General features: G+C 40.0%; 5 protein-coding genes across 5 annotated transcripts; 3 read left to right on the top strand and 2 right to left on the bottom strand.

Annotated features, from left to right (window-relative positions):
- The first annotated feature begins 74700 nt into the window (after nt 1-74700).
- On the top strand, nt 74701-85388 carry LOC121992695 (signal peptidase complex catalytic subunit SEC11A-like). Its single transcript, XM_042547216.1, has 8 exons — nt 74701-74906; nt 75096-75208; nt 76400-76471; nt 76768-76803; nt 84025-84070; nt 84362-84449; nt 84550-84607; nt 85158-85388. The coding sequence occupies exons 1-8, from the start codon at nt 74828-74830 to the stop codon at nt 85206-85208; spliced, it is 543 nt and encodes a 180-aa protein (XP_042403150.1). The 5' UTR covers nt 74701-74827; the 3' UTR covers nt 85209-85388.
- A 4375-nt stretch (nt 85389-89763) lies between these two features.
- On the bottom strand, nt 89764-91974 carry LOC121992694 (dynein light chain 1, cytoplasmic-like). Its single transcript, XM_042547215.1, has 3 exons — nt 91819-91974; nt 91516-91621; nt 89764-89930 (listed from the first exon to the last, which is right to left on the bottom strand). The coding sequence occupies exons 1-3, from the start codon at nt 91942-91944 to the stop codon at nt 89848-89850; spliced, it is 315 nt and encodes a 104-aa protein (XP_042403149.1). The 5' UTR covers nt 91945-91974; the 3' UTR covers nt 89764-89847.
- Nucleotides 91975-95106: 3132 nt separating this feature from the next.
- On the top strand, nt 95107-98480 carry LOC121992692 (caffeoylshikimate esterase-like). Its single transcript, XM_042547214.1, has 8 exons — nt 95107-95238; nt 95356-95449; nt 95527-95559; nt 96326-96472; nt 97378-97508; nt 97594-97731; nt 97828-97926; nt 98001-98480. The coding sequence occupies exons 1-8, from the start codon at nt 95218-95220 to the stop codon at nt 98346-98348; spliced, it is 1011 nt and encodes a 336-aa protein (XP_042403148.1). The 5' UTR covers nt 95107-95217; the 3' UTR covers nt 98349-98480.
- Nucleotides 98366-100849, bottom strand: LOC121992691 (UDP-glucuronic acid decarboxylase 2-like). The gene is made up of 6 exons (XM_042547213.1): nt 100182-100849; nt 99707-99854; nt 99319-99398; nt 99151-99234; nt 98976-99050; nt 98366-98892 (listed from the first exon to the last, which is right to left on the bottom strand). Exons 1-6 carry the CDS (start codon nt 100764-100766, stop codon nt 98575-98577), a joined length of 1290 nt encoding a protein of 429 aa, XP_042403147.1. The 5' UTR covers nt 100767-100849; the 3' UTR covers nt 98366-98574.
- Nucleotides 100850-119680: 18831 nt separating this feature from the next.
- LOC121991112 lies at nt 119681-120855 on the top strand. Its single transcript, XM_042545136.1, has 2 exons — nt 119681-120254; nt 120374-120855. Exons 1-2 carry the CDS (start codon nt 119681-119683, stop codon nt 120853-120855), a joined length of 1056 nt encoding a protein of 351 aa, XP_042401070.1.
- The last annotated feature ends 23324 nt before the right edge of the window (nt 120856-144179 follow it).

The raw sequence follows: 144179 nt of genomic DNA, 5'->3' as shown, positions 1-144179 counted from the left end.
AGGAGGAAGAAGATGAGTTGAATGAGCCTTGAATGAAAATCAATTTTCATTCCTTTACAAAAGTGGTCGGCCACTCATGAAGTGTAACCCCCTTTTTGCATTAAGTGGCCATTAAAGAGGGAATTTGTAACCTCCATGAGGTGGCACACACATGTGCCAATTATGATGATGTGGCACATCATCATTGGCCACTTAATGCCAAGTCACAAATGATGTGGCATAAAGTCAAGTCAAACTTGACTCTTCCTCTTCCTCTCAAGTCAAGTCAAACTTGACTCTTCCTCTTCCTCTCAAGTCAAGTCAAACTTGACTTAATCTCTCTCATGGTTGATCTAATCCAAACATTTAATTCAAGCCAATTTAATATAATGAATCTAATTCATTTAATTAAATTGATTCAATGAGTCATAATCTAAATTAGACTCATTGAACACATGAATCAACTTGAGTCTAACTCAATTAGCCCAATTAGGATTACTCTTAATCCAATTTGATTCATCACATGAATCTAATCCTCTTGGTTCATCATATGAACCTAATCTCCATCTAATTGTCCTTAGTGTGTGACCCTATAGGTTCTGGTAACGTTGGCAATGCCCCTAAACCCATTTAGGAACATAAGTAATGAGCGGTATCTAGCAACACATCATTACTACCCAAGTTACAAGAATGTTGAGATCCAACATCACCTTGTGACTACTAATTGTGACTCCTCACAATATATGACAAGTGTCTTTCTATCCTAGACATCTAGATTGATCAATGTGAGGCATAGACCGTGTCATCCTCTTACCAATCTAAATCTTGAACTCCAAGTAGACTCACTAAATTAAATGAGCTTAATATCTCATATTGACTCATTTGGGCATGGCCATGCACTTCGTGGTCTCACTCTATCAAGAATGTCGATGTCGCTCCCGTCATATAGGAGGGATAGATCACATTTACATCACTTATATCCCTCTGCATAATTTGTTACATACCCAGTAATCGCCTTTATAGTCCACCCAGTTACGGGTGACGTTTGACGAAACCAAAGTACATAACTCCTTATGTAGGGATCCATGGTGACTTCAGGTCTAAGGACTAGTAGTCATACTAATAGTCACATGAGAAAGTATATGACACTCATATAACGATCCATGATACTTTCTCATGGCGGGGCATTCAGTATACATTCTCCATGTGTCAACTTGATATCTCTATATCCATGACTTGTGAGATCAAGTCATCGAGTTGACCTACATGCTAGTCTTATTGCATTAACATTGTCCCTGAATGTTAATACTCGACTAGGAATGATTAAGAGCAGTGTTCCCTATATCATCTCACTATCGATTCAACTAACCGATTGATATAGGTGAGAACCTTCTACTCAAGGACGCTATTATACTTAGTTTATTTGGCACCAATACAAGTAAGTATAATAACTAAAAATAAATGCCTTTATTTATATAAGAATATGATACAACAAGTCCATAATACAATCATCAAATGATTAGCTCTAGGGCTCTAACTAACACGGCCGTCCGCCCACATCTCAGCAAGGGGCCCCTTGATAGTGATCATATGTTCAGGAGCCGTCGATTGATCGAACTCGGCTATAAACGCCTCAGTAGGGAGGTGCAAGGTGGCCCTGATGGTGCGGCGCCGGCTCGGAGTCGTGTGGACGGACGCCGAGGGATCGGAGGCCGGGCTGGACATTGTGGATAGAATGCCCGAGCGGCGAACTCGGCGGGGTACAAGAGGCAAAGAGCGGACCGGCACCGCTTCGAGGTTGTTCGTAGGCGGATCCAGTTGGGAGGGGTCCGGTCGGAGGAGAGCGCCTCAACCGATGGCGCCTTGCCTCGTTGAGATGCGGTGCCTGTCCACTCGGACGCTTGCACTACAGAGGTGGCCGAATGGAGAGGCATCTCACCACGCCGTCTTTTCCTATTGAGCGGGAGCTCGTCCTCCAGATCAGAGTCTTCCTCCCGAACGGTCGATTCCTTGCTAGAAGTTGCACCGCCAACCGCATCCACAGGTGAAGCCTGAGCAGCCGATTCTCCTACATTTGCTTCGCTCTCATCCTCGTGGGAGCCGACCGGAGCAATGCCCAACTGCTCCATTTCCTTGGCCGCTGCCGCCTCGAGCGTGGCCGCTTTCTTCTTCAAAATCCTGAACAACACAGACTCCATTACGATGTTCGCTGCAAGGAAAGGAGAAGGAAATCAGTTAGAACTCAAGGCAAATGTGCAAGTGAAGTTCTTAGCAAAGCTGCTCGGGAGCGGGGTCTGGCTCGGACTCAAACCGAATATATACATTGTTGGTGCAACCTTAGGTCAAGGTTGACCTGGTTGACTCGACTCGAGTTGACCTGACTCGAGATATATTTTGATGTTTGACAAAAATAGGAAAGTTCTATTCTGATGTTTGACGAGAGTAGAAAAGTTGTATTCTGATGTTTGACAGAATACAAACTTGGGAGATTGTGGGTGCAATCTTTGGTCAAGGTTGACCTGGTTGACCCAAGGTGAGTCGACCTGATTCGGGAAATCCTGGTGAGTGAAGCCAGGTGAAAGTCCTGGTGAGTGAAGCCAGGCAGTTGGAAAGTCCTGGTGAGTGAAGCCAGGCAGTTGGAAAGTTCTGGTGAGTGAAGCCAGACAAGGGAAATCCAGATAGGTCAAGGTTGACCAGACATTTGGTGAAAAGTCCAAGCAGGGAGCTTGGCACGAGAAAAGTCCAAGTATGGAGACTTGGCACGGAAAAGTCCAAGCAGGGAGCTTGGCACGAGAAAAGTCCAAGTATGGAGACTTGGCACGGAAAAGTCCAAGCAGGGAGCTTGGCACGAGAAAAGTCCAAGTATGAAGACTTGGTACGGAAAAGTCCAAGCAGGGAGCTTGGGACGGGAAAAGTCCAAGTATGGAAACTTGGCATGGGAAGTCGGAGAGGGCTTGGTAGCTCGTTCTCCGGACTAGGTCAGAGAGGGCTCGATAGCTCGTTCTCTGGACCAGACGAAGTCGGAGAGGGCTCGGCAGCTCGTTCTCCGGACTAGGTTAGAGAGGGCTCGGTAGCTCGTTCTCTGGACCGGACGAAGTCGGAGAGGGCTCGGCAGCTCGTTCTCCGGACTAGGTCAGAGAGGGTTCGGTAGCTCGTTCTCAGGACCAGGTAGGGTTTAGGGCTGGGAGCTCTTAACTGGATCGGTCTGGTGACCGATCCAGTGATACGCTGGTTGACTGATCGGTCTGGTGACCGATCAGTAACCAAACAGTGTGTTTCTGTGAATTACTTGATCGGTCTGGTGACCAATCAGTAAGCATACAGAAGTGAAGAAAATCGGGAGAAGAAAGAGGGGGATCGGTCTGTGGACCGATCCACCTGAGTCCTGATCAGTCCACAGACCGATCAGAGAGTTGGGTAACTCTTTGTGAAGCGTGCTGATCGGTCTGGGGACCGATCAGCATAGGTCCTGATCGGTCCCAAGACCGATCAGAGAAGGTCTGGACCGATCAGGCTGGAGCCTGATCGGTCCAGCTCTAGCCGTTGAGTCACAACGGTTAGATTTCTGCTATGTCTTCTGCCCTCTTCGCAGGTTCACAGGTTCAGGGATATAAAGGGGTCGAGTGCCTCTACAGTAAATAGATTAACGACCTCTCTTTTCATTCTGATCTTACTGCAATCAGAGCTTTGCTGAGCTCTCATTTTCCTGAAGCTTCGTGGAAGCTTCCTTCGGCTGGTTCCTGCTGTTGTAGGTGTTTCATGAAGTTGCTGCTTCATCCAGTCGACGAAAAGGCAAGCTGTGTTTTTACATTCTTACTGCCTTTGTATTGTGCTGTATCTTTGTATTCCTATCTTGCTGTTGCAAGAAGTTTGTGGCGAGGTTTCTCCACCCAGAAGGAGTTTCTATTAGCCGGTTTTCTGGGGTCTCATCCACTGACGGATTGATAGGCTTCGTCCACCTTACGGACACGCCGAGGAGTAGGAGTATCATCTCCGAACCTCGTTACATCATCGTGTTTGAGGTTTGATCTTCTCCACTTTCGTTTCTACATTGTATTTCCGCTGCGCTAACCTAAATTGTAGGAAGAAACGAGAATTTGGGGTCGGCTATTCACACCCCCCCTCTCTAGCCGCTATCCGAAGGTCCTAACATACATCACTCCTTCAGGTAGGAGCTTGTTGATGTCGAGCTTCGGACCGGCTAGCAGATTCGCTGCTTGAAGATAGTCCGGTCGGGTCTTAAACTTCTTCAGCTCAGGGGAGGTGGGCGGTCCGACCTGCCATTTGGTCCGGAAAGGAAGCCGACCGGGGATATGAAGAAAAAAGTAGTTCTCTTTCCAATGTTTGTTGGAAGAGGGCAGTTTATTGAAAAAGACCAAACCAGGCCGAGCCTGAAACAGATAAGTGCTCGGCTCAGACTGCTTGGGATAATAAAAATAATAGAAGACTTCCGGGCGGAGGGGAATGTTGTGTATCTTAAATAAAACCACAACTCCGCACAGAAGGCGAAAAGTGTTGGGAACCAGTTGGGCGAGCGGAATGCAAAAGAAGTTGCAAACTTCAACGATGAAGGGGTGGAGAGGAAACCGCAGACCGGCTACGAATTGGTCGCGGAAAAGACAAAGGGCGCCGCGCGGAGGGTTGTGCGGCCGAGCGGAAGGTGAAGGTAAAATCAGTTTGAAATCTGAAGGGATATCAAAAGCGTTTATCAGGATCTCGACATCGCGCCGATCGAACCGCGATTCCATGGTGGTATACCATGGGCCGAGAGCGAGGTCCGCGGGCTGAGAAGAACTTGCCATCGGCGGAACAACGGAGGAGGCAGAAGTCGAAAGGAAAAGCAAAGGCGCGAGCGAGAAGATTAGCGAAACAGTAACCGAAAGACAAGAGCGCGGCCAAGAATGACAACACGGGAACCAAAAGAGAAAGGCAGAAGAACCTTACAGAAAATATGATCAAAGGAAGAGGGCGAGGGGTCGCTGGAATGCTGGGGAACAAGGTCACCGGAGCGAGGAGCACAGGGAGAGGCTTCTGAGCACGCGAAGGCAAAGGTGCGGTGGGGGAAGGCGGCGAAAGCCTTATAAGGGTGGGCTCGATCCGCCCGAGCCATCGGATGCAGCTCACATAACCCGAGGTCTGCATCCAACCATCCATTTCAAACCAACAGACGTCGCATCGGGCGTAAGGCGGCGGTCGTACGATGATGTCACCAGCGCCACGTGGCACTCGGTCAGAGGAGGGCATTTAATGAGCCCCATCACGAGGCATGACCCGCGTGCTCAACCATAATGGCGGAGATTTACACGCATTCCGAGAAGATCCCACGGACATCATCACAAGCCGATCAACCAAACAGGGGTACACGCCCGGCCAAACTAATAGTCCAGTCAATCGGGCTCGGCGCCTCCTTCGACTAGATTTGAGGGGGAGGCATGTGATCCGGTGGTAAGGACGGGGGATCCTCGTTGACGGGAGGTCAACGACACGTGGAGGTCAGTGGTCAAGAGGGTCAACCCCAAGGCCATGCCGAGCGGAGTGGCAGGCTAACCAAGCATTTAGCCGACCGGACATCCGGACAAGGGTCTCCCGGACCGGATGAAAGACAGCCCGACCAAGGGTCGGGTTTTTGATGCTCAGGTAAAATGAGTCTATGGGCCGAGCGGACAGGCCGCTCGGCCGAGTCGCAGGACGATAAGACACAATTCCGTCCGAGCACATGAGCAAGGCTTCCCCGCCCGGGCCGAGGTATGCACATTCCCGGAGGCCATGAGTGCCGAGCGGCTGGTCCGCTCGGCTCGGGAACAGGCAAGAGTGCTAGGAGACAAAAAGGACAACTGGCAACTTCATCCTCGAGACACCTGCCGCCGACAAACAGCATGGTCGGCGGCCGGATCAGACATAGTATCGTACGGTGGAAGTTTCCACCGTCACATCCGGGATATGCTCGGACGATTGCGGAATGGCGTCAGGTATGCTTTTCTGACACAACCCTACTGAGGTATGTTTGGGGAAGCGTGCACGCATCGAGAAGCGTGCCCGCACCTCCCGGGGTCCTATATAAGGACCCCCAGACTTCGACGGAGGTAGGCTATTCTCATCACTGTAGCCACAGTAACGTTGCCTTGTTCTGCTTCTTCTTCGCTGCCTGACTTGAGCGTCGGAGGGTCATCGCCGGGAAACCCCTCCCGGCTCGACTTCTTTGCAGGTCAGCTAGAGATCCACATCACCAGTCGAAGATAGCAGAGAGTGTCACGTCCATAGTATCCGTTGACTCAGCGCTCGGACAGGATCAAAGATGTTTTTGTTCTTTTAGTTTCTGAACTCTTGTTGATGTAATTTTGTTATTCAACTTTTGTTCTTGCAATTTTAATTCCGTTTTTATTTTCTGAACTCTTGTTAATGCAAATATGTTATTAAGCTTTTGTTCATACAATTTCAATTTAGTTTTTAGTTTTTGAACTCTTTGTTTATGTAATTTAGTTTTTATATATCTTGTTTCTGTTAACTTAGTTTCTGTAATTGAGTTCTGCATTTCTATTAATCTAATTCTTGCAATTGAGTTCTTAATTAGTTTTGGAAAATTCTTCTAAGTTTGATTAGTTGATTTTGTAATCTAGCATTGCTTTGTTTAGTTTAAGTTTTCTTGAGCTATAATTTGTTTCTCAAGTGCCCATGAACTCAAATTCTGTTAAGAAATTACAGGCAGATTTGGATTTCAACCTGTAGTGGCTTAAATTTCGTGATCTTAGTTTGTATTGATTAGTTGTTCTTCTCTTTTGTTGAGTAGTTGAGTTGTATTGAGTTAATCTTTAAGCCTAGTTATTCTTTTAGGATCCTTAGGGTTAGATTCTTATTTGTTAAGTTGTTCATATTTTTATTAGGGTTTACATTTTGTTTTAGATTAGATTTAATCAATTCGCATTTCTGTTACTTGTTTGCATTTCATTCCTTAAGCTAGGTTGTAATCCAAAAACCAAACAACCCCCAATTTTAAGGTGATAACCCCTCAAAAAAAAAGTTTTAAATCTAAATCAAGCATTCATCTATTAGTTTTCTTGAGAGATTCAACTTGGGCCCTATACTACATCATTTCTTTAGTGAAGGTGAGGGTTTTTAAATACTTAATTAATTTGGAGTCTATTCGTGACACTCAGTATGAACTACTATCATTGCACTGCTAGAGGATGAAGTTAGAGCAGCTAAGAACTCAAAAGATCGCTTGTAGAAGTCATGAATGAGTTGTGTCTTGAATGATGCTCAAACAGAGCTTATATAGGATGTGGAAGGCGCCTTTAGCCTCCTTCGAGGTGCCTCGACAAGCAAATTTTATCCCCTATCTTCGATAATGATAAAATTTGTAACCTTCGGTCTTTATCCTCTGGAAGGCGCCTTCAAAGCTCTTCAAGGTTCCTTCCAGCAAGCTCAACGTGCCTTCAAAAGTATGCGAGGGGCCTCCAACTACTGGTTTGACATAATAATCTTCCAGAGGCTATATCTTTTGACTTCGAATTCAGAATCATGCTCTGTCAATTGGCACACATGCAGAATATGAAGGTCTACATTTGTCTCTACAACATTGAGTTAGAAAAATATATACATGAATAGTTTATATAGATTTATGAGTTAGATTCTATCTCACCGAGACCATGATCTAGTTATAGTCTTAGTTTAGGTTCTCAAAAAGGACCTAAGCTGGACATGCACCTAAAGTCCTTAATTAGGACTCATCCTCACTAAAATACTCTCCTCCAGTGACTTACTTCAACTTACCAAGTGTCAAGTTACCTTCTCGATGTCCAATCTGACCCACTAGGTCTTCTTGTTGGAATCACACATCCGAACTTCGCCAATGGAGAATCGAACATCCTGACCTCCTGTCGGAATCACACATTCGAACTTCAATGCATCGGGAATCGCACATCCTGACTAGACTTCCTGCCTGGTGTCTAGTCCTCTTGACCTGTCAAGTTAATCAACCCTGCATATTTGGTAATAAGGTTAGATCACAAACACATATAACTTTAATTCACTTATCATTCATCAAAATTTAGGTTTGACTATTAGTGCCAAATACATTAACATAAGCATCAAAATCTGTCATTATCCAATAGGAGTTTACTAATGCTCCATCTAGATTACAAGAAACATTACCATTAGACCATGTAAGACGACATCCAATAGATCAGAGATCTATTAAACCATAAGTTTGTGCAAAAATTTGTAAGTCTCTTATTTCATGATTTGTAACTGCAGATCCACCTTACTTTTTATAAATAGATAGGAAAGAGTTAAAATCTCCCATGATCATCCAAGCATTAGAAATGGTGCTACCTAGATCTGTGAGTGCCTCCCATAAAAGTCTTCTTGCAACAATAGAGTGCAACCCATAAATGTAGGTCACTAAGAAGCCCCTACTAGAAATGTGACATCGAACATGACAATGTATATACTGATCGGTGGTTAAAATAATACTCATATCAACCTTTTACAAATCCCAAAGTAGTATGTGACCATGATTAGTGTAACACCTGTAAATTTTCTCTATTCCAAAAGAGCAAAAACAAATAGAAGAAGAGAAAAGAAATAAAAATATATACATAAATGACCCGAGCTAGGATTTGAACCCTAGACCATTGATCTAAGATTGATTTAAGTAGCCATTAGGGTGGTGGTAAAGCATCATATTGGAAATAGAAAACTATTTATTATATGTAGATTATGTGTGAAAAGATGCTTTAACTTCCACTTAGTATAAAAGGGAATGGAAGAGACCAAAACCTAACTTTTCATTTCCTCTTCTCCTCTCTAGCCGAAACTTCCTCTTTCCCCTTTTTAGTTTTCGGCCAAGAACCTTAGGGTTCCAAGTTTCTAAGTTCTTCAAGAGGATGATCTAAGAGGAGAGTTTTCACAAGGATTAGTACGCACGTGAAGGGTGACTTGGAGATTAAGACATACAAGAGAGGATTGTCTTTTCTACACCCTATAATAGTAACATATAGCGAAAGGATGTAAGTACCACTCACCTGCAGTATGAGTTGCTTCGATGATCCAAGTTATGATATGTTTTATACATGTTAAAGAAGATACATGTTGTATATGTTTTATGCATGTTAAAGAAGATACATGTTATGATTGTAAGAGACCCTCTAAAGTTTTGGGATTAAGAGCACGTTTGGAGTATCTTGAATTACTTTCCATTTAGTTTTGGGGATAAGAAGCATATTCAAGTACCCTAAAGTGATTTCCTATAAGTATGGGGGATTAAGCACACATAAGGTGCTTGTTTAAATGACAAATAAGTGCGAGTATAATAAAACAAAATTTAAAAGAAAGTATTTTACTTTAAAGTGACATGTACTAGACACAAGGTCCATGGGTGGGCTCCTAGATCGTCCCTATGCCCTAGATCACCTAGTAGTACCTTAATAGGTTCGGGATTAGCTATCTCGGATCTTATTAAGGATGCACACAAAGTGGTACAATGTCGGACCCAAGCAAGTTTATTATTATTTTCACTAGTTATATAATATAAAGTTTTCAAAATTCGTTGTTTGTCTTAGTGGAAGCCTTCCTAAGTTTGAGAACTTGAGGTACAAAGTGTAGCATTGATGAACTCTATAGTATGGCAAGACTATGTTTCCATTACATGTTTGCATTATTAGCATGGTTTTAAGTTGATGTTTTACATGATAAACCTATTTAAAAATGCATGCCATGTACATATTTCTGAATTATGTGTTTTAGCGTGAATTATTGTCAAGTGCAAGTTTTGTGTTTTCCCCAAGCAGTTTTGAAAAGCATGTTCCCTTTTTAATGCTTGTTTTGTGAGTAGATAGTACTTACTAAGCATTCACTTATAGATTTGTATTTCCTTATACTACAGATAAAGGTAAAGGAAAGCTAGAGTAAGAGGAGACGGCAGGAGCGGTGTTTTGTGTGTGTGTGTGTGTGACGGAATAGTGGAAGAAGATCTTGGAACTTGCTAATGCATGGAATGTGTTAGATCTTGGTGTTGATGTATTTTCTTATCTTTGATTTGTAAAAAAAATACTACCAAGAGTTGTTTATGATGAATTTATCAGTTTGGCAGTAATTAGAGTGGCAAAGAGGGAAGATGTAGAGTCTCCCCAAAGGGGAGGACCCCTCTTCAAGCAATGGAAGAGAACCCTAACCCAAGGATGAGTACAAAAGGGAGAACAACCCTTTTGTAGAGCAGGGTGTGACCCCCACACGGCCCGTGACACGACCATGTGGATTCACACGGCCTCGAACCCCTTCTTCTCGTCCAAGATGACACGGTCATGTGACCTTCACACGGTCGTACCCTACGCTAGTAGGGAATGCCTTACACGGCCGTGTGGCACACACGGTCGTGCTAAATGTTCGGCCTCGGCAAGACTACACGGTCGGTCATCACCACACGACCATGTCATGTTCCTTCTCGGGTAAGGCTACACAGCCGGTCATCACCACACGACCATATCATGTTCCTTCTCAGGTAAGGCTACATGGCCTGTCATCACTACACGACCTTGCCTTGCTCCTTCACGGGTAGGGCTACACAGCCTGTCATCACCACACGACCTTTCCTTGCTCCTTCACGAGTAGGGCTACACGGTCGATCAGGGCCAAACGACCCAGACTCTCTAGAAGCTCTAGACTCCCTCCCAGCTTCGCGTTGCTCCAAATCACGTCGTATCAGTCGAAACAAGTTCAGAGTAGATCTCTGAACTGAGCAGTAGATAATATATATAAAAAAAATAAAATTGAAAGAAAACGTCTACCTTGTAAGGTAAGGATAGAAGGGCGGGTGTTACAGTTTTGGTATCAGAGCAAGTTCCACCCTTCCGCCACACACACATCAAGCATTGATCCTGCAACTTCCAAGTAAGAAAGTATCTTCTCACAACTTTTATGCATTTTTGTTTTTGTTAGAAATCTTTGTTAAGATTAAGCATACTTATACATGAAAGCGCTAATGATAGCAAGTAAGAATGATGATGGGACGACGTATGTTTCATTGGCTGGGTTCATGGATATGTAGAATAGCCAGAGGACGTTTGACTAGACAGCCGAGAGTTAATGAACCTCAGCGAGAGTTAAATGAGTCTGTACCACCGCGCAACCTTTTAGAAGCAGTAACTCAGCTGCAGAGATAATTGACAGAACAGCAGCAAGTTATAGCCACCCTGACTGCTAACCAGCAAGCTTCTCCTGTAGTCCCATTGGAAGCCAATGTGGTGGCACCAATTACGGCCGAGGTTCCATCAGTTACACCTGCAACCCCTGCAAGGGTAGTGAGGCAGGAAGCATATTTTATCCAGTAGCAGAAACTGAAACCAGAGAACTTCTTTGGCACCAACGAAACATGGGATGCTCAGGCATGATTCAAAACCCTAGAGAGCATAATGGAGCTACTGGACTGGCCAGAGGTAGAAAAGATAAAGTGTCCTTCCTTCTGCCTCACTGGTGATGCAAGAATGTGGTGGGAATGGGTCAAGGCAAAAAGAATAGTGAATCAAATGACCTGGTCTGACTTCGAGACTGAGTTCTTTGAAGAGTTCTTTCATATGCCAGTCACGAACAAATATTACGACGAGTTCACGGAATTCCAACAAGGAAGTTTATCAGTTGACAAAGCCATGAAGAAATTCAATAGGTTGGCTCGCTTATGCCCTGAGCTGGTCAGCACAGAACGAGAAAGGGTAAGGCTAATGCTTAAGATGTTGAGGCCAGAGATAGCTCTGAATGTAGCTGGCGGAATTAATAGATCGTAGACTGCAGAAGAGCTGATTAGTAGTGCCCTGATCATGGAGCATTACCTGAACAGTATCAAGCAGCAGAAGTCAGTACTGATTGAGAATAAAAGTCAAGGGAGTTCTGACACTCAGAAACCCCAGAGTCATGGTTCAACCTAGAAGGGGAGCTCCAAAAGAAAGTAGTGGAGTAATAAAAAGGGAGGATCCATAAGCAAGCAGCCTAAGTATGCTACGTGTCTCACGTGTGGAAAGATGCATCCTGGAATCTGTCGCAAGGGCACTCGTGGCTGTTATACGTGAGGTCAAGAGGTGTATATGGCCAAGTATTGCCCGACCAAGATCAACCTACCTCCAACACAACCTGTTTAGTATGGAGGCAAGCAGGCATAACTACACCAAATGCAGGCCGCGTTGGAGGGTCCTCATATTAGCCAACGCAGACTGGAGGCCCTGATAACGATGTCTGTCACACTCGTAAATCAAATTAACAATGTATATTCCATGAACCCCTTAACTACACAATTATGTTGTAATAACGAGCCCATGATCGAACCTCGAGGAACAAATGGTAGGATGTAATGTAGGATTGTATTTTATTCCTATTTTTGGGGGTTTTAATATGAAAATGGGGGGTTTAAACTTGACTCAAAATCTAACAAATGAAAAACACAGAAATTAAGAACTAATCTAATGCATAAAGAAAACCTAACTAGGTGCCAATAATCCAACCATAACGTATTGCCACCCTACGTTGTGATTAAACCATTAACACACTTAAACTAAGAATGAAGTACAAAACACAATTAAATCTAATCTAAAGCATAATTAAAACCCTAACTTAGAAATTAAACACTTAACAATTAACTAAGCATCAAACAAGAATTAAACTAAATTGTATCAATGAAATTACAACTACCAAACATGAATTAAACTTCAACAAAACAAACAAATGCTAAATTGTAATGATAAGAACTTAACAAACATAAAAGGAATCTGTTCTAAGCTATAAAAAAATAGTAACAAAGCTAAATAAACCCTAACCGATCCAACTCACAGCCAATCCATACTAACTACACATTCTTGCCGTCACACAAGAATGTCAAAGTCGAGAACACCTAACTCTGGACCTCAATGTAGAACCTCAGCTGCGTCTCAGTTCGAGGTATGCTCAACGACACCGACGGACCACCCCCGGCGAGCTAGAACAACCCTAAACCCACTCAAGTGCCGAAAATGAAGGAAATCTGTAACTTGGAGCTCTTTGAATCTGGATGAAGGTGCGATGATGATTTGCTGTCGGATGGAGCTCAAGAACACCGGAAGACCACCTCCAAATGTTGTTGATGGGAATCGGAGTCGCCGATTGGAGGACCACCTCCAAATCTGGCTGGAACAGAGAATGCCGGGAGAAGAAATTCCGCCGGAGGAAACACCCGCCGGCGGCATCAGAGAATCAGGATGAAATAGCCGAGAAGCTCTCCACCGAGGTTGAAGCTTGAGAGAATGATCGGAGAAAGAATCGGGGCCGGAATCGGGAAGAAACGCCGCGGGACAAAGCTGCGCGGAGGAGGATTCGACGAAGAGAAAGCACTGTAGCTTCTCTGTTTTGAATCAGATCCAGATCTGAACGGATGACTGAGATGCTTCGGAGCTAAATCATCGGTGAAAGATTGCCTAAACTCCGATCCGAAGGTACTAATCTTCATCAAGGATCTGGATCTACTCTCCCTTAGGTCGGATCGACCAGATCTTCACTGGATTATTCAGATCTTCCAAATCTTCGATGAACGGTCTAGATTAATTCGGGCTTGATCAATGGCTATATGAACTCAGATCTGAATCAAAACCTTTGGATCTTCATCTTTGGCTGAGATCTCCTCCTCATTAGGTTGGATGGGCCACATCTTCAATGGATGACTCAGATCTGCTTGATTGTAGATGAACGGTCCAAATAACTCCAAGGTTTGATCTTCTCGTTTCAACTCCGATTCGAGCACAAATTTGGTCCAAATAGATCCAAATCCAAGATCCTTTGATGCCTACAAAATAAGAATCAAATATTAGCATCAAATAACACAAAAATATAATAATTTGTAATTAAGTCCAAGAATAAGATAATACACAAAAATGTGATGTAACCATGATTTAAACCTATGAAATCAACATCAAACCATGTATATATGAATCAAAATAATACAGTAAAATCATGGTTATTAAATCCCCCACACTTAGTCTTGAACGTCCCGTGCAAGTAAAGAAAAATAAAATCATCTCCATAAAAAATTCCCTAGCAATATCTAGAAGATAGTAAAAAGAATTTAACTAAGACCATCTGAAGATCACAAACAATCATGAATACAATCCAAACAATAATCAGTAAGTATGGTAGTTTCAATCCAATTGAAAAATTAAGCAAGTTACAATCTCACAAGGTATTTACCTATTCTAACTCCCACACTCCAAACATGCATATAAGTGGAGCTCACTCAATGCAACTCACAACATTTCACTTCCATAAGCTTGCTTATTTTCTAATTCTCAACCACTATAAACATAGCATACATGAGTCAAAAGGATTTCATCAACAAGAATTGAAATGAAATCAAGAAGAACAATAAAAGTGAGTGAAATAGGCAAAAGAAAAGAATTCAATGAAAAATTGAGGAGATAAGAGTATTGGAGGAATATACTTGATGATTTGACCAATTTTGATGTGTAAAAGATGAATACCATTTGTCATTATTAATACAAAAGATCAAGCTAAACTCTCCTTCAATTTGATGGCTAACATATAATCTTGATACTCTATTTCCACACTTGATACACTCTTGATTTGTCATTTTTCTCTTTCTTCTTCACTGTTTTTGCACTTAAATATCAGCATTTTGAAACTAAAATAATCTCACATCAACTTGCCAAGAAGAGTTCCCTCCCCCACACTTAAAATGTTGTCCGTCTCGGACAATGAAATACAACATGTATTCAAAAACTTGATACTTTCCTTGCCACTTTCTTTGTCTTCCTTCATTCTGCAGATTTTCTTTTCTTCTGCTTTGTCTTTGTTTCCTTGCCACTTTCTTTGTTTCTGAAATCAGAAACAGATTGAATTACAATGGTCTTGGGAATGAAGAAATACCAAATGACAATCATAAATCAAGAGCTTCACTTGGACTTCTTTTTTTTTTCTTTTTGATTTCCGCATCAGATTTCAGAGACCATCTCCCATCAAATCTCCAATAATAATGATAAGGTTTCAGAAATTCCTGCATCTGGGCAATTCAGAATCAAATTTCAAAAATTGCCCAGATCTTGAGCAATTTCAGAATCTGAGCTCTGACTTTTTCCAAATCTTGATGCTTTGATGATCAGAAATTTACATCCTGGACTTTCACAAATTTCAAATTTCAAATTTCAACCACAATTTCAGAATCTGAGCTCTGACTTTTTCCAAATCTTGATGCTTTGATGATCAGAAATTTACATCCTGGACTTTCACAACATATTGAAGCGCCTTTACTTGAATATCAACAATACAAAAGTGCATGTAGGTTTCCAGTTTCCTGATTTTAGCTTCAGAAATTCCAGCTATTGGAGTTTCAAGAACCTTATAGCAGCCACACCATTCTCTAAAGGGCATATACTTCTTTTGAAGTATCATTAGAATAAAACAGCAATAGGGTTTGGCAACCACATGTTCAATTTGATACATGAGTTCCATTTCAGCTTTCCTTGAGCCTTCCATTGATTAGAGAATTTTGCAAAGGAAACTTGGCACTCAATTTGTTTCTGAATTCCATTCTGTAGCAATGTGCAGCTCAATTCCAGCAGCCTTCTAAATCTGTTTCAGCTTCTACAATGCCATCTAACTCGGCCACTGCAATCTAATCCTCTAGACTGGATTCTGCATTTAACTCCCAATTACAGCCTCTAAAATTCACATCTGCAATTTCTGCTTCGTAGACTCCAGCTTCAAGCTTAATACCATTCTTTCCTGAATTTTTATCTCACATGATCTCTGGAATGCACTTCTAACTTAATCTGTTCATTGACCATGAAGCTGCATTAAGAGCCTAGCACACAGCTTATGACATCTGATACAATACATCTGCATATTAAACAAAGTTGCAGCCACCAGCTAGCATTATCAGAAAATCAGAATTCAGTTTCAGAACTAGAATTCAAATTTTGAAAATTTTAGCTTATCTCAGTGCTGCTGTATAGCTCCTCTATCAAACTGATTTGGAACTCAACAAGTGGATAAACATTCAATTAAAGTCTCTAAACTGATATACTTCAGCAAACCAAACAAGTTTGACATAATTCAACCACTCTAGTTGAGAAATTTCAGAACTTGAAAGTCAAAAGAATTTGGCTCGAATCATGTGTGGTTAAGCTTATTCAGGAATCTCAGTTAATACCAAATAAACAAGATCCTATCTCCAAACCATACTAATCAGAAATCTCAACCTCAATTAGCGCAGAAGTAATAACCCCATGAATGGAAATTCAAAATTGAATTCTGTTTTACTGCATTCTGTTTTTGACAGATTTACTTAAAAATTCAACTTCTGTTCTTTTCTAATCAATCCACTCTTAAGTTAAACTTGCAATACATTTGTGACAGGAATCATAACAGATTCAAATCTAAATTTGCTTCCAGCAACATCACAAACTCAGTATCTTGTAATCTGAATTCCAGCTGCCCAGAACCAATACGACATAAAGAGTGCTCTCAAGGGATCACCATAGTACCAATTTCCAGAAGTCAAAGCTAATTAAGCTTGCTCTATACATGATTAAGTTTCAAGGAATGATTCCTTCTCTTACACTTTCTTTCACAGATTGTTTCAGATTTCCAAACCATCTTCAGATTTCCAACTTTTGAAAGTTGAATACCATTTGTCAATGAGTAAATAAAAGATTAAACCAAACTCTTCTTCAATTGGATAGCTATCCAAAAATTTTGATACAATGTATCAATGAACAAAGGTTGCTGTTGGAATTTCCAGCATACAACTCCAACACTTCTTTTCAAGCTATTTTACTGATATCATGTAAAATTGTGTAGTTTCCTTATCATTGCAGTTATGATCCAGCTCCACTCACTAATGTTTCTCATTTAGTGCTGTAATCACAAGAAGTTGAATTCTAACCATATTGATCAGAAACAACACTAGTAATTGACACAAAAACAGATTCTGCAGCTGAACACAAAATCCAGAACTTACAACTAACTTCTGCAATTAGATTTCGGAATTATCAGAATTGAATTGGTTACTGAAATAAACATCTTCAAGCTTCTAATTCAGACTTTAGATTCCAGATTAAGTTAACAGCATGAAGAATTCAACTTGTAAGAATATATCCATTGGCACAATTTCATATCTCAAATATCAAAATTCTGAAACTTTGGTTCAGATCAATCTCAAACAGATCTGGTACAACTTCAATGAATTGATTGACTCCATCTTCTATACTACCTTCATTTCTGTTTTAGCTCATTCTCTGTGTTAAATCCATATGGTTACATTTCATACTGCTGCTCAGATAGAGGAATTGCTAACAATACCAACTGTTATAATCCAATTTTAGAAATCAGATTTCAAGAATGCTTAATCCTGCAACTTGCGCAGAATTTCAGCAATTCAGCAATCAAATTCAGTTAAACTTCAAGAGTTTGCAACAACTTTCCTAGCTACAAGGTTTTTGTTGATTTGTGTCTGATTCTGACGGAAACTTAACTTCCAGCTTTTCAACTCAACCCAACTCACTGATTAAGGTTTCCAGTTTTCTGATTTACAACTGTTCACAGACTAATTCCTCAATTTCTCCAAAAATTAAACCTTTATCAATGAGCTAGCACATGTTTCCATTCAGATTCTGTAAAGGAGACAAAACCCCTTTAACATTGTTCATGTACAGCAAATATCAGGTTCGTGTGTTAAGTCTCAGCAGCTGGAATTCAATGTGATTTCAACTCAATGCATTACAATTGAATTTCTCTTCTCATCATCCTGCTTTCTTCAATTTCTACAGCTTTGTCCATCTTTGTATGGTTTTTGCTTCTCCAAAAATCTTGTTCCTCACTGCATATATGATTTCTTTGAGAATTCTGATTCTGATTTCTTTGAAAATTCTGCATATATCGATACTCTTCAAATCTAGATTAACAGCAATTACTTGTGAAGCTATTATAGATCAATGAAATTTCTGGAAGTTGCAACTTGATGTGCCTACTTTGAAAACAATTACAACAAGCTAGAGTTGCTAATCCAGTTAGTTCCTATTCAACATCAGAATTCAGCTTCTTAAAACTCCGTAATTCAAATCAAAGCAATTCTGATCAGTATCAATTTCAGCATCACCAACTCCTGCACCTTTGGTTTAACACATCAAACTTCTGAACCAACAAAACTAAAGAATAGAATCTTCAATTCCTGCCTTAATTACTACACATTTAACACATCAAGCATCAATAGGAAAACATTAAGTCATCCGAAACCTTCCATACCTCTGATTTTATCCAATTCCTCCCCCACACTTAAATTTTTTTCCATCTTGTTGATCCAACTCATCAAGAATTCAACCAAAACCCTCATTGAAATGGACCAAGCAAAGGTAATCAAAGGTTAAAATACTAGAGTAAAATGTTTTGAGTAAATTGTGGGAAAAATGAATTGGACTTTGAAATAGACAAAAGAAAAGAGTTCAATGAAAATTATCCTTCCTTTCCATGCATCCTTATGCTATTGTGACTTTGAAAAGAAACCAAGCAAGTTCTAGAGTTCAATTGTTATGAGTACATGCCCCACAAAGAAAATAATAGTGATTAGGTTTAAAGTGGTCCTCTCTAGGTATTTTCATGCAATCAAGCTCAATTGATCAAAATGGAATCCTCCAACACACTAACCAATATCATGTGAGAAAAGCATCCAATCATGTCAAATGACCTAAAATTGATGGTCAAATTTAAGAAACTTTTACCATCTTAGAAATATTATTTAGAAAATTCCCATGAAGACTTTTATTCAAAAAGACATGCTATGTATACCAAACTAAATGTAAAGTATGAAAAGAAAATGCAAATGCAAAGTATGAAACTTAAGGAACGTATAAACAAGTTATTAACAATACATGAATTAAAATGTAAAAGAAAGCTAAATTAGAACCAACTCCCCTTTCATTCCCAGTGGTTGAAGAAGGTTCAGAAGTAGTAGCCACCCCGGAAGTGGAGTAATCTGTAGGATCGAAAAGAATTTAGATATCTCCACAATGAAATGATATTGTCCACTTTGGGCCTAAGCCCTCATGGTTTTGCTCTTGGGCTCTACCCAAAAGGCCTCATTCCAATGGAGATATCTTTTCTCTTATAAACCCATGATCTTTCCCATGTGTTTCCAATATGGGACTATGTTTGCAACCTTGCAACCCCAACAATCCCCCCCTCAAACAAAGGACCATAGGCTTCCCACGTCCGATTCTCGACCCACCAGGTCTTCCTGCGCCCCGATCCACCCGACCTACTAGGACTTCCTTGCCTAGTCGCAACTAGGACTTCCTGCCTGGTGTCTGGTCCTCTTGATCCGAACATAGGAGCCCCCACTTTCTTTGTTCGAGGTTAATATTGTACCCACATGGCTCAATCAGACCATAGTTCTAGTGCACAGTCGGCGGTTAAACCTTTTGGCAGTCTGGGCTCTGATACCAATTGTAGGATCGAAAAGAATTTAGATATCTCCACAATGACATGATATTGTCCACTTTGGGCCTGAGCCCTCATGGTTTTGCTCTTGGGGCTCTACCCAAAAGGCCTCATTCCAATGGAGATATCTTTTCTCTTATAAACCCATGATCTTTCCCATGTGTTTCCAATATGGGACTATGTTTGTAACCTTGCAACCCCAACATAATCATGGTTCCACTTAAATTCTTCTTATTAATCATTTTTCCTTTCACCATTCTTTCTGGAGGTCTAAGTTGGTTCAGTTTAAACACCCACTCCGGAAGCTTGTATTCTCCTACAACATCAACAAAAGAAAACACCTCCCACACACGTGTGGAATAAGAAAAGAATAGGAGAATATTAGTCTTGATAGAAAATGTATCAAACAATGAATCACATCTAACAAAATCAATGAATGATACCTCTATAAAATTTTCTAAAAAATAAAAAAAAAATACTTACCTTGTCATCTTGAAAGGTACTTGGAGTGATGATTATTACGTACCTCTTTCTCATCAAATGAATGCTCAAGCTCTGTTTCTGGTGAATGTTCAACCTCATGTGGTGATCCTTGGGTGCTTGGCTCCATAGCACAAGTCCCTACACGTACATCTTCAATTCTTGGTGATTCTTGAGGTAATGCTTCCAGTAAGCATTCCCCTACACTTAAATCATCTTCTGCATCAATACCTGCATCATTTCCAGCATCTAAAGCAACAACATTAGTAGAATCAGAAATTTTAACATCTACATCATCATCACCAATAAAACTAGATAAATCTTATGAATAAATGGAAGTAGGGTCAGGCTTGACAAAATCTCTACTCTCCATCTCTCCACTGGAGTTCTGTGCTTGTAGCTGATTGATAGACAATGCAATCTGATCCAATTGACTCTAAATATTCTGTATCCTTGCAAATTGTTGCTCTTGATGCTCTCTCATTTGTTGCATAACTTCATTGAATTTCCACATTGATTCTTCAATTTGTTCTTGTGCATCCTCATACCTATTCCGTTGCTCCATAGGTAGGTAGGACTGATATTCAGGCTGATAATACTGAGTCTGAGGGTGATCATAATAATTCTCCATCCCATCTCCAAAATACGGATAATATGGATCCATGGTAAAAAGAATTTCCTGTTCTTACACTGAAACACTAGCAAATAAAATTAGAAGACTCAGGAACATATAAAATCAAATACATGGATATATGAACATGAAAGTAATCAAACAACAATCCTAAAAACACCGCTATAATGTCCCGGGCAATGGCGCCAAAATTTGATAATGATGTCTGTCACACTCGTAAATCAAATTAACAATGTATATTCCATGAACCCCTTAACTACACAATTATATTGTAATAACGAGCCCAGGATCGAAGCTCGAGGAACAAACGGTAGGATGTAATGTAGGATTGTATTTTATTCCTATTTTTGGGGTTTTTAATATGAAAATGGGGGTTTAAACTTGACTCAAAATCTAACAAATGAAAAACACAGAAATTAAGAACTAATCTAATGCATAAAGAAAACCTAACTAGGTGCCAATAATCCAACCATAACGTATTGTCACCCTACGTTATGATTAAACCATTAACACACTTAAACTAAGAATGAAGTACAAAACACAATTAAATTTAATCTAAAGCATAATTAAAACCCTAACTTAGAAATTAAACACTTAACAATTAACTAAGCATCAAACAAGAATTAAACTAAATTGTATCAATGAAATTACAACTACCAAACATGAATTAAACTTCAACAAAACAAACAAATGCTAAATTGCAATGAAAAGAACTTAACAAACATAAAAGGAATCTGTTCTAAGCTATAAAAAAAATAGTAACAAAGCTAAATAAACCCTAACCAATCCAACTCACAACCAATCCATACTAACTACACATTCTTGCCGTCACACAAGAATACCAAAGTCGAGAACACCGAACACTGGACCTCAATGTAGAACCTCAGCTACGTCTCAGTTCGAGGTATGCTCAACAACACCGACGGACCACCCCCGATGAGCTAGAACAACCCTAAACCCACTCAAGTGCCGAAATGCTGGAAATCTGTAACCCGGAGCTCTTTGAATCTGGATGAAGGTGCGGATGACGATTTGCTGTCGGATGGAGCTCAGGAACACCGGAAGACCACCTCCAAATGTTGCTGATGGGAATCAGAGTCACAGATTGGAGGAACACCTCTAAATCTGGATAGAACAGAGAATGCCGGGAGAAGAAATTCTGCCGGAGGAAACACCCACCGGTGGCACCAGAGAATTGGGATGAAATAGCCGAGAAGCTCTCCACCAAGGTTGAAGCTTGAGAGAATGATCGGAGAAAGAATCGGGGTCAGAATCCAGAAGAAATGTCGCGGGACGAAGCTGCGCGGAGGAGGGTTCGACGAAGAGAAAGCACTGTAGCTTCTCTGTTTTGAATCAGATCCAGATCTGAACGGACGGCTGAGATGCTTCGGAGCTAAATCAACGGTGAAAGTTCACCTAAACTCCGATCCGAAGGTACTAATCTTCATCAAGGATCTGGATCTACTCTCCCTTAGGTCGGATCGACCAGATCTTCACTGGATGGTTGAGATCTGCCCAATCTTCAATGAACGGTCCCGATTAATTCGGGCTTTATCAATGGCTGTATGAACTCAGATCTAAATCAAAACCTCTGGATCTTCATATATGGCTGAGATCTCCTCCTCATTAGGTTGGATGGGCCACATCTTCAATGGATGACTCAGATCTGCTTGATTGTAGATGAACGATCCAAATAACTCCAAGGTTTGATCTTCTCGTTTCAACTCTGATTCAAGCACAAATTTGGTCCAAATAGATCCAAATCTAAGATCCTTTGATGCCTACAAAATAAGAATCAAATATTAGCATCAAATAACACAAAAATATAATAATTTGTAATTAAGTCTAAAAATAAGACAATACACAAAAATGTGATGTAACCATGATTTAAACCTATGAAATCAACATCAAACCATGCATATATGAATCAAAATAATATAGTAAAATCATGGTTATCAGGCCCCACCAAGTTCTACAAATGCTCGAGATTTCTCCCTTATCAGAGAGGAGGTAGCAAACGCCTCCACTATTGTCACAGGTCAGATACACATTTTTAGTCAATATGTAACTATGCTATTTGATACTGGGACAACCCATTCGTTTGTCTCCATAACATTTGCCGAAAGAATAGGTCCCGGAGGTCCTACGTGGACAAATCTTGACGACACTACCCTCGGGAGAGATAATGACATCTACGCTTGTGCCAGTCAAAATTTCAGATAGAGAACTGTACAATGATCTGATAATGCTGAACATGTCTGATTATGATGTTATTTTTGGGATGGACTTTCTGAGTAAGTATGGTGCTTCCATCGAGTGTCGTAAGCGAAGAGTCCTATTCCAACCGGAGGCAGAATCTAAGTTTGAGTTCATCGGAGAATCAAAGAAGAGAACCCCAGAAATTCTTATCGGCCATAAAAGCTCAGAAAATGTTAGCCGATGGATGTGCTGGGTTTCTAGCTTATGTGGTTAATACCCAGCAAGAAAGAGACCAAAAGTTAGAGGAAGTTTTCGAATGAGTTGCCAAGCTTAGCTTTGGATAGGTAAATTGAATTTGAGATTGAACTCATCCCTGGTACCCATCCAATCTCAAAGGTACCCTACCGCATGACTCCGACAGAATTGAAAGAACTTCAGGGACAGCTACAGGAGTTACTCGACAAGGGTTTTATTCACCCTAGTCACTCACCATGGGGAGCTCCGGTGTTGTTCGTAAAGAAGAAGGATTGGTCCATGCGAATGTGTGTGGACTACTGAGCGCTGAACAAAGTAACAATCAATAATAGGTATCCCCTGCCAAGAATTAATGATCTATTTGATTAGTTAAAGGAGTCACAGTCTTTTCCAAGATAGACTTGCGGTCCGGATTTCATAAAGTGAAAGTGAAAGCGGATGATGTACCGAAAACGACATTCCGAACAAGGTATGGGCATTACGAGTTTGCAGTTATGCCTTTTGGAGTGACAAATGCTCCTGCAACGTTTATGGATCTGATGATCAGAGTATTCAAAACATATTTTGACAAGTTTGTAATCATCTTCATAGACGATATCCTTATATACTCCAGAACTCAGGAAGAACATGCTGAATATTTGAGGACAGTATTACAGATTCTTCAGCAGAGCCAGTTGTACACAAAGTTCTCCAAGTGCGAGTTCTGGCTCGATCAAGTGTCCTTCCTAGGTCATATTATTTCCAAGGATGGGCTTATGGTGGACCCGACAAAAATAGAAGTTGTGAGTTACTGGAATAGACCCAAGAATGCCAGTGAAATCAGGAGTTTCCTTGGGTTAGTAGACTACTACAGGAAATTTGTAGATAACTTCTCAAGGATCATCTCCCCATTGACAGTACTTACCAGAAAGAACAGAAAATTTGAGTGGATGGAGGATTGTGATAAGAGTTTCACTAAACTAAAAAGGAGACTGACTAGTGCTCCAATCCTGACTCTTCCAGAGAATAGCGAAAGTTTCGATATTTACAGTGATACTTCTAAATTGGGGCTCGGGGTTGTATTGATGCAGAATGGTAAAGTCATTGCCTATGCCTCAAGACAACTCAAGGATTATGAGAAGAACTATCCTACTCATGACCTTGAGTTAGCAGCGGTAATATTCGCTCTCAAAATTTGGAGGCATTACTTATACGGAGCTCAGTGCAAGATTTACACAGATCACCAGAGTCTTAGGTATTTCTTCACTCAAAAAGACCTAAACATGAGACAGCGGAGATGACTTGAACTGGTCAAAGACTATGACTGTGAAATCCTCTACTATCCAGGGAAGGTGAACAAAGTAGCAGATGCACTAAGTAGGAAATCTTGCATAGTTTTATTGTCCTTATCTACTATGTCTCATTCCTTACAGAAAGAAATATTAATTTTGGGCTTGAAATTATTACTGGGCAGCTTTCCACTTTGACATTAGTGTCAACCCTGCTTGAAGATATACAAAAAGGGCAGGATGAAGATCCTAATATTCAGAAAATCAAGCAGGGAATACATGAAGGAGAAAATGGAGAGTTCCGATTATCAGACCGTGGGATACTATATTATGGTGATCACCTCTATGTCCCTAATCAAGAAAAACTGCGACAGAAAATTTTAGATGAAGTCCATGGAACACCCTACGCTATGCATCCTGGTTCCACCAAGATGTAAAGGAACACTTCTGGTGGTCTAGAATGAAAAGAGACATTGAAAGATATGTCAGTACCTGCCTGATATGTCAACGGGTTAAAGCAGAACATCAGAGACTAGGCGGAGTTCTATAACCTATTCAGATCCCAGAGTGGAAGTGGGAGGATATATCTATGGACTTCATAGTAGGGCTACCCAGAACCACGAATGACTATGATGCTATCTGGGTAATAGTGGACAGATTGACCAAGTCTGCTCATTTTCTAGCTATTAGAATATCCTACTCTATTGAACAGCTAGTGCAAATGTATGTTAAAGAGGTTATCAGATTACATGGAGTTCCCAAAACCATAATTTCTGATAGAGATGATCGCTTTACTTCACACTTCTGGGAGTGTGTTAAGAGAGCTCTTGGCACTAAGCTGCAATTTAGCACTGCATTTCATCCTCAAACTGACCGGCAAACAGAACGAGTAAATCAAGTTCTGGAGGATATGCTATGGGCTTGTGCCTTAGATTTCAAAGGGAGCTGGTGCCGATACCTATGCTTAGCAGAATTCACATACAATAATAGCTATCAAGCTACTATCGGAATGACACCCTACGAGCCTCTATATGGGAGGAGATGTAGATCTCCTTTTTGTTGATATGAAGGTGATGAAAAGAAAGAAATGGGACTCCAAACAGATCTTATCGAGGACACCACCAAAGTCATTCAGAACATTCGCTAGAGAATAGAAACTGCTCAGAGCCGGTTGAAGAGCTATGCGGATGTGCGCCGTAGACCGCTGGAATTTGAGGTTGGGGACTCAATGTTCCTCAAAGTAGCTCCTATGAAAGGAGTGATGAGGTTTGGAAAGAAAGAAAAGTTGAGTCTATGTTATGTGGGGCCATACCTGATCACTAGAAGGGTTGGCAAGGTAGCTTATGAGCTGGAACTACCTCAGGAAATGTCAGTCATCCATAATGTATTCTATGTCTCAATGCTGAAGAAGCATGTTCCCGATGTAAACCAAGTGATTGAGTCATAGACGGTGCAAGTTCAAGAGGATCTCAGTTATGAAAGTTGACCTATTTAGATAATAGATCGAGAAGTTAAGAAGCTGAGGAACAAAGAGATACCGTTAGTAAAAGTGTTGTGGCAAAGTCAACAGTATGAAGAGGCAACATGGGAACGCGAGGATGATATGAGACAGAAGTATCCATAATTGTTCCAAGTTTGAGGACTAACTTTTTTTATAAGGTATGTGGGATTGTAACACCCATAAATTTCCTCTCTTCCAAAAGAGCAAAAAGAAATAGAAGAGAAAAGAAATAAAAATATATACATAAATGACCCGGGCTAGGATTTGAACCATAGTGTTAACGATCCGCAAGTGTACAAAAACGTCATCAGTAATAAAGAAAGATATCGTATCCACAGGGACTGGTATAAGCGCTAAAGATATCTCAACACGAATTAGCTAAACAACTAATCAATTGATTTATGAAAACTAGTGTAACTATGAAAAGTAAAGAATAGAGATAAAAGAATAGAAACAACAATAAGGACTATGATAAAAGATGTTCTAGGAGTTTCGGTTTCTTTGTAATGTTATTCAATGTAGGTGATCTACCAAATCGTATTCCTCAATTGTCCATCATTTGTAGAAGGTTGTCGGTTCTCTCTTGCAATAGACAAACGACCTAGGACTGAAATCTATACCTAAATGTGATCAATTAGGAATGATTCCTATGTTGTCCTTACACGGGCTTGCCTGTCACGTGCGTCCCTCGAAAAATCAACATAGAAATTCATTACTTCTCAACCTCATCAAGATATGAAAGATTAATGTATCCAATCTATCCTACCCCCTTAAATGCCCTTATTTCACCCTTAAGATCATCCCTCAATCATCCTTACACGGGCTTGTCTGTCACGAACGTCTCTCGGATAATCGAGTGAGGAATCACCTTTATAAGATCCACAAGATACCCAAACATTCAATCAAGTATGGTAATTAAGCTCAATCACAACAATCCACACAAGATCAAATAGATACAAACATGGCAAAATCATATAAATAGGAAATTGACAAATCCACAAGAGTTTACATCGAATTCACATTACAAATACTTCCTCTATCCTAGAACAAAGAGATCTAATCCATAGAATGAGAAAAGAAACCTGAAGACAAAAATATCTCAAGCATCTTGATCCCAAAACCCAAGAAGAGAAGGGAAGAAAAGCTTATCTACGATGAAGAATCGTCTTCGGATCTAATCTTCGTTCTCGGAGTCGATTCATTGAAGATCCGCCCATAGATCGCCGGAAAATCCCTCCTAGAAGGTGGAGGAACACCCAAATCTTGATTTCTCCCAAAAGGGAGAACTCCCCCTTTCAAATGAGGAAGAAATCCTTATATAGAGCTAGGGTTTGGGCACCACACGACCCCAAGACACGGCCGTGTGAAGCTAACACGGCCTGGTCCATTCCCTTCACTGCCCAGGTGACACGACCGTGTGAAGCTCACACAACCGTGGCATGCTCTGCCACTGCCCCCTTGCATGGTCGTGTAGATCTACACGACCTGCTCTGCCTCTGGCTCTGGAACTCCTACACGGCCGTGTCTGGGACACGACCAAGGCTTTCTTAGCTTCTGGAAATGTTGCACGATCGTGTGATACACACGACCATGCACTGCTTTGACTCTGGAGAGCTTGCATGGCCGTGTGATTCTCACATGGCCTGGACACTCCTTCACTCTGCCAGTACTGCAGGGGTGAGGATCACCACATGACTTGGGCAACTCCCCATGACAGGGTCGTGTGGCACTCAGGGATGGTGCCTTCCTCCTTCGTTCAATTGTAGATTACGCCTTGAACATCAATTCTTCTCCAAAATCGACTCTTGCGTATAGAAAATGTACAAAAGCAGATCTCTGAACAAAAAGAGTAAATATGCTAAAAGTAAATATGGAAGTACAAAAATACATAGATAAAGCATGCGCAAAATATGTGAATGTGCGTCAAAACATGCTAAACAAGTATATACAATCTATGCACATCACCTAGACCATTGATCTAAGATTGGTTTAAGTAGCCATTAGGGTGGTGGTAAAGCATCACATTGGAAATAGAAAACTATTCATTATATGTAGATTATGTGTGAAGAGATGCTTCTGTTGGTGCGGGAAGCATCCGACGATCGAACCTTGGTTCTGATAATGGCAAAGGATTCAAAGTTAAGTTAGTGTGTGATCTAACATGTTTGAATGAGTGTTTCAGGAAAGTCCTAGCTGCGGTTAGGCAGGTGAAAAACCCTAAGAGTGGTAACCTTAGGTCCTAGGGGGCAGTAACCCTAGGTGGAGGAAAAACCCTAAGGGGTGGTAACCTTAGGTTCTAGGGGGCGGTAACCCTAGGTGGAGGAAAACCCTAAGGGGTGGTAACCTTAGGTCCTAAGGGGCGGTAACCCTAGGTGGAGAAAAATCCTAGGGGGAGGTAACCCTAGGTCCTAGGGGGTGGTAACCCTAGGCGAAAAGTCCAGTCGGTCTGGAGGACCGGACTGACATCAGGTAATCTCTCCAGAGGGGAGTAGGTGAGGACGCGTTCCCCGTAGAGGGAACAGTAGGCGTCGGGTCGACCTAGGGTTTCCGGTTGGGAATCTGAAGTCAGACTCGGACAGTTCGAAGACTGTCAGTTATTCCTTACTGTGTTTTATCAGATTCTAACATTGTCTTGCAGGGGATTTTGCTCGGACTAACCTTGTTTTGCATGAGAAGCAGCTCCTGGAAAAAGGAGGTCCGGGCGCCCGGGATGGATCCGGGCGCCCGGAGGTCCGAGCGCCCGGAACAGGTCCGGGCGCCCGGGACCAACTTTTATCCCTGCCGCGACTTCGCCACGTGGAGCATCCTGGTTGGTTGGTCACGTCACACTCTAGGCGCCCGGAAGGGATCCAGGTGCCCGGAATGTCATATAAAAGGAGGGTCGAGGGTGCAACCAAAGAACAACGATCTTCTAAGCATTCTCCGTGCGACAAGCTGCTAACGTCTCGACCTTGAAGTACTACTACTCGACGTCGACAACCTGAAGCTCAGACTCTTCGATATTTTGTTGTCGGTATTAGTTTACTTATTGCATTAATTGTAATTCAAATTGTAATCTTTCCGATATATAGTTGTTGCCCACCGAAAGCGGTCAAGGACCGCGGGCCTTCGAGTAGGAGTCACCATAGGCTCCGAACGAAGTAAAACACCTGCGTCTCTGTGTGTTTGATTTTACTTTCTGCTGCGTTTCTATTCTGTGTTTGAAATCGTTAAAATAGCCACGAGCGCTATTCACCCCCCCCCCCCTCTAGCGCTTTCGATCCATCAGCTTCACCTTCCACTTAGTATAAAAGGGAATGGAAGAGACCAAAACCTAACTTTTCATTTCCTCTTCTCCTCTCTAGCCGAAACTTCATCTTTCCCCTTTTTAGTTTTCGGCCAAGAACCTTAGGGTTCCAAGTTTCTAAGTTCTTCAAGAGGAGGATCTAAGAGGAGAGTTTTCACAAGGATTAGTACACGTGTGAAGGGTGACTTGGAGATTAAGACATACAAGAGAGGATTGTCTTTTCTACACCCTATAATAGTAACATATAGCGAAAGGATGTAAGTACCACTCACCTGTAGTATGAGTTGCTTCGATGATCCAAGTTATGATATGTTTTATACATGTTAAAGAAGATACATGTTGTATATGTTTTATGCATGTTGTAAGAGACCCTCTAAAGCTTTGGGATTAAGAGCACATTTGGAGTATCTTGAATTGCTTCCCATTTAGTTTTGGGGCTAAGAAGCATATTCAAGTGCCATAAAGTGCTCCCCTATAAGTATGGGGGATTAAGCACACATAAGGTGCTTGTTTAAATGACAAATAAGTGAGAGTATAAGAAAGCAAAATTTAAAAGAAAGTATTTTACTTTAAAATGGCATGTATTAGACACAAGGTCCATGGGTGGGCTCCTAAATCACCCGTAGGCCTTAGATCACATAGTAGTACTTTAATAGGTTTGAGATTAGCTACCTCGGATCTTATTAAGGATGCGCACAAAGTGGTACAATGCTGGGCCCAATCAAGTTTATTATTATTTTCACTAGTTATGTAATATAAAGTTTTCAAAATTCGTTGTTTGTCTTAGTGGAAGCATTCCTATGTTTGAGAACTTGAGGTATAAAGTGTAGCATTGATGAACTCTATAGTATGATAAGACTATGTTTCCATTATATGTTTACATTACTAGCATGGTTTTAAGTTGATGTTTTACATGATAAACCTATTTAAAAATGCATGCCATGTACATATTTCCGAATTATGCGTTTTAGCGTGAATTACTGTCAAGTGCAAGTTTTGTGTTTTCCCCAAGCAGTTTTGAAAAGCATGTTCCCTTTTTAATGCTTGTTTTGTGAGTAGATGGTACTTATTATGCATTCGCTTATAGATTTACATTTCCTTATATTGTAGATAAAGGTAAAGGAAAGCTCGAGTAAGAGGAGGCGGCAGGAGTGGTGTTTTGTGTGTGTGTGTGATGGAACAGTGGAAGAAGATCTTGAAACTTGCTAATGCATGGAATGTGTTAGATCTTGGTGCTGATATATTTTCTTATCTCTGATCTGTAAAAAAATACTACCAAGAGTTGTTTATGATGAATTTATCAGTTTGGCAGTAATTAGAGTGGCAAATAGGGAAGATCTAGAGTCTCCCCAAAGGGGAGGACCCCTCTTCAAGCAATGGAAGAGAACCCTAACCCAAGGATGAGTACAAAAGGGAGAACAACCCTTTTGTAGAGCAGGGTGTGACCCCCACACGGCTCGTGGCATGACCGTGTGGATTCACACGACCTCGGACCCCTTCTTCTCGGCCAAGGTGACACGGTCGTGTGACCTTCACACAGCCGTGCCCTGCGCCAGCAGGGAATGCCTTACACGACCGTGTGACACACATGGCCGTGCCAAATGTTCAGCCTCGACAAGGCTACACGGTTGGTCATCACCACACGACCATGTCATGTTCCTTCTCGGGTATGGCTACACGGTCGGTCATCACCACACGACCATGTCATGTTTCTTCTCAGGTAAGGCTACACGGTCTGTCACCACCACACGACCTTGCCTTGCTCCTTCACGAGTAGGCCTATATGACCTGTCATCACCACGCGACCTTACCTTGCTCCTTCACGGGTAGGGCTACACGGTCGGTCACGGCCACACGACCCAGACTCTCTAGAAACTCTAGACTCCCTCCCAGCTTCGCGTTGCTCCAAATCATATCATATCAGTCGAAACAAGTTCAGAGTAGATCTCTGAACTGAGCAGTAGATAATATATATAAAAAAAAATTAGAATTGAAAGAGTAACGTCTGCCTTGTAAGGTAAGGATAGAAGGGCGGGTGTTACAATTAGAGAAACCAAAGTTATGTGCATAACCCATACATGAAAACCTTCTTTGTAATATTGGATTTAAAGAATCTTCATTGAGCTTTGTCTCCTTTAAGGCCATGATTTGAATATCTTTTTGTTGGAGAAGGTGTTGCACTCCTCTATGTTTTAGGGACTTGTGGAAACCCTTAACATTCCAAGAAGCCACCTTCATTTATCACCTCTTCAGGTTGCTCGCACTTATAGTTGTCAGCCGCTTGTCGGGGTCGGTGTGCTATTTCCCACATCCCCACTTGCATTTGATGATGTAGCTGAGGGTAAAGAAGATGTGAATACCTCAAATGTTGTATGGATTGTCTCACTTACTGCTAGATCCGAAGAAGATGAAGATGATAAACTGCTCAAGTTGGAAAGTACCAGCTAGTTTATTGCTTGAGGTGGCTGCTCTCCAACGTTTTCTTGTGGATCTTTAACATTCAGCTCCACCACTTGAGGGATCTGATGTTGTGGCACTTGATTAGATTCTTGATGAATATTATTCTTCACAATTGGAGGTTCAATGACTACTAGAATTGGATTATCCATAGGAATGATAGCAAGGGTATCCTGCACAATCAGAACTTCAACATTTAGCCCCTGTTGTGTTGGTCGCCATTGTTGTCTTATGCTATTTCTACCCCTCATTTTTGTCCTCCCCCAACCTTTAACTAATTGGGATCTTGGCCTCATGTGTTTATGTGCATTTGTATTTGTACCAGTTTGTACATTTGGCATAGATCTGTTAATATGATGTCCGGCCAGTACATTACCTCCACGACATGTCTGCAAGCGATGCCCCATTTTCTTACATCTTTGACAAAAATCGGGTACCATTTCATAGATAATTCTCAAATCCACTTGTACTTCAGTAGGAAGGGTGATGGGGACCTCATGAACTCGATCCCCAAAGGTCGGAATCTCTACCATGAGATGGACATACTCCAAGTGTTCTCTTGTTCTTGTCAAGTTGTTAGTGTACAATGGTTTCCCTACTTACGATCCAATCATTCTTAGAACTTTTTGAGTCCAACAATCTGGTGGGAGCCCATGAATTTGTATCCAATTGGGTACAAAATGTCCATCCTCATTGAAAAGAAAGCATTTTGGCATTATCTTCAAGAATATTGGAATACTGAATACAAACACTACAACAAAATCGCTCATAGACATCAGTGGAACAACATCGGTTTTAGGCTAAAACCGAAGTCTTTGAGTATTTTACACCGGTTTTTCTAAAAACCGGTGTCTATGAGCGCAGATTTTAGCTCATAGACATCGGTTTTTTAGGCGATGTCTATGAGCGCCCTTTTTTTGGTTAATAGACACCGATTTTAACATCGGTTTTTAAAATCCGATGTTAATAAACCCCTTCTTAAATAATTTAATTTTTTCACCGGCCAAAATTTACAAGACTTCACAAAATTCCCTCCAAACCTAAACCAATATCGTGCCCCTTCTCTCAACATAAACCTAAACCTCAGCCTCATCTCCCTCTTCCCCTTCCGCCGTCTCGCCCTCGGAGATCTCGCCGTCGCCGTCCCCTTCGCCGCGCCTCCCTCGACCCTAGCTGCTGGCGCCGCCTCAACTTCCGCTCCCTCGATTTCTCGCCGTCGCCGTCCCCTTTGAACAGTGGGTTCATTTCCTCGTCACATCTCCCTGCCCGATTCCGCCGACCCTTCTCTTCTTTCCATTTTTCCCGAGTCGACAGAGCCACTCGTCGCGCCATTTCGCTGCCTAGCTGAGCTTCGCAGGCGGCGCCACAGCTGACGGGGCACAACGCGAGGACGAGTGGAGGCGAGACGAAGAAGAAAGAGGCAAGTGTATCTACCTGTGATAACTCGAAATCCATGAGGTATAGTGGGGTGGAAAACCTATAGAAAGTGAGGATTTGGTATGGATTTCGACTGGTTTTCTTCTGGTAAAGGCTTTGATTGTTCTTCCTGGAGATGTTTTGATTTACTTCTTTTGTAGACACTTTCGATATGTTTTCCTCTTCTGTGGATGTGTTTGATTGGTTTTTCTTTGTATACGATTCGGGTTGGATTCTTCTCGGTGGGATGTGTTCTTGTTGGAGGTTTCGGTTGAAGGTTACTGCTTGGTTTGCGTATGTTACCCAAAATTGTTTGACAGTGATTTCTGATGTGTTCACAGTAGGTTTTCCTAGAGATTTTGGCTGGTGTTTGATGATTTGAGGTTGAGTTGTGTTGTGTTTTCCATGATGAACAAGTTGTAGAGAGTTGCACGTTACCTGTTTGTTAGAATGGGTCACAGAGAGGTCAGAAGTGATTCGAGCTTTCCTTGAAGTTTTGGTTCCTAATTGGAGGGTTTCGGAATGATTTAGAGTCGAATTTGTGTCTTCGTGAGAAGTTGATTTGAAATCTTTGGGTAATTTCCACTCAATGAATTTTCCCCTGCAGCATCGTTTACGGATTTCTTTTGATTTGGTTTCTGGTTTAGCTCACTTAGAATGTGATAGCAGATCAGGAAAATTAATGATGCATTGTCAGGACTGGTGGGTGGAAGACCTTTCTGTGCTAAAAATTGATCTTTATCAACGAGTTATCGCTGCAATGAGGAGAGCTGGTGACTACGTATATTCTTGATGTTTATTTGTTCCCATTTTATAACCTCTGCTGGTTCTTAGGCAGTATTTTGTTACTTTCTCCTATAAACATGATGTCTTGAGTTTGTGAGTCAGTGATTATATGCAGCCTTAGCATTTCTTTATCTATGATCATATTTTTCTCAGGTTTGTTGATAAGTCTGTGCATATGTTTGATCAACGTAACCTAACTTCTGGTGGTGTTGGTGCACCAGTACACAAACTTGATGGTCACAAGGTTGCTGTTCTCTATGTTCAGGCATGCTATATTACTATATTATTAGCATTGGAATACTTTTGTTAAGTGCTGCTATAACTTACTGTCCTTTTAACTTTATTCCAGTGGTTTCTTGACAAAGCATCAATTTTTAGAAGAGCTGCTGAGGATGGCTTCCTCAATATATGGGATTATGAAGGTATTTGTTTATCTATAATGAAGGTTATGGAATGTCATTTTCCCATATATTTTTTTGAAGCGAGTCTTTAAAGACAATAGAGGACCACACTCGTCTTCTGTCCATGTGATGATGCCATTCATGCCCAACACTAAAGGATTCTTTTTTTTTATGCTGATCAGCAATCTGTAGCAATAGCACATAGTTGTATGCAGATCTAATGCTTAGATCATTCCTCTATGAGTTCAAGATTACTTTCTTTTAACACCGATCAGAAATAAATCTACATATTTCCCAGAAAATAGAGAGGTTTCATCTTTCTAAGTGATATGAACTTGTTATCTCTGATAGTTTTTGTGATCATAACATAGACTAAGGAAGAAATCTTCAAGAAATGAGTTTTTTTATTATTTAATGGATCAGGCAAATAATTGTTTTGATATCTGAAATTATTTTCTTCTTGTCCAATTGATTTACATGGATTTTTTCTTCTTTTAATAATTGATAGAAGATTGATTTTTCAAACCTTTGATAATGTGATATTCCATAATGAAACTCATAAAAGAGGAGTACAGAGATTATAGTCTTCATTTCCATGTGTTATTTATGTTTCCTAGTATTGTTATGTTCTTTGGAAATCTCCTTGTAAGAGTTTGCAAAAGTGTTCTGTTTGTCCATCCCTGAAGCCTTGTCCCTTTGAAGCCTAATGTCTAGCAATGGGTTCATCAAGGCCTCATATAATGTCATTGTGCATAAGAGAGATGCAAGTTCTTCTACAGTGTATTTCGATACCTTGCTCAGATACACCAGTTTTGAATAGCATATATAAATTTATGAAGAAATAGTGAAGCAAAATTTGTATAAGCTAAATAGCCTTACCGCGACATCTACATGTGTCAGGATGGGGAACTAATGAGAAGACACTGATCAACATTTTAGCGCATAGAAATGCCACCCAAAGAAAGCAGATTCAGTTGGCTTACGAGGAATTGTACAACGAGAGTCTCACCAAAAAGCTTGAATCAGAACTGAAAGGAAACTTTGAGGTGGTTATTTTTCTCAACCTTTATTGTCCAATGAATGTTTTTATCTGTAGGGGCAACATCATTTGCAAAAGCTAATATTAATTATTTGAAAAATTTATAAATGTGAAGAGATCGACATGAACTTAGATATGACTTGAACCAATACTATGAATGTAGGCGGAGCTTGTAGCCTACATGGTCCTTATATTTAGTTTTTTTTTTTTTTTTGTATCGCAGTTTAGGAAGAAAGAAACTGATAGTTCATCATATGCATACCAATGCCAAGAATGACACTCAAGGATATCAAATTTTATAATTGGTGTCAAGGTCTCGAAATGTCGCATGTTGTGGATTTAGTGTTCTTGGTTAATTTGATTGTGAACTGAAACGAGGCAAATTGTGTGAAGCTGCAATTCTCATCCATTCTGCTGTTTTGAAAGAGATGTTCATATGCATAACAGACATGGAAGAATCTGAATATTTCTTCAAGGGTTATGCATACAGGGAATAAGCTATAGGAGCCATGAGAAATGTTTTCATAGTGAGATGTAAGGTTAGCATTACTTCTGATGATTCATTTTCTTTCTTTTAAAATTATTATAATTAAAAGTTTAGTCTACTGCTTAGTATTATGTTTGGATCTCATACAATTTTAATTATTTTGTTTTATATTGGATAATTATACTTCTGTTCCCTTGACCTAGCACCAGAGCATGCCAGAGTTTACTTAAGAATAATTTTTTCCTGTAATCCTCTTGCACGCTTATTTGTGGAGTTGCAATAACAAGTTCCCCTTGTAGGCTGCAGCCTGCAGTCTTGATTCATATGATATCGCAGAGTTCCTTATTACCCTTATTACCCATAATACTATGAACTTAGATATGACTTGAACCAATACTATGAATGTGAAATCTCTTTGTTTTTATGATTTAACCCCTCTTCATTATTTTACTCACCTCTTTTGTTTTTACCTATATTCATGTTTTTCATTAATCAGATAGAGACCCCTAACTACATTATTTAGGCTACAAGCTCGACCTCTACCACATGGCTATAGGGAGGAAATGATCATGTTGATCCCTAATCTTATCCCTAGCCGATCATTAAACATTAAATGTGTGGGAATTTACTAGAATCTACTCCTACATGAAGCAAATGAATAAAAACTACAAGTAAAGTTTACCTACCCTGTTATGACTTCAGAAGAACATGCTGAATTTTCCATGTATGCTGGCCTTTAATATAGAGGGCTACAAGAGGATTATATCTTAGGTCAAGACACTCCAAATCCATCATAAACCAAAGGGAAAATAGTTTCTACTTACTAGAGGATTGAATGGACCCAAAAGGAAGCTCTAACTTGCTGTTTTGGGTGCTGAACTAAGGAGGCAGCTGCCTTCTTGCCGCATTCCTTGCTGCTGTGGTTGGTAGCAGAAATCACAGAAAATAGGGGGCTTAGTGCAGGATATTCAGGATACCAAGATGGCATCAGAGGTAGTACAATAAATAGTATATCTCTTCATCAGAGGTAGCTTTGTTCTTCTATGCTTCACTAGATTTGTTGTGTAGTCATATTTCTTTGTTCAACCATTATCATGCCTAGTAAGTTGTATGATGCTGTCGGTTCTTATCAATCTGTACACTTGAATTAGAAGGAGCAAATTATCTATGTTATATTCTAAGCAGCATATACTAAGTGTCATATATGAAAGTTTTAGATTCTATGTTATATTCGTTATCTTGCACAGCAACCTTTAAAAACTCAGTATTCTATTTTATTTGATACATGTACACATTTGTTTTAGTTATTTGACATATGGTGGATTTATGTGTTTTTACAGTTTACAAATCTCAAGTACTCCAGAGTTGAAATTGATGAAGTGCGGTTCGAGTGGGCTGAATGCATGCTAGATTACATTTGAAGTGCGGTTCTACCTTGATGTGTTAAAAGAATGTTCTACCTTGATTTTGATATTTATTAGCTAGCTTTTGATGTAAAAAGAATGTTTGGGTATTTTATGGATATTGTTGTAAGAAGATTATTTATATAATTTGTGAATATTTGTGTATTTTATGGATATTATTGAATGAAGAATATTTGTACAATTTGTGAATATTTGTGTATTTTTTTTTTGTTATTGTCGGTTTCAAAATCAAATCTGTGCTGTTAGAAAAAATATATATTACATCGGTTTTCCACCGATGTAAAACCGGTGTTATAAAGTAATATTACATCGGTCATTTACCGCTGCCAAAACTGGTGTTATTAACATACAATATTACATCGGTTTTACACCGTGTATGAAACGGTGTCGTTAAGTGATACTACACCGGTTAATAACCGATTCGAAAACCGGTGTCGTTAAGTGATACTACACCGGTTTTAACCCGATGTCTAAAATGGCAGACTTTTAACATCGGCTTCATAGACATCGGTCGAAAATCAAATAGACACCGGTGGAAAACCGATGTCTATGAGCGATTTTGTTGTAGTGAAAGTAAGGTCCTCCTTGTAGCACTTTCTCATGGTCCTCTTCCTTGTTAAAACGATAGACTATCCATTCACTCTTGTGCATGAAGAATTTGTGAGGAGTCTTCCATTGAGAACCAATAATTCGAACACCATCTCTTTCCGGATGCCTACCCATGAAGCATCCAACAAGGCAAAAGCCTATTACATCCTCCACACTGTTTATGTCATCATAAACAAAGGCTAACCTTTCTCCCTTTGCTTCATACTCATCAAGATTCATAGCAAGCTTTGTTTTCTAATTGTCCTTGAAAAGATCCACCCAGTTCTTCTTCTGTGGTGATTACCATTCCTCCCATTGTTTACAGCTTCATTGCTTTTGTCTGGTTGTGCTCCAGCCACCGGATGTTGTTGTTCTACTTCCTCCAGTCGAATCTCCTCCTCTACCACTTGTGGTGGTGTGGGTCTTCCATAAGCATGAGCTTGCTAAGGAGATGCTTTTATCCTCTGTGGCATGCTTGCTTCATCAACCACACTATCTATATTATCAAGTTGTTCCTGTTGGATCGTGAACGCGTGAGGAGGGGAGGGGGGGGGGGGGGGTGAATCACGTGTCCAGTCAAATAGGTTCAGGTGCAATAATTCTAGTATTGATTTTTTAAAAAAAAATTGATTAGTTGATCTGTGGGTAGATTTAATTTATTTTTCTTATTGACAAGCATTACATATTGTTAGATCTAAGTTAGGTAACTTTGGTAACCCTCTAACTAAACTATTTAATTTTGTTAGATTTCTGAAGTTTGTGTGGGATATTCTTCTATGCCATAACCAGGTTTCTTCCTTCTTTGTCAAGTAACACTTAAGTGAAGAAATAGTTAGATTAATTGCATAGATGTTGTCCTTCCTAAACCCTTTTAGTTTTATGTTAGGGTTATCTATATGCTTAATTAAACATTTAGAAGATAGGAACCTAACTTTATATCCCAAATCACATAACTGACTAATGCTAAGTAAATTGTATTTAAAATTATCAATAAGTAATACCTTTTTAACAATAAAATCAATTTTGAGTTCGATATTACCTATCCCAATTACCTTAAGTTTGTCATTGTTTCTAAAGGCAATCGTTCCTAAGCTTTTATATGTTAGTTGAGTGTGTTGATACAGTCTGACCTGGATGTTATTTTGCTGTTGACACTGATTTAAGTTTGTATCAGATATTTAACTCAGATTGATTACTAATCTAGGTTGACTTGGTTGACCTGATTGAGAAAGTCCTAACTGGGATGTTAGGCAGTTGGAAAGTCCTGGTGAGTGAAGTCAGGCAGATTGGAAGTCCTGGTGAGTGAAGCCAGGCAAGGGAAAATCCAGATGGATCAAGGGTGATCGGACATCTGGTGTTGAAAAGTCCAAGAAGGAAGCTTGGCATGCGAAGTCAGAGAGGGCTCGGTAGCTCGTTCTCTAGGACCAGATGAAGTCAGAGAGGGCTAGGGAGCTCGTTTCTCCGGACTAGGTCAGAGAGGGCTCGACCCGGACTGAGTCAAGAAGCTGGATCAGTCGGCAGACCGATCCAGTGAAACCTTGGACACCTGATCGGTCTGCAGACCGATCAGAAATCGATCAGTAGTCTACTGTGATTTTACTGATCGGTCTGGAGACCGATCAGGAGGCTGTAAGCGCTTGGGAAGAGCGACATCTGATCGGTCTCGGGACCGATCAGATTAGTGCCTGATCGGTCCGCAGACCGATCAGAAGCTGTGCGCAGCGACATCTGATCGGTCTGGAGACCGATCAGCGATGATTCAGAAAGCATGGATCGGTCTGCAGACCGACCCACGGTATTATTTGTTTTGCATGCACTTTTTCTCATTGTCGTACTTGTTTTCACCCATCTGTTTTTAACCATCTGCTGTGAGTCTTTTTAGCTTGCAGGTTGCAGGTCACACTCTCATGGTTGAATTCAAATTAAGCTTCATTAAGAGAAGAAGACAAGTGCTCTTTACACTGTGATTTGCTGCAACAGATGCATTTGAGGCATCAACGTTCACTGGGTTTCTGATTGCGATTGGGCTGCGCTCAGTTTGACCTCTACTCATTGGTTCGTATCCAGAGATGCCAGTGACTTCCATTGGCATGGGTTCAGAGAACCAGATGAGGAGGAGAGTTGATTGGCTACAGCAGCGATTCTGCAGGCAGCGGTGATTCGAGCCAGTGAAGGAGAGAGACATAAGAAGGAAGAAGAGAGGTTCAGAAAAGTTAACCGATTCTCTGTTTCTTTGCGATCAATCCTTTGAGAAAGCAAGTTGGTGAAGCTGTGAGCTCCTTGCTAAGAAGGTCGTTGTGCGCTCTCTGCTCTGTTTCTCTCCGCGTGGCTGTAAGCTCATCTGATTATTCTTCTCAGCCACTGTAAGTCTTGTGCTTAATTCTATAATCAACTGAGACTCTGTTGAGAGGTTGCTCCACCGAGAAGGAGACATCTTTAGCCGGATTTTGTCCGGGGTGTGATCTACTGAAAGATCAAGGAGTCATCCTCCTTACGGACACGCCGAGGAGTAGGGGCAAGTTATCCCCGAACCTCGTATATCCTTGTGTCTGCTGTGTGTGCTTTTCTTCCTTCGTTTTCGTTTTAGTTTTCAACTTCCGCTGTGCTAACAAGTTTTTCTTTAAGAAAGATTTTGTTTAAGTTTTCAAAGAGGCTATTCACCCCCCCTCTAGCCATCTAAGATCCCAACAAGTGGTATCAGAGCAAGGGGCTCTTTGATTCGGATTAACACCCAAAAGAGCAAACAAGGATGGCTATGAAGGAAGGCTTTAGCACAAATCGACCACCCTACTTCGAAGGAGCAGATTTTCAATATTGGAAGGGCCGCATGGAGTATTACCTCAAGACCGACATTGCCATGTGGTTCTCAGTCAAGGAAGGTTTCACACCACCAAAGGATGAAGAAGGTAAGGAACTCGATTCGTCAAGGTGGTCTACCGAACAACTCCGCAAAGCACAAGTCGATGCCAAGGCTATGGTCACCTTGCAATGTGGAATCGCCAAGGACCAACTCGTCAAGGTAGGTCCATTCTCGAGTGCAAGAGACCTATGGAACAAACTCATCGAGCTCCAAGAAGGAACTCGAGATTCTCGGATTGCCAAGAGGGACCTATTCTTGAATAAGCTCCAAAATCTAACCATGAAGGACAATGAAACGGTAAGTGAACTTCATGGGAGATTCAAGGAGATCATCAACGGTCTACACTCTGTGGACGAACGAGTGGAGAATCGCGATCTAGTAAGGTACGCTCTTAAATCTTTTCCTAGGAATGCCTTGTGGTCATCTATGGTAGATGCCTACAAGGTATCCAAGGATCTTTCCATTGTTAAACTAGATGAATTTTTCTGTGAGATGGAACTTCATGAGCTTGCTAACAAAGGTCAAAAAGAGAAGGGTATTGCTTTATTTGCAGGACCAAAGAGCAAGGATGGAAGAAGGAAGAAGGAAAAGAAGAAGGAAAAGGAGATTTCCTCATCCACCTCTTCCTCCGAATCCGATGATGAAAGTGGATCATCATCAAGTGAGATGGCGAACTTCGTAAGAAGGATTATGAGAAGAAGCCGAAGATACAAAGGAAAAGGTAAAACTAATGATCAAAATTTTGATAAATCTAATGTTATATGTTATGAGTGTAGCAAGAAAGGACACATTCGGAGCGAGTGTCCGAAATTAAAGAGGAAGGAGGAACGAGCCAAAAAGAAGGAGGAAAGAGTCAAGAAGAAGAAGGCTCTCAAGGCCACTTGGGATGAGTCCTCATCAAGCTCATCGGAGGAAGAAGAGAAGATGGAAAAGAGCACACGACAATTAGCACTCATGGCAAGGGAGGTTTCGGACTCCGGAAGTGAGGGAGATTCGAGCGACGCTTCAACCGCGGCTTCATCATCGTCGGATGATGAAGAGGTAACTTCTTCTCATATAGAAAAGTGTTATAAGACTATCACTCACTTATCTACATTGCTTAAAAAGTCAAAAACAGAAAATAAATTGTTAAAAGAAGAAGTAAAAACCTTAAGGACCCTTAGGGAAGATGAGGTCGATGACCTATATCTAGAAGTCCTTGAGGATGAGAACAAGGCTTTAAAGGGTGAGGTTGAGAAACTCAAGAAAATGCTTGAGAAGTTCTCAACTAGCTCTAAGACTCTAGACATGATTCTAAATGCCCAAAGGGCAGTCTACAACAAGGCCGGGCTAGGGTATCAACCCAAGGAGTCGAGTTTCATTTCTCTAATGTCTAGAACTCAAAATAGTAGATCACATGTTTCTAGGGCTCATGGAACTAGGAAAGGTATGACCAAGGCATGGGTTCCTAGGTCTTTCGTTGTAGAAGCATTAGGTCCCAAGATTTGGGTACCTAAAACCTCTATCTTCCGTGTCTTGTAGGCATTGGTCGAGGGGGAGCATCTATCAACTTGGTTTGTTGATAGTGGATGCTCCAAGTACATGACCGGGGACAAATCACTGTTTACAACTATTCAAAACAAAAGTAGAGGTAATGTGTCTTTTGGTAATAATGGTAGCCTTAAGGTTGTAGGAGTTGGAGACATTCATATATCCGAATGTCTCCATATCAAGAATGTCCTTCTAGTCAAGGGGATGACTTTTAATCTCCTAAGTGTCAGTCAATTGTGTGATACGGGTTACACAATTGAATTTCATTCAAGTCAATGTTTGGTTAAACACATTGACACACTTGACACGGTACTAGTAGGCACAAGGGTTGATAATATTTATCAAGTATCGTTTAAAAGTGCTACTAATGCTTTGATTAAGTGTTTCATGTCGAAAGAAGAAGAGTCTTGGCTATGGCATAGAAGGTTGGCACATGTAAACATGAAGAACATCCGGAAGTTGGCCAACCAAGGATTAGTGCAAGACTTACCCAGCATCAAGTACCACAAGACCAAACTATGTGATGCATGTCAAAAGGGTAAGCAAACAAAAGGTGTTCATAAAGGTAAAAGCACTGTAAGTACATCTACTGCTTTAGATTTATTGCACATGGACCTATTTGATTGTAGTAGTGTAATATCATTGAATGGAAGTAGATATTGCTTGGTAATCGTTGATGATTTTACTAGATACACATGGACTTTCTTCTTGAAACATAAGGACCAAACTATAGATATTTTTATTTCCTTTTGTAGAAGAACTGAAAATGAAAAATCGACAACAATTAAAACCATTAGAAGTGATCATGGTGGGGAATTTCAAAATCATAGGTTTTTAGAGTTTTGTCAAGAAAAGGGATATAGGCATGAGTTCTTTACTCCAAGGACCCCACAGCAAAATGGGGTTGTGGAGAGAAAGAACCGAGTCCTACAAGAGGCTGCACGAAGCATGCTCAATGAGTACTCACTACCGAGCTACTTATGGGCTGAAGCTGTGAATACAGCTTGCTATGTGCAAAATCGAGTTTTAATACATAGGTTTTTAGGAAAGACTCCCCATGAACTTTGGTTTGGGAAACCGCCTACAATTAAACATCTTAGGGTGTTTGGTTGTAAGGTGTTTATCTTGAACACCAAGGATCATCTTGGGAAGTTCACGGCTAAGGCTGATCAAGGGATACTGGTCGGGTACTCTCTTACCAGCAAAGCCTATCGAGTCTACAACAATAGGACTAAATTGATTGAAGAGTCCTCTGATGTAGCTTTTGAAGAAATCCCTAACTTAAATGATCAATCAAGGGATATAGGAGAAATTCAATTTGAACTTAGAAATCTAAGTTTGAATGATCAAAATGAAGAACGAGTCGAAGTTGACTCTGATGTTGATGAGCAAAGGCAACAAAGAACTCAATCTGATCCTTTGCCTGATATTGAGTCCTTGCCTGTGCCTAGTGAGACCACTCATGAGGCACCGCCAACACCAAGGCAGTCTAGGTTAGCCACTAGTCATCCCCAAGACCAAATTGTGGGAGACATCCAACAAGGGGTTAGGACTAGGTCATTCTTTAGAAATGAGTCTAATGAAGTCGCATTGATTTCAGAGATTGAACCAAAAATAGTTGATGAGGCATTGCACGATCCTGATTGGATCTTAGCTATGCAAGATGAGTTAGGTCAATTTGAAAGGAGCCAAGTGTGGGACTTAGTTCCTAGACCTAAGAAGACCACCATTATTGGAACTAAATGGGTCTTCAAAAATAAGTTAAATCAAAAGGGAGAAGTTGTAAGAAACAAGGCAAGACTTGTAGCCAAGGGCTATAGTCAAGTTGAAGGTCTCGATTATGATGAGACTTATGCTCCCGTGGCCCGATTAGAGTCCATTCGTTTGATGCTAGCTTTTGCTGCACATAGAGGTTTCAAGCTCTATCAAATGGACGTTAAATCAGCCTTCTTAAACGGATTCATCAAAGAAGAGGTCTATGTTGAGCAACCACCGGGGTTTGTGAGTACCGAAGCTCCAAACCACGTATACAAGCTCAAGAAAGCTCTTTATGGGCTTAAACAAGCACCTCGAGTTTGGTACGAAAGGCTGTCAACTTATTTACTAGAGAAGGGATTTGTAAGAGGTCAAATAGACCCAACACTATTTCTACGTAGAGATGGTGAAAACATTTTTGTAGCCCAAGTATATGTCGATGACATAATTTGTGGCTCAAATAACAAGGGCTATTTAAATGAATTCATTTCTCACATGGAAAGTGAGTTTGAGATGAGTCTAGTAGGAGAGTTGACATTCTTCCTCGGACTTGAAATCAAACAAACTCGAGATGGAATTTATGTTCATCAGACAAAATACACTCAAGAGATGCTTAGAAAATTCAATATGAGTGACTCTAAGGAAGTGTCCACTCCAATGGCGACAAACACTCGCCTTGACAATGATGAGAGTGGAAAACCAATTGATCTAACGCAATATAGAAGCATGATTGGTAGTCTTCTATATCTCACAGCTAGTCGACCAGACATACTTTTTGCTGTGGGCATGTGCGCTAGATATCAAGTCTGTGCCAAGGAATCTCATTTAATTGCAGTTAAGAGAATATTGAGATACCTTAAGGGCACAATTCGAGTAGGTCTATGGTACCCTCGTACAGAGTCTTTTGACTTGATAGGCTATACCGATTCCGATTATGCTGGGTGCAAATTGGATCGGAAAAGCACTAGTGGGGGTTGCCAATTCTTAGGTTCATCATTAGTTAGTTGGTCAAGTCGGAAGCAACATTGTGTTGCTCTCTCCACGACCGAGGCTGAATACATTACCATGGGAGAGAGTGTATCACAATTGTTGTGGATGATTCACACTCTAGAAGATTATGGACTTTCATATAAGGGAGTGCAAGTGTTGTGTGACAACATTAGCACAATAAACCTAACGAAAAATCCAGTCCATCATTCAAGGACCAAACACATTGAAGTGCGTCATCACTTCATTAGAGATCACGTAGCTAGGGGAGACATTGCACTCACATATGTTGAGTCAAAGTCAAACTTAGCCGACATTTTCACAAAACTCCTTCCGGAAAATGAATTTAGTCATTTAAGGAGGGAATTGGGAATGTGTTTGGCTCAATAAGTCATTTTGACCACATCATGATCAATAAGGACCGTTAAAATGACAAGAGAAATTGGGAAATTAATTTGGGCAACTTGGGGACATCTCACACAAACTATAAGGTTTAACAAATTATTTTTGTTTGCTAAATATGGGGTGAGATGCTAGGGTCAACCAAATTATTCAAAATGTATCATGCATCCCTTGAATAATTAGGTTGAAGAGACATAAATTGAGTATGGGGAAGGCCATTACATAATTCATGTGTATTTGGCTCCTAGATCTTACTCATATATTCCAACCAAGGAATCTTGGTTGGACTTTTGCCTAGAAATTATCTAATTATGGTTGATGGTTGATGTGTTGATTGGTATTGTTGATTGGTTCATTTCATGACTTTGATTGATAAAACGATAGGTTGTTAAAGGAAATAATAGCAACTTGGATATATTTTGACAAACTTGAAACTAAACATAACAAGGATCAAAAATTTCAGCTTTCATGCCTTGATTGAAAAATTAGGACAAGTTGTTTATATTTTGACAAATTTGAACCTGATCATAGAGATGAGTTTAGCAAAAATATGTTTTGAACTTCTAAGGACCAAGAAGACAGAACTCCATATGGTTGGAGTTAGTGTGAGGTTTTGTTTGATAAGAGTCTGAAACTTTTGGATTATGAACAAGTTCAGGCCATAAGAAATCATATTTCGAATATATTAGTGTTTGGTGATTCCTAAGTTCTAGGGTATGTCTTAGGGAAGTTATGAATTCTTGAGTTCCGGATTCTTCAGACTTCATGGCTCAGTATTTCGGTTACTGAAATTACTGAAATCGGGTTATTAGACACTGATCGGTCCACAGACCGATCAGGAAAGTCTGGATCGGTCTGTCGACCGATCCAGAACGAAGCCAAACTCTCTGTTTGGTATCTGATCGGTCCAGTGACCGATCAGCGCACGAAGAAAGCCCCCTGATCGGTCCGGGCACCGATCAGGATGATCCCTGATCGCTCCACTGACCGATCAGGTGTCGCCGATTCACTCAGGTGGATCTGATCGATCAGGATTTCTCCTGATCGAACAGCCGTCCGATCAGATCACACTGTGCACTATCCCCTCATTAAATCCTCCCGACCTCCTCTCTTCCCGATCTTCTTCCTTCTCAAAACCCTAGCCGACCGACTCATAACCTAGCCGACGCCCCTCTATTCCTCCCGTCTTCTCGACCCATCGTCTTCTAAAAGCCGAAGGTCACAATGGCACCGAGGTAATCTCTCGATCTCTACTGTTTATTGTCTTTGGCAGGTCATGTTATCATGTTCTTACTGTCACTGTGGTTTGTGCTCGGTGGTTTGCCCATGACCGGTGCTCTTTCCTTATTCCCATTGTCCTAATTGTTAGGAAGAAACCCACTGGTGGTGAGGGAACCTCTAAGGAACCAACAAAGAAATCCAAATCCAAAGCTCCTGCTGCTCCTTCCCAACCTCAACCATCCAGTTCGGGAAGATTTCCCAACCAACAGTTTGAACAATCCTTTAAGGAAAGGACCTTCAAGTTGCTCCCATGTAGATATGTCGATAAAAAATACATGAATGAGTTTTGTCCAGCGATTACGGAGACCATAGCCTACTATAAACTTGATTCCTTGGTATATTTAGAGAAGGATATCAACCTTGACCTAGTTTCTGAATTCTATAACAACCTTCATCAGACTATTGATGGTAGCTATAGATCAAGAGTGGCTAAGCAAACCGTTGATTTCAGCTTAATTGCCTTCTTTGATTATTTAGGCTGTCGTTTGTGTTCAGGGACGGTGTTCTCATTCTATCCTTCTTTGCCTGAACCCGTGCCTCATCCTCTTGATATCTCATCTGACTCGATTTATGAGTACTTCTTTGGACATCCGAGACCGGATGGATTAGATGAGTTAGATGTTGACTTTCCTACATTTGCAGCCCTTGGCCTTTCTGCTCCTGATTACATTCTTTTCAAAATTGTCACAAACTGTCTTCTACCTATTACTTCTAAACCATTGGCAGAGATTCGACCGTATCATTGTCTGATGCTTTACGGGTTGCGTAGGCGTCTTGACTTTGATGTCATGTCGAGTGTCTATACTTCTATCATATCCCATAGCGAGCCAAGCGGTTACACCATCTATATGCCTTATGGGCATGTAATTACTGATTGGCTTGAGACCTTGGGTGTTGACGTCTCTAGGGGGAGGATGGTCAAGATGGTTAGACAGGATTGTCGACTTGGGAAACGTGCATTTTCCAAGTCTGGAATCTTAGGACAGGATGGGGCAGTTAGGTGGAAGGATGGGAGGGCACTAGGTGAGTTACCTCGACGACAGGTTGCTGCTGCTCCTGCATTTGGAGAGGCCGATCCTGATCTGCGCTGGCAGATCGCCGAGATGGAGAATCGCTTTGATCGCCACGAGGAGATGATGGCTGCTGAGTTCGATGGACTACGCATACGGATTGACCAGCGCTACAACGATCTGCGCAGCCAGCAGTTGGTGACTCAGCAACTGCTTCGAGGGTGGATGGCCAGATACCCACCTCCGCAGCACCACCCGGACCATACACTTTCGAGCAGCAGCATCCCGCCTCCGGAAGATATTCCTCCAGCCGACACTGGAGATGTTCCTCGTCTTGAGGAAGATGACTGATACTTTTTGATGATCATATTGATTGTATGTTTTGGATGATGGTTGCTAGATACTTATGTCTGACCTGGTTGTATGCTACTTACTGTTATGCTACTCATTCTTCCTTATATATTTGCTGTTCTTTTCTTGGTTGTTACTATACTCTTCATATGTCTTTTATTTCTTTATTCATTTACTGTCCTAAAATACACTTAGAAGGAATTCTAGGGGGATTAAGCAGAAGACAGTATGGATTAAGGGGGAGCTCTTTAAGTTATCTTACCTTGTTCGCTCCTTTTCGGTGTTTGACAAAGGGGGAGAAGATAACTAAGTTTAGAAATGAATGAAAGGTTGATTTTAGGGGAGAGGATGACTTTGAGTCGTTTTGAATCCTCTTACCTAATTCGCACCTATTTGACTAAGTTAAGTTAAGCGATGAATTGACTTCATCGAGTCAATATGAAAAAGGGGGAGAAGATAACTAAGGTATATCCGTCTTAGGGGGAGGATCCTGATTTCCCTAAAATTATGGGTATATGAGCATTTCTGATCTAAACTTAAATCGTGTTGTCAAACAACAAAAAGGGGGAGATTGTTGATACAGTCTGACCTGGATGTTGTTTTGCTGTTGACACTGATTTAAGTTTGTATCAGATATTTAACTCAGATTGATTACTAATCTAGGTTGACTTGGTTGACCTGATTGAGAAAGTCCTAACTGGGATGTTAGGCAGTTGGAAAGTCCTGGTGAGTGAAGCCAGGCAGATTGGAAGTCCTGGTGAGTGAAGCCAGGCAAGGGAAAATCCAGATGGATCAAGGGTGATCGGACATCTGGTGTTGAAAAGTCCAAGAAGGAAGCTTGGCATGCGAAGTCAGAGAGGGCTCGGTAGCTCGTTCTCTAGGACCAGATGAAGTCGGAGAGGGCTAGGGAGCTCGTTTCTCCGGACTAGGTCAGAGAGGGCTCGACCCGGACTGAGTCAAGAAGCTGGATCGGGCGGCAGACCGATCCAGTGAAACCTTGGACCCCTGATCGGTCCGCCGACAGATAAGTAATCGATCAGTAGCTACTGAGCGATTACTGATCGGTCTGCAGACCGATCAGAAATCGATCAGTAGCCTACTGTGAGTTTACTGATCGGTCTGGAGACCGATCAGGAAGCTGTAAGCGCTTGGGAAGAGCGACATCTGATCGGTCTCGGGACCGATCAGATTAGTGCCTGATCGGTCCGCAGACCGATCAGACGCTGCGCGCGGTCCGAGACCGATCAGATTCTGATCGATGCGCCGCACCGATCAGCGATGATTCGAAGCATGGATCGGTCCGCACCACCCACGGTATTGTTTGTTTTGCATGCACTTTTTCTGATTGTCGTATTTGTTTTCACCCATCTGTTTTTAACCATCTGCTGTGAGTATTTTTAGCTTGCAGGTTGCAGGTCACACTCTCATGGTTGAATTCAAATTAAGCTTCATTAAGAGAAGAAGACAAGTGCTCTTTACACTGTGATTTGCTGCAACAGATGCATTTGAGGCATCAACGTTCACTGGGTTTCTGATTGCGATTGGGCTGCGCTCAGTTTGACCTCTACTCATTGGTTCGTATCCAGAGATGCCAGTGATTCCCATTGGCATGGGTTCAGAGAACCAGATGAGGAGGAGAGGTGATTGGCTACGCCTAGTTGGCAGCAGCGATTCTGCAGGCAGCGGTGATTCGAGCCAGTGAAGCAGAGAGACATAAGAAGGAAGAAGAGAGGTTCAGAAAAGTTAACCGATTCTCTGTTTCTTTGCGATCAATCCTTTGAGAAAGCAAGTTGGTGAAGCTGTGAGCTCCTTGCTAAGAAGGTCGTTGTGCGCTCTCTGCTCTGTTTCTCTCCGCGTGGCTGTAAGCTCATCTGATTATTCTTCTCAGCCACTGTAAGTCTTGTGCTTAATTCTATAATCAACTGAGACTCTGTTGAGAGGTTGCTCCACCGAGAAGGAGACATCTTTAGCTGGATTTTGTCTGGGGTGTGATCTACCGAAAGATCAAGAAGTCGTCCTTCTTACGGACACGCCGAGGAGTAGGGGCAAGTTATCCCCGAACCTCGTATATCCTTGTGTCTGCTGTGTGTGCTTTTCTTCCTTCGTTTTCGTTTTAGTTTTCAACTTCCGCTGTGCTAACAAGTTTTTCTTTAAGAAAGATTTTGTTTAAGTTTTCAAAGAGGCTATTCACCCCCCCCCCCTCTAGCCATCTAAGATCCCAACAGAGTGAACTTGGTGTGATCTCCAGTCATGTGTCTAGAACAACCACTGTTCAATATCTATTTGATTTCCTACAAAAGGTAGGAGTCATTATTAATGTTAATTTACTTTGACTAAATTAATTGATTTATATTTAAATTTGGCTTTGAATTTGAATTTGATTTGAGTTTAAATTTGTATTTGATTTTAAGTTAAGTTTTAATTTTAGTTTTAATTTTAAGGTATGTCTTATTTTTTAAGTTAAGTTTATATTTTAATTTTTAAGTTAAGTTTTAATTTGAGTTTAAATTTTGAGTTTTAATTTAAATTTTAAGTTTTGATTTAATTTAATTTAATTTGATTTAATCTTTATTCATCTCACCCGATCTATATTTTCAATCAGGAAATCCTATAATTTTGTGAGATGAGTTAAATTGAGTTCCAGGATTTGATTTAACTTGTGTTAAATTTAAATTTATCTTTGGGTTTAACAAACAGACATTCTTTGGATAAACGTCTGTGATGAGTTACTTGGATATCAATAAAGTAATCACACATTCAAAATTTTTTAAATAGTCTTACCTACTGAACTTAATACAAAACTTTAGTCTAACTAGTTATGATTAGTAAGGGGTAGCTTTAGTTAGTTCCACTAAACCAGATGTATCAGGTCGAAACCATATCTTCCTAGACATGCATAGATAAAGCTTCCCTAACCTACTATCATCCAAAACTTCTTCAGTACTATTTGTCAGGTTAATCTTTTATCCCTAATTAAACTAGTCCTAATTACCTAGCCAGATAAATTATTATTTTGGAGGTGTCAACTAATTTGGAACATCCCCCTGAATTATTGAACTTTGAGTTTTAAGTTTTAGGTTTGTGTTGATTTGCTTTATAGTTATAATAGACTTGATTATAGTTTAAGTTTAGATTAATTTCATATTTATTTAGTTTAAGTTTAGTTTTTGATTTATTTGAATTTTTATTTTTTATGTTTGAATTTAGTTTTGAAGGTTTAATTTTTGAGATTAAGGTTGAGTTATTTGGTTCATTTTGATTTGGTTTTAGGTAATGTATTTTATTTTTAGGTACATGGTATTGATTTGGTCCTACTTGTGTGGTTATGGACGCTTCAGAACCCAAACTTTGGTTTGATCTTTATTTTGGGTGACTAGAGATATAAAGGTTTTGTTAGTCGAGCTGGACTTTTATCCGAGTCTGAACTTGTTGTACACAGCTCTTTGTGATCCAAGTATCATATCAATGTACTTGGATCTAGTTGTAAATTTTTCTAGAAGTTATTTTAGTTCAATAACTTCACCTTTTAATCTGGAATTGTCCTCCTTAAGTTTTATAACTTGAGTTGGGATTCCAGCTTGAATCGGCTCAATCATTGAGGTTAATTTTAGTTGTTCGTTAAGTGTTTTATTTTTATACTTAGTTCATTTATATGATTTTTAGAAATAGTCAATTTCCTATATAAACATGCAATTATTTTGAAAAACTTTTTGCTTAAAATAGATTGTAGCTCGTTGGAACCTTCAGAAATGAGTACGGACTCATGACTCGATTCGGGTTCGGACCCATCTTCCGATTCACCTTCTGATTCTAGTCCGTATGCCATCAGCGTGAGGTTGTTGGTTTACTTTAGTTCGCCGCTATCTGATTCTTCCGCGAATAATTTGTCCCAAGTCGCCTTGAGGGCTTTTTTTTTTTTGAGATTCGGGCGATCATGCTTGTAGTTGTTGGATCGAAAAGAACGCTAGAGGGGGGATGAATAGCAATCGTTGAAAAATTGTTATCGAGTCAAAGTACGCAGCGGAAAATAATGACGAAAACAACAATAACACACCAAGTTTTACTTGATTCGGAGCCTTCGTCGACTCCTACTCCAAGGCCCGCACATGAGAGTACTTTCGTTGGGCAATCCACTAATAGTTAGTAAGAAAATTACATAATAAGTACAAGAACTATAAAATGAAGTTACTGACAACAAGGAAATTAAAAACTAAGTCGCAGGTTGTCGGAGAAGCTTCACACCGTCACAAGAGCGTCTTTGGAGCAACGCGCAAGAAAGTAGTTACAGAGAGAAATTGTTGTGTTGTGCTCTTGGTGGAAGGTTGCTTATATAGGTAGTTTCGGGCACCTGGATCTCTATCGGGCACCTAGATCTCTATCGGGCACCTAGACCGTGATGTCAGTCATCCAATCAACGCACTCCTTGCTGGCGACAAGATTGATTTTGGGCATTCCGGGCGCCCGGACCACTCCGGGCACCCGGATCCCTTCCGGGTGCCCAAACCACTCCAGGCGCTCGGATCCCTTCCGGGTGTCCGGACCAACTTTTCCAACAGCCTTTATTTCCTGTAAAATAAAGTTAGTCCGAGACAATAAAACTTATACTACCCTGCAAAATAAGTGTTAGTACAATTATAGTAAATAGTAGTAATTAGATTATGTCTCTTCGAGACCAGAATCTAATCAAGATCTCAACTTAGATTTTCCAAATGGATCTAAGTTGGATCGACGCCTATTGTTCCCTCAACCGGGGAGCGTATCCTCACCAAGTCACTCTCCTCCAGTGACTTATCTTAACTTATCGCTTTGTCAGACATCCGGTCAGCCTGTCGACCTGTCTGGACTTCCTGCTAGCTATCCGGTCGACCCGTTGACCAAGCTGGACTTCGTGCCAAATATTCGGTCAGCCCGTCGACCTACCTGGACTTCGTACTAGCTATCCAGCTGACTCGTTAACCTAGCTGGATTTCTTGCCAGATATCTAGTCAACCCGTCGACCTATCTGGAGTTCTTCTGTATACTTAGTTAAATCGTTAGATCACATTAAAACCTAACTTAACTTACTTTGTCATTCATCAAAACCTGAGTTAGACCGTTAGTACAACCTTCACCAACAATCTCCCCCTTTTTGATGCAATGACAACCTAGATTAAGTTAGAAAAAATAATATGCAAAAATAAATGACATGATTTTTAAGTTAGTCTTGTTTTGATGTTATGTTTGGTTTTTGGCTAACTTAATCCACCTAACCCTCCTCCTTTCACATTCATCAAAAAATAGGAATAGATAATACATGGAAAAAATTTGCTAAGTAACCAAAAGAAATTTTGACAATAGAAAATTTTTAGGATTACTTGGGGAGTTAAAAATAGATTAGAAAATAAGTTAATCAACTTGAAGAGAATCTTTAAAGACATCTTGTAGAGTGATTTTTAAAAGTAAAAACTTTATGTTAGGATTTTCAAAAATAAGGTGATTTTGAAATTGTTTTCCAAATCTACAAAGTTTTCAAGATATAAGATTTCCAAAAGATGCAAAAACTTGATAAACTTGATAATTCTAAGTTTTTATAAAAGATAACTTTAAAGATTAGAAAATTTGAAATGGTTTTCAAAATCTACTAATTTTTCATAAGGTTTTCAAAAGAAAAGTTTTTGCACGAATAACTTTAAGGTTAGAAAATTCAAAATTATTTTTCACAATAAAAACAAGAAATATTTTGAAAATAGCTAGGTTTTTAAAAACACTAAAGGTGATAAAGTTGAAGCGTTTACAAACTTTACAGTTTTGAAACTGCTAGTAATAAAAAAATAAAGTAATTTTTAAAATAATTTTAAAGTTATTAATCCTCCCCCTGGACCTGACATTATTTCAAAATAGGCAACTAAAAATGTCCTTAACTGACTAACCATTAGTTACTTACTAACTATCAGAAGATAGCAGTTTCCACTTGGTTAGTTAGGTTAAGTTAATTTATCCAGTTAGTGTTTAACTAAGCTAAAAAACTTAACCTGATTACTATTAGTTTGATATTTAACGCCCAGACTTGTATTGATGCACTGAAATAAGCATCTTAAGTCCAGGCAATCTGCCTATGTATCTCACCCCTTTCTAAGTTTAGCAATACACAAACAAGGTAGTTCTAGTGTGTTGGTGAGATGCTCAAGTCCTAGATCTATAGGAGCATGTTTTCTAAGGATTTAATATAGACTAAGTCTAAAAGTAATTTTGAAAATTCTAAAAATAAGGGAAGTTTTGAGAAAAATAAAGAATTTTACCCTAGAATTAAAAAATAATAATTTTTTAAAGTAATTTTGAAATTAAGAGTCCTAGTCTATTAAGCACATTCCTAATTGTAACTGAGAAAAATTGACTATAAATAGTAAGTCAAAAATGTACAATAATCAAGGCAAATATAAGTAGACAATAGTAACCTAATCTACTGTGATGATGAGGATGGTGGTCTAGAACCCAGAGAGCGCAACATCTCTATCAGCTCAGTGTGACGAGTCTGGTCATCCTCGCGAGAGCTGGACAGGTCCCTTCGAAGATCAGAGACATTCTACCATATGTCCCGTCCAAGATCAGAAATCTCCTGCCGCATATCCCGTTGAAGATCGGTGACATCCTGCCGAAGGCTAGTCACAACTGACTCAAGGCCGGTAACTTGGTCGGCTAGAGTATGAGGGGCGGGACGTGCTGCAGGGGGATCGCCAAAAAGCGCAACCATGAACTCATCCACTCCTACCTCCTCCCACTCGACATCTGGCTGTGGCTCGGCGTCCAAGTCAGGCTGGTGCTGGACCCCCTCCACCAGGACAAGACACCCTCATCATCTATATGAATACCACCTAAAGAAAAGTTCCTAGATCCTACCATGTCAAACTTAGTCAGGGCTTTGACATCACCTCTGGTGACATCAATACCTAAAGAGGCAATGTATACGGTCAAGATGTGGTAGTAGGGCATGTGAACCCGTCTGCTGGTGATGAGTCCAGCTGAGTAAAGAATGACATGAAAAATATGTAAACTAATATCTATATCTAATTTATGACAGAAGGCATACAGTAAAAATGAGTGAAAGGGACGTATCATCACGACGTCGTGAGTGGTCAACGACAAAATGCAAGAGATTAAGACCCTATAAAGGGCATAGTCCTGGACTCTAAGAGAGACTGACCTGAATAGGATAATTGTGGGTACTCGCTCTCCCCCTAAAAAATATAAATAGATCGTATCAAGTGTAATGTGCGAGTATGGATCACCAAATGGTGGATCCCTAGGGGGATAACATTGAAAAGTGCATGCAGATGGACATAATCCTAAAAAGGTTCGGATGACAGTAGAGGATAGCGTGATATCAGTACCAACTATCCTAGCCGTGTATGTAAGGTCATCTATTCTAACTAGGTTGTTGTATAGTTCAACACATAAACCTATGTTACCTGAACTGGTACAATAAACCAGACGCTGCAAACTGTAGTAGTCAATGACTTCTATAGCAGGAATACATGAATGCATAAAAAACTGTCTATCTAGACACCTAGTCCATATAGGCATATAGATAATGGTGGCAAACTTAATCCTAAGTTCCTCAGTAGGAAACCTAGGGTTAGTACTAGCAGTAGAGGCTCCAACACCAAGTTTAGAACGTTTCCTAATTTATCAAGGAAAACTAAACTAAGCAAAAATACTAAAATAAAACAATTTAAAAACATTTAGGAAAGGAAAGAAAATTTACCGAGGCATTGTTAAAAATACTAGAATTGACGATCTCGGTTGTTCCGCAACGGCGTAGTAAGCAAAGGAAGAGAAAAATATTTAAAATTTTATTCCTTTTGCGTTAAAGTCCGGTGAAGGCCTTTGCAAAAGAGAAAGATAGAGGTGCAAGACATTGGGGGTGCCCCTGTTGCCCTTTTTATAGAGCGGTCCGGGCGCCTGGAGCGAGGCGGTGGGGCAAGGCGCCTGGAGCATGTTCCGGGCACCAGGAGTCAAATACCAGGGGCACCCGCCCCTGTTTTTTTTTAAAAAAAAAAAATTTAACTTTAAGTTAATTTCAGTTAAGTTTAAGTTAATTTTAAGTTAATTTCAATTAAGTTTAATTTAATTTTAAGTTTTATTTAATTTTTAATTTTTAATTTTAAGTTTAAGTTTAATTTAATTTTTAATTTTAAGATTAATTTAATTTTTAATTTTAAGTTTAATTTAATTTTTAAGCTTAAATTTAATTTAATTTTTAATTTATGTTTAATTTAATTTTTAGGTTTAAGTTTAATTTAATTTTAGATTTTAAGTTTAATTAAATTTTTAAGTTTTAATTTAATTTCAAGTTTAATTTTAATTTAATTTTTAAAGTTAATTTTAAGTTTAATTTAATTTTTTAGGTTTACATTTAATTTTTAAGTTTAATTTTAATTTAATTTTTTAAGTTAATTTTAATTTTAATTTAATTTTTAATTTTAAGTTTAATTTAATTTTTTAATTTCAAGTTTAGTTTAATTTTAAAATTTTAAGTTTAATTTAATTTTAAGTTTTATTTAATTTTAAGTTCTTAGTTTAATTTAATTTTTAACTTTATGTTTAATTTTAAATTTAAGTTTTTTTTAAGTTTAATTTAATTTTTAAGTTTAAGTTTAATTTAATTTTTAATTTTAAGTTTAATTTAATTTTTTTTTTAGTTTAAGTTTAATTTAAATTTTTTTAAGTTTAATTTAATTTAATTTTTAATTTTAAGTTTAATTTAATTTTTAAGTTTACATTTAATTTAATTTTTAAGTTTATGTTTAATTTAATTTTAAGTTTAATTTTTAATTTTAAGTATAATTTAATTTTAATTTCAAGTTTAATTTAATTTTTTTAATTTAAAGTTTAATTTAATTTTAAGTTTAATTTAATTTAAAGTTCTTAGTTTAATTTCATTTTTAACTTTAAGTTTAATTTAATTTTAATTTTAAGTTTTTTAAAAGTTTAATTTAATTTTTAATTTTAAGTTTTATTTAATTTTAAGTTCTTATTTTAATTCCATTTTTAACTTTAAATTTAATTTAATTTAATTTCAAGTTTAATTTAAAATTTTAATTTTTAATTTTATTTTAATTTTAAGTTTAATTTAATTTAATTTAATTTTTAAGTTAATTTTAAGTTTAATTTAATTTTTAATTTCTTAGTCATCTCACTCAATCTATGTTTTCAATCAGGGGATCCTATAATTTTGTGAGATGAGTTAAGTTCAATTTCAGGGTTTGGTTTAACCTTATGTTAGATTCAGGTTTGACTTTGAGTTCAACAAGCAGACATTTTTTGGATAAATTTCTGAGCTATAGTGAGTCACCTGGACATCATTAGAGTAACCATGCCTTTGAGGTTTTTCAAATAGTCTCATCCACTGAACTTAGTAAAAAAACCTTGGTCTAACTAGTTTCGTAAGGGGTAGCTTCAGTTAGTTCCACTAAGCCAAATGCACTAGGTCGAAGCCATATCTTCCTAGTCATGCATAGACAGAGCTTTCCTAACCTATTATCATCCAAAACTTCACCAGTATCGTAGGTTAAGTTAAACTTTTGTCCCTTTTTTTTACTCAAATCCTAATTACCCTGTCGGGTATGTTATTTTTGGAGGTGCCAACTAGTTTGGAGTCTCCCCCTGAATTATTGACCTGGATTTCTTAAGTTTTGGTTTTGGGTTTATGTCGGTTACTTTTGTAATTATAATAGACTTGATGATGGTTTGGGGTTGAGTTGGTTCTGTAGTTCTTTCTATGATTTGTCTTTGCTTTAGTTGATTTAGTTTTATGTTTTGGACTTTGATTTGGGTTATTTAATTTTACATAATATATTTTGTTTTTGGATATATAGTATTGGTTAATTACTACTTGCGTGGTTAGGCACGTTTTTGGAGCCCAAGCTTTAGTTTGTGTTTTATTTTGAGTTATGAGTGATATGAATGATTTATTTATTAAACTGGACTTGTATCCAAGCCCAGATTTGTTATATACAGCCTTTTGATTTTTAAGGATTAGATCTAAATTTTTAGATCTAGTTGTAAAATTTTCTAACAGCCATTTAAGTTTGTTAATTTTAATTTTTAATGTTGAGTTTTCCTCTTCAAGTTTTACAACTTGATTTGGATTAGAATTTTCGATCTGTTCCTTAAGGTGTTGATTTTCCTCAAGGAGCATTTTATTTTAATTTTCATTTTTGGTTAATTTTTTATTTAAGCATGCAATGATTTTGAAATTTTTTTGCTTAAATTAAGGTATATCTCATCGAAACCTTCTGAAACGAGTATGGATTCATGGCTCGATCGGGTTCGAACCCATCTTTTGATTCACCTTCCGATTTTGATTCGCAGGCCATCAACGCGAGGTAACTTCGATGCTTCTGTTCTTCGGCATTTGATTCATCCGAAGATGATTTGTCCCATGTCGCCTTGAGTGCTTTCTTCTTGGTTTGTTCGTTCTTCAGCTTTGGGCACTCGTTCTTGTAGTGCCCCTTCTTGTTGCATCCAAAGCAGGTCACATTTTTATTGATAGGATTGGTGGTAGAGTTGATCTTCTGTAGGTCGTTTCTGCTGAAGTTCTTCATTCTCCTGGTGAACATTTTTCTTACCAAGTTCACCAGGTATTCTTCGTCTTCTGGGTCTTGGTCACACTTGCCTTCGGGTTCAGGTTTGGGTCTTGACTTATCTTTGGAGGAACCTGCAAAAAGGACAATTCCTTTCTCGACCTATTTTGAGTTAGTCTGTTAATGGAGTTCAAGCCCACAAAATAGTTCATCTAGCTTTAATTTGGAAAGATTCTTTGAAATCTTGTAAGCATCCACGATGGATGCCCATAGTGCATTTCGAGGAAACATGTTAAGGGCATACCTTATCAGGTCGCGGTTCTCCATCTGGTGGCCAATATTGTGAAACCCGTTGAGGATGTCCTTTATCCTCGCGTGGAGTTGACTCACAGTTTCTCCTTCCTACATTTAATTTGGAAAGATTATTCGAAATATTGTAAGCATCCACGATGGATGCCCATAGTGCATTTCGAGGAAACGCGTTAAGGGCATACCTTATCAGGTCGCGGTTCTCCATCTGGTGGCCAATATTGTGAAACCCGTTGAGGATGTCCTTTATCCTCGCGTGGAGTTGACTCACAGTTTCTCCTTCCTACATTTTTATATTAAATAGTTTATTTAGATAGAGGTCTCTTTTGGTTATATACCTTCGCATTGTTGGTTCCCTCGTGCAATTCGATGAGCTTGTCCCACAGTTCCTTCGCATTTACGTGTGGGCCAACGCGGTTTAGTTCTTCTTTCATTAGCTCGCACTGGAGGGTGTTGAGAGCCTTGAAATCTATTTGGACTTTCTTCTTCATCTCTGGATTCCACTGTTCCGGCTCCATCGGAATTCCGGCGTTATCGATCGGAGCCTTATAGCCTCTGATGATACTGAACCACTAGTCTAAGTCGATCTTCAGATAGACCTCCATTCGTTTCTTCCAGTACGGGAAGTCATCACCATTGAAGAGGGGAGGACGGACAGTGTTGTATCCCTCATTTTGGGTCATTGCTTTTGCACACAATAAAGAAAAACAGAGATGATCCCAAGACTTTTGGTCTTGGATTAGTAGTGTGGGATAAAAATAAAAATATTAAGACTGAATTGGTGTTGCACCAATTCAGATTGATTTGCTACTAGAAAATATTTCCAAAGAGGTAATTGTACCAATTTGGATTTGTTAGAGTGTATACTAAAAATCTAACTTTTTGTATAAACATTTATTTTGAAATAAGAATCACATTGGTCAAATGTCTATATTTATGCTAAGTGTAGTTGTCCATTTAATTTATATTATAGATAACATGGTGTGAGGAGACACACAGAAGATCATATTATCATATCCTTATAAATTATAAATAGTAGCTCACAACCAAGATGGAATGAGACAAATCATTGGAGTTGTTGTAGTGTAATTTGGTACTAGTTTATCTTAACTATAAAATTACACTAGTACATTATGACTATATTGAGTAGGACCATTTGAGGTAGTTTCATTTTATACTGACTATATAAAAGAACAAAACCTCTGTTATTATGGAAGTACATACTCTTAATCATGATATAATAACAAGCACGTATACTAAATATTTATTTCTTTAATTTATCAAAGGGTGCGATTTAGCTCGTTAAATCAATAGGCCCGATAAGTTGGGAAATGATATTATTTATATGGTGTGTTGTTGATTATAGAATGAAACTGTGTCCTAGTAATCTAGGTTGATGATGTCCCCTTGAGGAGCTCATAAGGATTGTCATGTAAACCCTACAGGTGGGCTTAGTCCAACATGACAATAAGGTTGAGTGGTACTACTATTGGAGCTAGATATTAATTAAGTGAGTTGTCAGTTACTCATTTAATTAGTGGGCATTCAATATCCTAAACACAGGGAGACTAATGCACTCATGATAAGAAGGGGCCCATATTATAATATGGGATTGGTGCGGTAGTACAATAATAACTCTTTAGTGGTATGAGTTATTATTAATGAACTTGAGTTGGGTGTTCGGGGCGAACACGGGAAGCTCAAGCTCATCGGGAGACCAAAACCAATTCCTCTTCTCGGTCCCTATTGCAGCCTCTTATTTATAAAGCATTATATCCACTTAGAGCCAAACTTCTTACCCATCTCTTTGTGGCTGACCAAGCCAAGCTTGGAGCCCAAGCTATGGTCGGCCAAGCTAAAGGATGGAGCCAAGATTATGGCTGGCCAAGCTTGGAGCCCAAGCAAGGTGGTCGGCCACACATTAAATAAAAGGGTGATTATAAATTTTAAAATATTTCCTTATGTGGAAGCCATGATTTTAAAAGAGAGTTTTTAAATTTTAAAATCTTTCCTTTTATAGTTTTCTACAAAGGATTAAGAGAAATGTTTGATATCTTTCCTTATTTGTAGTTAAAAGGAATATTTTAATTTTTGATAAAACTTTCCTTTTTTGCAACCATCCACATGTTTTAAAAGAGAGATTTTAATTTATAAAATTTTCCTTTTATAACTAATAAGGGATTTAAAAGAGAAATTTTTTATTAAAATTTCTTACCGGAAACAAATAAGGAAGTTTTAATTTTATGTTTAAAACTTTCCTTGTTTGGAGCACTTGAATATGACCAGCCATGACAAGCTTAAAAGGAAGTTTTAATTTTTTGTTTTAAAACTTTCCTTTTTAGTCATTGGCAAGGAATATAAGGAAGTTTTAATTATGTTTAAAACTTTCCTTTTTTGCCAAGACCAAGGATTATAAAAGAGAAGGAGAGGGTGCCTCACCCCATAACACATCTTCTATTCTTCTCTTCCAATTCCTTGGTGGCTGACCCTATTCTTTCTCTTCTCTCCTTTTTTTTCTCTCTTGGAGGCTGGCGGCATCAATTGTGGGAGATCTCTTGGTGGCCGGTTGCTTGAAGGAGGAGAAGAAGAGAAGGAAGCTCTCTTGTCTAGCATCCCTTGGAGGTTAGTTGGTGGCCGGATCTTGGAAGCAAAGGAAGAAGCTTGGGTGGATTTCCTCTTGGAAGATCGTCGCCCACACGACGTCCAAGAGAAGGAGAGTAATACAATAGAAGATCAAGAGGTCTATAAGCTACAAAAGGTATAACTAGTTATTAGTTTTCACATCATAACTAGTTCATCTTTTGTATAGATCTTAAAAACCCAAATACAAGAGGTTATCAGTTTTAGTTATCATTTTTTTTTATCGATTTTATTTTTTGATTTCATATTTTGATAATGTGTTTTTATTGAGGTCTCTATAGTTAAACCTAGTTTACTGTAAGAAGTTAAATATCCGATTTCTTTGTGAGACTTTGTCTAGGAAGTGGTGGATGATCTCATACCTAAGAAGGCCTAGTGCCTCGCCATGTTTAACCTAGAAGTCGATATTTGAAATAGATATTTGATAACTTCTGTAATATGGTCTAACTTAGGAAGATCACATCAGTTGAACTTGGAATAAGAATGTTAAGTTTCGTTCCCAATCCAAGTTTAACTTCTAAAGGGAAATTTAGATTAATAATGTTAAACATCGTTTGCAATCCAAATTTAACTTTAGTATAGCACATGGGTAGTTAGGATAATTCTATGCTTGTAAAAAATTTTATACAGGGGAACTAGGATGGTATTCCGAGTCGCAACCAACAAGATTATGTCAAAAAACTTAAAATCGAAAATAAGAAAACAAAAACTTTTCACCCCTTTTGCTTGATTGGTAGTTGCACCAAATCAGAGCGGTAACCGCTCTGATACCACTTGTTGGATTGAAAAGAACGCTAGAGGGGGGGCCAAATAGCGATCGTTGAAAAATCGTTATCGAGTCAAAGTACACAGCGGAAAATAATAACGAAAACAACGCTAACTCACCATGTTTTACTGATTCGTGCACAATATCTTCGCATAGTCTTGGAGACTCTTTGACAACATCGTCTATATGCGAAGTTTAGCAAGTGTGCTTTCTGGCTATCCTCAATTGGTTTTCTGGGACACGTTGTTTCTAGCTGAGGTATTTCCATAGACCCTCACAAGATCGAGGTTGTCACCAGCTGGGAGTAGCAGAAATCAGTTCAGGAGATCCACAGTTTCTTGGGATTAGTCGGATATTACAGACGGTTTGTTGAGGGTTTCTCTCACATTTCTATGACGCTAACACGCCTGACCAGGAAAGGCATGAAGTTCACGTGGTCAGAAGCCTGCGAGACTAGCTTCTAGGAGCTGAAGCGGAGATTAGTGTCAGCACCAGTTCTGATTTTGCCCCCGAGTGAGATTGAGGTATGCATAATCTACCTCAGAAATAAAGAATACTCTCGTCATCTCGGGTGAACTCTGTCTGCTGCCCGGAAGCTAACTGGCTGCCAAAGGACTGTAAGCGCTAATCACCAGGTTGGGCCTCTCGGATCCTCATCCTGATCGACGATGTAACGACCCACCTTCCTTACTACTCTCTAAGGTGACCGTTACTTAACTATTAACTCTACTTAACCGGTATGATCGAAACCACGAGGAGTCTCTACCAAAAAATTTCAGCAACATCTCCCCTGTATTGATGACCATAAACTGAGATACATATATAGTATACATCAGCCACAGGAGGCTGGAACATACATCAAACACCCACGCAATTAAATAAGTGTCAAACACCAAAATATACCTACTTACTAAACAGAACTCATCTTAACATGCAATCTAAAACAAGAATAAACTCGAATGACATGGAGTATAAAATACAATCTGAAATGTTTACAATCTCAATAAATCTTATCCACTAAAACATGGAAACTCAATAACATCCCAAGTCTCTCCCATAGTCCTGGCATCACACACCCATCCGCACCTCCTTGTTGCCTTCCTTTGCTATAGCTTTTCCTTTCCTTTATCTGCAGTAAGAGAAAATGCAATCTATAAGCAAAATTGCTTAGTAAGTGCTATCTAACTCACAAAATTCGAATATGCATGTACATATATCTATAACATAAACTAACTGAATGCTTACTGAAAACTACTCATGCTTATCTAATAGTAATGGAATCAAACAAGCTGAAATGCTAAACATGTAAAGCTGCTCATGCTCTTCTAATAGCAAATAACAGTAAGCTAATATAAATAACATGCTAGCATAAAAGAAAACTAAACTTGCTGATTTTAAAACAAAGTGAAACTTATTTCATTTGTTCTAAACTTATTCTTTTATTTCACTTGTTTAAAACTTATTCTTTTATTTCACTTGTTTAAAACTTATTCTTTTATTTCACTTGTTTAAAACTTATACTTTAATACTTCAAAATAATAATCAACTTTCTTCTTGGGCCCAAGCGTAGTACCAAAGCGCGCTCCCTAATAGAAACTGGGGTAGCGACCCACCAGTCCTATGAGGGTAAAGACCTCGGTCTTACCAGGGCCAAGACCTCGGAATTGGTCACCTGAATTTGTTTAACGACAACCTCGGAAGTCGGGTACTAGCCTCTTAAAAAAGTAAAATATTTGTTATCTTTTATTACTTCTAACATTTAATGCCTCGGCATTTTAATAAGCACCTTGTGTGCCAAAATCCCTAAAGTCTTGACTTTAGGATCTACTTAAGGCCTTGACCTTTTTCTTTCTTTCCTTTATCTTATACTTGTTAATACCTCTAATAAAAGAATGCTTCTTTAAAAATTGAAATGTTTAAACAAATTCTAACTTTGAAATGCATAAATAAAAATCTGCATACTATGCTAATCAAAATTCTACATACTATAATAATCAAGATTCTGCCTTCTATACTACACTATTTCTGCATACTATGCAAACATAAATTCTGCATTATAATACTTAATCAAACTACACTGTAATCTTTTTTTTTTAAACTGCACTATAAGTTCCACCAAAAATCTGCACTACAAGTTCCACCAAAAATCTGCACTATAAATTCCACCAAAAATCTGCACTACAAACTTAATTAAAATATGCACTATAAGCTTAATTAAAATCTGCACTATAAGCTTACATAAAAATCTGTATTATAAGCTTAATTAAAATCTGCACTATAGGCTTAATTAAAATCTGCACTATAAATTCCACCAAAAATCTGCACTACAAGTTCCACCAAAAATCTGCACTATAAACTTAATCAAAATCTGCACTACAAGCTTAATTAAAATCTGCACTATAAGCTTAATTAAAATCTGCATTATAAGCTTAATTAAAATCTACACTATAAGCCTACATAAAAAATCTGAATTTCTAATTACAAGGGGAAAACAAATCTTGGATCTACTCTAAATTCCCAAGCAACCACAATCCTTTACAGCATATTCCGAAAACTAAAATAACACACTAAATCAAAGCTCGAAACTACCATTACCGCAGGTGAGTAACACTTACCTTAGTGTTCTTGGACTCACAACCGAACAAGAAGGGCTTCTAGGACCTTGGCCGGCCGCTGGAGACGATGCCCTAACTCCCTTTTGTTTTCTACCCGAGCTCCGCCGTCGCACGCAGAAGAGAAGGAGAGAATGGTTTAGGTCACGTGAAAATAGAACATCAACTTATCCCTTTTTATAACTCAATATTTCTGTTAACTCCTTAAATAAATATTTCTATCATTTTTAAACAGAACCGCCCGCTTGGGCACTTGGTCAGCCGGATCCGCTTAAGGTTCGGGTCGGGTTGGAGGTTGCGGGTTCGAATCTCGGCTGCATCCCTTTTATTCCTATTTATTTTCTGTTTTCCTATTAACTATTACTCAAATAAATTTCATTCCCCTTTTTAATCGGCAACGCTCGTTGGGACACTTGGTCAGCCGCGATTTGCTAAATCTTGACCGGGTCAGTGGTCGCGGGTTCGATTCCTCAGCTGCCCCTTTTATTCCCATTTATTTTCTATTTCCTATTAACTATTACTTAAATATATTTCATTCCCCTTTTTAATTGGCAACGATCGCTGGGACACTTGGTCAGCCGCGTTTTGCTAAATCTTGACCGGGTTAAAGGTCGCGGGTTCGAATCTCGGCTTGGATATTATTTTTGTCAAAACTTCTTTCGTTTAGTAAAAATACCAAACGCCCTCCAAAAATTGCGTAAAAATACTTTAAAAATCTCTAGAATTTTTCTAAAGCATTTCTAAATATTTTTACGTACTATTAGGACTCGTAATGAGGAATTTTGGGTCGTTACAGACGACTGAGCAACCATGGTAACCAGAATACCCTGCTCTATCTGTCCCTGCTCCTCAAGGCCCAACTCGGAAAAACCCTGAATCAAGTTCGTGACTAAAATTCGGTGGCATGCTAAAGTCCCTCTGGACTTTCGACTAAGTGCATCGACAACCACATTAGTTTTCCCCGGGTGGTAGCTAATGGTACAAGAGCTCTGTCCAATGCCTTTATGTAAGACGAATTACCAAAATCGGCAATCTTTACTTGCAGATGTCCATCCAGTCCCTGGACAAACTGAAGCATACGAGACCTGTCCTCAACAACCAACTCTGGACAAAATCTGGCCAACCGATTGAATTCGACATTGTATTCTGTCACCGTGCGATTGTTCTACCGAAGACTCAAAAAATCCTGACGGCGTGTCATCTGATATGACCGTGGAAAGTACTGGCTCTTAAAAGCCTCTCTAAATCTCACCCAGGTGATGTGCTGCTCGCCTATAATCGAGCGATGCATGTCCCACCAGATATCAACCTCGTCCCGTAAATGAAAGGCAGTCAGCTCTGCCTTCTCCCACTCGGAGCAAGTCATATAGAAGAAAGTCAACTCTATAGTTTCTATCCAAGACTAAGCTACGCTCGGATCAGTCTCCCCGCGGAATAGTGTGAATTGACTTTTCATCGACTCTGCCAAAGTTGGGATCCGGGCTCATGCCGCAATCATATTAGTAGGTTGAGTAGGGATCACCGCGGGAACTAGCGGAACCACTGGAGCTGGTACCACAAGTGGTACCGCTGGATAGGCTGGGGGAGGTACCCCTGGTGCTGCTGCATAAGCCGAGGCAAGTACAGGTGGTGGCGCTGTAGGCTTAATATAAACAGGAGCGGCTGGAGGTACGGTAGGTGGTGGTACCGAGTACGCCGTAGGCACGACTAGGGGAGGTGCCGGATACGTCGTAGCAGGCACAGGTGGCGGTGGTGTGGGGTACGCAGTAGACGCGACTGGAGGAGGTGCTGGGTACGCATGTGGTACTGCTGGTGGTACAGTGAATACTGTAGGGGTGGGTAACTCTGGAGAAGGGACCGTCGGAATCCGAGAGCTTGACGCGCCCGTAGTACCATGAGGAGTCTGTCCCTGCCCGATAGGCTTGGAGAGGATTGGAGTGGAAAGGGTGAAGAGATTTGGTCTCTGAGGTAAATTAGCTCCACGATACATTGAGTCTTTCCATATCTTGGAGAGGATTGGAGCGGTAGCTTACCGTCGGCGTTACCACCGGCTCTGGCAGGCGTTCATGATGTATTTCATGTGTCCATGCTGAGGAGATATGTGCCCGACCCCGCACACATTTTGTCAGATATATCAGTTCCCATTCAACCTGACGTTACCTACGAGGAGGTTCCGGTATGGATTCTGAACCACAAAGAGCGTCAGCTGCGGAACAAGACTATTTGACTGGTTAAAGTCAGATGACAGTATCATTCTGACGAGGAGGCTACTTGGGAGCTCGAGGATACGATCCGAGCTCGATACCCCCATCTTTTTACATGAGGTATATGGGTTAATTTCCGTTCAGCATTTATACTAGCTATCTATTGTTAGTACTTGCTGATGGTAAATAACGAAAATTTGGGGATCAAATTTTTATTAGTGGGGGAGAATGTAAAATACGACACCGAAATAATAATAAAATAATAAGATTATTTGAGGAATAACCTTAATGAAATTTTTAGAAATTTTTAAAAAATTTCTGGGATTTAATCGGAGCTCGTATGACGTATGTTAAGGGGATAAATTATTGGGCCAGGGGAAAACTTGTTTAAGCTACCCTATTTAAACGAGGAAATGTTTAATATCTTTAAATATTTTATTTCTTTTCTTTTTCTTCTCACGCCATGCACTAGCCTTCATCGCCTGATTCCCCTTCCTCTTCCTTCTCCCCTCTCGCGTGATGTCGAGCCACAGCCGCCCCAACCCGACGTTGATGACCTCTTCATCTTCCCCAACCGGCGTTGCTTCGTTTCCTCTTCTCCCTCATGACACAACTTGTCGGCCAAGGGAGATCGGGCACTTTTGTTCCCTGTTCTCCCTATTTCCTTCTCTCCCGATTCCTCTCCATCTTCCTCGTGTCTTCCTCGCCACCTTCAGCCACAGCCTGAGCGAGAGTGCCCTAGGTGTCGCCCTCTCCCATTGCATCGCTTCGCCGCCGCACGGAGCAGCGTTGACGCCCCTACAGCTGAGCACCGGTACCAATCTATCACCAACTGATTTCCTCTTCGTCGAGCCCTAGTTTTGATTCACTGATCCTCCCTTCCCTTCGTGCTACCATCGACCCCCATGGCTAATGCTTGATCGCCGCTGAGCACCATCTGAGGGACAACTCGTTGACCCTTTTTTTTTGATCCAGCTGACTGTTGCTGATCTACCGACGCTAGCATTTCAGGCACGAGCAAGGAGTATCTGTGCTCTGTCCAGTTTGGTGAGGAGGATCACTATCGGAGCAGTGTTTCCTTTGTGGAATTAAAGAGGAGAACACAAACTCCTCATAGCTACGGATCTGTTTTGGGGTAAGGCTGTGAATTGATCTTGTTTTCCATTATAGGGGTAATTGATAGATTTTATTTGATTGGGTGGTTAGGTTAGTAGCTGATGGAGGTATGGGCAGCAGTAGGCACCGTCAGTGATTGTCGGCTATGGGTTGCCCTCTAATCATGAGCTACTAGTGCATCTAGATTGGGTGAGTATTAAGGTTAATTTCAGTTCTACGATTTGATTAGTCTGATGAATACTAATCAATTGGATGAATTAAGTTTGTTCGATTTATGCTAAGTTGACTTAGTAAATGAATTGCTACATGATGAATTAAGGAGTTGATAATATTGGGCTAAATATAATTCAATCAAGGAATTGATATTAGTGAGAGTTAATCACTGATCATATTTTGATTATGGCTTCCCTAAACAGGCTTGGGGATTTGATTTAGCTATTTAATTCATATATAATTAGCTAAATCTGCATATCATATGCCACAGGACCTTGATTTGAGACGAGCATCTCGATGTGGGATTTTCTTATACTATCTCCATTTTTGAGGTGGGTACCTTGACTTATCTCTTTTGATAATGTCATTTCGATATGCGTAATAGGTTATAGCCACTAGTAATAATTATGTTTATCTTTATTTTGGTATGTCACTACTTGATACCTATAGCATGTCTTTGTTTGTTATTATCTGTATGCATTTAGACTTATATTCTTTTGTTCTTACCATGTGTACTTATAAACATATAAGTAGTGACATACATTGTCTTACTGTGTACAAGACTAGTTACTAGACATATCTAGCATGTGTACCTAGTTTCATGATACTTAGATTCTTATTGGATTTCTTTACCTCTTGGTATATATTATGGAGGTGTTAGGATTTACATGCTTAGTGGCATGCATCATTTTGCATGATTGCATGCTGAGCGATTGTCGGTTCTATTATTGTTGAGCACATCGCTTCAGTTACATAGATCTACACACACAACCACTCATGGGTTAGTGGTATATCAGGCAGGGTGTGTTATAGCAGGTTGCCCTGTTAAGGGCTCCGCTGGCCCGCTCATGAGTAGTGGTGACGCAGCGTGGTAGCAAGACAAGGATCCATTCTCTGGATTGTCTCAGGGAGATGAGAACATTGAGCTCCCCCACTTATGATTTTGGGTAGGAGGATTGGTGTACTCCGACAGCATCCTGTCCACTCGGTCACTCAGGAGTAGTGATGGCAGAGTGCACAATTGTCATAGCCCTACCCACTCGGTCTCACGATCGCGTGTGAGATGACTGACTGCATTAGGGGTGACCAGGACATTTTGCATCATATGCATGGATTGCATTTATTGCTTGTGATTGCTGCATATTGGATGTTGCATTTCTGTGGTTACATATGATTGACATGCATACAGGAGACATGATGAGTTGGATCTGACAACCTTTATGTCAGGATAGGAGGCCCAGGTGAGTACAGTTTTTTCCTGTCTTTTCAGTTTTACATTTCCAACTATTGTCCAGGAGACTGTATGACATAATTATTATTATTCGATATATTGTACTATGCATGTCAGCTTGTTACCCGCTGAGTGTTGGACTCACACTATTAATATATTTTCTATTTCAGGTTGAAGCTGTCAAGAGGTTCCAGTCGTTAGTCCCCCACTAGGTGTCGAGATGGCTTTCTGGTTTCAAACTTTCTTTGTTTCCTTGTTTTGTTATGTCTACATACTTATGATGTGTAGTTCTTGTACTTATGGATTTTTATATCGTACTTCGGGTATAATGCCCATGTTTTCCATTGCGAAGGTTTTCCGTTGTGTTGTGTTTTCCTCGTTGTAGTGGAGTAGGTATTATTATAAACTGCCTGGTTGTGTAGTTAGTCGGAGGTTGATTTATTATTAACTGCGTGGATTGTTTTCTTATTGTATGGTATATGTTCCAGCCGTGTTGGTTGATGATTGTGAGCCCTGAGGACTTTGTAGTTAGGTCCCAAATTGTCACCCGTATAGGGGAGATGCTGTCGAAATTTTCTCTAGCAGGGACTCTCCCGGGGCGTGATAATAATAACGAAAACAATGCTAGCACACCAAGTTTTACTTGATCCGGAGCCTTCGTCGACTCCTACTCTAAGACTCGCACGTGAGAGTGCTTTCGTTGGACAATCCACTAATAGTTTGTAAGAAAGTTACACAATAAGTACAAGAACTATAAAATGAAGTTAAAGATAACAAGGAAATTAAAAATTGAGTCGCAGGTTGTCGGAGAAGCTTCACACCATCGTAGGAGCGTCTTTAGAGCATCGCGCAAGAAAGCAGTTGCAGAGAGAAATTATTGTGTTGTGCTCCTGGTGGAAGGCTACTTATATAGGCAATTCTGGGCACCTGGATCTCTTTCGGGTGCCTGGATCATGAAGTCAGCCATCCAATCAACGCGCTCCATGCTGGCGACAAGATTGATTTTGGGCATTCCGAGCGTCCAGACCGCTTCCGGGTGCCCGGACCGCTTCGGGCACTTGGATCCCTTCCAAGCTCCCGGACCAACTTTTCCAGCAGCCTTTATTTCCTACAAAATAAAGTTAGTCCGAGACAATAAAACTTATACTACCCTGCAAAACAAGTGTTAGTACAATTATAATCAAGATTAGTAATTAAATTGTCTCCTTGACCAGAATTTAGTCAAGATTTGAACTTAGATTTTCCAAATAGATCTATGTTGGATCGACACCTACTGTTCCCTCAACCGGGAAATGCATCCTCACTAAGTCACTCTCCTCCAATGACTTACCTTAACTTACCACTTTACCAGACATCCGGTCAGCCCGTCGACTTGTCTGGACTTCTTGCCAGATATCCAGCCGGCCCATTGACCAAGCTGGATTTCGTGTAAAATATTCGGTCAGCCCGTCGACTTATATGGACTTCATACCAGCTATCTGGTCGGCCTGTCAACCTAACTGGATTTCTTACCAGATATCCGGTTAGCCCATCGACCTATCTGGACTTCTCCTGCATACTTAGTTAAATCGTTATATCACATTAAAATCTAATTTAACTTACTTTGTCATTCATCAAAACCTGAGTTAGACCATTAGTGCAACCTACACCAATAGTAGTGTCCCTTTTTGTTGCATCCAAAGCACGTGACATTTGCCTTGTTGTTAGGAGTGGATTTGATCTTCTGCAGATCCTTTTTGGTGAAGTCTTTCTTCCTTCTAGTGAACATTTTTCTTACCAGGTTTACTAGATGTTATTCATCGTCTGAGTTTGGGTCAGACTCATCTTCTGATTCTAGTTTGGTTTTGGACTTTTCTTTGGGCGATCTTGCAATGAGAGCAATACCCTTCTCGGCTGGTTTAGCGTTAGTCTATTTATGCAATTCTAGTTCACAGAAAAGTTAATCTAATTTTAACTTAGATGGATTCCTCAAAATTTTGTAGACATCCACAATGAATGCCCATAATGCATTCCAGGAAATGCATTTAAATCATATCTTATTAGATCTCTGTTCTCCACCTAGTGACCAATTGTGTGGAACCCATTGAGGATGTCCTTGATCCTTGCGTACAATTGACTTGCAGTCTCTCCTTCATGCATTTTGAAATTAAATAGCCTATTTAAAATAGGTCTCTTTTAGTTAACTTTACGTCGTCGGTCTCTTCGTGTAGTTCTATGAGCTTGTCTCATAGCTCATTTGCGTTCTTGTGTGGTTCGACACGATTCAGCTCCTCCTTCGTTAGACCACATTGAATTGTGTTAAGGGCCTTGAAGTCGATCTGGACCTTCTTCTTCATCTACGGATTCTAATTTTCCAGATCAATTGAAGTTCCAGTGTTGTGGTCGACTGGTGCCTTGTATCCTTTGGTGACACTAAACCACTAGTCGAAATCAGTCTTCAGGTATATTTTTATTCGCCTCTTCCAGTAGGGGAAGTCGTCTCCTTTGAATAGCGGGGGACGAACGGTGTTAGATCCCTCGATTTAGACCATTAATTTTTTGAAATGAGAACTTAAGATAGATACCAAGACTTGGTCTTGGGGTAAATAGTATGGGAAAAAGATAGAAATTGTATAATTAAGCGATAGAAACTGAAAAATCGAAAAAGCAATGATCCCCCTGCTCGATCGATGGTTGCACCAATTCAGAGCTAACTTGACTCTGATACCACTTGTTGGATTGTAAGCACATGAGAGGGGGGAAGGGTGAATCACGTGTCCTTATTTTTTTTTAAACTTCTTTTTTTTTTGTTTTGAAAAGTGAGTGTGCAGTGGAATTAAAATATAGAAACAAAAAGTCAAAACACAAGTACACAAGCGGTTTATTTGGTTTGGAGCCTTTGACGACTCCTACTCCAAGACCCATGTCCCATAGACTTATCGATGGATAATTCACTAAAGACTTTTTCCGAACCCGTCGGAAGAGAGAATTGAGTACAAAAGAAACATGACAAGTGTAACACACTACACTTTCCTTTTCAGCAGAAATTAAGTACAAAATTTAAATTATCGTTGCCCAACACTTTTCGAGGATGATCAACTTAGGCTCGGTATTGGATGGCTCCTTAGCAATAGTCAAACATAGCAACATCGTAGTGGAGCAACAATGGGAAGTCGGAGCAGTCGGAACTTCTAACAGATGCGTAGAAGCTTGTAGAAGAGTTGATGATGAAGCCTTGGTCGAGCAACTCCTTTATAGAGTGTGGAAAGTGCCTTCCGTAGCGTTAAAGGAGCCTTAAATGCATAAAATCTGATCCCAAACAGTTAGCCCCTTATCGTCAATGAAGTTTGACTTTATTCGATGGAAGACGTCTTTCATGAACAGTACTCAAGGCGCCTACAAAGCTCTTGAAGGTGCCTCAGGTATTGTTCACTCGAGACACTTTGTGCTCCTTTTGTCTTGCAAAATATGTTAGTCCAATACTAAAATATCTAACTTGCAAAACAAAGTAGCACAGTACTAATAAGCGGTAATAATTAGTTCACGTCCTTCCAAAATCAGGAATTAGTCAAGGTCTCAGTTTAAGAATCCAAAATGGACCTAAACTTGACCAGCACCTAAAGTCTAAACTTGGACTCGTTCTTACAAGAACTCTCTCCTTCAGTGACTTACCTTCACTTACCAACTCGCAGTTAATTGACTAGCCTCTTAACCCACCAGGTCTTCACGCCCATTGTCATGTATGTAGACTCAACTAGACTTCAACCAACTATCAGCCCCCGCGGACCCAACCGAACTTCCCGCCAGATATCATATCTACCCTTTGACCTATCTGAGCTTCGTACTAATTATCGGGTCCTCGGACCTAGTTGAATTTCATTATGGTGTCAGGTCCCCTAGACTCGTCAATCCCTGCACGCTTGGTAAATGCATTAGATTACAAAAATATCTAACTTAACTTACTTATCATTCATCAAAACCTGAGTTAGACTATTTCTGCCACATAGGACTCTTGATCCATCTCATCAGCATGATTTGCCACCTCCCTAGGTTCTTTTTTTTTTTTTACCAGAAGAACCCTTCCCCTTCCTTTTCTTCTTTGCCATTTGAGAGAAAAACCAGCTGTACCTTGGGAAAGAAACTCACCGCCCAAGTTGTCCAATGAGAGAATCTTGCATTAGTTGTCTTGGACCAACTTGCTAGTGAGTGGGAAGCCTCCAAACCTCCCCCAACCACTTGGCAACACAGCAGTGGAAGGGAGGGGCAGCCCTTGACCAGAGGGGATGGCTGGCGCTGTTGAAGTTAATCGAAAATCATTGGAAAAGCAAAAAACAGTCAAAAATACAAATTGAAAGGAGATTGTTATATGGTTACTTACCTTAATGGTTAGGCCTCTAAACACCCTTAAGAAAGTCCCCTACAACCCATGGAGGACACCCACAGCAGTACGAAAACCCCCTTCCTACCAATGAAGTGGAAGAAAATAATCTCCGGCCATGATTGAGGGTTGCCTGCAAGCAAGAATCTCACCGGAGCACCAAGAAATATTAGAGAGAAGTTGGAGCTTCTCTCACTAATCTCCCGACCCTCACTTGTTTAACTGAGATCTTTCTCATTCATGCCACCCCTAATTGTCACGTTTGCCCGTCGATAATTTTGTCATCGGTACTTGAAATTTAGATCCAAGAGTAGATTTATACACCTCTTCATAAGAGCTATCTAGTACTATCCATTTTGCAAGATTTTCTTTCAATCTAGTTCAAACCTCTTGCTCTTTCATTTTTGTTTTTTTGTTATTTGTTTTAGGATTTAAAGTTTAGAATTTAGGGTTTATAAGTCCAAAACAGAAAAGAAAAAGTTCTAAGAAAAAAATATTAAATTAAAATAAAAAAATAATATTTGAAGTTTGAACACTAAAATGTTTTCTCGTTAAAAATAATCTTAAATTAAAATAAATAAAAATAAACTTTGTTCCCTAAAATAATAAAAAGGAAAGAAATAAATAATAATAGCTTTTATCTATTTTTTTAACAAATAAAAAAGAAATTATTTTTATTTTTTTAATAATTATATTATTTAATCGCCACGTGTACATCTAACTACGTATACAAATGGCATGATCTATCAAAATTTTACGAAAATTGTTTAAATTTAGGATACATCACCCCTGAAACGGTTCAGGGGTGATTTGATCCTGCTCTGGGCTGCACCATTCCGCAAACTATACAGGAGTGTTAAAATATTGGAAGAGGCGAATTGGGTTGACGGTGTGTCGCCGCAAGGCCTCAAGGAGAGAGAGAGAGAGAGGGAGAGAGCACGAAGCAGCAGCGAGGAAGCGAGTGAGGGAGAGTGAGAGAGGAAATGGGTTGGGTTGCAGACGGCGTGGAATCCATCCGATCTTTGCAGATCAGGCAGGTCCTCAACCAGATCGTTAGCCTCGGTTCGTTCGCCCTCTCATTTCTTAAGTCTTTGTATTTCCCTCGAGATGATGCCGATCACTAGGGTTCGCTCTCTCTTCGAATTTTGACATTTGGAAATTAAAGTGTGGTATTCTTTTTTTTTGTGTGTGTGGGATTGAAATTGGTTCGCCTCTCGATCCGATGCGTCGATTGGCGGTTGTTTCTTCCAGGTATGATTGTGACGTCGGCCCTCATCATATGGAAAGGCTTGATGTGTGTCACTGGAAGCGAGTCTCCCGTTGTGGTCGTTCTCTCAGGAAGCATGGAACCAGGATTCAAGAGGGTGAGTTCCTTTTAGTCACTGTGACTTTTTTGTTTAACCAAAAAAAATTTATTTCCATATTGAAATATTAATCTTTTGATGCAAGATGCTTAGTAGGGACTTTCTGATTAATCCGTTATATATATAATTTGCAATTTTTACATGAGTACAACAATGCATACTGGTGACTGGTAATAGTATGCTCAAATTGTTGTTACAGCTTCAAAATACACAAAAAAAAAAAGGCTTTGATATCATATTTGGTGTTGATTTTGATGGCAGAAAGTAGCAAACAGAAGGAACAAAGGCAATTCTGTTCTTATTTTGTCAAAGAGAGAACAAAAGCTATTGACACATTACCATGGATGGCTATAAAGTCAGACTATTGTACAAGTATCCAATGTGGATATAGATTTAGGGATTTGCCACCTTATTTCTCAATACATGTTCAACAGAGTGATATCAGTGTTGGATTTGAAATCTCAGACTTCAGTGTCCAAAAATAGGTAGGGAAGGGAGCGGTAGATGAGGAGTCCAAGTTTTAGAGATAACTAGATTAGATCTATGGTTATGCAAGTCATATAATCTCGATTCTCGACACTTGATCTTCTACACAACAATAAGTCATGCTAGACCCATCTATGTAGACTCAGCTACATGGATCTGAGTTCTCAACAAATTCTATGCACGATTATATGACTTGTAATGTATACATCTTTTAAATTAATCTTAATTGCATTAAATGGATTTTTTTTCTTTCTTTTGGATTCTATCTATCCTTGAATCTTGAAATCTAATCAAGCCTTTGATTTTAACTAGTTCCTTGCCATCCAATTTGTTAACCTCAAAGTCTATGTACCTGACTAGTATTCAAATGCTTTAAAGTGCTTAACCCAAATTGCTACCTCCCAATCTATCTTGGTTAATGAATTTGTTAACCTCACAAGGTAGGCCTTTGACTACTATTTAAGGAAAAAGAGTTTAATGCCAAAATAAGCTGAGTAGAAGACTAAATAAATAAATTTTAAGTAAATAATATTAGCTTAGGAATCCTCAAGCGTGTTCAATTATTGTTCTTTAGCTTATAATGGAAACCAGCTCCAGTTAAAAATTCCTATCTATGGCAAATTTAATTTATTTCATTTGTTTGCTGACATAATTGTCTTCTTAAACGTTCATAGCTTGGTTATGTTATTTTGTTTATTGTGACAGGGTGACATTCTATTCCTCCACATGAGTAAGGATCCCATTAGAGCTGGGGAAATTGTTGTATTCAATGTTGATGTAAGTGCTTCAATCGTGAATGTGGACATTACCATGGTCACTGTCATTCTGTATTCATTCATGCTAATTCTATAAAGATACATTGGCTGCATGATCTGCACATTCTGCAAATATCTATAACATTTTTCTAACTAAATGGGTTTCAGAAGATTGTTTCTGCTTTATTTTCTTTGTTCTTTAAGCATGTTCTAAATTTGGGTTGGCTTAATCTATTTTTGGTTATAGAGTACCTCTATGTTTGTTAATTTTGCTTAAAATTGATTCAATAGTATATCTAAGTTACATATACTTCTCAGGGACGGGAAATTCCAATTGTTCATCGTGTAATTAAGGTTAGTTTTCTTTCTCTGTTTATCATCTTTTGTTGGATATCAAGCTTTGAGAAATGCATTTGATTTCTCAATTTGGTTAAGGACAGTGCATAGTTTACTTGTCTTATCCACTATGTGAACATGTGACACTATCTACATAAATGTATCCCTTAATTGTTGGATTTTTCATGTATCATTACCTTTCAATATGAAACTTCTCTCCTATTATTATTATTATCATTTTTAATATTGATCCCATCCGGAAACTGAGTAGATGGACTGTCGGTGTTGTGGTTGGAATCTGGACCAAATCACCATGACCTGGAGGGGGAGGAGGGCGATGAGGTGTTTTCTAGGTTGGCTAAATCGCTGGACCCTAAAAAAAATCATGAAGAGGAGATCGAAATGCCAGAAGGTCTCCTGTCAACAATGGTGCCTGCAAGGCTACCAAAAGATAGGAAATTGTAGATGGAGCGTTAGATGGAGATCAGGCTACCCTGACCTTTCACTCAGACGCTCAAGTCAGTATCCGGCGAAGTATATGAAATAGATAAAAAGTACTATAATAAAAAGACTGAATGTAAAAGCATACTAGGCCCGCAAGAGAGGGCCAAAGGCGTTGACACGGAGTCGGAGGATAGCGCGAAGCCGGAGGACGGCGCGGAGTCGGAGGACGGCACGAAACCGGAGGACCAGAGAGGCCCGAAGGCCGAAACATAATAGCAGCGCGAAGACCGGAAATAGCAGCACGTAGGCCAGAACATGACAACGACATGAAGGCCAGAATATAGCAGCGACACACAGGCCGAAACACGATAACAGTGCGAAGGTCAGAAACAGCAGTGGCTCGCAGGCCGGAATACAGCGACACGTAGGCCAAAACACGACAGAGGCGCACAAGTCGAAAAGGCAGCGACACACAGGCCGGAGAGTCAACGATAGCCGCCGGATTGGTGCTGGGAACAATTGTAACAATTGTGAAGGCAAGGAGAGGCGCGGGGGCCGTAGTGGCTAGCGACGAATGGAGAAACGGAGGCGTCCGGTTGTGGCAGGAATGTGGCGGGCGGTGGCCGACTATCATGCGAAGGCAGCAGTCGGCTATGGCGCGAAGGCAGCGGTCGGCTATGGCACGAAGGCGGTGACTAGTTGTGACGCGAAGGCGATGGCCACGGAGTGCAATAGTGACACCCTCAGCGCTCGAGCGGGTCGAGGGTAGCTGCTGGTGGTCGTTGAAGGGCGGTTGTCGAAGTGCCCGCGAACTCAGAGGGAGAGGGAGGTGGCGCGTGTGCTGTCGGCGTGCCTCTGAGGAGGCGGCAGCGGTGCTGGGGGCATGCGAAGGTTGCAATTGGGCGTCCGTGCAGGTGTTGTGGTTGGTAGAGGCTGTGAGGTGGGGAGGAGATCCCAAGGGATCGACTCATGGGTGGCGTGATCGCAAGAGGAGATCTGGCAGAGCCAACTTCACCGAACCTACATGGTTGTTGGCAGAAGGGCATTTGAGAGGAGAGAGGAGGCGACATCAGTGTCTGGTCGGTGTGCGTGAGGGCCTCACTAAGGCATCGCTAAGAAGTGAAAAGCCCAAAATGCCCTCCTCTCCACGTGACTTCATCCACTGACCGCATCACAAGTCTCCTCTTCAAGTCTAGTCGAAGAAGGCGCAAGCCGACTGACTAGACAGTCTATCCTAAAGGCTGAATCACTCCTGGCTATAGAGTCAAATCGTTGGGCCCGTCGTATAATGTCGAGCAAGTACCCGTGGGAATGCTGAGCGAGCAACGAAAACGATGTCGATCGAGCAGCGATGGTCGTGCCGAGCAAGCGGTGAAAGACAATGCTCGGAGAGCGGCGACAAAATGCGAGTGTCGAGCGGGTGGCGATATGTGATGAGTATCGAGCGAGCCATGATATGCAAGTGCCGAGCAAGTGACGATATGATGAGTGTTGAGCGAGCGGAGATATATAATGAGTGCCGAGCGTGGGTGTCGACAGAGTGACGAGCGAGGCGAATGTTGACCGAGTGGCGAGTGTGGCGAGCGTCTTGGAGTGGCGAGTGAGGCAGGTGCCGACCAAGCGACAAGAAAGGCAGGTGCCGACAGAGCGGCGAGCCAGGTAGGTGCTGTGGAAGTCTGGCAGAACCGAGAAGTGTGCCCGTCCGATTGGCGGTAGCCAACCAAGAAGAAGTGGGGTGCAGAGCACGTGAGCCGAGCGAGAGGGGAGCCCATGTGTTGAATGCTAGTGGAGCCCGTGAGAAGCCCATGAGATCGAAGGGAGCAAAGCCTGTGAGATTGAAGGGCACAGAACTTGTGAGTCGAGTGGGCACGGAGCCGGTGAGCCAAACGCAAACGAGAGCGAGGCCCGTGAGTTGAGCAGACACGTAGCCTTTGAGTCAAATGCAAACGGGAGTAGAGCCTGTGAGTTAAGCGGACGCGGAGCTTGTAAGTCGAACTTGAACAGGAGCGGAGCCCATGAGTCGAACGCTAACCGGAGCAGAGCCCATGAGTCGAACGTGAATGTGAGAGGAGCCCGTGAGTCGAGCGGGCGCGGAGCTCGTGAGCCGAACATAGACAAGAGCGGAGCCCGTGAGTTGTGCTGGCGCGGAGCTCGTGAGCTTAGCGGGCGCGAAGCCTGTGAGCTAAGTGGGCGCGGAGCCCGTGAGATTGAAGGGAGCAGAGCCCATGAGTCGAAAGGAAACTAGAGCGGCGCCCGTGAGATGAGCAGGCACGGAACTCGTGAGTTGAACGAGAGCATAGCCCGTGAGCAGAGCAGGTGCGGAGCTCGTGAGTCGAACGCAAACGAGAGCGAAGCCCATGAGTCGAACGCGAACAGGAACGAAACTCGAGCCTGTGAGCTAAGCAGGTACGGAGCCCGAGTCAAACATGAATAGGAGCGAAGCCCATGAGTCAAACGTGAACAGGAGTGAAACCTGAGTCCGTGAGCTGAGCGGCGGAGCTCGTGAGTTGAACGCGAACGAGAGCGCAGCCCATAAATTGAATGCAAACCGGAGCGGAGCCTGTGAGCCGAGCGGGCATGGAGCCTGTGAGACACTCTGGTCCGAGACCAGTGACGATACTCCGGTCCGAAACGAGTGACAATAGTTTGGTCCGAGATCGGTGGCCATAGCTCATCTCCGAACGGGGGAGAGAAAGCTCTATCTCTCGACTCTCGAATGGCCACGAAGTTGGGGAGAGGACACAAAAGAAAAAAATAAGATACTGATTGGCTAAAGATCTGACTCGATCCCTAGACTCCAGAATGCCATGGAGTCAGAGATAGTGTCAATCCTTTGACTTCCAAATGCCCGCGAAGTCGGGGAGAGATAGTGTCGATCCCTCGACTCCCAAGTGCCCATGGAGTCGAAGAGAATAGTATGAGCCCTAGATGTCAAAGGGAGTGGAGGTCGTAGCAAAATAAGGGAGCAGAGCCAATAGCAGTAAGAGGGTGTAGAGCCTGTAGCTGTAAGAAGATGCAGAGCCCCATGGATGAAGGGTGCAGAGCCTATAGCATATCTGATTTGGGGAGTTGGGCCCCTAGTCCCTGATCAAAGAGTGAAGCTAGTCCCTGATCGGGGAGTTAGGTCCCTAGATCCTGATCGGAGAGTTGTACCGCTAGTCTCATATTGGGGAGTTGTGCCCCTAGTGCCGCATCGGAGAGTTGTGCTTCTAGTGTCACATCGGTGAGTTGTGCTCCTAATCTCGCATTGAGGATCTAGGGTCCTAGTCTCTAATCATGGAGCTAGGCCTTTACTCTATGATCGGGAAGTTGTAGCAGATCCTGTGGTCGTACGGGGGAATATAGTAGATCGGCTAAAGATCTGACTCGGTCCCTCGACTCCCAAATACCCATGGAGTGAGGGGAAAATATAATAGAATTAGAATCTAGCATCTGTGTCGACCGAGGATCTGGAGAATAAGGGTCTCGTCAAGATGAAGACCAGTAAGCTTCGAGCGCCCCGGTCAACCAAGAATGATGCATAAGAAATTCCATTTTTCCTTCTGCACTGTGATCAAGATGTGTTCGTTGAAAGCCTCTGGGATCATGGTGATGGCAGAGAATTTTCGAGCGTCGTCTGTCTTCACGTTCCAGATCAAGCGAAGATTCCTACAGACGACTTCAAATTTTGATCCCGTGTGGAAGCTGAGTAGATTGACTGTCGATGATGTGGCCAGAATGTGGACCAAGTCACCACAACCCGGGGAAGGGAGGGAGGGTGATGAGGTGTCTTCTAGGTTGATTGAGTCGTTGGACCCCCAAAAAAGATCAAAAAGAGGAGACTAAGTGCCAGAAAGTCTCCCGTCAACAATGGTGCTTGCAAGGCCACTAGAAGAAAAGAAATTGTAGATGGAGCGTTAGACGGAGACCGGGCTGCCTCGGCCTTCCACTTTGACACACAAGTCAGTATTCGACGAAGTATATGAAACAGATAAATAGTATTGTAATGAAAGACTGAATGTAAAAGCATGCTAGGCCCGCAAGAGTGGGCCAAAGGCCCTGACACGGAGCCGGAGGACGATGCGAAGCCGTAGGACGGCTCGGAGTCGGAGGACCGGAGAGATCTAGCGACCGAGACATAACCGCGGCTCGCAAGCCGAAACATAATAGCGGTGCGAAGGCTGAAAACAACGGCACATAGGCCGAAACATGACAGTGGCGTGAAGGTCGGAATATAGCAGTGACACACAAGCCGAAACACGACAATGGCGCGAAGTCCAGAAACAATAGTGGCTCGTAGGCTAGAACAAGTAGCATGTAGGCTGAAACACGACAGAGGCACACAGGTTGGAAAGGCAGCGACACAAGCTGGAAAGTCAATGACAGCTGCTGAATTGGTGCGAGGAACCGTTATAACGATTGTGAGGGCAAGAAGAGGTGCGGGGCCCATAGTGGCCATCGACGAACAAAGAAACGGAGGCAGCGCCCGGTTGAGGTGGCGGTGTGGCGGCTGGCTATGGCGCGAAGGTGGCGACTGATCGACTATGGTGCACCGTGGAGTGCGATGGTGACGCCCTCGGCGCTGGAGCAGGTCAAGGGTAGCCGGCGGCGGTCGTTGAAGGGCGGCTATTGGAGTGCCGACGAACTCAGAGGGAGAGGGAGGCGGCGCATGCGCTGTTAGCGTGCCTTTTAGGAGGCAACAGCCTTGTTGGGGGGCCACCCGAAGGTTGCGATGGGGCGTCCTTGTGGTGTTGTGGTCGGCACAGGCTGCGAGCTAGGGTGTAGGAGATCCAATGGGATCGACTCATGGGCAGCGTGATCACGAGAGGGATTCGACAAAGCTAGCTTCGCTGGAATTGTGTGATCGCTAGCGGAAGAGCATCTAAGAGGAGAGAGGAGAAGAGGCAATGTCAGTTAGCATCGCCCGCCACCGAGCCCCTAAGACCAAGCCCTCCAAAACCCTCAAAAGGGAAAAGAAGTGAAAAGTCAAAATGCCCTCTCCTCCACGTGACTTCATCCACTCACCGCATAAAAAATAATAAAAAAAAGATCAGTCCGGTGCACGAAGCTCCTGTCATGCGAAGTCTTGAGGAAGGATCCATTGTACACAGCCTTATCTTACTTTTTGCAAGAGGGATTCGAACCCGTGACCTTTTGGTCACATGGCAAGAACTTTACTGTTGCGTCATGGCTTCCCTTCTCACCGCATAAAAAAAATATAGAGTGAAAAATCAAAATGCCCTCCTCTCCACGTGGCTTCATCCACTCATCGCATAAGATATATATATATATATATATATTTAATAATGTACTTGTAAGTTACTTTTAAATCTCTTATTGTTGTCAAGTGAATGGCATACCCTCAAGTAATAACTCTAGGTCATATGCCATGCCATCACACTTAATATATGTCATGGCGCATGTGCTGTCGGCGTGCCTGTTAGGAGGCGGCAACCCTGATGGGGGCCACCCGAAGGTTGCGATGGGGCGTCCTTGTGGGTGTTGTGGTCGGCACAGGCTCCGAGGTGGGGAGTAGGAGATCCGATGGGATCGGTTCACGGGCAGCGGGATCACGAGAGGGATTCGACGGAGCCAGCTTCATCGGAACTGTGTGGTCGCTGGTGGAAGAGCATTTGAGAGAGGCAATGTCAGTGTCAGCATCGCCAGCCACCAAGCCCTTAAGACCAAGCCCCCCAAAACCCTCAAAAGGGAAAAGAAGTGAAAAGCCAAAATGTCCTCCCCTCCACGTGACTTCATTCACTCATCGCATAAAAAATATAGAGTGAAAAACCAAAATGCCCTCCCCTCCACATGGGTTCATCCACTCACCGCATAATATATATATATATATATATAAAAAGATCCCACGCAGTGGGATAAGACTTTGGTTGTTTATTTTTAAACTGTTTGTATATATATTTTTTAATAATGTGCTTATCAAGTTACTTTTAAATCTCTTATTGTTGTCAAGTGAATGGCATACCTTCAAGCAATATAACTCTAGGTCATATGCCATGCCATCACACTTAATATGCTCCCTCTGCCATCCTTTTGTTGTTTTTTATTTAAATCATCATGATATTGCATACGATTTTGATGTAAATTGTATTAGTTGCGGAACTAGTGCTTTGTCACATCCTCTGAAATTGTTAGGAATTCAAATAAGATAAGTATATATTTGCTATTAGATGTCGGTAGTTCTGTTAAGATTTTGAAAGTATAATCTTTTTAGCAAATAATCCTCACCTAACATACACTAAATAAAGTCGGTTTTTCACATGTTAGTCTATAGGGAGGTCTATTAATAATAAAAATTATGTACATCAAACCTTTTCATAATAGCCTAAGCTTTTAGTATAAATGCTCACCAAACTTGATCAATTCGGGTGGATACTGGGAAGAAAAAAAGAGAAGAATTGATGAAAAGATACCAGCCATCAACTAAGATTTACGATTTTAATCCATTTAAGTGCTAGTTATCGTGGACAATCAGCTCTAATTGTGGAAAATCCAGTCAGCCAAAATGATTCAGAATCACCAAAACTAAACCACTAAAAATATGGTTAGTCGCGAGTAAACTAGATCTTGTTACCTGAATGATATGTATTCATCTGCACTTGCTATGACATTAATTTAACAGAACAATATCAAGAAATTTGTTACCTGTCATTATAGTTGTATGACAATCTTTCTGGTGAAATATTTAATATCATCCTGGAGTTTTCACGTGCCTAAGCCTTTATCATTACTTTATTCAATAGTAGTATGGATTTAATTACTGAATGTTGTTGTGATCTATTGTTTGCCCATACTCAGGTCCACGAGAGAGAGGACAGTGGAGAAATTGATATTCTGACTAAAGGTATTGATTTTTCAAACTCGAGTACCCAATAATTTACATCTGCAAGTTGACAGTACGTTCTTCACTTTCTCTTAATTTATTTCTTCATTTGTAGAAAGTGAGTTTAGTCAACCAGTTTCAGTTTCCTGTGACATAAGCTAAACATGCTTTTTTCTATTCTCAACATATATATTTTTATTATTTTTTAAAAGGCCATTTGACCTCCAGAGGCAACATTTATAGATACATCCATATATTTGCATCGGACCATTCAGGAGTGTAAAATTAAATAAATTTCGATGTAACTTTCAGGGGATAATAACTTTGGTGATGATAGACTTCTCTATGCTCATGGACAGCTTTGGCTCCAGCAACATCACATTATGGGTCGAGCTGTAGGGTGAGACTCATTTTGCTATGGTTTTTGTTATACTCTTGGACTTTTATACCCTTGAACTTTGTTTAATTGCTATGTTCATTGATATTTTCATTCTCAACAGGTTTTTACCCTACGTTGGTTGGGTGACAATCATCATGACTGAAAAGCCAATAATTAAGGTACGACTTTTAGTGGACATCTGTATTTTGTATTTCAATGTTTTGAAACTCCTGCCTGCACTCATGGATGATATGAACATAGCAAATGTTAACATAGTGGCTGCCCTGGACCTTCATGATACATTTTGCATTTCCAATTAATCATCATCAAATCATGTTCGTGGATCCTATTCCAATTAATCACCATCAGATCATGTTCGTGGATCCTATCCCTTTGTTGGCTAAAAATATTCACAGTTATATCACTAATAATAATAGATTAATTTAATCACTTTTTATTGGATTGACCATTAATCCAACTCTTAACTCTCTGGGAAGAAACTTGGGTGAAGGATGTCTTATATGATGACACTTGTTCATTAGTTTTTTTTTTAAACCAGTTTTGTAGACTTATTGATCTTTAGGTGCAACAGTTTAGTAGATGCTAGTATCCTAATTTGATCGTTAAAATAATATTGCACTTTAAAATTGATGCATGAGAAGTGTGAAGAAAATTAAAATATCTGTTCACGGTCCTTGAATTGTGACTTCTTCCTGTGGATTCCTGCAGTACTTGCTGATTGGCGCACTGGGATTGCTGGTCATAACCTCCAAGGAGTAGAGTAGGGTTGCCAATCTCTTTAAAATATTTCACTTGAGATTTGTCCAAGGCAGGTTCATGTGTCGAGAAAATGTTAGCAATTAGCCTTTTGTTGTTACCCTAATGAAATGTGCTGAATTTTAATCTTCATCAGTCATTTTGAAATGCTAATTCATAATATAATGTTTGCAATTTGTTTGATTTTGGATTAGTAATTATGATTGAACAAACAAAGTGGTGAATTCAAATGAATTGGACAACCCTGGGAGATGAAACCATATTTTTTTATCAAGAGGTGGAATGAAACTTTTGATAAATTTTAAAGTCGATATTTTGTTTCTGTTACCAGCTAATATTTAAAAATTCATTTTATTGATCATTGGAAGAACATAGATGGAGGAGGTGAAATGAAAGATTTGGAGACTGTGATTAGAAGAATTTTACGTGATTATTTTTTGATAAACTACAGGGAAAACGTAAAGCAATTGCAATTACGTGAAACGTGCAAACATTGCAGTTGTTATTTAATTGAGAGGGCACTTCAAAAGCTTTTTCTAAAAGGCTAATTATACTCGTATATATTTAAGTGCGAAGACAAATTTTAAATCTAAACCCATCTCGTCTAATTGGAGTAGTTGGCGCACACACTTTTTAAGCATTTAATTACATTAATATTTAATATCATCGATTGATAATTAGTTTATAGAAAACAATTAACTAACAAAGAAGATCAGAATAAATCACGGAGGATACATTTTCATATAATATAATAAAAATAAAATTAAAGAGATCATTAAAATATTAAATATTATTGAATAAATATTACATATTACAATTATTTAAAACTATATAATTACAATTTAACGGCTGAAGATAAATTTGAACAGGATAAAAAAAGGACACGAATGGACCTCATGCTACCGGTAGGAGATCTACATCCAGATTTTCACGAACACAATTTATTCCATCACTCATGAATACCGCAATCATCATTAACCTAATGGTACTGTAATCATTAGAGGATTCAGTTCCAAATCCAATAACTCTAGCAATCAAAAAAGTTGATTATTGTTTAATCAAATATTCTTTAGGAGCCATTTTGGACCAGTTTGGATCAAAATTGAAAGGATTAACCTAATAATAAGCGAATAGTTGACCGCCCCCACTCTTGATCATTTACAGTTTAATGATTCCTCCAAAATAGTTAGGCAGGGCAGGGGTTGCAATTAGTAGATGCTAGGGAAGTGTCAGATGATAGGTGCTCGGCTAGAGCGGGCCAACTAGTGCTTGGTTCTGGCATCGCGTTAGCCCAGCACATGTGCGCGTAACAAAGATCATCCTCGGTCAACTACTGGGGCAAGCTAGGTGAGCTTCTACCTCAGACACATTGGTCTGATCAGTCCTAGCCAGTTATCCCAATGGCAAGGGTAGGAACTTTCTTCTCGAACCCAACTGCTTGAGCCCAACACCAACATCTTGCTCAGACAAACTCAGCTGGCACAAACTCAACTTTCAACAAATCACTGAAGCAGTCCGGTCCAAACCGCGCCACGAGAGAATCAACAGTAAAGAGCTTCTGCAAATCAATCACCGAGAGAATCCTTCAGTGATTGAAATCTAAAGTAACATACATATTCTTGTTCCAGTTAAACTACTCAATCATATAGACCATGCAGGGCTCCCTTTTGTCCACAATATCTCACCATATCTTGCCAATTATTCCTTCTTAACCAGGAAGGCAACCTAACATAAGCAAAAGAGCATTAGATGCCAATGTGAATGAATGCACTAATAGCCCTCTCTCTGTCAATGGTGTGTCCTCCTCACTAGTGATGAAAAAGATCTCATAATTGAACTGGATTCCTTCACCATGACTTGGGTCAACTAACTCATTGGTGTCCCTCACTATAAATGCAGGCAAAAATAGCCAACTAGTAACCAGCAAAACATAAACTGATTAGTAACTTCTCCCCACATTCTGGTATTAAGGTCATATTCCAGATGGCACCTCAGAGTGATCTTTGTAAAGTGGGAAAGGAGGGGTTTGATATGATAGACGAGTACCTTAGCAGGAAGAGAAGGCAAGGAAGATTTAATGAGAAGAAGCACAACACGCCCGCAAAGAAAGAGCCAATGCTGGACAGCATCCAAGCTGCGAAGCAGTTCAATGGGGTCTTGTTTATGAGGTATTATCCTGCAGCCAACATGTATCGTAGGTTCAATTGAAGAGAAATGTAGAACTTGTCCTACAGTTAAGTACTATACATTAATATATATATAGTGTATGTGTCAGGGTAAAGAGAGAGAGAGAGTTTATTAAGAAAGCTGAAAGTATGTAAAATAGTAGTGTGGAACATGCAGAATTAAGCAGCAGTTGTGATCTTGATGCTATCAGAATGTATATATGAAGGTCATCTCCTTGTAATCGATGGCTTAGAGAATTATTATGATGCAGTGTTGCTATACTCTTTCTTAGTAACTACAATAAGCATTTGGGCTATGTTACTTGAACTTGGATTCTGAGTATCTAACATCAATATGGATCCAAGTGGTTGTTCATTATTGATCGACTATGTAACTTGCATTGCTGAATTTGTTGGCCTTGATTTCTAGGAAGCTAGACTGGAGACATCATCCTTCGTTCCCCTTTTCTTTGCATACTAATCCATAAGATATTACCTGCCAGTTTCTGAGTCACTCAATCCAGATGACTCAGTCAACCCGTCTGGCAGACTTTGTCATCCATCTCGCTTGACTTGTTTGCCCCCTGGATGGCCCAGTTTTACTAGCCTAACAAACTCCCTCAATTTGTCCAATACAATCAATTTGACTGTCTCGCTTAATTTGATTGAGCTGATTGACCCTATCACCTTGCTAATTCCATTCAATAAATCAAGCACAATCAGTCAAGGCAATCTGCATATACTTGATCAACTCATGGCACACATGATCTGCAAAGCACTGTCAGCCTGACTCCACCACACACAGTCAGACATGCCTTATTGACCTAACCTGACTGCCCCAATCCATCTATTCTGATTCTTGGTTGAAATGATCCATTATACTCGTTTGTCCCATTTAATCTACTTGACTGATTTGACCCACCAAATTCATGGTTTGTTCGACTTGTCCAACTCACATATCATAGTCAACACTTTTGGTCTTGCATAATTATTCGGCCTTTATACCCCTCCAACCAGTCTGATTTATCAACATATTATTTGATTGGCTTGCTCAACCAGATAAACTTACTTGATTAGTGCAACTTGATCAGCTTGTCCATCCTAACTAATTCAGTCGTTTAAATGAAGATATTTTAGTTTGTACAGATGGAAAGCTGCCTCATTCCAGCTTAAGCTATGGAAGCATTTATTCCACCATAATAACCATCCAACTTAAATTGGTCCATTCTAACGAATCAACTGTGTACAATAGGAATTCTCATATCCGCTAAGGGAACATAAAAAATAGACTTGGGGACAAAAGTTTCATCAGCTCCAGCATTGGATTCCTTAATGATGGAGCCAATACTCGAAAAATGATTAATTCTATTCCATCCTAACAAACATAGCCATAACACATGATCACTGAATGTAGCAATTTACAAGCATGGACATAGTTTTGATTCTGTTGTTTATCATACTAACTAGCAGATGTACAACAACAATCAAGCCTTTACCCCACTAAATGGGGTCAACTATATGTTCATCATTGCACTTGAACCCCCCTTCCTCATTTATATTTAAATGAATTTTACCCCCTACTAACTAGCAGATATCTATAATATATTTTTTTATATAGAGAGACATTATCAGAGCGCAACTTTTTATCATTCCCTAATAACGCAACATAACATAACATAATCATTTCTTATCAAACCGGCATGCCTTATTGTTAAAACACCAGGAGCAAACACATTATTTTCCAAATTCAATTATCTCCTGTGAAAAATCATTAAACAAGAAATGATTGCCAAGCTATTAATGATAATTGTTTGGGTCAAATATAATATAAGAGCTCCAAGAAAAGATCCACGTTTGTAAGAATATTCTGAAGGTAGTCTAAAGGACTTCTGAAGTGTAAAATTGAGAGTCCCAACATAACCCAATAGTTAGATGGGGAAAAAAAAGGGTACCATTGGGTTATTTTCTTAAACAATAAATTGTCGTTTATGTGAGGTCAGATTTGGACCAAACCCCAACAGGGACCAGCCTATGAACTCCCCTAGTTTGTATTATTATAAGTTTTAACAGGACACAATATATAGAGACCTCATGCTCAAGCATGCAACGTTAGCATTACGCTACTCAGCTTCGGGTGTGAATATTCAACATGGGTGGATCCAAATATCTAACATCATTATTTTTATAATCATAAAAGAAGTGCATGACAATCTAATAGAATAATCATAAATCTACTAGTGATATCTGTACTGCTTATAATTTAACAGTTTGACAACTATAGGTTCTATTATGTATAAACATGAATCGAACATGAGTTACTTCTTGTATGGAATTGTGAGCAACAAATAGGTTCTAAATCCAGCTCAACTAAAATTTTAGACGGTCGATTCACATCAGTGCAGCAACTCCGCAAAACAAATAGACAATATAAAGATTCAACATGAAATACAAGTATCAAATTACAGGAAGGCACACTCTCATCCAGATTTGAATAACAAGACAGCTATCTTATCCACATAAAAATAAATGAAGTGGTTGGTCTCATGTGTAACATAGGATCCTGCATACCCACAAGTGAAATTAATATGACATGTAACCTTCTTGGAAAGAAAAGGTTATTAAATTTGATGTCTAAAATACATGTATAACTGAGTATAAGATAAGGCAAGAGAGAGCAAAATTGATTAAATAGAATGCATGTATAGCTGAGGATAAGATACATGTATAATCAAAGAGAGCACTAGTTGCTTGTTTACTTGAATGAATAAATATAGGAGAAGAGTGGAGGGTGGAAAAGGATTTTTTTTTAAAAAGTGTAAATTGATCTTAGTTTTTATGCGCTTTTCTAAAACTTGTATAAAGGTAGATGTGCAAGGCTATTCTAGTGATATACAACAACAACCAAGCCTTATCCCACTACGTAGGGTCGGCGCTATTCTAGTGATATCAGAATCCTAAATTCTCACATTAATTTTTGTGAAAATCAGTTATCAAGAAAGTCGAGCAATAAAACCCAAGAAAAGGTTTTTGATGCTTACTACAAATATCATGCAAGAGTCAAGAGATTTTTCTTGTATTTAGAAGCCCAGTTTGTAGGCACCTTATATAGAATATAAGGAATTATATCATAAATAGTTAATCAATCAACAAGGTACACTAAACTTAACAACGATATAAACATGTAATGGAAGGACCAAATTGAAACATCAAAAAAAAATGGTAAAGCTTTGTTCTATTCAGATTCAAAAATGAATGTTGGGTGAGTATTATTTTGGTGCAAGCTAATAATTAAGAAAATGTCCCATGTTCAAAGAAGTTACTGTGATATAAAGCAATAGAGCAGTAAGTACTATGACAAGAAACAAAAATGAGAAGTCCAATGATTCACAATCACTAGAGATGGAAGAGATTATTCTGTACATCCTCTTATAGCCTGTTTTGAACCACATATATAAATTTCTACCAATCTGTTTATTGTTCTTCTTTATCTGGAAGATCATGGATATGCCATCAAACAACCAAAATGTTTTGACAACACTTGGACATAGCATCAATAAGACGTTTATATTGATATTAACAGTTGAAAAAAAGCACACGTGTCGAACAAATACACTCAATGCATGATTCAGTATTCACAGCAGACGTTCGAGTAAATTAGGAACAAGATAAGTTTTGGAATAATTTACATGCAAACTAGCACCAGTACTCCGTCCCATGTATGAACAATTCCACAGTTCAATTTGGTACCAATCTTAAAAGGTAATATTAAGAAGCATTATCTTTCTTGTTCAGAAGCTTATTCAAGTCTACAGGTGCACAATATCCATAAATAACAAAGGAAATCATACTGCTAAAGTAACACGACTAGAATGCATTGGCATAAACTTAACCAGCACTCCTGATTCCTGAATCCTGAAATATCTACAACCCAATCTCTAAATCACTTCTTAGCACGATATCCAGTAAACATCTACCACTAGGATTTTTTTTCCCCCGTTTGGTTAACCAATCAATTAGCTTTGAATACGAATTTCTATGAAATCAACTCTATGCAAAAGGCGAACAGCCAAAAAAAAGTACTCAAAGAGTATAAAAGCTTAATAAATTGAGAGAGAGAGAGAGAGAGAGAGAGAGATAATGGGTACCGAAGTCGCGACCAACAATGCAATGCCAAGTTTGCCCGTAATTCTTATCAAATTCCTTCTTGATGTACTCGGCAACTTCCTTAGCTACTGTGTGCTTCTCAAATCCCTATTTCCACAAAAGAGAAGAAGCCAAAATCAGGGAAGAGAATGCAGGGGAAAAAAACAGCGTTTTTCTCGAACACCTACTCCCACCAACCGAGTTTAAGGGACAAAATGCCGAGAAAAAGGGAAAATTTCGAGCAAAAATGTCGCCGACTAGAGAACAAAGAAAGAGAATGCATTAGATCAGACGAGAAGGCTTACAGCCCGGGCGCAATCGATAGCGTCGACACGCATCTTCTCGCCCATGTCGATGCTCTTGACGACGATTTTGGGCGACGGCGTCGCGTGAGCCGCCCCAGCGACGCTGCCCTTGCTCTGGTCTGCCATTTGCGCTGACCCTCCTCCGCGTCTGCTTCCTTGATCGACGGCTCGATGTCGGTGTATAATTTAACTGTAGAAAAAAAAATTATAATTAAATAATTAGTAATCTTGTTTTATCACTCTCGATTAAAAAATTACCATTCGTAATCTAGATATAATTAAAAATTATATCTAGATTTTAATTATAAATTAATTTTAAATTCTAAAAAAGAATAAATGTTAATTTCTTTTTTATGATGATAACTTTTTCGATTTGGAATTAGGATATCTCCAACCAATAGAGATTTTAAAAAACTCCTATAATTTTAATTTTTGAGTAAAGTCTCTTTAAGGACAGTGCGATGATTGAAATATAGAATATTATCATATGAAATTTTAAGATCGAAATTTAATATGTTCAAATATGTTTATTCATGTCTTAGTCACTTGTACTAATGTCTAATAATTATCCATATGATTTATCTCATTGTATTGATCTAGAGATGAGTTGACGAAAATGTTCGACATTTTTTTTTACCACATGTCTATATCATCTCAAAATTAAAAAAAATCTTATTCTATCTTTCCACAAATAAAAAAAAATCTTAATTAAAAAAATCTATAAAAAAAATTAAGGAAGGCTGCCTAAACAAGGAGCCGTTCCATGTGGAAAATTAAGGAGCCCCCTCTCATTATAAGAGGGAGCTCCCTCATCATTACACATTACTAATGAGAGCTTCCATTGTAGTCTGCAGATGTCGTTATAGCTTCCTACTACTTCCTAGAACGATTGAGAGAGTATGGATCGAGAGCTTCTGAACTTATAGAGGTCCTTCAGTTACTATGAGTTATTATGGGGACCGATGGTGAAAAATATTTGAAGTGAACGAGTCCTTTTTAATTAAATGGAAGCTCAAAGAGTGCATTAAATATGAATAGGGTACGTAACGAAATTTAATGAAAATGCACATAAAATACCTTTATAAAGTATTGGATAAAATTTTAAAAACTCTTTCAATTTTTAATTTTTTTGGAAAAATATTATTTTATTTAACTAATTTAATTCATTAAAAAATTATTTTTTTTATATGTAAATATTTAATGATATTTTCTGCTCCGTAGCATGAAAAAAGAAAACTTTTAAATAATATTTTGAGTGCTTGAATTCAACCGTAATATTTGTAAGTAACTCTTAAATCCTCCATCAATTTTTCCATCATCCTCACGACTATAATGTAGTAGAAAGATGTCAAATTATAATTAAGATATTCACGATTCCATCTCTAAATATGATATATTTGTAAGGATTTTTTTTTAAAATGAAGAGTATAATCAAGGGATGTTGAACTTCTGAAATAATTATCATGAGCATTTCCTAATTTACCTTGATGACCAATAAAAGATTTTCATAGTACTAAATCGATTGACACCTCTTTCATTATTTTTTTTCCAACCATTCTTTCCCTTTTTTTTATTTAATGGAACATATATTTCGTGTTTTTACCACACATAATTATTACCCCTTATTTCAATAGAAAATTCCTACATATTAAATATAACATAATTTTTTTTAGAAAGCAAAAAAATACAAAAGCCTTATGAAGATAGCATGGATAATTATTTTAATTGGTCTAATTTTATTGTACAAAATTATTTTACATTATGATAATTTTAATTCAAACTATTTCAATATATATCTAGAATTATAGTAGTTTTGGTCATTAAGTCGAATTAATTTTAACTAAGTTAAAATATTTTTATTTAATAGTTTAAATAGTTGTAGCTGATATTAAAATAGTTTGGTTAAAAAATAAAATGCACCCTAAATTAAGAAACATCTTATCTCCTTTCCAAAAAAAAAAATATATATATATATATATATATATATTAAATGAGCATCCAGTCATAATTTTAATCCAAAAATACCTCAATTCAACACTATTTTAATTTCTATAGCTTTTACGATGGATAGAAACTAGTTGCTACATGTTGTAGAAATTATATAATAATTTTTACATGCTCAGTCAGTATTAAATTATATTGTCTTCATGAGCTAGCGCAGTTGAGTCATACAAGAGTATTGCTGCTAATAAGATTGAGGTTAATTCCCAACGGATACGGAATGTCTCGCTGATTGCATGCCTTGTTATTGCTAGGAGAAGCTTACCTATGATTTACCTCTCTTTTAAATAGTGGGGATTACTTTGAAAGGGTTGCCGAAATAACGATTTTACCTTTTTACTCTCCATGATTAGATTATATTTATTTGAAATGTAATGAGTTCATGAAAATCCCATCATTTAATTTGCTCGTTGAAATGCTTTAATTAAGTTATCATTCAAAATAGTAAAATTAAAATGATATATAACCACAGAAGCTAGTAACTAATATCTACATTTTGTAGAAGCTAACAATTAACTTCTATGTACTGTAGAAGCTTTTACAGCATGTAAAAATTAGTTGCTAACTTTTATTCATTTGAAATAACTTAAGTATAGCGGAGTTTCAATTATTTAGTTTACTTGTTAAAATATTATTTTAATCATATTATTACTCAAATAAGTAAAATTAAAATAATATAAAATCATTATTGTAGAATTAATAACTAATTTTTACAAGGTGTAAAAGTTAACATCTAATTTCTACACGATATAAAAATTAATTGCTAATTTTTCATATTCAAATCATCAAATAGTATATTGTAAAATTAATTATTAGTTTATACTGACTGAATGATCAGATAATAAAATATTTTAGTTATTTTAAAGTGTACTTATTTGATTTTAATGAAATAGGAAATGATGGACCCCCATTTAATAATATATTGTAAAGTTAATTGTCAGTTTATACATGACTGAATGATCAGATACTAGGATATTTTAGTTATTTTAAAGTGTACTTATTTGATTTTAACGAAATAGGAAATGCTGAACCCCATTTAATGTGTTCAAATTATTTTTAGTAATTTTGGTTAAAGAATGCTATATTGAAAAATAAAATGTGTTTTTAAAATAATTATGTTAATATAATTCAATGCAAATGCAACAAAAAAACACTAGTCTAATCAAATCATCTTGCAGAAGGAAAGAAAGGACGTGGCGCCCTCAACACTCGCCACGTGTGTTCCAATTCTGTAATGCAACCCACATTATTATTTATTTCCACCTCCATTTCTATCTATCTCCCTTTGCTACATCCATTCCGCTCCCATTCCTCATCTCGTTCGGTCCCCTTCCTCCGGTTTCAGATCTTTTCCGATCTGCATGCTTACGATCTGAGACCTTAGCTCGAGTAGTCGGCATGGAGGTGGATTATCAAGAGGTGATCGATCGATCGATCGATATGGTTATTCCATTTGTGATCTTTGCTAATCTATAGGATCTCGTTCCATTAAGCCCCGCTTCACCGATTTCACTCGTGCCGATCGATGGTTGACAGGAATACATCAAGAACTCGAGAGGTTTGCAGCTCTTCACATGCAGATGGCTTCCCCTCTCTTCCTCGCCAAAAGCCCTCGTCTTCCTCTGTCACGGTTCTCGTCTCAGTAATCTTCGTTCTCATCTCGATTTATGTGTTTTCTCCTCATTCTTTGTTTTTTTTTTTTTGCAGGATATGGTGTGGAATGCAGTGGGTTCATGAAAGGTATGCTCAAGTCCCTTTAATTTGAGAATAGCTTCTTGTTTATTTAATGCTTGCCCTTCCGCGGTGCCTCATTTACTGCGACAGTAGCCTTTTTACAGAAGGCTGTTAATAGCTGTGGCATCCATGGAAGGTGGACATTAATTACATGGTCTGCCTTGTAAAAGCATATCACCTTTTTTTTTTTTTTTTATTATTATTATTACCTTTAGTCCGTGATCATCTTGATCTAGAAAACTCATTTTAGTGTTTGATTTAAGAATCAGATGCGCTTCCAAATTTGTCTTCTTTCAGATTTGACTTGGTGGGTTAGGTGAGCTAATTAGGACCGTCCTGATCCTATTGGCCATGGCCAATTCTGTCTCTGTCTTTGAACTGTTTTTAGGTATTTTGTGGTGAGAAAGGAACCAAACACCTCTCAGCATTTCCCAATTCACGCAAAGTGCACTCTCAATAAGATAGCAGAGATTAAAGTTTAGCATGTGGTCTGTGATCTGTTTGCGGTATTGCCCCATTTGCTTGCAACCGTATCCACAATTATCGTTTGATTGCTTTGAATAGTTTGGTTGCTTGTGGCCATGAAGTAATGGTGCTCATGGATCTTGCTTGGACTTTGAATCTGTTTCATAAACCCTATTCATCTCTACTTTCAATGAAATATAAATTCTATACTCTTCCACTCCTTAAGAAGGGTCTAAATTTGGATGTTTGGTTGTTCAGTTATGGATATTAACTTGTCTCTAATGGCAATGATGGTTTGATGGCTTAGGGTGCGGGATTAGGCTCGCGACTGCCGGATTCGGCGTGTTTGGCATTGACTATGTGGGACATGGGAAGTCTATGGGCTCCCGAGCCTACATCAAAAAGTTTGAACACATTGTCACAGATTGCTATCAGTTTTTCAAATCCATCACAGGTACAATCGAATTTCCTTCTTCCTTTACGATGCATTATATCATGCATATAAAGAAAATCCTATGCAGGGGAAGTTATAAGATTGAGCCTCTTTGTAATATTCTTATTTCAACAATTAACTGAACCTTTTTAGTATTACGCATTTCACGTACCTAATTTTAGTAATTCCAAAAACAAGTAGCACATTCCTGTTATACCCTTCCTCCTTTTCACTAAATAATCACAGAGGTTTGTGTGCGTGCGTCTCCAAGTCTTTGCATAAGTTTTTGTATGCTTTTAAAAATTTATTTTTCTTAATTTATGCTATCAAATTCAGGTATAAGGGCATTGACACATTAAGGAGGCATTCATGAGTATATTAGTTTTAGTTTAAAGTGTTTCGGAGTTCTCTAATTCCATAAATTAATTTAGGACACAAAAGTTTAAAATTTTTTTTATGGTAAACTCATTATTATAAGACCTAGGACAATGATACTCATAATCAACATCATCAATAATGGATTATTAGGAGTCATTCGGAAAATATTAAGCTTTTGAATTTTGAATAATTCAATTTCATTCAAAATGGATGAAATTGGCCGATGAACACGAAGAGTTTAAAATCATTTCAAATCAAAATAAATTTATTCATATCCTTGGACGTGATAGTATAAATTGCGATCAGTGAATTTTTGAAAACTTAGAACGGTTCGTACAAATATTCTGGACACACACACAAACTCACGTAATTATTGCGTGGAAAGGAGGAGGGAGTATAATGGAAATATGCTGCATATTTTTTAAATTATGAAAGCTAGGTGCTAGAAATGTGGGTAGTACTGAAACTTGCTTATGCAGGTTATTTATTTATTTATTATTTATTATTTTAGTCTTTCGGCTTTTACTGAAGCAATTGAATCCTTACAGAAGTAGAAGAGTATCGAGATAAGGGTCGATTTTTGTATGGAGAGTCTATGGGCGGAGCAGTGGCACTTCTACTTCACCGGAGGAATCCAACATTTTGGGACGGGGCTGTCCTTGTAGCACCCATGTGTAAAGTAGTCGATCGATTTGAACGATGTCGTATATTCTCAATATGCACAAAATATTTGATTTTCCTTCATTTTTTTTTTGATGAAGTAGATATCTGAGAAGGTGAAGCCACATCCATTGGTGGTGAATCTCTTAACTCGCGTGGAGGAGATCATTCCCAAATGGAAAATTGTTCCGGCAAAAGATGTCATCGATTCTGCCTTCAAAGATCCAATCAAGCGTGAACAGGTTAGAAGAGATCGATCTAAAAACAAAAGTCAATTTTAAACTTGAATGATAATCTCTCTTGATTTGTTTCGAAATAATTTGTGGAAATGTGGCCAGATCAGGAGCAACAGATTGATTTACCAGGACAAGCCTCGCTTGAAGACGGCGTTGGAACTTCTTAGGACTAGCATGGAACTCGAGAGCAATTTGTCCACGGTAGTCGATTTTAATCTTGCGCATCGAAATTATTTTCAAACACTTTTTTTTTTTTTTAAATGAGGAAATGGCAGGTGAAGCTGCCGTTCTTCGTGCTCCACGGTGAGGCTGACACGGTGACAGACCCGGAGGTGAGCCAGGCGCTGTACGAGTGCGCCGGAAGCGCCGACAAAACCATCAAGCTCTACCAGGGGATGTGGCATGGGCTCACCTCTGGCGAGCCTGATGACAACGTAGAGGCCGTCTTCGCTGACATCGTCGGGTGGCTCGACCAGCGGAGCTTCTCCCGGGCTCCCGAGTGGGCGGAGAACGTGAAAGAAGTGGGGTTGGACGGCAGCAGCTCAGTTTCGCCGGCGGCAGCAGGGCCACGGAGGTTCCTGTGCGGGTGGAAGGGGCGGACGCAGCACCACTCGGCGATGTGAGGTCGGCAAGGTACTAATCAATTAGAATAGCGCTGTAGTTAATAGCAAAGCGACAATAATTTACACCAATACATTGTTATCGTATGATCCATTTGGAAAGGTGTAGTGCGAATTTTCTTCACTTCGTCGGAACTCCAAATTGTCTCGTTTCTCTTCTTGCAGCCAAACGGAATTCAATTCGGTGTGTAAAAAAAATCGAAATCCAGCAGCATAAGCAATGCATCTCTTAGGCAGTAGTGGTGGCCATGGAATAGAACTCAGCGTGATCGCCAAATATTCGCTTGCGGAAGTCTGAGACCATAAGCGGAAGGCCTTCCTGGAGTGAGACCTTTGGTTCCCAGCTGAGAAGCTCTTTGGCCCTTGTGATATCGGGTTTGCGCTTGTGGGGATCATCTTCTGTGTTCGGTCGGAACTCTATCTTTGCATCAGGGTCTATCGAATCCTGCACGACCTTGGCGAGCTCCAACATGGTGAATTCTCCAGGGTTTCCTAAGTTGAACGGACCAATATGCTCACTATCCATCAGCCTAATGAGGCCTTCCACCTGATTTGCAAGAGAATGTCATCTTTTCTAGCTACCGAAAGCTGAAAACTTAACGAACTGACAAATCACAATTCGGGCCCTACCAAATCAGAGACATACTGAAAGCTCCTGGTTTGTTTTCCATCGCCATAGACAGTCAGAGGCTCCTTCCTCAAGGCCTAAAACATCACAAAGTTTCAGATCACATTGTTTCATGTACTACAATGACATAGTCGATATGTAGTTTCAGTAAAAATAATAAGCTATGTTGTGCCGCACCTGAGCAACAAAATTGCTCACGACCCGTCCGTCATCTATGCACATCCGAGGCCCGTATGTGTTGAAAATCCGAGCAATTCTCACCTGCAACCACACTACTCCATCAACAATGCATAAAAAACAAACAAACAAAAAAAATAAAACAACTAATCCGACGCAGTTACCGACCTCGACTTGAGCCCCGCGATAGTAATCCATGGTTAGAGTCTCCGCCGTGCGCTTGCCCTCATCATAGCAACTTCTTACGCCTGCGGTTGAATATAATCAGCAGAGAAAATTCTCAATTCTTTTATCATACAAGTGATTGTGAAATCACATCATTGAACTGGTCCTGCAGGGTCCCTACTTACAAAATGAAATTCTAATATGAAGTTGCCTACTTGAGAAGGTATTGTTCCTAGTGGAAGGCATGATGAAACATGAAAGAGATGGTTGGAACGAGCCATGCCAATGAAATTTAACATTTCAACAAGAAATCTAACGATGCAGCTGCCAATTTGGGATGCATTATTTCAACATGAAAGAGATGGCTGGAACTGGGAAGGAGTCAAGGTACCAATGGGATTAACATTTCCCCAGTAGGTCTCGACTTGTGGATGCTGCAAGGGATCACCGTAAACCTCGCTGGTGCTGGTGAGGAGGAATCTGGCTCCGACTCTCTTGGCAAGGCCCAGCATGTTCAGAGTCCCCACCACGTTGGTCTTGTGCAACGCCAGCAGAACCAGAACTGAATGAATTAAGGCAGCCAACAAGCTTTATTTATTGCTTACTTTCCCTTTAACTGCTGGCTTTATTGAGAAACCATGAATAGAGGCAGATGATCGAACACCTACCATGGAGTTGAACCGGAAAGAACCAAGATTTTGCAAAGACAATAAACAAGATGATCGGGGAAAGCTCACGAAATTGAGAACGTTTAATCTCTGATAATTTTTGAAAAAGGGGGGAAAGAGTAAGTTTGTGAAATCCGTGAAAGAAAACTAGCAGCGGAATTAGTTGGAATTGAATCGGAGGAGTGAAGAAAAGGATATGATCGTCTTCACAGGGTTGAACTTGTAGTGGACGGGAGAGGCCGGGCAGGCGAGGTGGTAGATCTGGTCGACTTCCAGGAGGAGCGGCTCCACGACATCGTGGCGGATGAGCTCGAAGTTGGGATTCCCAAAGTGGCGAACCACGTTCTCCTTCCGCCCGGTGAAGAAATTGTCCACCACGATGACGCTGTCCCCTCGATCAATCAAGCGGTCCACCAGATGGCTCCCGACGAATCCAGCGCCGCCGGTGACCATGATCCGGAGCCCCTTCCGCTTCAGCCCCGGCGGAACCTCACCGACGGAGGACCCTCTCTCGATCGCCGTCCGCTGCACCGAAGGCAGCCGCGTGGGGTCCTCCCTGAGGTAGGATCTGCTGGAGGAGGGCAAATCGGAGTGGGGGGCGAGCACGAAGAAGGCGGTAGCTAGGGCCATGCCTACGAACACAAAGAGTAGGCGCTGCTCGCGGAGGAGGTAGCGGAAAGGGCGGGAGAACCAAAAGAGCCTCTTTTCCGGCTTGGGCGAGTACGCACCGGCTTCCGCCGCCGCCGAGGTGTCGTGGCCGCGGTATATGAGCTCAGAGCCCATGGCTGTCCGGGACGACTTGGGCGAAGCTACTTGCTCGGTCTCGAGGTTCGAAGAACAAAGGGATATTATCTAAAGGCGTTGGCATCCGAGAGAGTCCAACTCGGGTTTGAATTATCAAAAAGATCAAATATTTTTTTTAAAAAAAATTATTTATTATGAATAATATATTTTAATGGATGTCCTTATTATTCACATGTTAATATTGAGATGTAACCTTTAGAAAGTTTAGTAAACCTAAAATGTGGAAGATAAAAATGTATGGCTGTATGGCCTATGTGAAAGAACTAATAGATGATAAAAGAAAAGAAGTGAACTCTTGCTCTCTAAATTACTCTATATTTTATCCTTATTTATAGTATGTTATGTGGTATTTTACAACACATTATTAGCACTAGTCTTTAGTCTACTCTCGACACTCCTTCTGGGACAGTGTTGTAAGTTTTGTTTTGCTTCTTGTTTTTGATTTCTTTTATCATGGTTAATCTCGTAAAACTTAAGTTTGTCGCTCTTGATATCCTAGAAAGAACTACTTATCATGGGTGCTAGATGACAAAATTCATCTAGATGCAAATGGTCTTGGAGAAACTAGCAAAGAAGGAAATAAAGCCACCCGTCAAGAAAATGCCAAAGTTATAATTTTTATTTGCCATTAGGTCTAAAAGTTAAGTACTTGATAGAGAAGGACCCATTTGTCTTGTGGACAATTTGAACGAGATGTATGATCACCAAAAGGCTGTTGTTCTTCTAAAAGCTCGTTACGATTGGATAGACTTAAGTTTGCAAGATTTCAAAAATGTAAGCGAGTATAATTCAATAATCTTTTAGATCAATTCACAATTAAAATTATGTAGAGAAAAAGTAACTGATGAAGATTTATTAGAGAAAATATTCTTCATTTTTCATGTATCTAATGCGCTCTTGCTGCAAAAGATTGTGAAAAGGATTTCAAGAAATATTTTGAATTAATTTCTTGTCTTTTGGTTGTTGAACAAAATAATAAGCTTTTATTGAAAAACCATGAGGCCCATCCAACTAGTGCCGCTCCATTTCCTGCAGCAAATGCGATAGTCATGCAGTTCAATATTGCACATAGGGGTTAAGGTCAGGGTCATGGTCATGGCTAGTATAGTTATTATACAAATTATTATAGTCACATGAAAGACAACTCATCCTCAGAAGTGGAACAAATGCTATCGTTGTAGCATGAAAGGTCATTGATCGCGTACCTATTGTACTCCAAAATATCTTTCTGATCTCTATCAATAATCAATGAAAAATTAAGATAAAAATATTGAGACAAATTTTATCTACAATAATGTAGACTATGGTCTTTGATCCTGTCCGAGCGCTGAATCAACGGACGCTGGAGACGTGGCGCTTCCTGCTGTCTCCTCGTACGCTCCGGTGATCCTGCAGCAAAACCGAGCCGGGTGGGGTTTCCCGGCGACGGCCCTCCGACGATCAAGTCAGGCAAAGGGGAAACAAGGAGGTGACTCCGAAGATCCAAGATTGCATACCTCCGGCGAAATCTGAGGGCTCTTATATAGAGCTATGGTGAGCTTGGCGCACACACATCGAGGCGTACACGTGTCCTGCACCATACTTCAGTATGGGCTTGTCAGAAGAGCATGCCTGACGCCATACTGCTACAGTCCGAGCACCTCCTTGATGGGACAGAAGAACCTTCCATCGTACGATTCTGCGTATGGCCTGGTCATCGAACATGCCTGTTGTCAGCGACAGAGGTTACTAGGATGACGTCCCTACTGTCCCGTGTCTTTTGGTTTCATCCTCTCTAGCCAAGCGTCCAGCTGCTCGGCGGCTTCTTATCTTCGACCCGTCGTAGATGTTGGTCCGTCCGGGGGAGATTCATGGTCCCCTGCTCGGACGAACACTCTTGTCTTGTTGCCTGACTCCTTGGCCGAGCGGACAGACCGCTCGGCCTTGTACCCTTGCCTTGGGCCACGGCCGAGCGGACCACCCGCTCGACAATATAACCTTTTTACCTTGGCGTCTGAAACTCGGGATCATGGCTGGGTTACAGTTCCTTTGGCTGGAGGGCATGGCTGGGCGATTAGCATAGGGTGCCCGCTCGGCGAGCCCACAGGGTTGACCCCCCTTGACTCCTGACCCCTACGTGTCGTTGACCCTTTGCCCATGAGGACCCTCCGACCTTATCACCGGATCACTTGCCTTCCCCTCAAGTCTAGTCGAAGGAGGCGCTAAGTCTGACTGACTGGACTTCCGATCTGACTGAGTAACAGCACTAACCCCGAGCAGAGAACCAGGCGGCAGATGAGTTATCCAAGCTCGCAAGTTCAGTATTACCGGTCATCATCCAGCAGCCAATTGAGCAAGTATCCTTGGTGGCGGCTTTCTTTTTTCTTTCTCCTTCTCTCTTCCGCTCAGATGCAGGTGCGTTCCCACAGACGACGCCAATTTGATCCTGTCCGAGCGCTGAATCAACGGACGCTGGGGACGTGACACTCCCTGCTGTCTCCTCGTACGCTCCGGTGATCCTGCAGCAAAACCGAGCCGGGTGGGGTTTCCCGGCGACGACCCTCCGACGATCAAGTCAGGCAAAGGGGAAACAAGGAGGTGGCTCTGAAGATCCAAGATTGCATATCTTCGGCGAAGTCTGAGGGCTCTTATATAGAGCTATGGTGAGCTTGGCGCACACACATCGAGGCGTACGCGTGTCCTGCACCATACTTCAGTATGGGCTTGTCAGAAGAGCGTGCCTGACGTCATATTGCTACAGTCCGAGCACCTCCTTGATGGGACAGAAGAACCTTCTATCGTACGATTCTGCGTATGGCCTGGTCATCGAACATGCCTGTTGTCAGCGACAGAAGTTACTAGGATGACGTCCCTACTGTCCCGTGTCTTTTGGTTTCATCCTCTCGAGCCAAGCGTCCAGCTGCTCGACGGCTTCTTATCTTCGACCCGTCGTAGATGTTGGTCCGTCCGGGGGAGATTCATGGTCCCCTGCTCGGACGAACACTCTTGTCTTGTTGCCTGACTCCTTGGCCGAGCGGACAGACCGCTCGGCCTTGTACCCTTGCCTGCCTTGTACCCTTGCCTTGGGCCACGGCCGAGCGGACCACCCGCTCGACAATATAACCTTTTTACCTTGGCGTCTGAAACTCGGGCTCATGGCTGGGTTACAGTTCCTTTGGCTGGAGGGCATGGCTGGGCGATTAGCATAGGGTGCCCGCTCGGCGAGCCCACAGGGTTGACCCCCCTTGACTCCTGACCCCTACGTGTCGTTGACCCTTTGCCCATGAGGACCCTCCGACCTTATCACCGGATCACTTGCCTTCCCCTCAAGTCTAGTCGAAGGAGGCGCTAAGTCTGACTGACTGGACTTCCGATCTGACTGAGTAACAGCACTAACCCCGAGCAGAGAACCAGGCGGCAGATGAGTTATCCAAGCTCGCAAGTTCAGTATTACCAGTCATCATCCAGCAGCCAATTGAGCAAGTATCCTTGGTGGCGGCTTTCTTTTTTCTTTCTCCTTCTCTCTTCCGCTCAGATGCAGGTGCGTTCCCACAGACGACGCCAATTTGATCCTGTCAGAGCGCTGAATCAACGGACGCTGGGGACGTGACACTCCCTGCTGTCTCCTCGTACGCTCCGGTGATCCTGCAGCAAGACCGAGCCGGGTGGGGTTTCCCGACGACGACCCTCCGACGATCAAGTCAGGCAAAGGGGAAACAAGGAGGTGGCTCCGAAGATCCAAGATTGCATATCTTCGGCGAAGTCTGAGGGCTCTTATATAGAGCTATGGTGAGCTTGGCGCACACACATCGAGGCGTACGCGTGTCCTGCACCATACTTCAGTATGGGCTTGTCAGAAGAGCGTGCCTGACGTCATATTGCTACAGTCCGAGCACCTCCTTGATGGGACAGAAGAACCTTCTATCGTACGATTCTGCGTATGGCCTGGTCATCGAACATGCCTGTTGTCAGCGACAGAAGTTACTAGGATGACGTCCCTACTATCCGTGTCTTTTGGTTTCATCCTCTCGAGCCAAGCGTCCAGCTGCTCGACGGCTTCTTATCTTCGACCCGTCGTAGATGTTGGTCCGTCCGGGGGAGATTCATGGTCCCCTGCTCGGACGAACACTCTTGTCTTGTTGCCAGACTCCTTGGTCGAGCGGACAGACCGCTCGGCCTTGTACCCTTGCCTTGGGCCACGGCTGAGCGGACCACCCGCTCGGCAATATAGCCTTTTTACCTTGGCGTCTGAAACTCAGGCTCATGGTCGGGTTACAGTTCCTTCGGCTGGAGGGCATGGCTGGGCGATTAGCATAGGGTGCCCGCTCGGCGAGCCCACGGGGTTGACCCCCCTTGACTCCTGACCCCTACGTGTCGTTGACCCTTTGCCCATGAGGGCCCCTCGGGTCTTACTAATAATGACTTTTTTGATTTTGCTTCTTTAGAAGTTGCTTATTTCTTTGCCAATCATCACGAAGGTGAGACCGGTAATTTTATTAGTGACAAAAATGTCTAAGAAAAAATATTTTATGCTTAATTTTGATGTAACAAATTTTCCCCATTAGACTAAAGTAATGAATTTTTATTTTAAATGTCTAGAATAAAAATCTTCATTGCTAATTTATTCAATTATGTCTTGTATTTTCCAAATATTGTTATTAAATAAATAAAATACATCTTATTTGGAATTTTTATTTTGTGAAGAAAATAGACATGACAAAATTTATTAAACAGAATTGTGCCTAGCTGACAGTCCAACAACATACTCCATATTCAAGGATAAGAAGTAAGTATTTTTCTTATTTAATAATGAAAGAAACTCATGTTAGTACTATATTAAGTAGTACAAAATTTATTGAAGGTTCTGAAAGGAAGAACAATTGTGATCTTGTCAGGAGGAACAAAATTTTGCATTGATGATGCATTATTTTCTTCAAAATCATAAAGAAATTTGTTAAGTTTCAAAGACATTCTCCAAAATGAGTATCATATTGAGACTAAAAATGATGGCAATAATAAATACTGTTGGTCCTTTGGAAGTCGACAAGAGAGGGTAAATTACCTGTACAAAAAATGAACACTCTTCTTGCTCTTTACAGTACACTTGGCATAAACAGAATTTGAACAATTAATTAAAAAGAGAAAGAGACACCGAGGTTTACTTGGTTTGTAATCAGGAGATTGTTAATCTAAGACGTTGAAAGCTCACTAAAGTCTCCTTCGGGCAGAGAAACTTCTTACAGTAGTTGAAGCACTAAATTACAAAGCTAAACAGGAAAAGAATTGATTACAAGTGTTATTTTTAGCTTCTGGGATCATGGCTATATTTATATCCCTGATCGGGACATCTAGAAGGGTTCCAGGTGCTTGGACGTGGATAGAATTTTATTTGTGGTGCATCAGATCGAGACAACATGCGTTTTGATAAGTTTTCTGGTCCGAGTGCTCGGACCGGGCTGAGCCGGCCCACGACCATAGGCTCACACCCGGGGCACCTTGGTTACCTTGGGTGATCCGGGCACCCAGAATAGCTCCGAGTGCTTGGACCAGGGTCAACTCGGAGTCGACTTTCTGTCTGGGTCTTTCGCTCCAGCTCTGTTCTGGATGATTTCGGCCATTCGGAATAGGGCTTACTCGAACCTATTTTCCGACCTTCTCGAGCAACCTTCCGCTCCGGCTTCTCGTCCCTCAGAACCACTGCACGCTTCCTTCTCGTCCGCTAGTGCACTCTTCCGTAGTGCCTCGTCCCTCGGACGCATTGAGCCCATCGACTCTCTCCCCTGCCGTCTTTCTCGCTAGCTACCTTTTGCTCGACTTCCTATGCTCCTAAGCTCCTGCACACTTAGACACAAGGATCAAACCACAACAGGACCTAACTTGACTTAGTTGATCACATCAAAACTACCATGAGGTACTTACAATCTCCCCCCTCTTGATGTGAGCAACTCAAGTTAAGTTAAGGTTAACCAAAAATAAATAATAGAAAACAAGCAAGTACATACTTTGTATTTAAGAAAAATATGTAAAGGTTAAAAATGTACCGTCCCCCTAGAATTAACCTCTAGTTCTCCCCATTTGATCACATTAAAAATGGGGTATTCCATGAAAATAATTTTAAAAAAGTGTAAAAAAAAGTCTAAGGGATAAAAATAAGGTGACTAACATCCAAAAAAGAATAAACCACTTTTTAAAACAAATAATTTGAAAATTTTTATAGCGGTAAAGTAGACATAACCAAGGCTGTAATAAAATCTTCATGAAATTATGAATTTGATTTAAGTAGTAATAAATATTATTCTATACAAGTTGAATTTTCAAAAGAAATTATTAAAAATAATTTTTAGGTTTGATAAAATTTTAAAAAATTTCTTAGTATGTATTATATCAAGTAACTTTGCAAAGAAAATAATTTTTTAAAAAATAACTTTTTGAGAATTTTTAATATTAAAAATTTATATTTGGATAAATAATTCATAGAAAATTCACTAATGGTTAAATTTTTTTTCATAGATAGAGAAAATGATAATGTTTCACAAAAAGATAAATTTTACAAAAATTAACCTAGCAAAATAATTTTAAAATAAAAAAATAGGAATTTCGTTAAAAAATTCATAGAAAAACAATACAACGGTAAAAAAAATGTAAATATTTTTATATAGATGAGTAATGAAATCTTTATTCTTAGAAAAATTTGAATCAAATTAACTTTTAACAAAAATTATACAAAAAATTATTTAGTCAATTCTAAGCATGAAAAAAATATTCAATCAATTCAAATATAAGACATGCATAAAAATTTAATCCAAACATGATTTTAGAATACAAAATAAGTTCCTTCCTACTATATTAATTAAAATTTTTTTAGGAATATATTTTGCTGACAACTTTCTAACTTGACCCTTATGATATCTAAAATACTAATTTAGTCCTAAATTATTTCTAAAATTTGAAGGAATAAAAGTTGAACATGCAGAATTTTTCAAATTTTTTTATTTGTTCTTTTAAATTTTTATTTTCAATTTTATTTTGTCAAAATCCTCCAATTGACAAGATGTTTCTAAGGTTCCTTTTAAATCATCATTTTCTTTTAATAATTTTTTATTCTCTATTTCTATTTTGCAAGAACTTTTTGATAATATTTTTATAAATTTAAATAATTTATCAGGAGGTAGAAATCGTACCTGACTTACCTTGTCGATCTCAGACACTCCTCCTGAAGAGCTACTTTCCTCTGACGTTGCTCCTGTTGGAATGTATGCTAAAAGCCTAGCTTTTTGTATAAACATTTACTTAGAAATAAGAATCATATTGGTCAAATATCTACATTTATAAGCTAAGTGTAGTTGTTCAATTAATTTATATTGTAGATAACATGGTGTGTGGTGTCACACACAGAAGATCATGTTATCAGTTCTTTATAAATTATAAACAGTTGCTCACGACTAAGATGGATAGGAACAAACCATTGGAATAGTTATAGTGTAATTTAGTATTAATTTATCTTGACTATAAAATTATACTAGTACACTCAGAGTGTATTGAGCTGGACCATTTAAGGTAAATTTTTTTTATACTGACTGAATAAAAGAACAAGACCTTTGTTATTATGGAAGTGTGTGCTCTTAATCATGATATAATAACAAGCACATATACTTAATATTCATTTCTTTGATTTATCAAAGGGTGCGATTTAGTTCGATAAATCAAAAGACCCGATAAGTTGAGAAATGATATTATTTATATGGTGTGTTGTTGATTATAGAATGAAACTGTGTCTTAGTAATCTAGGTTAATAATGTCCCCAAGAGGAGCTCATAAGGATTGTCATGTTAAACCCTGCAGGTGGACTTAATCCGACATGACAATAAGGTTGAGTGGTACTACTCTTGGAATTAGATATTAATTAAATGAGTTGTCAGTAACTTATTTAATTAGTGGTCATTCGATATCTTAAACATAGGGAGACTTATACACTCATGATAAGAAGGATCCCATATAGTAATATGGGATTGGTGCGGTAGTTCAATAATAACTCTTTAGTGGAATGAGTTATTATTGATGAACTTGAGTTGGGTGTTCGGGGCGAACACGAGAAGCTCAAGTTCATCGGGAGACCAAAGCCAATTCCTCCTCTCGGTCCCTGTCGTAGCCTCTTATTTATAAAGTATTATACCCATCTATACCCACCTTCTTACCCACCTTAAGGTGGCCGGCCAAGCCTAGCTTAGAGCCCAAGCTAGGGTTGGCCAAACCAAGGTGAGTTGGTGGCCGGCCTAGCTTGAACCCAAGCTTAGGTGGCCGGCCACAACACAATAAAAGGATTTTAATTTTTAAAATCTTTTCTTATGTGGAAGCCATGGTTTTAAAAGAGAGTTTAAAATTAAAATCTTTCCTTTTATAACTTTCTACAAAGGATTAAGAGAAAGATATGATATCTTTCCTTATTTGTAGTTAAAAGGAAGATTTTAATTTTTGATAAAATTTTTCTTTTTTGTAACCATCCTCATGATTTTAAAAGAGAGTTTTTAAATTATAAATCTTTCCTTTTATAGTTTTCTACAAAAGATTAAAAGAAAGATTTGATATCTTTCCTTATTTGTAGATTGAAAAGGAAGATTTTAATTTTGAGAAAACTTTCCTTTTTGTAATCATCCACATGTTTTAAAAGAGAGATTTTAATTTATAAAAGTTTCCTTTTATAACCAACCATGAAGGGAATTTTTTAAAGAGAAATTTTTATTTTAAAATTTTCGGAAACAAATTAGGAAGTTTTAATTTTGTGATTAAAACTTTCCTTATTTAGAGGGAATAAGGTGGCCGACCATTAGAGGTTTGATAAGGAAATTTTAATTAAATTTTCCTTCTTAAACATTGGCAAGGAATATAAGGAAATTTTATTTATAAAACCTTCCTTATTTGCCAAGACCAAGGAATATAAAAGAGAGGGTAGAGGTGCCTCACCTCATAACACATAATCTAGTATTCCTCTCTTCTATTCCTTGGTAGTGTGGTCGGCCCTCTCATCCTTCATCTTCTCCTATTCTTCTTCCTTGGTGGCCGGCGACATCTCATCTCAAGGAGCTTGGTGGTGGCCGGATCTTGTTAGAGGAAGAAGGAGAGATAGGAGACTTTGTTTCTTAGCATCCCTTGGAGCTTGTTTGGTGGCCGAAGTTCTTCATCTCAAGGAGTTTGTTGATTGGCCGAAACTTGCAAAGAGAAGAAGAAAGCTTAGGTGGATTCTCGTCTCGATAGATCGTCGCCCACACGACGTCCGAGATTAGAAGAGGAATACGGTAGAAGATCGTGAGGTCTATAAGCTACAAAAGGTATAACTAGTTATTAGTTTCCACATCATAACTAGTTCATACTTTTATTTAAATCTTGAAATACCAAACACAAGAGGCTAATGAATCTAGGCTATTGAATTTATGTTTTCGATTTTGTGTTTTTTTTTTAATTTTTCGAACTTGTGATTCGATTATTTTTAATGGTTAAAACTAGGGTTACTATAAGGAGATTAAATATTGGTTTTCTTTGTAAGACTTTGTCTAGGAAGTGGTGGATGATCTCATACCCAAGAAGGCCTAGTGCCTCACTACGTTTGACCTGGAAGCTGAAATTTGAAATAAATATTTAATCAAATTTGTAACATAGGTGGATTTGGATTAATAATGTTAAGCATCGTTTGAGATCCAAGTCTAAACCTCTAAGAACAGATAAGTTGAATTTGGAATCAATAATGTTAAGTTCTGTTTGCGATTCCAAATTTAATTTCTAAAGAACACAATAGGTTATTAGGAAAGGTTCAGGACTTGTACAAAATTTTTGTACAAGGGAATCAGTACGATATTCCGAATAGCAACTAACAATTGGTATCAGAGCTAGGGTTTGCCTCTGTGTATTTAGTTTTCAGTTGAATTATGCACATGTCATATATATTTTAGGCAGGATAATAGTAGGATATGCTAACTCTGTGGTTGCAGGCTCCAACTATTATGACTTAATGTGATTGTGTGTGATTGGACCCTTGGACATGTCAAGGGCATTTTATACGTGTGCATGATTATATTTATTAAATACAACAGGAGTTGTATTAGCCCTAGGATTTTACTTTTTTATTCGATCTAGACTTTATGTACATTCCCTTGTGGAATATAGGATCGATATATGTAAAATTCTATTTTTGTCGCGGATCGTATCCTTGCAAGGCGTGGTACTATTGGAGGACCAGAGGCGCAGCAGAAAAAAAGCTCGATGGACCCAACGACATGAACCCTAGGGCTGGCAGCACACGGAGGATAGTGATGGAAGAAGCCATAATAATTGAAAAATTAATCTCCATATTTATTGCTTTTATTTATTGTGATGTGTGTGTGCATGTAATGTGTGTTTGCATAATTAAAATTCATCACCTTAAATAACTAAGTGGGAGAGGGATTTATAAATAAATTCCATGGTCTCCATTACTAGCTTATAAGTGATGCAACAAACTTGCGTGTTGGCTCTGAATGCCTTCCTCCACAACGGATGAGTTTGTTTGCGGATCACTAGATCAAACTTCCTTTATGAATGATTACTGGTTTGTAGGTGATGCATTCAAACTTGCGTGTTGGCTTTGAGTGCCTTCCTCCACAACGGATGAGTTTGTTTGCGGATCAGTAGATCAAACTTTCTTTATAATTACTGGTTTGTAGGTGATGCATTCAAACTTGTGTGTTGGCTCTGAGTGCCTTCCTCCACAACAGATAAGTTTGATTGTGGATCACTAGATCAAACTTCCTTTATGGGTAATTATAGGAAATTATTTAGGATTATGTGATCTTCTCTAGGTGAAGGAGCACAATCCTATAAGTAATCAAGTAATGATATACACTTAGGCACATTCAATAGTATCCTCCCCAACGGAGTCACTGCTATTATTTGTGTGACCAAATGAAAACCAACTATTAATTGTCATAAAGTTAGGTTGACAAGATAATTAATGGGTAAGACCCTCCTCTTACAAATGTCTGAATTTGTATACGTCCACACTAATGTGGCATACAAAATTCACGGTGTTTGAGGCATTGGTGAATTTAAATGATATTGTTTTGAGGAATCAATATTATTTTAAATTCAAAGTTTTGATCAAATATTTGATCAAAGACAGACCAACTATTAATTTTATTTGTCATAAAGTTAGGTTGACGAGATAATAAAATTAATGGATAAAATCTCCTCTTAAAGATTGAATTTGTATACGTCCACACTAACGTGACATACAAAATTCACGGGGATTTTGAGGTGTTGGTCTTGACCAAATATTTTTAGGATTCTTAGGATTTCAAATGTTTGCCAATCCCCTAGCTGTTATACTATAGAATAGACTTAGTAGTCCCAATTATAATGATTGGAAACAAAACTTGGACTCTAAGGTGAACTACCCTCTCAGAAATGAGAATAATAAAAGTGTATTTTATTCATTAGTTATTAAAACATGTTTAGTGGTGTTATTTACTGGTACCTGGTGTATAGATACGGGAGCCACTGATCATGTCTGTAATTCATTGCAGGGGTACCAAGAAACCTGACAACTATATGAAAGGGAAAATACCGTCTACATGGGCATCGCTGCAAAAGTAGCAGCTATTGTAGTGGGAGATGTTTATCCTTTGAAAGGAATAAAACATTGATTGTCTTTACGTACCAAGTTTTAGAAAGAACTTGATTTCAGTTTCTAAAACTATTTAAGGATAGATATTCTGTCTATTTTGATAACAAAATTGTTATCAAGAAAAATAGGGAAGTTATCAGTTCTGGTACGTTGATTGACAATTTATAATCCAATAACTCCCACGATACTACAAATGAAAATTAATAACACATCTTCTAACTCTAATAAGAGAAAGCTTTCTCAACCTTTGGAAATGAACCAATCATATCTTTGGCATCTAAGGCTAGGTTATATTAACTTGAGTAGGATTCATTGGTAGCCGATGAACTTTTGGGTTCATTGGTAGTGGAAAACTTTCCAACCTGTGAGTCTTACTTGGAAGAAAAAATAACGAAGAAGCCTTTTAAGTCTAAGGGGTAGGGAGCCAAAGATGTGTTGGAAATGATTCATTCTGATTTGTGTGGACCTATGACTATCCAGGTAAGAGGTGGCTTTGAATATTTCGTCTCTTTTATAGACGACTATTTGAAATACGGGTACATTTACTTGATGCACCACAAGTCCAAGTTCTTTGATAAGTTCAAAGAATACAAGGCTGATGTGGAGAAATGTCAAAGTAAAAGTATCAAGACACTACGGTGAGATCGTAGTGGTGAGTACCTCTTAGGATTGTTTAGGAGCCACTTATCAGAAGTGGGGATTCAATCCCAACTGACTGCACCTGGCATACCCCAACAAGATGGTGTGACAGAATGAAGGAATAGGACTCTTATGGAAATAGTTAGATCAATGATGAGTTATTCAAAATTACCAAATTTATTTTAGGGATATACTCTGGAGACGGAAGTGAACATAGTACCTTCTAAGTCAGAACCCTTTACTCCCATAGAATTATAGAATGAGTGTAAGCCTAGTCTGAAGCATATTCAGATTTGGGGTAGTCCAACACATGTGCTGAAGGGAGACACTGATAAGTTGGACAGGAGTTCACTTGTTTGTGGGTTATCCTAGAAAAATGAAAGGAGGTTTATAGTCCTAAAAATCAGAAGGTCATTGTTGGCACCAATGTCCGATTTTTAGAAGAGGACTATGTAATGAACCACAAGCCCATAAGTAAATTTGCTCTTAAGGAAATAATAAAGGACACGTCTAATCTAGTACCAACAGTACAAGATAAGATACCACAAGAAACTACAACATGAGTCACAAATGATGCACAATTACAGACAGTGCCTCGTCGTAGTAGGAGGGTTGTTATACAACTTGAAAGATTCATATTTTGGGAAAGTCTTTAGACTAGATCCCTGGTAAACATGAATCTAATTCCCGGACATATGACGAAGCGCTCCAAGATAAAGATGCAGCATCTTGACAAAGAGCAATGAATACAGAAGTAGAATCTATGTATTTTAATAATGTCTAGGAGCTTGTAGAACCACCAAATGGTATAAAAGTCATTGAGTGTAAATAGGCCTACAATATAAAAGAGGAACAGACGGGAAGGCGAAAACTTTCAAAGTAAGGCTTGTTAAAAAAGGAAACCTTTTCACCAGTAGCCATGCTTAAGTCTATCCGGATTCTTTTATCTATTGCTACTTATATGAATTATGAGATTTGGCAAGTGGATGTCCAAACAGCTTTCCTTAATGGGAGTCTTGAAGAAAGCATGTTGGTGCAGCGGAGGCCGACAAGAGGGGGGTGAATTGCCTGCATAAATTTAAACTACCCTCCTCGGATTTTTCAACTCGAAAGTGCAATAGCAATAATAAGAAAATTAAAAACAATAAAGCTAGAGACTCGGGAGTTAACCTGGTTACAACCAAGAAGGTTGTTAATCCAGGGCGATGAAAAGCGCGCAGTAGAAAAATCTCCTTCTCTGAAGGTGGAGAAGCCTTTTACACTCTTACAGCTCAGAACTATTGCTAGGAATTGATTATAGAGATGATGGAACAGTTGATATCTAATTCCTAGTTCCAGAGGCCTTTATATAGCCTCTGGAAATCCTATCTCGGATGTCCGAGGCGCCTCCAATAGGGGTCCAAGGTGCCTCCATCGAGAGAGTGGATAAAACTTTATCCAAAAGCCAAACGTTCACTTCAGCCAGGTTCGAGGCGCCTCCAACAGGTATTGAAGGCGCCTTCAAGCTGGAGGCACCTCCAAGCCTGATGGAGGCGCCTCCAAGCTGGCTGGCAGCTTTTTCAAGCTTGCTTGCTTCTTTGCTTCGTCTTCCGAAGTCTCGCTCTTTTGGGTGATTCCGGCCAACCGAAATAGGGCTCACCTGAACCCAATTTTCGGCCTTCTCCTCGAGCAATCTTTCTCCCAGCTTAACGTCCCTCGAACATCATGCACGTTCTTCTCACCCACCGGTGTACTTTTCCGCAGCTCTTTCGTCCTTTGGACGCACCGAGCCCGTCGGCTCCCTTCCCGTGCCGTCCTTCTCGCTAGCTGCGTCTTCCGCTCGACTTCCTGTGCTCCTAAGCTCCTGCACACTCAGACACAGGGGTCAAACACAAAGCAGGACCTAACCAACTTGGTTGATCACATTAAAACACCCGCGGGGACCAACAAAGTATCCATATGAAGCAACCAGAGGGGTTCATTGAAAATGACAAAGAGCATCTTGTATGTAAGCTCAATCAGTTTATTTATAGACTGAAGCAAGCTTCAAGGTCTTGGAACATCCGGTATGGATTTATTCAGTGTCCGGATGAGTCTTGTGTATACAAGAAGTGTGATAGAAACGTGGTGGTATTTCTTGTACTATATGTAGATGACATTTTTGATAGTTGGAAACAATATCAAAATATTGTCGGAAGTAAGGGTATGGTTGTCCAAGCAATTCGATATGAAGGACTTGGGAGAATGTGCACATATTCTCGGGATCAAAGTAATAAGGGATCACAATAAAAGAATGTTATGCTTATCCCGAGCTTCATATATCGATACTATCCTAGCTCGCTTTAGCATGCAAGACTCCATGAAAGGTTTTTCTACCTTTCAGACATGGAGTAGTTTTATCTAAAGAGATGTCTCCGAATACATCAAAAGAGATAGAAGGTAGTTCCTTATACTTCAGCTGTAGGAAGCCTAATGTATGCTATATTGTGAACGAGACCAGATATCTGTTTTGTTATAAGCATGGTTAGTAGATATTAAAGTAACCCAAGACTAGGACACTGGACTGCCGTAAAACATATATTAAAGTACCTGAGAAGGACTAGAGATTATATGCTAGTTTTCAAGACAGATGATTTGATCCCTGTGGGTTACACGGATTTTGACTTCCAATCAGATAGGGATAATAGTAAGTCGATCTCGGGGTTTTGTGTTTACTTTAGGAGGTAAAGCCATAACAATGGAGGAGTGTTAAGCATAGATATTTTTCGGACTCCACCATAGAAGCTGAGTATGTGGCAACCTTTGAGGCAACCATAGAAGTTATATGGCTAAGAAACTTCATGATGGACTTAGACATGATTTCTGGTTTGCCAAAAAATTATTACAATTTATTATAATAATAGTGGTGCAGTAGCAAGCAAACTCGAAGAAACTATAAGTCCATAAGGCAAGTAAACACAATAGAGCGCAAGTACCACCCAATATGAGACATCGTATAACGAGGAGAAGTTGCTGCCTCCTAGATTGCATCAGGTGATAACCTGGGAGATCCTTTCACTAAGGCCCTTAAGGCAAGAGCTTTTGATGTGCATGTTGAAGGGTTGGGAATAAGATGTATGACAGAGTATATGACAGCATAGTTTTTTAGTATAAGTGGGAGATTGTTGGAATGTATACTAAAAGCCTAACTTTTTGTATAAACATTTACTTAGAAATAAGAATCATATTGGTCAAATATCTACATTTATAAGCTAAGTGTAGTTGTTCAATTAATTTATATTGTAGATAATATGGTGTGTGGTGTCACACACAGAAGATCATGTTATCAGTTCTTTATAAATTATAAACAGTTGCTCATGACTAAGATGGATAGGAACAAACCATTGGAATAGTCGTAGTGTAATTTGGTATTAATTTATCTTGACTATAAAATTACACTAGTACACTCAGAGTGTATTGAGCTGGACCATTTAAGGTAAGTTCTTTTTATATTGACTGAATAAAAGAACAAGACCTTTATTATTATGGAAGTGTGTGCTCTTAATCATGATATAATAACAAACACATATACTTAATATTCATTTCTTTGATTTATCAAAGGGTGTGATTTAGTTCGATAAATCAAAAGATCCGATAAGTTGGGAAATAGTATTATTTATATGGTGTGTTGTTGATTATAGAATGAAACTGTGTCCTATTAATCTAGGTTGATAATGTCCCCAAGAGGAGCTCATAGTATTGCCATGTTAAACCCTGCAGGTGGACTTAGTCCGACATGACAATAAGGTTGAGCGGTACTATTCTTGGAATTAGATATTAATTAAATGAGTTGTCAATAACTCATTTAATTAGTGGGCATTCGATATCTTAAACACAGGGAGACTTACACACTCATGATAAGAAGGAGCCCATATAGTAATATGGGATTGGTGCGATAGTTCAATAATAACTATTTAGTGGAATAAGTTATTATTGATGAACTCGAGTTGGGTGTTTGGGGCGAACACGGGAAGCTCAAGTTCATCGGGAGACCAAAACCAATTCCTTCTCTCGGTCTCTGTCGTAGCCTCTTATTTATAAAGTATTATACCCATCTATACCCACCTTCTTACCCACCTTAAGATGGCCAGCCAAGCCTAGCTTGGAGCCCAAGCTAAGGCTGGCCAAACTAAAGTGAGTTGGTGGCCGGCCCTAGCTTGAACCCAAGCTTAGGTGGCCGGCCACAACACAATAAAAAGATTTTAATTTTTAAAATCTTTTCTTATGTGGAAGTTATTATTGGGACCTTTGTCCCCGCTAGAGGGGGTGAACAACATCTCCGGCCATCTATTACAGAAAAGGAAAGCCTTGTTGACAGTAATTACATGAGATCTTTGCATTAATTGAGTGGTGCAGATTTGGAAGGTTATTGTGACAATTCAGAATTGGTGCATTCACTTTTGGAATTTCTTAAATGGCGCTCGGTAATGCTTAATTGGTCAATTGCATGTTGTGGTGGCAATATTACACGGTGACTTTTCAAGTATGGTGGCTTGTTGACATTTGGAAAGTTTGTGGTGATATTAAACGGTGATTGTTGAAGATATTGAGGCTTGTTGAATTTGGAAGGATAGGTGGCACTCTTAAAAAGTGATCTTTGAGAATTGTTGACACTTGGCGAGGCTTGTTGAATTTGGAAGGATAGGTGACACTCTTAAATGGTGATCTTTGAGAATTGTTGACACTTGGCAATGGGTAAAAGGAAAAAAGATTTAAATATTCTCCCTTGACTGAACAACATGCAAAGGTGTCATTTGAAGAATGAAGGTTTGCCAACATGGATATTTCGACGGCTAATTTGACCACTGGTTTTATTGTACATTATGATATGGAAAGAGATGATGATGTGGCTCTGACGGTTGACATTTCTTCTCAGTTAGATGGTGTGGCTGATGGCAAGGCTGATGACGTGGTGGGTCATGGGTCCTATGTGGCAGGTGTGGTGGGTCATCAAGTTGAGGTGGATCATGCAGCTGATGTGGCTGACTTACCACATGGGACGTCGGAGTTTCCTCCCCTAGGGCAGGCTCAAGGAGTGCCAAGACCATCATCGTCGGAGGTGGTGGTGGAAACTCTGTTGGAACAACCACCCCCAGTGGCAAATAATCTGACGGAAGTATACAACAAGACTGATGGAGATAAGGAAGACAAGCAATCTCATAGGAAGTCTTGGGCTGGTCTCTTCAAGGATAATCGAAAGACGAAACTCGCCATGTCACTGGACCAATATGAAGCTAAAGGAGAAAGACTTACCTTTGATTATGATGACATAGATGACATTGAAGATACAATGGAGTTCTGTCTCGTCAGTTGTTTCATGGGCCGACACCCTGGGATAGATGGTGTGAGAATTATTGGCGCTCGTTGGAGGATTTCACACAAATATTTCTTGCACAGAAATGGGTGGGTAGTATACCGTTTTGATACTAAAGAAGATCGTGAAAAAGTTCTGAAGGGCAGTCCATATTTTGTCTTTGGTATTCCTATTTTTCTAAAGATTATGCCAAAGTGTTTTCTATTTAACAAAAACTGTCGCTTCTCCCTGCTTAGATTCAAATCCATTGACTACCGCCGGATTGTTGGACGCAGAAGGTGTTAAGTATGGTTGGATCGGAGGTTCGTAAACCGCTGTACACTGATAACTTGACACGTACAAGAGACTGTTTGGAGTATGCTAGACTTCCGGTGGAAATTCCGGCCATTGGAGAGAGGGTGTATGAGTTTCCCATCACTTTGCCTACTGAAGTTCAAGTTGATCTCCGTATCGTCTATGAAAGTCTACCAGATTTCTGTGAAGTATGTAAAAGATTGGAACATCGTCTGGACACCTGTCGTAGAAGTGATGCATCAGTAGGGCAGCAAAAAAATCATTCAAGAGATAATATGTAAAATGGTATCAACGAGCAACGAAAATGGAGGGCAAGGTCACAATCTACAAAGGGTCAGGTGAGAATAAGAATGAAGCAACAATGGAGGCCGGCGCAGCAAAAACAAAATATGGAAACACTGGTTGAGCGTAATAACTTAGAGACCATTGGGGTAAATCCTAATCTGGAGCCTACTGATTATCTTGCGGCTCATACTGATGGAGGGAACGAAATTGCTTTTGAAATTGAAGGTGAAACCCATGACGTTGTTGCTCCTGAGGAAGTCCAAAACGTTGACCAAATTGGGAATGTAGATATTGATGTTTTGCTCAAAATGTTGACCAAAATGGGAGTGTAGATATTGACGTTGTTGCTCAAGTGGTAGTCCAAGTTGTTGACCAACATGATAATGAAGTTGTTGTCCAAGATGTTGACAAAAATGGGAGAAAAGATGTGGATCACCTTGGTGTGAAGGCAAAATGGACAGTAGAGAAGGAGCGTCAACAGAATGCTGTCCTTTCAGCACATTCCAGCTTGGGTAGTTTTTCCTCTTCGTCCTTATCAGCCGAACAAAACAATACAGCATCAAGTGAAACAATTAATACGACATCTACGGCGTCAACTTCATCATTACCGTCAACCACGTCTTCGAGCGCAAGTGGGACTGCTGGAGTTACAGTGCTGGCACCAAGTTGTGGGAGACAACTTCGGGCACGAGCAACCCGCAAAGGGGGTTAATGAAGGTTACTGCATGGAATATTAGGGGCTTTCACAAGCCCCTAAAGAATGGGGGAGTGCAACACCTCCTCCAACAGAGAGATATCCAAATTATGGCTTTAATGGAGACAAAGCTCAATGAAGATTCTTTAAGTCCCATATTACAACGAAGGTTTGCAGGTATGGGTTATGCGCATAATTTTGATTTGTCTAACCATGGTAGGATACTTCTTCTTTGGGACATGCACAAGGTAGATGTGGATATAATCTTGACCACCGAACAATATATACATTGCCGCGTGTGTTGTCGTATCTCTAGCAGGAGATTCTTGGTGACCTTTGTTTATGGTCTTCACTCTATTGTCACAAGAAGGCCATTGTGGGAAGCTCTTTCTGATCTTGGGGATAGTATTTCTGAAGCATGGATGATCATGGGGGATTTCAACTCATTCCTATCAATACATGAAAAACAAGGTGGTTCTCCGGTTACAAACCACGAAATGAGAGACATGCAGATTTTTGCTCAAGTTTGTGGTTTAGTGGATCTTCGGTCTATTGGATGTCACCTTACATGGTCAAATGGTAATGTCTCTTGTAAGTTGGATAGAGCTCTTGTAAACTCTTTTGGCTAATGGCATATTTCGATGCGTATGCGGAGTTTACGACCCCTGGATGTCTTTCGGATCATTCTTGCACTATTGTTCATACGCTAGCCAAGGACTGCGCCCCAAATAGACCATTCAAATTCCTTAACATGTGGACATTGCATAAGGATTTCTTGAAGGTTGTGGGGGATTCATGGGCAGCTCCGGTGATAGGCAATGCACAATTCATCCTAAAGACAAAGTTGTTTCGATTGAAGAAATGCTTGAGGGAGTTAAACAAAAATCATTTTGGTCACATTTCGAAGAAAGCTAGGAGAGCAAAAGATGAGCTTGTGGAGATACAAAAGGATATTCTTGATGGTGGTCCAATTCCCTCAGATTACAGCCATGTGAGAAAGAAAACTACTCTACTTATGGAGGCAGAAAGACAATTTTATCAACAAAGGGCAAAGAACGTTTATTTGAGGAGTTCGGACAAGTGCACAAAGTTTTGTCATGATGTGGTAAAGAGAAACAATAAGAGAAATGCTATCATTATGCTCAAGAAAAGGGATCGGGAACAAACCACAAGCTTAGGTGAAGTTTCATAGGAGTTTATTGATTATTTCCATGGGTTACTCGGCCAAAATGAGGTATGTGTCGAATGGGACAACAACTCACTCATGGGGTGGAAACTCACAAGAGATCAATCTGAGAATTTGTGCAAGTTGGTTGAGGAAGAAGAGATTAAAGTTGCCCTACATGATATTGGATGTGGAAAGGCCCCAGGCCCGGATGGGTATAACTCAAAATTCTTCACTTCTTCATGGGATATTGTTGGTAAGGATTTTGTGGCAGTAGTGCAGGAATTCTTTCAGCATAGCAAGCTCCTCAAATAGTGGAACCACTCTTTGATATCATTAGTACCAAAAGGAGATCATGCGATTGGGGTTTCAGACTATAGGCCGATATCTTGTTGTAATGCCTTCTATAAGGTAATATCGAAGGTACTTGCTACACGGTTTTCAAAGGTATTGGATTTCTTATTAGACCCTGCTCAAGTGGCATTTATTCAGGGACGTTCTATAGGGGACAATATATACCTAACTCAAGAATTGCTTCGGAAGTATGCTCGCAAAAGGATCTCCCCTAGATGCATGGTCAAAGTTGATTTGAAGAAGGCTTTTGATATGGTTGATTGGGATTTTCTCATGGCCGGTCTCGTTGGTTTTGGATTTCCCTAACGATTTTGTGATTGGGTTAAATTATACATCTCCACAGTTTCATATTCTATATCATTGAATGGCGGAGTATATGGGTTTTTTTGGTGGGAAAAGAGGACTAAGGCAAGGAGATCCACTTTCCCCCCTTCTATTTGCCTTGTGCATAGAGGTTCTCTCAAGGAAGCTAAAGGAAACCTCCATGAAGTCTTCATTTCATTTTCATCCTATGTGTAAGGAAGTTGGTATTACTCACCTTGTATATGCCGATGACTTAATGCCATTTTGTAGAGTGGATGAGACATCTACCCAACACCTAGTGGATTGCTTGAATCAATTTGGAGGGATCTCGGGCCTAAGAGCAAATCTGCCAAAGACACAAGTTTACATGGCGGGTGTGGACACAAGCTTGAAGAACCGATTATTGCAACTTTTGAGTTTTCAAGAAGGAAAATTTCCTTTTAGATATTTGGGCATCCCTTTGGTGGTGGAGAAGTTAAGGATTGCGAATTATGGGCCACTTCTTGAAGTTATTGCAAGGAAGATAAACTCATGGCCTAAGCACACTCTATCATATGCTGGGCGCTTGGAATTAGTGGGGACAGTTCTTCAAGGTATAGAATATTTTTAGCTTTCTATGCTCCCTATTCCTAGTGGTATGATTGACAAAATATATGCTCTATGCCGAACATTTGTGTGGTCCTCAAAGCATCCACCCATTTCATGGTCGAAGATTTGCTTGCCTAAACATGATGGGGGTTATGGCCTTAGGGACCTCCTAGCATGGAATGAAGCTTTGTTGTCCAAATTATTATGGAATATTCAAGCAAATGTGGATTCACTTTGGGTTAAGTGGGTGCGTCAACATTATATCAAAAGTGCAGATTTTTGGACATGTCAAAAGAAAAACTCAAATTCGCCTTTAATCAAGAGACTATTGGAGATCCGAACTAAGATACTAGATGCTTCAGGTGGCGTGGAAGAGGCAAATATGAGGATGATGGATTGATTTATTGGAAATGGAAAGGGGGTTACAAATGCATATAATTTCTTCATGCCAAGAGGATCGGAAGTTGCATGGAAATCTATGGTGTGGAAGCCGGTAATAATGCCAAAACATCATTTTATACTATGGATGCGAGCTCATGGGAGGTTGAGGACCAAGGATCGAATGGAGTATGAACCAAATAAGGATTGCATCATGTGTTGTCAACAAGAGGAATCCAATTAACATGTCTTCTTCGAATGTCCAGTGACTTGTGAACTTTGGTGCAAGGTGAAGCGGTGGTTGGAAATCAAGCACAATTTCAATACTTTTGAGGAGTTACATCAGATTTTTGGTAGGCATTACAAGGGTGGCAGTAGAAGGATGAAGGCCCGGTATCTAGGCATCTCTAGCTCAATCTATTATATTTGGGAAGCTAGAAATAGGTGCCGATACCAAGACATTATACCAGATATTGATTGGTTATTTCGGAAGGTTCAAATACATATTTATCGGTTTGTGGACTTGAAACCTTTATAAAGCTCATCAATTGTAGGTTGAATGCTGCTTTTGGCTGGTGTTACAGGTGTAATGTTGACTGCACATAAGGAAAATGGAGGCTACTCTCACTGTGCTCATTGTCCGTGAATTTGAAGCTTGACCACTATTTGTGGTTTTGAAGTCCAGTGTTCGAAGATGTCCGTGTTTTTCAAGCCTTCTCCACTGCATGCCTTCTCTACTTTTCAAGCCTTCTCTACTGTCCAGTTTTCAAGTTTCTTGGCTTGTGAACATTCATCCATGCAAGTTTTGTTTTGTGGCTTGTGATTGGTGGAGGGAATGCATGCAAATTTTGTTTGTGGCTTGTGATTGGTGGAATGTATGCATGCAAATCTTGGCTATGATTGGTGGTAAGAGTAACTTTTATAGTGAATTGCTATGGTGAGGGGTGTGATCTGTAAATATTTTTTTTATGGTGAGAGGATGTCAAATTGAGAGGCATGGGAGAGGATGGTGAATAGATCCATCATTATTGATCTATCTAGTCTGCAACAAACGACTTGTGGTAAAGATAATTTCAAATCCGTTGATGGCTGGGGCTTTACCAAAAAGTCCAAGAGGGTGAATAGATCCATCATAATGGTCTATCTGGTCCGCAGCAAATGACTCACGATAAAGACATCACCAAATCCATTGATGGCTGGAGCTTTGCTAAAAAGTCCAAGAGGGTTCATAGATCCACCATAAGGATCTATCTAGTCCATAGCAAATGGCTCGCGGTAAAGACAAGATAAATCCGTTGATAGCTGACCACTTGCTAAAAGTGGGGCGACGATATATGGTGGAATGCTTTGCTTGTGCTGTTTGATGTTGATGATCATTATCCGTGCTATTTCAAGGAGAACAGTGTGCTCACTGTCCATATTTTGATGCTTCACGTGTTTCTTGGATGCTACATTCTGTCCATGGTGAACGTGGTTCTTCATGCTTGATGACACTTGCCCCACATTTTGATTAATGTTTGTGTTCTTTTCACTCTTATGTTTCATCAATTGTAGCACATATTATTGTGTTCGTGTGATGTGTGTGAGTGTGATTCGAGGTTGAGTTGACTTTGCTTTATGCATGCATGATGTAGTGAGGATGATTATGTAAATGACTTGAGTGATGAGTAAGGAGTTCACTCACCTATGAGGATAAACTCCTAGATATGCTGTATGGTTTGATATTCGGTTTGAGAGTTTTTACCTCTAAAATTAGTTTTTATACATATGTACCAATTTCTGTGAATAGCGACTCGTCGCGCGTTCGTCGGTTGCGTCTTGATGATGTGCAGCGGAATACAAAGACAAAGATAAAAACAACCACAACGCTAACAATCGACTTTACTTGGTATCCAACTCAAGAAGAGGTAACTAATCCAAGGATCCACACACGGCGCTATCTCCACTATGAAAACCCTCTTTCTCGGTCGCAGCCGAAGGCGGAGAAGCCTTGTACAAACTCTCACACACACAAACAACTCACACAAGAAGAAGAAATACAAATACAAATAGAAACACTCTCTTCTTGTTTACTTGTTGCTTGTTGTTGCCTTTTGAACCTTGGGAATACACCCCAAGAGCCTTCAAGAACTGGCGGAGAAGCTCGGAGAAAATTGCCGGTGAATCACACACAAATCGCAGGAGAAAGCTCGCGAAGAACTACGGAGAAAACACTCCGCCAAGGCTTTAAATAGTGCTCCGAATCGATTCAATTCATCCCCAATCAATTGTCACGTCAGCACCCAGCAATCCCAGCCGTCCATCATCGGCAACCTGCGCAACGGTCACTTCCCAATCGATCGACCGATCGATTGGGACTGCCTAAATCGATCAGACGATCGATTCAGAGCCTTTCTGTGCTCTTGCGTCCGCACGAGAGCTTCTGTTGCCCAATCGATTGACCGATCGATTGCCAGCTCCCAATCGATTGCCCGATCGATTGGGAGAGTTCTGTGCTCGCGATTTCTTGACCCCAATCGATCGGCTGATCGATTGGAGCCTGTTTAATCGATCGCCCGATCGATTGAACACCCTGGACTTGACTCAAACTCAAGTCCAGCTTCCCAAACCCAACTCTCGGTCAACCGTGACCTATTGGGTTTGCACGCCTAGCATTTGGCTACTCCCGACCAACCTCGAACTAGCCTTCTAGCCTCCTCCATCAGTCTTGCGTAAGGTTGTAAACGAGCCGAGCCGAGCTTTGGGGTGTTCAAGCTTGTTTGATAAGATAACCAAGCCGAGCCGAGCCGAGCTTAAAATGAACCAAGCTTTTGAAATGAGTGTTCAAGCTTGGCTTGGTTTATTTTTTATGAGCTTGAGCTTGTTTGAAGCTTGGCTTGAGCTTGGTTCGTTTAGATGCTATCAAGCTCTCAATTCAAGCTTGGCTTGAGCTTGGTTCGAGCTTGGCTTGAGCTTGACTTGAGCTTGGTTTGAGCTTGGTTCGTTTAGATGTTATCAAGCTCTCAATTCAAGCTTGTTTGATTGTTTGAAAATTTTAATTATTTGATTAGTTATTAAGATTGATAATTTAAAGTTATTTATTTATTTTATTTTATTTTATTGTTTATTTAGCATATTGAAAAGAGTTTTATTAATAAATATGGTTCACGAACATTGTTCACGAACGTTGTTCATGAACATTGTTCACGAATTGTTCACGAACATTGTTCACGAACATTGTTCACGAATTGTTCACGAACATTGTTCACGAACATTGCTCACGAACGTTAACGAGCTGAACACATATGTGTTCAAGCTTGTTTGTTTAGCTTAAAGAGCCGTTCAAACTTGTTTGTTTAATTAATCTTATGTATATTGAACGAACATAAACAAACTCTTACCAAGCCGAACACCAAGCTTGTTCACGAACACTTGGTTCATTTACAACCCTAGTCTTGCGTCCCTCAGATATCTTCCCATCCTTCACGCCTTGCCTTCTGGAGCTTCCATCCGCCTCATCCTAGTTGTCGGGTTCTCCTCGCCAAGTCACACTAGGACTTACCTTGCCAAGACCACATGCTTGGACTTACAACCTGTGCCAAGCTCACACTTGGACTTTCCAATTGCCTGGCTCCTTACCAGGACTTTCTCGTTTGCCAAGTTCACACTTGGACTTTCCAATTTGCCCAATCTCATTTATCAGGACTTTCACCACCAAGTCTGATCAACACTGACCTACTTGGATTTTCACTCTTACCAACCTTCCTGTTGGACTTACCTTTGCCTAATCTCCAATTAGGACTTTCCCAGTCAAGCCTCCTGTCAACCTTGACCTACTTGATTTCTTTCTTGCCTAACTTCCAGTTAGGACTTTCCCGGTCAAGTCTCCAGTCAACACTGACCCACTTGACTTGTCTTCTCATCAACCTGGACAATCCCTTGACCATCTCCACAATCGGACGATTGCTCTAGCAATCTCCATATATTGTCAACCAGACGATCGCCCTAGCAATCTCCATATATTGTCAAACATCAAAACTCAAATCCCGACTCAAGCTTGACTCAACTCAAGCTTAGTCAAACTGATCAAACTTGACCTAAGGAAATTGCCCCAACAATCTCTCCCTTTTTGATGTTTGACAATTCCTCTAAGTTAGGCTCAATCCCATAGCCTTAACCTTTTCCTTATACCAAGGCTAAATCCCATAGCCTTAACCTTTTCCTTATACCAAGGCTAAATCTCATAGCCTTAACCTCTTCTTTATCACAAGGCTAAATCTCATAGCCTTAATCTCTTCAAAATCACAAGATTAAATCTAGCCTTAACCTCTTCTTTATCACAAGGCTAAATCTCATATCTTTAATCTCTTCATGACAAGGCATGAATGAAGGTTTCCTTCGTTCTCTCCCTTTCCTAGAGGGCAAACTCCCCCTACTTGGGATGAAGGTCTAACTTAATCTTCCATTCTCTCCCTTTGTCACACATAAAAAACTGAACACTAACTCTTCTCCATAAGAGTTAACTCTACGTTGTTTACAACCTCATATGTTGTTAACAACCCTACAATGAAGATCTCATATTCTTCATTGTCGCCAACGCTCCCCCTTGAGCTCTACTTCACTTCACAATGCTCATCCGAGAGCATTCGTCAACTTCCCAATGAAACTCCCATTCATTTTATTCAATGCTCCCCCTTGAGTAATAATCTTCTTCTCAATGCTCATCCAAGAGCATTTCTCACTTTACCAATGAAGGTCTGATCCCCTTCATTAACCTAATGCTCCCCCTTGAGCCGTAATCTGCTCCATAATACTCGTTCGAGAGCATTTATCATCCTAGCAATGAAGATAACCAATCTTCCATTGCTCCCCAATACTCGACCCTGAGTATTAATTCATCATGAAGGTTTAACCCACCTTCCAAGGTCTTTGAAAAGATTTTGATGTTTTCAAAGAGTAACTCCCTCTAAAAACATGGTCAAACTTCTATCATTGCACCAACAATGACTTGATGTTTCTAAATAATTAGGAAAACAAAAACTCAAAGTTTTGAGATTCACAATTCAATAATGAAACTAAACCTCAACCTAACCTTCACCTAAGTTTACATTAACCAAACCATGCTTGTTTTCATCATGAAAACTCCCCCTAAGTGTATACAACTGCATGCAAAAGGGTTAGGAATGGTTAATGGCTCTTGAAAACCAAAGCTTAAAGTTTTAAGGTTCCAAAATTCAGAATTGAAATTAAACCTTATCCTAAACTTCACTTTGATTTCTCTTAACCAATCCATACTTATTTTCATCAAGAAAACTTCCCCTAAGTGTATACAAATGTATTCCAAGGGGTTTGGAATGGTTATTGGGACTTGAAGTGACTTGAAGTACTGAAATCAGGCTTTTCAGGCCAAAATCAGACTTCCCAATCGATTGAAGTTGGGACTTAATCGATTGACATCACTTCAATCGATCCATTGATCGATTCTGCAAGCTACTGCTCGCAGAAATGCCCTCTGAATCGATCCACTTATCGATCCAGCCTGGGTCAATCGATCGGCTGATCGATTTAATACCCTTATGTTCGCAGGAAATGACTTCCCAATCGATCGGCTGATCGATCGAACCCATCCCAATCAATCTGTTGATCGATTGGGTTTCTGATTTCCTGAAATTCAATTTCAGCGAAATTCAGAAACTCTCCAAAAATTCTATAAAATTCTAAAAATCATGAAAATTCATGTAGACATTATTTAGGGTATACTTTATCAAGGAAAAATAGTTTTCTATGAAAATACTTCTTATTTTCAAAGATTGACACAAATTTGAAAACTTGTAAAAACTTTAGTGTTTTCTTCAAGTTTGTGTCTAACTATTCAATGATGATCACTATCAAAAGATAGTCTTCACCAAGGTTTTCCAAAAGTATTTTAAAATCATTTTCAAAACTAATATCCAACCATGTTCTTTGGACTCAATGCACATGACTTGTACATTAGCTTTCCCAATGATTGGAAGTCACATAATTATGTGTTTTGATGAACCTAAAACTCAACAAGATGCACTAGATCAACATCTTGAGTTTTGTTCACCATCCTAATATCTCACTTGTATCTAATGTGTGCTAAAACACATACAAGTCACCTTATGATTTTTTGTGAGATGTATATTTGGTTTTGCCCTAAACTAAAGGATCATGCATATCTATCTAGGCATTAAGAGACTTATGATCATCCACCTAGGATGTCATTTGGTATATCCTACTTGTTGGGATATTTACCATTTTTAATAAATGCCTTTTGTCTTTAATTACAAGGAAATTAACATAATGCATGATATTACATGACATACATCAAAATAAACAATTTTCAAAAGAAAAACATGCTATAGCTACATGATGTATGTATGACATGATATTTTTATATTTTTCATAATAATCATGAATACAAAAATAAATATGATGTCATGACATATGATGGGCAAACAATCATGGCATTTTAGCATAGACAAAATATACCTAGATAATCTATCTAAGTATCCTTAATTCTTAGCTAAACCTTAAAATTAAATCCTCGATTGCCCAATTTCATCAAGAATGTGTCAAACCCAATTTTGACATTTCTTTTTCCCTTTTCTAAATGTGTCAATTTAAATTAGATTTAACTCCTCAAATTTTGACACATTTTTGCTCTTCAAGGCTTTAATCACATTTGATTAAAGCATGACTTTTCTCTTAATTCCTTAAGAAAGTATCAAAATTCTAACTTGATTTTTCTTATACTTTTCTTAAGTGTGCCAAGTTAGATTAAGTTCAACTCTTCAAATTTTGGCACATATATTACTCTTTCACAGAGTAACCCTACAATCCTTTTCATTTTCAAAGATTAACAATAACCTTGAAAATGCTCTCAAGTGTCAACTTTAACAAGGTTGGATTAACTACCCTTCCAATTGGAGTTGACACTCTCTAAACCCATCTAGGGTGTAGAGAATATGCTCCTAGGAACCCAAAACCTATTGGTACTTCTTGGATGCTCTAGGTACTCACTAGGGATAACTTCCCTAGATACCTTCCTAAGGACCTTTCTAGGCTTCTTAGAAGCCTTGGTCACTTCCACTAGGTCACTTCTAGGGCTAACTCCCCTTGTAACCTTATTTGTGACTTTGTTTGGCCTTTTTGGAGCCTTAGTCACCTTGGTCTTGACAAAAGTACTCTTAGGGATGACTTCCCTAGTATTTTTGGCTTGACCACTAGATCTAGGTTTGGTCCCATAGCTATATGGAATCCTATGAAAAGAGGTCACATCTTTCTTGACTTTAGGTTTGTATCCCAAACCTCTATAGCCATTGGATGACTCTTGTCTAGACTTTCCTAGGTTAAGCTCATTTTGACCCCTTAAGAATATTTTCCATTCTTGCTAGGATTCTTTCTAAATTATCAAGTCTTGACCTCAAGACTTGGTTTTCCGTCATTAAATCCATAGATTTTGATTTTTCTTGACTCCTATGAGCATTGCTAGCCTTTCTTATATCTAAAGTCCTTAGTATTATTGCCTAAGTTGCTATCTACCTTTCTAACCTTAGGTGTGGTAAATCTAGCATGAGGAGGAATGTATTTATCCTTAGTGCCATCATGCTTCCTATTTTCATGATAATTAACATTAAAATAATAAGAATTATTTCTAGCATACTTCTTATTATGTGTTAAAGGAATAGGTTCATTAAATGATACCTTAGTTTTTACCTTAGAAGCTCCCCCTAAACTTGTGCTTCCTCCTTTGACCTTGACTGACTTCTTTCCCTTTGGACATTGACTTCGGTAATGTCCTCTCTGATTGCAAGAGAAGCACACAATGCGCTCCTTGCTTCTCTTTATTGTGGGGTTGGTCTCCTTGAGATTTTCTTTGCCCTTTGTTGCTACTTGACCTTTCTTCTTGGCCAATTTGGGGCATTTGCTCTTGTAGTGCCCATGCTCCCTACACTCAAAGCAAATGATATGATGTTTATCTTTAATAATTGAAATCTTTATACCTTTTCTTGTAGGATTGATGCTTGATCCTTCATTTTATTTTTCTTGCAATGTAGAGATGACATCATCTTCTATTTCTTCCTCTTCACTTGAGGATGTGGACTCTTCCACTTCTTCATCTCTTGAGGATGTGGACTCTTCCACTTCTTCATCTCTTGAGGATGTGGAAGATCTCTCCTCTTTCACCTCTTCCTTCTCTTTTTCTTCCTCCTCTTCCTTTTCCTCCTCGAATGTTGACCTCTCGTCAACATCGGATTGCATCTTTTCTTCCTCCTCTTCTTCGGATGTTGACCTCGTGTCAACATCAGATTGGTCCTTCTCTTCTTGGACCAATAAGCCATTCTCCTTGGGCTCTTCCACTCCTTGGACTTGTGTAGGGTCTTCATGATAGGCAATGATCTTTTTCCAAAGATCACTTGCATTTGTGGTTTCACCTACACTCAACAAAATATTAAAAGGTAGTAAATTATGTAAAATTCTCGTTACCTCCTTGTCTGCCTCCGATTGCTCTCGTTTCTCTTCGGTCCAATGCCGAGGTCGGAGGCGTTTACCCTTCTTGTCCGTAGGAGCTTCAAATGGGTCACTCAAGACAACCCATTGGTTCTAATCCATTTGGAACCATGTCTCTAGCCGATTCCTCCAAAAGGCGAAGTCTTCCTTGTCGTATGGCGGAGGAATCCGGATGTCCCATCCAAGTGGACCTCCCAAGTCCATCTTCTTCCTCTACCCGTTGCTCTCTTGGCGGTTAGTCCTCAGAAGAGCGGCCTCACTCTGATACCAATTGTTGGGACCTTTGTGCCCGCTAGAGGGGGGGTGAATAGTAGCTCATCGCGCGTTTGTCGGTTGCGTCTTGATGATGTGCAGCGGAATACAAAGACAAAAACAACCACAACGCTAACACTCGGATTTACTTGGTATCCACCTCAAGAAGAGGTGACTAATCCAAGGATCCACACATGACGCTATCTCCACTATGAAAACCCTCCTTCTCGGTCACAGCCGAAGGCGGAGAAGCCTTGTACAAACTCTCACACACACAAACAACTCACACAAGAGGAAGAAATACAAATACAAATAGAAACACTCTCTTCTTGCTTACTTGTTGCTTATTGTTGCCTCTTGAACCTTGGGAATACACCCCAAGAGCCTTCAAGAACTGGCGGAGAAGCTCGGAGAAAATCGCCGGTGAATCACACACAAATCGCAGGAGAAAGTTCGCGAAGAACTATGGAGAAAACACTCCGCCAAAGCTTTAAGCAATGCTCCCAATCGATCCAATCCATCCCCAATTGATTGCCACGTCAGCACCCAGCAATCCCAGCCGTCCATCGCCTGCAACCTGCGCAACGGTCACTTCCCAATCGATCGACTGATCAATTGGGACTGCCTAAATCGATCGACCGATCGATTCAGAGTCTTTCTATGCTCTCGCGTCCGCACGAGAGCTTCTGCTGCCCAATCGATCGACCGATCGATTGACAGCTCCCAATCGATTGCTCGATCGATTGGGAGAGCTTCTGTGTTCGCGATTTCCTGACCTCAATCGATCGGTCGATCGATTCGGCCATTCCAACAATCGCAGAACACTCCAATCGATCGGCTGATCGATTGAAGCCTGTTCAATCAATCGCTCGATCGATTGAACACCCTGGACTTGACTCAAATTCAAGTCTAGCTTCCCAAACTCAACTCTCGGTCAACCGTGACCTATTGGGTTTGCACGCCTAACATTTAACTACTCCCGACCAACCTCGAACTAGCCTTTTAGCCTTCTCCATCAGCCTTGCGTCCCTCGGATATCTTCCCATCCTTCACACCTTATCTTCTGGAGATTCCATCGGCCTCATCCTAGTTGTCGGGTTCTCCTCGCCAAGTCACACTAGGACTTACCTTGCCAAGACCACATGCTTGGACTTACAACCTGTGCCAAGCTCACACTTGGACTTTCCAATTGCCTGGCTCCTTACCATGACTTTCTCGTTTGCCAAGTTCACACTTGGACTTTCCAATTTGCCTGATCTCACTTATTAGAACTTTCACCACCAAGTCTGATCAACACTGACCTACTTGGATTTTCACTCTTACCAACCTTCCTGTTGGACTTACCTTTGCCTAATCTCCAACTAGGACTTTCCCAGTCAAGTCTCCTGTCAACCTTGACCTACTTGACTTCTTTCTTGCTTAACCTCCAGTTAGGACTTTCCCGGTCAAGTCTCCGGTCAACACTGACCCACTTGACTTATCTTCTCATCAACCTGGTCAATCCCTTGACCATCTCCACAATCAGACGGTTGCTCCTGCAATTTCCATATATTGTCAACCGGACGATCGCCCTAGTAATCTCCATATATTGTCAAACATCAAATCCCGACTCAAGCTTGACTCAATTCAAGCTTAGTCAAACTAGTCAAACTTGACCTAGAGAAATTGCCCCAACAACCATGATTTTAAAAGAGAGTTTAAAATTTAAATCTTTCCTTTTATAGCTTTCTACAAAGGATTAAGAGAAAGGTGTGATATCTTTCCTTATTTGTAGTTAAAAGGAAGATTTTAATTTTTGATAAAACTTTCCTTTTTTGTAACCGTCCTCATGGTTTTAAAAGAGAGTTTTAAAATTATAAATCTTTCCTTTTATAGCTTTCTACTAAAGATTAAAAGAAAGATTTGATATCTTTCCTTATTTGTAGATTGAAAAGGAAGATTTTAATTTTGAGAAAACTTTCCTTTTTGTAATCATCCACATGTTTTAAAAGAGAGATTTTAATTTATAAAAGTTTCCTTTTATAACCAACCATGAAGAGAATTTTTTAAAGAGAAATTTTTATTTTAAAATTTTCAGAAACAAATTAGGAAGTTTTAATTTTGTGATTAAAACTTTCCTTGTTTGGAGGGAATAAGGTGGTCGGCCATTAGAGGTTTGATAAGGAAATTTTAATTAAATTTTCCTTCTTAAACAGTGGCAAGGAAATTTTATTTATAAAACTTTCCTTATTTGCCAAGATCAAGGAATATAAAAGAGAGGGTAGAGGTGCCTCACCTCATAACACATAATCTAGTATTCCTCTCTTCTATTCCTTAGTAATGTGGTCGGCCCTCTCATCCTTCATCTTCTCCTATTCTTCTTTCTTGGTGGCCGGCGACATCTCATCTCAAGGAGTTTGGTGGTGGCCGGATCTTGTTAGAGGAAGAAGGAGAGATAGGAGTCTTTATTTCTTAGCATCCCTTGGAGCTTGGTTGGTGGCCGAAGTTTTTCATCTCAAGGAGTTTGTTGATTGGCCAAAACTTGCAAAGAGAAGAAGAAAGCTTGGGTGGATTATCATCTCGGTAGATCGTCGCCCACACGACGTCCGAGATTAGAAGAGGAATACGGCAGAAGATCGTGAGGTCTATAAGCTACAAAAGGTATAACTAGTTATTAGTTTCCGCATCATAACTAGTTCATACTTTTGTTTAGATCTTGAAATACCAAACATAAGAGGCTAATGAATCTAGGATATCGAATTTATGCTTTCTATTTTGTGTTTCTTTTATTTTTCGAACTTGTGATTAGATTGTTCTTAATGGTTAAACCTAGGGTTACTATTGTTGGGACCGAAATGTAGCTAGAGGGGGGGGGGGGGGGGGGGAATAGCTCATCGCGATCTCGTTCTTGTCGTTGCTTGCTTCTTGTGATGATGTGCAGCGGAAAATACAAGAACCAACACAACAACGCTAACTCTAGGGATTTACTTGGTATCCATCTCAAGAAGAGGTGACTAGTCCAAGGATCCACACACTCACGCACCCTCCACTATGAAAACACTCCGTTACGGTAACTACCATAGGCAGAGAAGCCTTACAAGCTCACAATACAACAATAAGAAAGAAAGAAGCAAAATACAAGTAAATCTTACAAGATTACAATAAAACCCTACCTTCTTCTTCTTCTTGTTGCAACTCGCCTCTTGACTTGGATGTGCCTCCAAGAACCTTCAAGAACTGGCGGTGAGGAAGAAAGGATCGCTGTGTAGCTCGTGGAGTGGAATCGAAGAAGTACCAAAGAAACGCTCACCAACGGCTAATATCTGCACCAACGGTTGAATCTCAATCGATTGGATTGCTCCCAATCGATTGGGGAGACTTTGGATCGATCGATCGATCTATCCAGAGTGCCTCTATGCTCTCGGGAATTGTCTGGATCGATCGGCTGATCGATCCAGGGCTTATCACGTGAAATCGCAGCTCCCAATCGATCGGGCGATCGATTGGAGGCTCTGAATCGATCCGCCGATCGATCCAGAGCTGTTCTGTGCGATCACTAGCTTCTCCCAACCGATCCACCAATCGATTGGGAGGAGGCTTGTCGTGGGGACTCACCCAATCGATCAGCCGATCGATTGGGCATGAGCCAATCGATCGGCTGATCGATCCAGCTTATGGTTTTTGCCCAAAACCAAGTCCAAAGTCCCCTAAACCAACATCCGGTCAACCATGACCTGTTGATACATCATGCCTAGCATTCGATCACCCTTGACCTGCTAGGACTCCCTCACCAAGTGTCCGGTCAATCCTTTTGACCCACTTAGACTTTTCTCCTCGTGCCAAGTATCCGGTCAATCCCTTTGACTTACTTGGACTTTAACCATATGTCTGGTCAACCTTGACCCATCTGGATTTCCTCGTGCCTAGCTTCACTCACCGGGACTTTCCCTTGCCTGGCTTCACTCGCCAGGACTTTCACTTGCCTAGCTTCACTCACTAGGTCTTTCACCTGGCTTCACTTACCAGAATTTTCCATACTTCCTAGCTTCACTCACTAGGTCTTTCACTTGGCTTCACTCACCAGGATTTTCTTCTGCCTAGCTTCACTCACTAGGACTTTCCACAACTGCCTAGCTTCACTCACCAAGACTTTCACCTGGCTTCACTCACCAGGATTCTCCACTCTACCTAACCTCCAAGTTAGGACTTTCACCTGGCTTCACTCACCAGGATTTTCCAGTCAAGTATCCAGTCAACCTTGACCTACTTGACTCTCCTTCACAATCTCCCCACATGAACAATTGCACCTGCAATCTCCATGTATTGTCAAACATCGAAACCCAAACATCAAGACTCGAGCTTGAACCAATTCAAGCTCAGTCAACCAGGTCAACCTTGATCTAGGGAATATTGCACCAACAACTATAAGGAGATTAAATATTGGTTTTCTTTGTAAGACTTTGTCTAGACAGTGGTGAATGGTCCCATACCCAAGAAGGTCTAGTACCTCACCACGTTTGACCTGGAAGCTAAAATTTGAAATAAATATTTAATCAAATTTGTACCATAGGTGGATTTGGATTAATAATGTTAAACATCGTTTGAGATCCAAGTCTAAACCTCTAAGAATAGATAAGTTGAATTTAGAATCAATAATGTCAAGTTCTGTTTGCGATTCCAAATTTAATTTCTAAAGAACACAATAGGTTGTTAGGAAAGGTTCAGGACTTGTATAAAATTTTTGTACAGGGGAACCGGTACAATATTTTGAATAGCAACCAACAGCTCCCTCTTCATTGATGCTCTCAATGCTCATTTCTGATGAGTTTGCTTCATCACCTTCTTCGTGACTTGCCATCAATGCATGTTCGGTATAGGCTTTGATTTCTGATTCTGATAAAGTTTCGTCCCATGTCGCCTTTAGGTTTTTGTGTCTTTTTTGGGTCGCTTGGGTTGCCTTTTTATCTTTTTCCTTGTCCTTATTCTTATTCTTCAATTTTGGTCAGTTGTTCTTGACGTTCCCTTCTTCATTACAGTGGTAGCATCTTAATTTTCTTTTCTTTCTATTACCCTGCACTTGATTAAACTTATTAGTTTTAATAATTTTTTTGAATTTCTTATCATAAAGACTGTTTCATCACCATCGAGAGTAATTTTAGATTCTGATTCATCCATTTTTGTCCCTTAAGGCAATGTTATGCTTGAGCTCCTTCTTCAGATCTGCATATCTAGTTTCCTGCACTTCAAGTGTAGAAAATAACTCTTCTAATGTACTTACTTCTAGATCCTTAGAGATGTAATAAGCATTTACTATGGTTGACCATTTAGGATTCCTAGGAAATACATTAAGTGCGTACCTTAGCGAATCTCGGCTGGTTACCTTTTCTTCGAGATTTGTGAGTCCGATGATGAGTTCCTTGATCCTTGAGTGAAGGTGTGCAACGATTTTACCTTTTCCTGGCCAAAGGTTGCTGATCTGGTTCCGAAACAGGTCTCGTCTTGCGAGTTTAGCTTTGGAAATACCTTCGTGTGGCTCTAGGAACTTCTCCCAAAGCTCCATTGCTGATTCATAGGCATCGATTCTGTTGACTTCTTATGGAGGTAGCATGCTCAGTAGATGAAATTTGGCTTGTCCATTTGTTATGAAATTTTCTTTCTCCTTCTTGGTCCATTGACATTCTTCTTTGTCTTTTGGAGCTACAAAATCATATTTAAATATTAGTAATAAGTCAAAATCCGTTTTGAAGAATATCTCTATCTTTCTTTTCCAAATCATGAATTCCCTCTCAAACTTATGTGGGTATATGTTTGGTCTAGCCATCTCTTGTGCTTCAGTCGGCCATCAGTCATTCTAAAGAGTCCTTGCTCTAATACCACTTGTTGGTCCCTTGGAGGCCGAGAAGAGGGGTGAATTACCCTGCACAAAAAATGAATACCCTTTTCGATCTTTACCGCTTGATTAAAACTAACACTCACATAAATATAATTTAAATAGCTAATTGAAGAGAGAAAGAGGCATCGAGGTTTACTTGGTTTACAATCAAGAGATTACTAATCAAAGATGTTGAAAGTTCACTAAAGTCTCCTTCGGGTGGAGAAGTCTCTTACAGTAGTTGAAGCACTAAATTACAAAGCTAAAAAGGAAAAGAATTGATTACAAGTGTTATTTTTAGCTTCTGGGATCAGGGTTGTATTTATAACCTTGATCGGGGTGCCTGGAAGGGTTCCAGGTGCCTGGACGTGGATAGAATTTTATCCGCATCGCACTGGATAGTGACAGGGGATGTTTCGATAAGTATTTTGGTCTGGGCGTCTAAACCTGGTGTGGGCGCCTGGACCGGGCTAAACCCACCCGCGACCGTGGGCTCACACCCAGGGTGCCTTGGCTACCTCGGGTGATTCGATCGCTTGGAATAACTCCAGGTGCCTGGATCAGGGTCAACTTAGAGTTGACTTCCTGTCTGGGTCTTCCGCTTCAACTCCGCTCCTGGTGATTTCGGACATCCGAAATAGGGCTCGCCCGAATCCATTTTTCGGCCTTCTCGAGCAACCTTTCGCTCTGATTTCTCATCCCTAAAAACTGTCTCGCGCTTCCTTCTCATCCACCATTGTACTCTTCCACAACACCTCGTCCCTTGGATGCACCGAGCCCGTCGACTCTCTCCCGTGCCATCCTTCTCGCTAGCTGCATCTTTTGCTCGACTTCCTATGCTCTTAATCTCTTGAATACTTAGACACAAGGATCAAACCATAATAGGACCAAACTTGACTTGGTTGATCATATTAAAACTACCACGGGGTACTTATAAATACTTGTATATCACAGGTGTTAGTTCAGGAAATAAAATCATACTAGAATAATTACCTTCTTATTCCTCCGAGTTATATTACACACACATTAATATAGTTGAAATGTGTTGGTGTAGGGAGCACCAGACGATCAAACCTAAGTTTTAATTATGGCAAAGGGTCCAAAGTTAAGGTTACTTATTATCTAACAAGGTTGAATGAGCTTACAGGAAAGTCCTAAGTGTTCTTAGGCAAAATCCCTAGTGGATTCTAGGCAGGTGAAAACCCTAGGCGGAGGTAACCCTAAGTTCTAGAGGGAGATAACCCTAGGCGGTGGAAAGTCCTAATTGTGGTTAGGCAAGGCAAAGTCTTGGCGGGTCAAACACTTTGGGCGAAATCCTAGAGTCAGGGACTCTAGGTGAAAATCCTAGTGCTCGCGGACCAGGTGGAAGTCTGGAAGGGTCGTGGAGTGGACGTTCAATATAAAAACCGGAAGTCTCGGATGCTGAGCAAAAGTTTAGACGGTCGTGGAGGATCGATATGGCAAAAGGCAAACTCTCCCGAGAGGAGTAGGTGAGGACGCGTTGCCCAAAAGAGGGAAGAATAAGCATCAGTTCGACATAGAGTTTCAGCGAAACTCAAAGTCAGAATTGAACAGTTAGATGCTGTTAAATTCATATTATATATTATTTATTGCCTACACTAACTTTGTTTTATAGAAAAAAGGGAGGCTAAAAAAGTTGGTTCGGGCGCCCGGACCAGGCTCGCCCAGGCTGTATGGGCGCCCAAACTCGGTCTAGGAACTTGGACTCGAAAAATCATCCATAAGCCTATGTGGAGTGTGTTGATTGGCTAGGAAACGTGGTCTAGGAGCCCGAAGGGGTTTCAGGCACCCGGAATAGCCTATATAAGCAACATTCGACTAGGGGCTACACAACAACATTCAGAACGACTTCTGCACTTGTGTGCTGCTTTGATAAAGCCTCTCGACACCTGAAAGCTGCTCCGATGATGACTACGTTGAAGATCTATTTCTCCAAGTCATCGGTATTATTTTATTTAATAGTTACTTGTACTACAATTGTAAATCTCTTGGTAACTTTCAATTATTAGTGGATTGCTCATTGAAAGCACTCTCATGTGCAAACCTTGGAGTAGGAGTCGCCACAGGCTCCGAACCAAGTAACTCTTGGTGTTCGCGATTACTTTCTTTCTGTCTTGTCTTTCTTATTCCACTGCATTTTACTCGAATATTTTCAAATGAACGTGAAAGCCACGAGCACTATTTTACCCCCCCCCCCCAGCTCAACGATCCTACAAAATGTATGCCATAGTAAACTAGAAGTTTACTGATCACAGTGATTTTATTATTTGGCATGCCCGGTTGGTTCATCCTGGATCTATAATGATGTGAAGAATATTAAAAAAAAATTCTTATGGCCATTCTTTGAAAAGTCAAAAAATTCTTCAATCAAATAAATTTTCATGTGCTGTTGTTCTCAAGGAAAATTAATTATCAATCCATCATAAGTAAAGGTTTGTATTGAATCTCCTACATTTTTAGAATGCATACATGGTGATATATATAGGCTCATTCACCCACCATGTGGACCATTTCAATATTTTATGATTTTTGACTGACGCATCAACTAGATGTCACATGTATGTTTATTATCAACTCACAACCTGACATTTGTGAAACTGTTGGTGTAATTTGTACTAATAATTAAACTCAAATTTTGATATATGGAAAAGGATAAAGTTAGATTATGTGTAATCTAATGTATTTACTAAGTGTGCAAGCTAACTGACTTAATGAATCCAGAGGACCTAACACTAAGCTGAAGTCCAATTAGGCCTGGAGGACTTAATAACTAGCAGAAAGCCCAGATAGATTGATATCTAGCAGGAAGTGTAGTTAGGTCTGTAGGACCTGACAATTGGCCGGAGTCTAAATGAGACTTTAGGCAAAAAAAAAACCTGGTGAGTCAATGAGATGAAAGTCAAGTAAGCCTGCAAATGATAAGTGAGGTAATTACTAAAGGAGAGAAATCCAGTGAGGATGAGCTCCAATGGGGCTGTAGGCACTGGTCCAACTTAGATCCATTTTAAAAGTCTAAGTTGAGACTAAAACTAGATCCCAGTCTTGGTAAGATAGGATTTAATTCATAAATCTTATTTTGTTATGTGCTAACTCTATTTTGCAAGTTATTTTTTGTTATTGGACTAACATATTTTTGTAGGAGTTAAATATAAAAAATCACCCTTGGATGAATAATGCTTGAGGCACCTCAAGTGCTTGGAGGTGCCTCAGCTGAGGTGATGGAGGCACCCTGAACAGGTTGGAGGTGCAATTGTGCAGATATAATTCGAGGATGAAGTTTCGTTGAATGAAGGCATCTCAGAGCGGACTAGAGGGACCTCAGAGTGGACTAGCGACGTCTCAGAGCTGATGAAGGCACCTTCAAATGAATAGAGGCCAAAATTTTTGAATTGGATTAGCGCCATTGGATGCACCTCAGGGCATTAGAGGCACCTCCAATGACTTATATAAGGCAGGTTCAACCAAGAGGAAGGACACATGTTTTCTACACAATTCTTCGATCATTCTATTGCTCTACCTTCATGCTACTACTGTGTTGTGATGCTATTATGCTCGACTACTGTAGACAGACCAACACCAACACCTGATCTCAATCATTTCTTCATCTTCGTGTTGGTTAATGCTTTTAAGTTAATGTAATTATTGTATAAGGAAGTGTAGGCTTGTTACACTTCCTTTTTTTTCTGTACTCAATTACTCTACTAGAAGTTTATTGGTAGAGAATTTTAGTGGATTATCTATTAGGAAAGGTCTAAAGGGCCTGAGTCATAGAGTATGAGTCGTCGAAGTCTCCGAACCAAATAAATACTTGTGTGTTTATTTTTTATCTTTTCATACCTAGTTTTTTTTTCCATTGTGCACTTATTTTATAAAGAAATTGAAAATTTTAAAATACATATGATTCACCCCCTCTCATGTGTATCGATCCTACAAGTGGTATCAGAGCCAAATTCACTCTGAATTGATGCAACCATCATTCGAGCAGGGATTTCTTTTTTCTTATTTAATTTTTCAATTTTTAACTTTTTGACTCAAGTCTGAATTAGTGCAATCACCTCTTTTGACAAAGTTTTTAGTTTTTTGTAATTGCTCAAAATTGGTGCAACACCACTTGAGTTGCTTTTTCACATTTGCTATTTGTTCTCTTCATCATTACTAATCCAAAACCTAGTCTTGAGACTTTGTTTCTTTATTTCATTCTTTTTGCAAGATCTAAATGGCATAAAGTGAAGGGTATAAAACTATTCAACCTCTACTCTTTAGCTGGGATAACTTCCCATATTGGAAGAGGAGGATGGATGTCTACCTGAAGACCGATATCGATCAATGGTTTAACATACGACAAGGGTACAAAGCTCCAAAAGATAATGCAATCAGTGTGCCACTTGACCTAGAAAATTAAAACTCAAAAATGAAGAAGAAGGCCCAGATTGACTCAAAGGCACTAAACATCCTCCAGTGTGAGCTGACAAAGTAAGAACTCAACTGTTTCAGACCGTTAGATAACTCAAAGGAGTTTTGGGACAAGCTGGTTAAACTATACAAAGACACAAGAGATGCTAAGGAAATGAAGCATGATTTATTATTAAACAATTTACTTAACATAAAAATGCAGGACAGAGAAATGAAAACTCAACTGTATACGAGGATCAAGGACATCCTCAACGGACTACATTTGATCGACTACCAGCTGAAAATAAGGACATTATAAGGTATACCCTAAATTCATTTTCTCGAAATGCACTATGGGCACCTATAGTAGATATCTATAAAGTTTTGAGGAACTTGTCAAAGTTAAAATTAGACGAGTTATTTTTTTTTAATTAGAATTGCATGAATAGACTAACTCAAAACAAATCGAGAAAGATATAACTTTCCTTGTAGGTTCTTCTAAGGAGGTGAAGAGGAAAACTCGAACCAAAATCGAGCCAGACACTGAGTCCGATTTAGAATCAAATGAAGAAGAATAACTAGTGAGCATAGTAAGAAAAATATTCACTGGAAGAAAGAAGGACTTCACCAAGAAGGACCTACAGAAGATGATCAAGTCAACTTCCAACACCCCAAAGGCAAGCATCACTTGTTTCAGATGTAACAAGAATGACCACTTCAAGCATGAATGTTCTAATATGAAAGAAGATAAGTCCAAGAAGGTTGTTGGTGCGGTTAGTACTAACGGTCTAACTCAGGTTTTGATGAATGAAAAATTAGGTTAAGTTAGGTTTGTCGTTGTCTAACACTCTGATCGAGTGTGCAGGCGAAGTCCAGACAGGTCGACGGGCTGACCGGATGTCTAGCACAAAGCCCATCTAGGTCAATGAGCCAACCGGATAGCTAGCATGAAGTCCAAATAGGTCAAAGGGCTGACCGGACATTTGGCATGAAGTCCAGCTAGGTCGACGCGCTGACCGGATAGCTGACACGAAATCCAGACGGGTCGAAGGGCTGACCGGACATCTGGCAGGTAAGTAAAGGTAAGTCACTGGATGGGAGTGACTCTGAGGACGCGTTCCCGGGAAGAGAACTTAGACGTCGATCCAACTTAGATCCATTTCAAAAATCTAAGTTGAGATCGTGACTAGATTCCGGTCTCGGAAAGATGGAATCTAAGTCATACTCTTTATGTTAAAATTATAAAGTGTGCTAATACATTATTTTGCAGGATATACATTATACATTTGCCTCAGACTAACCTTGTCTTGCAGGAGAAGGAGTTTTCTGGAGAAAGGTGGTCCGAGCTCCCGGAGGGGATCCGGGCGCCTGGAGGTCCGGGTGCCCGGAGGGAAGTTTTATCCCCTAACGCAACGTCGACACGTGGAGCTCACTGGTTGGACTTGCTACGTCATGGTCGAGACGCCCTGAAGGTTCCAGGCGCCCCGAGCATCATATAAAAGAAGGGTCAGGGGTAGAGCTTCAAGAACAACTCAGAATTCAAGATCCACTACTCTGTGCTCCTGCGACGCTGCGAAAAGATCTCCGACTCAGTGTTGTCTTTCATTTTTTATTCTATAGTCGGTATTTTCTTTCTATCAGTTCTTGTACTTTAATCTTGTAATTCTATTTTTGAATTGATAGTGATTGCCTATCGAAAGCACCCTCGTGTGCGGGCCTTGGAGTAGGAGTCGCCAAAGGCTCTGACCAAGTAAATCGTTGTGTCTTCTTTGGCTTGTCTTTTATCTTTCCGCTGTGCTTACTCTTTATGAAAGTTTTCTGTTATCGATATTCATCCCCCCCTCTATCAACTTTCATGATCCAACAAGTGGTATCAGAGCAGATACCGCTCTGATTTGGTACAACCACCAATCAGACAAGGGGGTGATCTATTTTTAAAAAAAAATTCTTCCGGCTTTCAGTTTTTCATATAATTCCAAACTGGTATTATTACCTTTTTGAAAATTTCTTTCCGTTGCAGTTAATCTAAATTGGTATAATACCAATTTAGTTTTCTTTATTATTTCTATTTCTTCTCGCACTACTAAATCCAAGACCAAGTCTTGGGATTTTTTTTGTCTAGCTACTCTCTTGTGTGCAGGATGTCTCAGATCGAAGGTTTCAGTACGGTGCGTCCTCCTCTATTCAACGGAGATGATTTTCCATATTGGAAGAAAAGGATGAAAGTCTATCTAAAGACATACTTCGATCAATGGTTGAGCGTCACAAAAGCCTACCGAGCACCAGTTGACAGCTTCGGGAATCTACTGGATCCTGAACAATGGACGTCAGACATAAAGAAGAAGGCATCAACGGAGAACAAGGTGCAACACATTACAATGCGGACTGACAAGGGAAGAGCTGAACCGGGTAGGATCTCACCAAAACACAAAAGAACTGTGGGACAAGTTGATCGAGTTGCACGAAGGAACCAGCGATGCTAAGGTAATGAAACGAGATTTACTATTAAATAAACTTTTTAACATAAAAATGCAGGAAGGAGAAATAGCAAGTCAGCTCCATGCAAGGATCAAAGACATCCTCAACGGGCTCCACGCGATAGGCCACCAGATGGACAATCGAGACCTAATCAGGTATGCATTAAACACATTTCCACGCAACAATTTGTGGGCATCCATCGTGGATGCCTACAAAATTT

This window comes from Zingiber officinale, chromosome 6B, assembly GCF_018446385.1.
Source record: "Zingiber officinale cultivar Zhangliang chromosome 6B, Zo_v1.1, whole genome shotgun sequence".
Taxonomy (NCBI): Eukaryota; Viridiplantae; Streptophyta; class Magnoliopsida; order Zingiberales; family Zingiberaceae; genus Zingiber; species Zingiber officinale.
Note: the sequence above shows the minus strand (reverse complement) of the source record. Positions and strands in the feature narration are given on the sequence as shown.

Coding starts and splice junctions, on each gene's coding strand:
- LOC121992695 (XM_042547216.1), top strand. CDS start 74,828: ATGGGTTGGGTTGCAGACGGCGTGGAATCCATCCGATCTTTGCAGATC. Junction 76,472..76,767: donor TTGTTGTATTCAATGTTGAT/GTAAGTGCTTCA, acceptor TATACTTCTCAG/GGACGGGAAATTCCAATTGT. Junction 76,804..84,024: donor TTGTTCATCGTGTAATTAAG/GTTAGTTTTCTT, acceptor GCCCATACTCAG/GTCCACGAGAGAGAGGACAG.
- LOC121992694 (XM_042547215.1), bottom strand. CDS start 91,944: ATGGCAGACCAGAGCAAGGGCAGCGTCGCTGGGGCGGCTCACGCGACG. Junction 91,622..91,818: donor CTATCGATTGCGCCCGGGCT/GTAAGCCTTCTC, acceptor TTGTGGAAATAG/GGATTTGAGAAGCACACAGT. Junction 89,931..91,515: donor CATTGTTGGTCGCGACTTCG/GTACCCATTATC, acceptor GTGGGTATGCAG/GATCCTATGTTACACATGAG.
- LOC121992692 (XM_042547214.1), top strand. CDS start 95,218: ATGGAGGTGGATTATCAAGAG. Junction 96,473..97,377: donor GTTTTTCAAATCCATCACAG/GTACAATCGAAT, acceptor GAATCCTTACAG/AAGTAGAAGAGTATCGAGAT. Junction 97,927..98,000: donor TCGAGAGCAATTTGTCCACG/GTAGTCGATTTT, acceptor AGGAAATGGCAG/GTGAAGCTGCCGTTCTTCGT.
- LOC121992691 (XM_042547213.1), bottom strand. CDS start 100,766: ATGGGCTCTGAGCTCATATACCGCGGCCACGACACCTCGGCGGCGGCG. Junction 99,855..100,181: donor TCAACCCTGTGAAGACGATC/ATATCCTTTTCT, acceptor CTGGCGTTGCAC/AAGACCAACGTGGTGGGGAC. Junction 99,235..99,318: donor ATCGCGGGGCTCAAGTCGAG/GTCGGTAACTGC, acceptor GTGTGGTTGCAG/GTGAGAATTGCTCGGATTTT.
- LOC121991112 (XM_042545136.1), top strand. CDS start 119,681: ATGAAGGTTACTGCATGGAATATTAGGGGCTTTCACAAGCCCCTAAAG. Junction 120,255..120,373: donor GTCAAATGGTAATGTCTCTT/GTAAGTTGGATA, acceptor TTCATACGCTAG/CCAAGGACTGCGCCCCAAAT.